Genomic DNA, 144,179 nt, shown 5'->3' with positions numbered 1-144,179 from the left:
TTTGGGGTCCTCAGAGACCTCAAACTTTTCCTCATTTAGTCTTCCTGTGATTCTGCTAACTGCATAACAGGTACAGAATAAGAGTGGGACAACAATATTTTGGCAACAGGAATTCTAATCATTACTGAGGTTTATCATAAGGAAATGCTCATTTTTTCTAATATAAAGATATGGGCTTAACTTGATCTTTACTCTTCTTTTATTTCTTCTTTATTCTCTTTACTAGCCATTCCTTTTAACACTGGCTTATGATTATTGTTTATATTGTGTCCCCTGAAAAAAGATATTTTGAAGTCTTAGCTTATATTACTATAGAATATGGCCATATTTGAAAATAGAGTCTTGCCAGATATAAGGTTAAAATAATCTCATTTTGTTGAGCTCTGTTCTTGTAGAAAGAGAAAATTTGCACATGGAAATACATACACAGAGGGAAGATGAAGTGAAGACACATGGAGAAGACAGCCATGTGATTGCAGTTTACATCTGCAAGGTAAAGAATGCCAAGGCTTGCTGGCATTACCAGAAATTAGAAAAGGCAATAAAAGGTTCCACCCTGGAGATGTTAGAGAGAATATGGCCTTGCCAACATCTAACCTCCAGAACTGGGAAACAATAAATTTCTGTTGCTTCAAGCCACCTGATTTTTAGCACTTTGTTACAGCATCTGTAACAGCAGCCTAGGAAATAAATTCACTCATCTAAGCAGTGAGCACAGACATATTTATATACTGCTTTCTAGTTTAGAAAGAATTCATATTATGATAGTGAATATAAGTAGATGAATGAGGGCGATGTATTCCTCTTGCTGTAGATTAGTTGAATGCCATTGAGATAAGAGACTTTGGATTCCTGAACACATGCATAGGAAACCATAATTCATCTTCATATATGGATAAGATAGCATTCATTATCTATTGATTAAAGTCTTTCTGTTGACACAGGAAAACCCCAGATCACTGCAGTTTTCATCCTTTAAGACGAAGGTGGATCAGGATTAAACTAGAGAGAATTTTCACTTTTGGATTTGGAGAAATTTAGAATTTAGTTTGCTATTTGATTAGGAATACAAGTTTCTGTCTCCTATCTGGAACAAAGGAAATAGTCTAGAGGTCAAGATTTTTATCACATTGACTGTTCCTGCACCCTTGTGCTGTAGAGATAATCACTGGGAGTGATTATTCCATGAGACTGCCCTTCAGTATGGCATAAGAAAGACCTAAGATCAGGAGAATTATCATCACCTATTTCCATAACCACATATCACTATGACCCCAAACAGGAACCTAATGTAATACATCACAAACTTCAATGCTCCATTCTTAAACATCTGTTAGTTTTAACAGAACACTGAAGTTTTAATATTTAAATAATACATTTGTTTGTATAGTGAGCTTCTTTAATGAAAGGGTATGAGCATTACACATTTTAAAAACTCATTTGAGATATTGCACGTCTTAAAACAAATTTTGTGCATGAATAAAACAATACCCAAATTTCCTCTGCACCAATGAGAATGTCCTGAGTATAAAAGATCAGAAAATATAATTCTAAATGAAATAAGATTCTGACAGGTTAGTGGAAAATGAGAATATGAAATTTTTAAAAAAGCTGGGTGCACACCTGTAATCCCAGCAACTCAGGAGGCTGAGAGAGGAGAATGGCAAGGTTGAGACCAGCCTTAGCAACGTAGTGAGACCTATTTCAAAATAGAAAATGAAAAAGCCTGGAGATGTAGCTCAGTAATAAAGTATCCTGGGTTCAATCCCAAAACAAAAATGAAATTTTAAAGTAAAATGCCAAAAATGAAGAAATTAAATGAGCTTTATAGTGATGAAATTCAAAATATTTTCTTCCATCTTTTTGAAATATACAATGCATTACAGTTATATATAGACACCTCACTATGCAAAAACATAGCAGAATTTCTTATTCCTACCTAAATTATACATGGTTGAGGAGATAGATAAGTTTATGCTGATTTTAGCAACATATATGTATATCAAAATATCTCATGGTACCCCATAATATGAACATTTTATGATTTTATTAGTTAAAAATAGATTTAGATTTGAATGAATGGATAAATGAATTATTTGTTTTTTAAGGGGATCGATTTTGATGAATAGCTCCCAAATGATCTCACATACAATGGAAATAGATTGGTTATTATTGTCCCTAGTAAAAACAATGTAATATTCATGGTACATGAATGGTTCATATTTATTTTATTATTTCTGCAGTGTCTAGGTTATACTTTAAAACAAAATTCAGATGTCATCTCTTTACTGAATCCTACTTTCTTGCTTGTTTAGCACCCATTTGTTAATAAGCTATCTCATCTTTAAAAAATATTTTTGATCATTTTCATCATTTGTTCCAATAACTACTTACGAAAAAGAATTGTTCAATCAATAATTGTTGCTTATTGCAAAAATTTGGAAAATAAAAAAGATATAAAGAAAATGAAATGCATCTATAATACTACCACCCACAGGCAAGAATTGCTAACGTGATTTGAAATTGTTTACACTGTTGGTCTACATAGTCTTAAACTAATTTTGGATAATAATTAATATTGACAAGCATGGGCAGCTGAGGCTCAGGATAATTGCAAATTCCAAATCAGCCTCAGCAACTTAGAGAGGCCCTAAGCAACTTAGCAAGACCTGTCTCAAAATAAAAAAATAAAAAGGGCTGGAGATGTGGCTCAATGGTTAAGCACACTTGGATTAAATTTCCAGTACCAAAAAATAATAGTGATATATATTTTGTGTATAAAACATTACTACATATCATTTTTTGCTAAACATATTCAATATGGCTCTGGAATGGTTAATGTAATGACTCTTTTATGACTTTTTAAAAACAAGTCCCCTAGAGTAAGTATTAGGATTGCTTTAAAGCTTGATTTAAAATAATGATGTATTGAAGGATTTTTGTACATGAATCTTCTGTAGAATTTCTACAAAGCTCTGGACTAAGTTATAAAGGACACTAATAAATATTGTCAAATTAATCCCAAGAAAAAATATTGATCAAATGCTTTTAAACAGCAGGAGGATATGGACATGATCTTTAAACACAAATACATATATATACAGCATAGAAATATGTCTCATTATTCCATCTACTTTATTTTTTTAATTTTTTAATTAGTTATACATGACAGTAGAATGCATTTGTGTACTTTGCTATATCATATAGATGGGATATAATTTCTCATTTTTCTGAATGTATATGTTTGCAGAATCATATTGGTCATGTAGTCACATATATACATACAGTAATAATGTCTGTATCATTCTACTATCTTTCCTATCCCCACATATCCTCCCCTCCCCTCCCATCACCTTCCTATACTTAATCTAAGGTAATATTATTTTTCCCTAGTGCCCCCAATCTTATTGTGAATTAGCATTCCCATATTAGAGAAAATATTCAGCCTTTGGTTTTATGGGATTGGCTTATTTTACTTAGCATGATATTCTCCAACTCCAAACATTTATTGGCAAATGCCATATTTTACTCTTCTTTAAAGCTGAATAATATTCCATTGAGTACATATACCACATTTTCTTTATTCATTCATCAATTGAGGGACTGCTAGGTTGGTTCCATAGTCTAGCTATTGTGAATTGAGCTGCTGTAAACATTGATGTGGCTGCATCATTATAGTATGCTGATTTTAAGTCCTTTGGGTATAAACCAAGGAGTAGGATATCTGGGTCAAAAGGTGGCTCCATTTCCAATTTTCTGAGGAATCTCCATACTGCTTTCCATAGTAGTTTCACCAATTTGCAGTCCCACCAGCAAAATATGATTGTACCTTTTCCACTGCATCCTTGCTAACATTTATTGTTGCCTGTATTCTCAATGATTTCCATTCTGACAGGAGTGAGATGAAATCTTAGAGTAGTTTTGATTTGCATTTATCTAATTCCTAGAGATGTTAAACACTTTTTCATGTATTTGTTGATCAATTGTATTTCTTCTTCTGTGTAATGTCTGTTTATTTCCTTAGACCATTTATTGATTGGGTTATTGTTTCATTGGTGTCAAGTCTTTTGAGTTCTTTATATATCCTAGAGATTAGTGCTTTATCAAAGGTGCATGTGGTAAAGATTTTCTCCCAATCTGTAGGCTCTCTCCTTACGTTATTAATTGTCTCCTTTGCTGAGAAGAAGCTTGTTAACTTGAATCCATCACATTTATTGATTCTTGATTTTACTTCTTGCGTTTTAGGAGTCTTGTTAAGGAAGTTAGACCCCAAGCCAATGTGGTTTTCTCTCTCTTTATCTTCATTAGCATGGCTAGGGGTTTATCTATTTTATTTATTTTTTCAAAGATCCAACATTTTGTTTTGTCAATTTTTTCAATTGTTTCTTTTGTTTCAATTTCATTAATTTCAGCTCTGATTTTTATTTTTTCCTGTCTTCTACTGCTTTGAGTGTTGATTTGTTCTTCTTTTTCTAGGGCTTTGAGATGTAGTGTTAGGTCTTTTATATGTTGACTTTTTATTCTTTTAATGAATGCACTCAATGCAATAAATCTTCCTCTTAGTCCTGGATTCAGACTGTCCCAGAGATTTTGATATCTGGTATCAGTGTTCTCATTTACCTCTAAGAATTTTTTTATTTCATCCTTGATTTCTTCTACTGTCCATTCATCATTCAATTGTATATTATTTAGCCTCCATTTGTTATACTAGCTTCTATTTTTTATCATTGTTTCTAATTCATTCCATTGTGGTCTGATAGAATGAAAAGTATTATCCCTGGTGTTTTGGGTGGTTTTTTTTTTTGTATTTACTAAGAGTTGCTTTGTGGCATAAGATATGATATATTTTAGAGAAGGAGCCATGTGGTGCTGAGAAGAAAGTATATATGCTCATTGATGGATAAAATATTCTATATATGTCTGTTAAGTCTAAATTATTGATTTTATTATACAGTTCTATAGTTTCCTTATTTTTTTTTTTTTTTTTGGTTTGGAAGATCTGTCCAGTCGTGAGAGAAGTGTTAAAGTCATCCAGTATTATCGTGTTGTGGTCTATTTGACTCTTAAAATTGAGAAGGGTGTGTTTGATGTATGTAGATACTCCATTGTTTGGGACATATATATTTATAATTGTTATGTCCTGTTTATATGTACTTCCTTTAATAAGTACGAAATGACCTTGTTTGTCTCTTCTGATTAACTTTGGTTTGAAATCTGCTTTGTCTGAAATGAGAATGGAAACCCCTGCTGGTTGGTGCAATCCACGTGAGTGACAAATTTTTTCCCATCCTTTCACCTTCACACTGTACATGTCTTTGACCATGAAGTGAGTCTCTTGAAGACAGCATATTGTTGGGTCTTGCTTTTTAATCCAATCTGCCAGTTTATGCATTTTGATTGATAAGTTTAGGCCATTAACATTCAAGGTTATTATTGAGATATGATTTGTATTCCCTGTCATTTTGATTTATTTCTGGTTTTTTATTTATCTTAGTTTCTCATTTGATTGAACATCCCTTTAGTGTAGATCCTCCCTTTGCTAGTTTTCACTTTTTTTTTCACTTTATCTTCATGGAATATTTTGTTGAGAATGCTGTGTAGTTTAGGCTTTCTAGTTGTTAATTATTTTAATTTTTGTTTATCATGGAATGTTTTAATTTCATCTTCAAATGTGAAACTTAATTTTGGTGGATATAAAATTCTTGCCTGGCATCCGTTTTCTTTCAGAGCTTGAAATATATTATTCTAGGACCTGTAGGGTCTGGGCTGAGAAATCAGTTGAGATCCAAATTGATTTCTCTATATATATAATTTTATATAATTTTTCCTCTCACAGCCTTTAAGATTTTATCTTTATTCTGTGTGTTAGTCATTCACATTAGAATGTGCCTTGGTGTGGGTCTGCTGTAAATTTGTACATTTGGGGTCCTGTAAGCCTCTTGTATTTGATTTTTCATTCTATTCTTTAGGTTTGGGAAATTTTCTGGTATTATATCTTTGAATAAATTGTGCATTCCTTTGGTTTGTATCTCTGCTTCTTCATTTATTTTGATAACTCTTGGTCTTTTCATTGTATCTCATAATTCTTGGATGTTCTGATCATGGTTTCTTACCAATCTTCTCCACATATTCAATTCTACTTTGAAGATTATATATTTTGTCTTCATTGTCTGGGGTTCTGCCTTCCAAGTGACCTAATCTGTTTGTGATGCTTTCTATTGAATTTATAATTTGGTTTACTGATTCCTTCATTTTGAGGATTTCTGCTTGTTTTTTTTTTTTTGTCACCATCTCTAACTCTTTATTGAAATGGTCTTTCACTTCCTCTATTTTTTCTTTGATTTCACTCCTTATACTATGCTTTATTTCACATGTCGATTTAACTATGTACAATTTGAAGTCCTTCTTGGATATTTCTTCTACTGTTTTATCAGTGGCTTCTGTTGTTGAAGCATCTTGGTTTGTTTGGGAGACTTTATTCCCTTATTTATTCATGTTGTTAGTATGTTTTCCCATCTAAATATATGGATCTAAGGTAGGATAAAATCCACCCTGTAGACCTATAGTGTCCCTGAAGGTTTCCAGCACTTAGCCTTAACTGGTAAGACCAATATCAATAGCACCCAGTGTACAGAATATATAGCCTCAAACCTAATAAATAACTCCCACTAAGGTGTCTACTGCTTTCTCCCATTAAACCAAAATGATGAGTTCAATAACTATCTATTCTACAAACAGAATATTTGTTAAAACAATTTACAATTTCAAATGGTGATTTAGAGAACAGAGGGAGTGTTATTTGCAATATTTGCTAGGGAGGAAGAGAGAAGCTAGAAGTAAAAATTCACAGGAAGAGGGGAAGAGGAGCCAACAGAGATTGGCTGTTGGTTAACATTGAAAAGAAAGTAGACGAGAGAAAGAAAGAATATGAACTAAGAGAAAAAAATTAAAGAGATAGGAATACAACAAAAATGTAAAACATCATTTATATATCATTGCCCTCCACACACTGATGGAAAAAAAATCTTGTTCCAAATGTGGTAGAGAGATTAATGAATAAAAAAATAAAATAAAATAAATCTTGCTGGAAAGTCAAATTGTCTCCGTCAGTGTTCAACAGTTTCTCAGCCCTGTCTCTGACATCTCTTGGGATCACCAAACCCAGATCAGCCCTTGCAAACTCAGTCTCTATCCCATGAATCTGGGCTTCGGATACCTCAGGATCAGCCACACTGCAGACCCAAGATCTCAATGTTCCTCCTACTTGTTTATTTATCCCACCGGGGATACAGTGATGCAAAGGAGCACCATTGAGATGTAGCAGCAAAACAAGGACCACCAGCACTCTTAGCGGGAAGACCCCAGGCTGCTCCAAACCCACAGTCACCCCACACTGGATCTGCAGGTCCTGGCTGGAGTCCCCAGACAAAAGGTTCTTGTGGTGGTAAACCTTCTGTCACCCAGGCCCCAGGCCCTGGCTGGTGTCCCAAAATGGGTGTCACCATATGCAAACAAACAGGGAGTCTCCCCAGAAGCAGTCCTCTAGGCTGTGGTAGCAGCCATAGTGTCAGTGGTTGTTGGCAGCAGGCAGCGGTCAATAGTAGCAGCGGCTGCAGTGGCAGCTGCTACTGCAGTTGTGGGGGCAGGGTCACCAGGCTATCTCTGGTGGTCAGCAGCAGTGATGGTTTCAATTGCATCTAGGGCAGCGGCTTCTTTTGTGGCAGTAGCACCCAGAAAGAAGACCTCCAGGTGATCTCAGGGTGGCAGCAGCAGAATCAGAGGCAGCAGCAATGGCAGTAGCAGTGCAGGCAATGGTTAATTGACAGGAGACGTGTCTATCTCCTTTCTTATAATATGAACCTCCATGAATATAAAATTTCTTCTTGCTTAAAAAGTCAATAAATTTTAGAGTTGAAGAAAAATCTTTTCTTCTACCCACGAGAACCCTGAGAACCAGAGACATCAGGCAGTCTGCTCCAATCCACACTGCTGGCAAGAGGCAGGATCATCCAGGTTGGTCCCCATTCCAACAAAGCTCTCCAGTCATTATAAGCAAGTTGTCTATGATTATCAACCTTTAAATTTCCTTAATGAGAGTCTCTAAGCCAAAATTAACCCTTTAAACTACACATGACACTTTTACTCCGATGACAAAAATAATTTACAAACTTACATCAAATAAAAATGTATTTTTTAATTTCCTTATAAAGCATACTTGATTTAAGCAATGATCTTGGTTTTAGGAAAGGCATACAATCACAAACATTCAAAGAAGGAGCAGTCAAGAGAAGGTACCACTCAGATCTCCTGCTACTGGGTTGGAACTTCCTAGTGGCCCCTCACTGCCTCATGCTGAATTTGTTGCTTGCCTATGTACCAGAGCCACACTTTGCAGGGGCAGCTTCCTAAGACTGAGTGTGTCAGGAAAGCAAAGGATAGGCTAAGGTTTCTACAAGATGGGGGACTCCTCCAGTGGGTGAGAACAGCTTAAGGAGTCCTTATTTTCCTGATTGATCTTTCCATGAAGATGTGCTGCATCTAAGATTTCTCTCTCCCTGCTAGCACCAATTACAGATATCAATTCTTCACCATGGCCTGAAGATTCTACCTGCATTCTCCTGCTGCTTTTATAAGTCTAAGCCAGCTTTTGTTGTTAATTAATAGACCTTTCTTCCCAAGACCACTTAGCAGTATTCAATTCAGTATATCTATCCTGAATCTTAAAATGGGCAAACAGTAGAATGAGTGTTATCTTGTCAATGCAATTACTTACTTAAAAATACTTTAAAATGCAAAGCATATGTGTGTGCTTAATTTAACTTTATACCCTAGGGACAGTTGATCATACACTAATCGAAATTCAGAGGTGGCGACAGGAAGTGTTTTATCTAAATCTGCACAAAGGGTTTGTTAATTAGCATAAGGAAAGTTAGGCACTTTTTTTTTCATTGTTGGCATTTAATGTTCTTTTCTTAAAGACATAGGGTGGACCAGATTTTGCAAACTTCATTCTCCTTGAAGAAACTTTCAGGGCATAGAACCAGTTCTGCAGCTTTACTTGGCTGCATGTTCATGCAAGCACCTGTGCGCGCGCGCACACACAACCACACACACACACACAACCACACACACACACACACACACATTCAGTGCAGGGATCTAAAGCCTAGCTGAAAAGAAGATTGACAGGTCAGACATTAACCTCCTATCAGCCTTCCTTTCAAGGTGCTTTTCTGAGGAAATGAACAAGTGGAGACTAAACCAAGACCACATCAAGTGTATGTTTTTCTGTGTGTGTGTGTGTGTGTGTGTGTGTGTGTGTGTGTACATAAACACCTGTGTGCACATGCATGCATGTCTGGTGATTAATATCTGAACATGTGGGAAAATTTAGACCAAAATCTTATAATGAGCTGGTAATAATAGATACCAAAGTCCCTACCTAACTCAAATTGAGATTTACTAGAAATGACAATTGTTGAATGATAAAATTTATTCATATCAGTATACAAAACTGAGGGGTATGCTTTAGGCCAGATATACTATACTAAAGTTTAGCATATCCATGAGTTTTGAAAACAGTGGCTGGGATTTTTTTTTCAATTTTTTTGATTTGTTTTATTTAGTTATATATGAAAGTAAAATGCACTTTGATACATCATATGTAATGGTGTATAATTTCTCATTCTACTGGTAGTACATGATGTAGAATCACATGGATCATATAGATTTATATGTACATAGGGTAATAATGTCTGATTCATTATACTCTCCTTCATACCCCCACCCCCCTCCCCTCCCTTCATTCCCCTCTATCTAATCTAAAATAACTCTATTTTTTCCTAGCACCCCCCAATTGTGAATTAGCATCCACATATCAGAGAAAACATTCAGCTTTTGGTTTGGGGTGATTGGCTTATTTTGCTTAGCATAATCTCCAGCTCCATCCATTTACCAGCAAATGTCATAACTGCATTCTTCTTTAAAGTTGGGGGATTCTTCAACTTCTTTTATCCACTACTTATCTCAAAGTCTACTTTTAGATCCCCCTTGGTATTTTTACTTAGGGAGTCTTATGGTTTTGTTGAGATCCAGCAGCTGCAATTGAGTCATTATATGAATGGAACAAGATTTGCTCTTACTATATATCCACAGCATATGAAGGAAAAAATGTTAATTTTTTATTGTTTTTTAACTCACTGAAAATCTAACTGAAATAATGAGCACACCACTTAATGATATGTTGAAGGCTATTTTTAGTTTTGACAGAATATTACACCCACCAATAGTAGTGTTAAACCAAACTTATTACTCTACTCTTCAGAGGAGTTGTTCATATAGAAGGAAAATATTGGTCAAATCCCTTTACATAGTGACTCAATGGAGAAAAATGAATAGAAGATTAAAACAGTGGTAAGTCCTCATTTTTATTCAACCTGTCATCTCATCAGAGAAAACTTGAACCATATTGTATAAAATATAACAAATTTTATGTGATAAAGATAAATATTTAAAGCTGCAAAAAATGAAAAAAATTAGATAATACAAGATTATATCTTGAGATTACTCTAATAAAGATCTTACAAAAGAAGTGACAATGGTTCTTCCTAATTTGTATTTTGCTAGGACTTGAGAGAGAAAAATTAAATAAGGAAATATGAACATAAACTCTGTGATATATTTGTATATGTGTGTGTGCTTAAGAAAAGAGAGATAAATTGTTATTTATATGTATACATATAAAACTGTTTATATCTTTGTATTGAGAAGTTAATGTATGTAACATATGACAACTGTAGCATAAAAGTCGGAGATAGAGACTATATTTAGGTGCTCATGTAGATTGATTATTTTATCAAAAAAATCAAAATGTCATATCTATGTAAACTAAGAAAGGTTGAAACTGTACATTTCCATCCCCAGGATATTTTAATAAAAAATAAAGCAAAGAAGTATAGTTTACTTAAAAGTCTAATAAATAAGCTTAAATAGAATTCTAAGGAATATTAATTTAATCCAGAAGAAGAAAACAAAAAACAGAATGGACACAAAACATAAAGAAAATAATTACATGGTAAGTCAAAATCCAATTATATTAAATATTAATAGATTAAAAACTTCAATTGAAAAACAGATGTAAGAATGGATAAAAAAGAAAAATTCATTTGAATTTTCTCTAACAGATACTTAATTCTAACATGAAATGAAGATGTAGACAAGTTGAAAATAAATAGAGGGACAAAAATATATATCAAAAAGACGAGTGTAGACCTAATATTAAAACTTGACAAATGTATTACCAACAGAAAGAAGAAAGGAAGGAATAAAGAAATAAAGAAAGACTGGCTATAGGTCATTAACCTTCATACATAATTATTTTCAAATATTAGCAATTATAATGCAATATTCCTAAAAAGAATGATCCATCCTGATAATAGGGTCTAATCTCAAAAATATATGGTTGCTTTAACATTTGAAAATCAATCAATGCATATAATTCACTATCATAAGTGAAAAAAAGATAAAAGATTTATATGTATAGATATATAAAATTCAAAAGAAGCAGACAAATGATTTAAAAATTCTACCGTCACTCATGACAAATTCACCAAAGCTTTCTCAGTCTAATGGGTATCTATAATAAGCCTACAACAAATATCATACTTAACTATGAAATGTTGTATACTTTCTCCTAAGATTGAGAATGGGAAAAGGAAGCTCAAATACATCATTTCTATTAAACTCTCTACTAAAGGTCTAGAAATAGAAATAAGGAAAGAAAAGTAGTGCTAAAAATTGTAAAGAAATTAGCAAAATAGGCTTTACATTGAACAAACAAATGAGCAAAATTTTTTCAAATTTGATGACAACTTTAGACTCACAAGTCCAAGAAGCTTGACAAGCTACCAAAGAAAGAAACATGAAGAAAATCACATAAAGGTACATGACAATGAAACTATGTGATAAAGCTAAATATTTAAAGCTGCAAAAAAAAGATACTGCAAATACTAAAACACTGATAAGAATGAGAGCAGACTTCTTGCCAAAACCATGCCAAGTACTGAAAGAAAAAAAATCTTGCCAACTAAAATTCCTTACATAATTGAAATTATTTTCAAAACTACAAGCAAAAAATACATCATCAAACAAAAACTGAAAGAATTCATTGTCAACGTACTTAAATTAAATAAATGTTAAAGAATTCATTTTCAACATACCTAAATTGAATAAATGTTGAGAGTTATTCCTGCAGAAGAAAAATAATACCAGGCAGAAATTTAGATAAACAAAGAAATAAAGAGTCAATAAATGATCCACATAGTAAATATATTTTTTATTTTTAATTGACATTTTATTTTAAAATGTGCTTCTATACGAAACACATCAAAATTTTAAAAAACACATGTAGTTTGAACACAAACACCAAATGAATGAATGGAGTAGCAATATTGACATTTTGTGAAGTAGACTTCAGAATAAGAAATATGATGTGGGATAAAAAGTGACATTACATAATTACAAAAGGGATATTCATCAAGAAGATATAACAACCTTAAACATTTATGTTCTCAGCATCAGAGCTTTAAAATAAATTTTAAAAAAAGACCTGATAAAATTGGAAGGAGAAATAGACAAATCTGCAAGTATAGTTGTATACATTAAAATCACTTTATCAGCAATTAGTAGAACAGGCAGACAGAAAATCAATAAAGATGTAAAAGGCCAAACAACAATATTAACCAGAACGACCTACTTGGCATAATATAGATTTTTGTAATTGCAGAGTTGAAGTTATACAAACTATGTTCATTAATAGTAGCAGAATTTACCTACATAGCAGGTAAATGTCTTATATATATGAAAACATCCTACATATACATTTATAAATTAGATGTATTTTCTAAGTAATCCATGGATCAGAAAAGAAATAAAAGGAATATTAAGAAATACTTATAATAAAATTAAAATTTAATATATACTTTTCTTATGATCTCATTTTGTAAGATGAGAATAAAGATCTTTAAACAGTAATGTGTTTCCACAGAAGAAAATAGAAAAATAAGGGCATAATAAATACAAAAGAAGCAGAAAGAAGGGAATAATAAAAGATAAAACCACAAATCTATGAAATTAAAGAACAAGTATTTGCTTATTTAATACAGAATCAATAAATTTTTTAAAATGGCTTTCTTTGAAAAGTTTAAAAAAAACTGGCAAACTCTTATCTAGAATGATAATTTAAAAAGAGAAAGGGAAAAGAAAAAATTACTTTAAAGGAATGAAATAGGAGTTATCTCCTCAAATTCTCAAAATATTAGAAAGAAAAATATATTTACTTTATGGCAATAAATTTGTTAACAAATGAAATGTACACATTCTTTGAAAGACACAAGCATTTCTTCTCATTCAAGAAGAAATATATAGTCTGAATAAGGGTATATGCAATACATAAATTGAAGTTTCAGTTAAAATACTTCCCATGGAGAAAATTTCATACATAGATGGGATAACTGGTATGTTCTACCAAATATCTAAGAAAGTATATAAATTCTATATGAACTTTTACACCAAATAGAAAAGTATCCTCTATGCTTTATAGGGTTAACATTACAAAACCCAAAACTCATCCCCCCAGAAGGGAAGTACATATTCTCCATAAACAGAGGTGCAAAGATATTTTACAAAACTTACCCAAAAAATCCAGCAGTAGGTCATGACCAAGGCAAGGTTATTCAAGGAATATAAGTATTTTGGTTAGCTTTTCTCTCCTAGTGACCTAACCACATGACCAGAACAAGTTTAGAGAAAGAAAAGTTTACTTGAGGCTTATAGTTTAAGAGGTCTTAGTCTGTAGACAGCCAACTCCATTGGTCTGATCCAGATGTAAGTCAGAGCTTCATGGTAGAATGGCATGGAGGAAGAAAGTAGCTCAGGGCATTTGCAATCAGGAAGCAGGGAGAGAGAGAGAGGAGAGAGAGAGAGAGAGAGAGAGAGAGAGAGAGAGAGAGAGAGAGAGAGAGAGAGAGAGATCTGCTCACATGGTTCAAAATATGAATCCCAAAGGCACACCACCCCCAGTGACCCACTTCCTCTAGCCACACCCTACCTGTCTATAGTTAGCACCCAGTGAATCCATATGGGTATATTAATTCAATGAATAGGTTATTTCTCTCATGATCAAATCATTGCACATCCAAAAATTCTTGCATTGCCATACACATAAACTTTTGGGGACTCCTCATATCTAAACCATGCCAGCAAGTTTAACCCAACAATAAAAAAACTAAACAATGTAATTCGATAATCAATAATTAAAGAACAATAAACATTTTCTCTATAAATACAAAAAAACTTGACAAAGTTGAACAACTGTTCCGGGCTACAGTTTTTAGTCAACAAGAAAACATATAAATAAGTAAGCAAATAAATGACGTCACATGCTAAATAAGATTGCCTACCCCTTCCCCCCCAAAGACTGTTAACATTATATTTAATGAAGAAAGATGAAATACATTTTCCTTAAGATAAGAACACGGCAAAAATGTTTGTTTCAGTATTTCTATTCAATATTGTACTGGAGATACAAGCATTCTAATAAGGAGCAAGGGGAAGTTAAAGCCTTACAGATTGGAACACAAAAAGCAAAGTTGTCGGCCCGGGTTCGATTCTCAGCACCACATACAAAGATGTTGTGTCCGCCGAGAACTAAAAAAAAATAAATATTAAAAAATTCTCTCTCTCTCTCTCTCTCTCTCTCTCTCTCTCTCTCCTTAAAAAAAAAAAAAAGAGCAAAGTTGTCTTTTTTGTTACCCCGCAGATGACACAACTGTGTTCAAAAATTTAAAGACTCTTCCAAATTTTATTAGGCCTATTTAGTGACTGAGCAAAGTTAAAGAATACATAGTCAATAGGAAAAAATCAATTGTTTGCATATTGGCAATTACACAGCAATTTTTAAAAACATAAGTTGCAACAGTTTAAAACTGAGCAATATTTAGGGATGTATGTAACAAGCATCATACATTAAAATTATAAAGCTCAAAGAGAAATATCAGTGTACATACAAATAAAATGGAATGAAAAGCTGCATTTATGAATTTAATTAATCAATAGTTATTAAGATTTCAATGCTCCCCAAATAGAGATTTAGTATAATCAACTAACAAAGTTCAGTCAGAATTTGTATAAAAATTTAACAATCTTACTTTAAAATGTATGTGAAAATGCATCTTATAAAATGTCAAAATTTTTTAAATAAAGAAGACTTATCATTGACTGCTAATATTAAAATATAAAATGAACACAGTATTTAAACAGATATTTCAAAAAAAAGGTATTTGAATCGGCTATCATCATACCAAAGATACTCAAATCCTTAGTCATCAGGGAGATACAGGGAGTACTGAGATACCATTACCTAAAATCAAAGTTTTGTAGAGGATGTGGTGTAACTAGAATGCTTAACCAATGCTGATGTAATGAAAAAATATGAAAAAGATTTTGAAAATAACTTGACAGTGTCTTATGAAAGTAAATATATACTTATATGTAACCCATCAAACTCCTAGCTGTTTACTTAAGATACATGCATGTCTGTATCAAGGATTGCAGACTTATTTCTGTACCACCAAAACTTAAGTGTATGTTCATAAGCTTTATTAATGTTTTAACTGCTTCATTTATATTATCTAAAAACTGGAAATAACTATATGCATCAAGAGATTAATAGATAGGCAAATTTAGGTATATAAGTATAGCATAATACCACTTAGATATTCAAAGAAGTGAGCTGCTGGCTAAATATGATAAAAATGAAAAACATTATGCAAAACAACACACACACATATCTCTGCTTTATTTCATTTGTATGAAATTTTATAAAAGAGAGGTGTAATCATAAGTTAGATTAGTAGTTTCCAGGAACCAAGGGTGGAGGGGTAACTTTCTTTATAAAGGCATGAGGGGAGACTGTTGAGTGATATTTCCACACTTTGTGGTAAAGATGGTTGAAAAAGTGTGTGCATTTACCCAGTTTCATTGAACTATGTATGCATTTGACTTGATGTCTATTATATTTAAAGTTTATTAAAAATGAATTCTAAAATCAAAGGGAAAATCTTTTAGTGACTAATGTAATATCAGAGAACTAGAAAAGCATGCCATATTAAATTTAAAATTCTATAATAAAATGTATTATAAATTTTAATTTACAATAAAATGTATTATACATTTTATAATGTTGTCTGAACTTCTTAGACTCTTGCTTTTCCATTTTAGTTTTTATTAACATCTTTATTTTCAAAAGAGTAGATACTTATGGGGATATGTGTGGGGATAATGTTCAAATTCTAACATATACTGTAATCAAGGACTAAATAAAGTTTTATTTTATAAATGCTTGGAGATAAAACCTATATTAAAATCAGCATGAATTTGATACCAGGCCTAAGAAATTTTATTGGCTTAATTATTCAAGAATTCAAATTTTCTATCACAAACATACGAGTCAGTCTTTCTGAAAACTCAGAGGTCAAAGTACCCAAATTTTGCTCAAGACTATCATCTTTTAGAGAGAGTTTGAAAGAATAGATGCTATTTACAGATTCAGGCTTTGAATCCAATGATTGTAGCCCTTCTCACTTTCCTGGTCCTAACCCATTTCAGTTCCATGACCTGAAAATCAAATCAGGTTCTGATGAGGTAGAGTATACAGATTTATAGAGTAGGATTAGATAGAGTTTTAGAAAAGATAGAAAAATGATTTTATAATCCTACCTTAGTAGTGTTCAGTAATAAACATGAGTATTTAGGAAGAGTCCAAGTCAGATACATTTAATTTCATTGTTTGACTAACATGCCTATATTTCTACCTAGGATGGATAAAGACACAAAGAAAAATATGAGCATGGTTTTATTACTAAAAATGTATATAAACTCCTGCAGATCTGTCTATATTGAGAAGAAATATACACCTGTTTTCCTAAAATAATAATTATGTACCCTTTCCACCCAACTCCCTGAATAAAAGAATTGAGAAACTCTACAACTTTTGCTTTATTTGTGAAAATAGTACATGAACTCAAGTTTACTGGACAAAACAGAGAAATAGTTCATAAAAATAAATTTAATATCAAATATAGTAAAAGAATACTAATGATAAATTAATAAATTTATACCTCTAATAATATTTCTATACCATAAATAGAATTTTATGGATTCTCTACACAGTGTGTACCCCATTGGGAGTAAAAAAAAGGGGGGGAAATCTTTGGTTTCTTTGATGAACAACCTACATGACAAACAAAACCCAGACAAACACAAAATTTAATTTGGGAAAACAAAAAAAAAGCAGAGTATGGTAACTCTTGCCTGTAATCCCAGGGGCTCTGGAAGCTGAGGCAAAAGGATGATAGCAAGTTCAAAGCAAGCCTCAGCATCTTAGTGAGGCCCTATGCAATTTAGTGAGAGCCTGGCTCAAAATGGAAAAAGGAGGGGAGGTGTGCTGGGGAGGTGGCTCAGTGGTTAAGCGCTGCTGGTACAAAAAAGAAAAAGAAATTTAAAAAAAATTATGGGGCACACAGATTCAACGGAAGGAAATACATGTTTGTAGAACAAAACTGGAATGTACAGAGCTTGAAGCAGGTTTATTAAAGATAAATGTTATAGATGATAGAAATAGTTATGAGATATTTGGCTTATGAGAAATATTATGCTATTAATCAGCAGTGATTTGATTTCAAAACAATTATACCAAATCCTGCTTGACTACTTCATGCTTGTGACTTTGGGTAGATTTTGACCCTCTGCTCTTTAGGAGCTCCCTAGATTTGTATGTGGCAGAAAATGAGAAAATATGTGTAAAGTACCTACCATAAAACAGTGTAATAGGCACTCAGCAAGTGTAAGCTATTTTTATTAGGAGCAGACTTATTTTATTAATAACTATTTTATTATAAATAATAATAAATAGTTTCTAAACTATTAATAGAAGTAACCAAAGAAAGTGAAAAGACATAAAACCATTCGTTGGGGAAAGGTAACGGAAAAGGACTTCAGGTTTTCTCCTGTAGCAAATAATTTAAACCATAAGGTCTATAAACTATATTGAAACATTTTGAATGGCATAGAGAAAAATTTTCTTTTGCTACTTTCAAAGAGCAGAATTGTTCTACAGGTCACCCCATTTCCAGTAGGCTAACAGGGACAGTATAAAAAAGTAGATACATAGGAGCAATCTTCTCTACCCTTGGCAGTGACTGAGCAGAAGTCAGGGGAGTTACACCAGATTACTGCCTATATGGTATATTTCATTTTAATCCTAGGGTCTTCGACAATTATTTGTATCTCTTGGGGGATAAAATCCTGTCAAACGGCTTCAAAGCTGCAATTATAATGCCTCTCCATGAGACAAAGGAGGCAGATTGGAGTGTGAAAATTGCTTAGGAGATCTCCTGTCAATCTCCTCTTGATAGTGCTCTGGCAAGAATCCTTCTCAACTGGCTGCTTGCTCATGTGCTAAAACACACTTCTCCCAGAGAGCCCGCGTGGCTGCAGAGGAGGAAGTGTTGCTGCAAACTTGATCTTTACTCTCCACAAGCTCCAGGAAAAGGCCTGTGAGAAGTGCCATCTGTGGTCCGTGGCTCTTCCTGGTCTGCTGCAGGCCTTTGACAGTATTAATAGAAGAGTGTTGCAGCAACCTCTCAGAGAGTACAAATGTCCAAAAATGATGGATGGCCCCTCTTTCTATATCTACCATGGCCATTTCTAGAAGTGAAAAACCAGCCTCTATCTCAGAGCAAAACCTGTCCAAGGAAGGGACATGGCCTTTGTCCTTGGAAAAACCCACAGAGCACTCCTAAGCACATTCCCACTCTGCTAAGTTGTTTATCTACAAATAACAGGAGAGATCTGCTGCGCCAGGTGTCCCTGACTCAGTCAGGCTAGGTGGGGATCCATAGTAACCCCCTAGCAGCCACCAATCAGCATGAGGCAGGGAAATACCTGGGATGCCAGATGACCCTCCCAGTAGTTTATGGTGGTTGATAACATGTTGGGAAACCATGTAGTTCAGCACGTACACCCCTCTTGGCTTAAACAATCAGTTCAAATGAATACCCCTTTTGTACTGACCAATCACCCCTACCCAACTTATTCCTGCCAGTGAATGTGCTAATCATGTTTTAGAGTTGTTATTTGATTTTCCCGCGGTGTGTGATGATTTGCTATGATGTATGTGAAGTCCCTGCCCTCTCCAAAGAATGTATAAAACTGCTGCAAATCCTGGGCTCAGGGCCTCTCAGCGTCACCAGTTGCTGTGTGCGCAGAGGACCAAGCTAGCTCGCAATAAACACCTCTTTGCTGCTTACATCGATCTTGGGTCTCTGGTGGTCTTTGGGGGTCCCAAATTCGAGCATAACAGAAGAATCCCCTGGTAAGGGCCCAGTATGGTCTTCCCTAGTTTATCTCATGTGTGAAAGGAGGGATGAAGGGCAGGCCAGCAGAAGAGAACACTGTGAGCCTGGTGCAACAGTCATCTCCTACCTGGTCTCTGGTGATGTTATTATGGAAGCCCTTCAGAGGCCTCCACCCCTATCCTTAGCTCTACCTTTTGGGGAGCAATAGGAGATAAGCAAAGAGGGGAGTGGAAGGTGAAGGGTTGGTGTTACTAGACCTTAGTTCCACAAAACTGTGTCTCATTTTTGGACAGGCAATTTTTGACTGCATGTCAGGAAAGCAACATTTTCCTAACAAGCCACTTTATCTAAATTAAATGTCACGACAGACCAATAATTAATTGGGCCTTCAAATTATATTCTGCCAGGACAATAGCTGTGGAATTTATCCTCCTACCTGTCTGCTAGCAATTAGGGATTAACAAGCAGTGAGCGAAGAAAATAGATTTAATGTGGATTCATTGGTCATTTTTCCTTGACTACAGTTTATTTGTTCCACCTGGCAGTACAGGGCCCTAATTGCTGAACTATTCATTTTGTAAGAGATCTCAGACACATTTCCAATGATATGGCAATAGAAGTTCTTGGGAATTCACATGGTGACATTTTGTTAGCAGGGCTTTTCAGAGAAATTTAAAAACAAACACGATATATGGAGGAGCATAATAATGAGGTGCTAATGAGAAGTCTGGGACAATAACACCCTCGAATGTGACATGTAGGATAATGAGGAAATATACTTGTTATCCCAGTTTTACTGCTAACAAAGTTCCAAGTCCTACTCAAGTGTGATACACCCATCCACTCTTTTCTATTCGAAGGATGTTAGGGGATTGGGGAAGGGATGGGTGAAGAAGGGAGGAAAGGTATAATGGTCAGAACAAAACAGTAGAGAAGGGACCCAAAGGAAATATTTTTACACTGATTATTTCAGGGGGACAGAATCCAAAAGGAACATACAGTGAGAAATGTCTTAGCTGGAGAGGTGGGAATTCTGAACAGCAGAAGTCTTTCTAAAAGAGAACAAATATGTACACCCATGTTCAGAGCAGAGTTATTCACAATAGTCAAAAGGTCAAAACAATAGAAAATGTCCATTGATGGATGAATAAAAACACAAAATGGAGTAAGTGCATATAATGGAATATTATTTACCCTTAAAGAGGAATGAACTTCTGATACATACCACACTATGGATGAAACTGGAAGACTCTATGCCTGGTGAAATAAGCGAATCACAGAATGACAAATATTGTATCACTTAGATCAGATACATAAAGTAGTCAGATTAATAGAGACAAAAAGTGAATAGAGGTTACCAGGGACTAGAGGATGGAAGGAACAAACAATTATTGTTTAATGGGTATGAAATTTCAATTTGGTTGGTTTGTTTTGTATTTGGTGCTGGGGATCGAACCCAGGGCCCTGTGCATGCAAGGCAAGCATTCTACCAACTGAGCTATATCCCCAGCCCCTAGAATTTCAATTTGGGATGATGAATGTTATGGTCTGGATATGAGGTATCTCCTAAAGTCCCTGGTACTGCAGAAATATTCAGAGTGAAGTTATTGGGTTGTGAGAACTATAAGCTGATCCGTTCATTCTAGATTGAATGGACTGGGTGGGTAGTAACTGTAGGTAGGAATGGTATGAATGGAGGGATTGAGTCACTGTGGGTGTGTCCAGAAAGGATCCATCTTCCCTGAAGCCTCCCCCTCTATCTCTTCCTCTGCTTACCAACCCTGCCAAGAGCTGAGTAGCTTTCTTTGGCTGGATCCACTCTCCATTATGTGCTGCCTTACCCCTGGCCCAGAGCAATGGAGTCAGCCATCGATGGACTGGGACATCTGAAACCGTGAGCCCCAAATAAGCTTTTCCTCATCTAAGTTGTTCTTTTGGGGTATTTCAGTCATGGCAAAGAAAAAGCTAACTAAAACAATGAAACTACAGAAGTGAGTAGTGGAGATAGTTGTACAACAACATGAATATATTTAGTGCCATAAAACTGTATACTTGAAAATAGCAAAAAATGTTAAATTTAGGTTTTGTCTATTTTGCCAACAAAGGGGTTCAAATAAACATTATAATGACTTTCTAAAATTGTTCCTAAAATTTAGTGAAGATAGAATCCTACAATTATTCTAGGTTGCACAGAGATGCTTTTAAGATACTTAATGAACAACATTTGGTTATATCTTTCACAAGACAAAATCTTTGAGTAAAACTGCTTGAAAAAAAAATGAACTGAATTTCTTGTGAATTTCTGGAGACAGCTATCCTTGTACTAGTTGAGGAAACCACCAGATCAGATTTACAAAACCCTTGATCCATTCTAGTATTATTTGGGGGAGGAAAATAAACTTTCAATAGACATAAAAAGTCTTTGTGTTATAATCTCTACTACTTCTTTTATTTTGCACTCTAATTATTTTCCCATTAATTCTATGTCCTTTAAAAAGAAGCTTCATCAATAATTCCTTAAACAGGTTTTCAAACATTTGTGTTCTACCTTCTTAAACACGAGTTAGATAAACCATGGTCAAGTCACTAAATATTAAACTTGAGCTCCCATATATAAAATGAAGCTGGAGTGAGGATTACAGTGTGAGAAGGTACAGCTATGCTATTAAAGACACATAGATCCTAAGCTATTTCCTGTCCCCTGTCTCTTTCCACTTCTCTAACAACAAATCCATGTATAAAACACTCCCCTTATCATGTTCTGTAATACAAAATTAAGTACCATCTTTCTGTTCTTACAAGAACTTTCTAAGCAATTCCTAACCAAAATTCCTCTGTCCCAATGACTTTTTCAGCTCTCACCTGAGAAAGGCTATTTTCTATACTTGTTAACTGTTCTCACTCTCCCTGTGCAATTATTTAGTATTTAACTTGGCAGATGTATTTAACTCCAAAGTTATTAAGGATACAGCATGGGCTTACCATGATAATTAAATGTAGATTGTCACATGTGATAAGAACTTAAGTTACAAGAAATGATATTATTCTTCTCTTCAGAGAGCTTCCCATATGCATACGTGTTTCATGGTAGGTTTAGGAACATTGCAATTACAAATGGGATTCTAAGGTAAAAACAAAAGACAATATTTGAAGCTATTTGAGGCAAAGAAGCAAAGAGACAACAAACAATTTTCACTGGTTTCTATTTTAGTAACATCAGGTTCAGAGAAAATGTTCTTTCAGAATGTCCAAGAAGGAGGTTAAGAATATGAAAGATGATCTCTGTGTTGCACTGGGAGAATGTTGGCAGAACTACTATATCCGAACAACAGAAAAAGAGTAATGTGATGCATTAATTCATTCCTTCTACTTTTGATAAATTGGTTTCAGAAAAAGAAAACCAAAATTCCAAAATTGTACTTATTTACTTTTAGGTATTATTATGCTAAACTTTCGAAGTTCATAGTGTCTACTTTTTCAAAACATGTACCATAAAGTAAGAATAAAAACCAGAGATGCTAAAGTTAAGCAAACATTGCTAAGATAAACAAAATTATCCATAATGAAGAGTCTATAAGAGTTGGATAAAGATCTCAATAGGTATGGACAAAGAGGGTTGCCCTACACTAAAAGTGCTAAAAAAAAAAAAAAAAAGTAAAAGATAGATGGGAATCACATGGAAGTTTAAAAGATAGATGGGAATCACATGGAAGTTGATCAATTATGTAATACTGAGAAATTTATATATAATGCTTTAGGTTAAGGCAGTGACTACCCGATCTTAAAAATATTTAGAAAATTCAGTCAATAATCCAAAAGAAACATCCAGCCATTGTCCAAATGTAACACAATACTGATGTTGAGGGAATTAGAGCTCTTCTCCCCATGGAGGCTGAGGCAGGAGGATCTCAGTTGGAGGCAGGCCTGGGCACCTTAGCAAGACCATGTCTCAAAATTAAAAATTAAGAAAGGGCTGGTAGCTCAATGTTAGAGTGCCCCTGGATTCTATCCCCAGTATCTCCAGGAAAAAAAAAAAAAAAAAGTACATAAAAGAATATAGATCCTAAAATGAATTCAAACATAAAATGAGTAGTATTTTTAATCTTCCTTGTCAAACAATAGTCCTATACTCCAGCTCTATAAATAAGTGCAATAAAGTTGTAACGTGAATTAACTGAAATCTATACTGAGCATCTTTTGAAGCAATATGACTGAGAAATGAAGTACAGAATATATAATAACCCCCACATGATGAAAGAATCACAAATGTTCCCTGGGTGAAACTTACAAGAAAAATGACTCAATCTGATCATCAAAAGTTAGCAAATCACCTCTAATTGAATAGCCTCGATTTAGTTCTGAATAAGCAATCTAGTATGATAAATATTAAATAATATTTGATAGTATAATACAACACAAGACCAAAATTACTAGATGAAAAAAACAATTGACCATTTCTGTTAAGAGCTAATCAATTAAAAATGTTTATACCTTGACTTCATGTACACCTATAAATTTTAATGTCAATCCCCCCTTTTTATTTATTGATTTAGTTAATTAGTGAGATAGCTAGTTATTGTTCTTTACCCTGACACCTGCTTCAATCTTTAAGCTTATATATTCCTGAATTCTATAAGGTACCTGGAACGTAGATTCTCAATATTGTTGGTCCATGAAACTTCTCACAATAAGCTATTTTCTTATTGTGGTAGTATTTAAAGATTTTTCTCTCTTTTGTAAAATAAAATGGATTTGAATTGACCTAAATAAGGTGACATCATTATCCCTTGACTTGGGATAATGTGCTTCCACCAAATATTCTCCTGATATTCCTTCCCAGGTGGAGGGAGTTCCATTCTGTTTTGCCATTTAGACCTCTCTATCATCTCACTTGGGGAGGACATACAATGTATTTGCCAGTGAGTTTGAGAGAGAAATTAGGCTTGCTCAGACCTTCCCCTCCCCTTTCTGGGGGGCATTACTGGTCTACTGGAAACAAGTTTTCTCCTCTAACCTTTTATTTTGTAAGGGAAGGTCCCCTCCAGGGGTTGTCCATGCTAACTGCCTGAGGCTGCATCTGATCATTGATGTCATGAGGCTTACTGTTAGCCCAACCTAAATCACCTTCTCCAACATCAGTTTTAGGAGCAATGATGACCCTCTATCCAAATGCTTTTGTCTAGTCTCTCAACAGACTCAGAAAACAGGCAGGAAAAAAAAGGGGGTGTTATAATCTCTTTGGCCTCCTAAAATTTTCAACATTTTTGAACCTTGATCCATTTATTATTTCAAGGTTGCTTCAGCTGGAAGGGAGAGGGATTCAAGGAGGTATTTTTAATCACCAACTAGACGAAGAAAGTTTGGGAATCAAAAGTGCTATGAGGGGCTGGGATTGTGGCTCAGCGGGAGAGCGCTTGCCTAGCACATGCGCGATGCCCTGGGTTCGATCCTCAGCACCACATCAAAATAAATAAATAAAATAAAGGTATTGTGTCCAACTATAACTAAAAAATAAATATTTTTTTTAAAAAAGTGTTATGAGTTGAAAAAGAATGGAAATTTACTTTTGGGACTAAATTCATTAGGATTCTAGAATTTGACTTTAGGACTCCAGTATCTTTCAAAAATGAGCTGATATACAAGTATTTATTAAACAACTACTATGTAGCATCCTGTTTTTGAATGAAATTAATTTTCCATTTAGGTGTAAGGGTTTCCAACGCATTTCATAGAGTCTATTTTTACTAGGAATTCATTTATGCTAACAATTAAATATTCACTGATTATCAGTTTTTAAAACCTATTAGCAAAAATATCATGTATTTTAACAAGAAAATGTATTTCAGTTACAAAAGCTAAAAGGTTAGTTCTTTCTCTAATGCAATGAACCCAGGAATTTGACTGGAAAGGCCTAAGAGAGTCACTGGGGGAGATGGCTGTCCACTCCCTGCATATTTATGGACTTGTTGTTCTTGTGGTAAGTACTCTCCTGACAGCCAGTGCTAAATCTAATCAATCATCCCTTAAATACATCATAGTGTAGATTCACCTCACTCCTTCATTAGCATTCATTAGCAATTAATCAACACAGCAGGAGTCTCTAGAAAGTTCAACAATCCATAAGGTACATTTACATTAAAGATGAGCAAACATGAGGAGAGATAAAAAGAAACAGGAGATGAACAGTGTCAAATCTGTGGGAGAAAAGGGAAAGTTTGATTTGATCTTCAAAAACCAAAAATCAACAGAATTTGGTTATTCAGCCTAAGACTTAAACTCTTGATTAACAAGCAGTAGCCTGCGTAACTCTATTACAGTTGTCACAGACAGATTTATGCTCCCATCAGCCTGCTGAGTACATTTGTTCCACTTCAAGTAAGCCTTGTGTATTGTCATTATATCTTCAAAAGGAACGAAAAGACGTTGCATCCAATTTTTTGCAATTGTGGCAATAGCTTAATTCAGTCCTTAACTGTGTTCTTGCCAGGAGTTGAGGGTTATAATGGAAGCCTATTTCCCTGCAGGATGAAAAGGAATCCTGCTGTGGAGTATAATACCCTGAACCCATGGTTGAGAGCTGTATTGTACCCACTGAAGTGTCTCTCTTCAAAATGAGAGCAATAGGGAGGGGTTGTCCTTGGCTGGTCAGAGCAAAGGATCAAGAATCATGGAGTCCTCTCCTGTCTAACCTTACTGAATTCCTCTGAGCTAACCTAGCCTTAGTTTTTCCACCAGTCAGAAAATTAATCCCAGGAGTTATTTCTTGAGGGTGAAAAAAAATATATTAATGCAAAAAAAGAACATTTTTGCATGCACATTATTTTATTGTTTTGGTTTAATTACTCCAACTTACTCTGATTCAGAAATAATTCAAAATCACTGTGCTCTCACATGAGAAAAGTGCAATATGTGGATGATATCTAAGCTTCAAAATAATGTTAGTTGACAGAGATACATTCTAATGGTGCCATAAAACTAGAAACTGTTGAAGTCTACCTGAGCTAATATAAATAATATAAGTGGAATATAAATGCTAAATGATAGCCAATGTGTATTATATGTGATATGCTAAATTTTGGACGTAAAGAAGTGTGTGGATTGTAACAGGGTTGCAAATAATATTCACTTGGTTCGCACATATTGAAGTCTTTGGGGCCATGTATTGAAATCATTTTTCCTCAAACAAATACCTCATACTTCAGTCTAATCCAAACAACCTGCATCAGTAAACTTATCTCAGCAAGCACAAGCACCAAATGACTACCAACAGGACTATTTTATTTTTGGAGTAGTAAATGGCCCTCAAAGATTTTGGTCTCATATTGCAGCGGAAAGAAAGACCTAGATTTTTTTCCCCTTTTCTCTTTAAAGAAAATTTTACAAATGTCACAGTTTGTTGGATTGGTCCAGTCTGGTTCTCTATGGTTATAATTCAAAATAAAAGTGAAGTAGCTGGCAGCTCAGCATGGCTCATCATTTGAGTTTCAGAATAGACTTCTGAACTCTTCTGAACCAGGGCCACCTCTGTTCTTGCTGAGTTGTTCTGGATGTTTTCTAAAAGTAGACTGTAGTCTGGATGTATTTTGAAGAGAGAGAGAGTCCTTTTGAAATTTGGTCTCAATAATTTCTCTTTAATTATTTTTTTTTTCCAAATATCTTGTGGGAAAAGGGTTCATTTCAGGGTGCAAGCTCATTTTTAGTGCTTCTTTCAGAAGCTGGTAGTTATGCTTAGACATTTTTTTTTCTTATTCTGCTCATCCACCACAATGAAGGAAAACAATACAGTGTAGATAAGAAACAGAATTAGCTGATAAAAGCATTAAATTAGAGACATGTTAAGATATCACTCAGGCCACGGAAGGCTTTCTAGTGCTCCACTTAAGGCCAGCAGCAACTCAGATCCTCCTCGACAGAGCCTGACAGTGACTGACAGGTTCACATCAAGAGGCATCAAACCTTCATACATTTTTAAATACCCCAAATGATCCTAATGGAGAATTTAAAACAATTTGGGAATTCAATATTAGGGAAATGCATTGAAATGCAAGATCAGACAAACATATTAGCCAATACTCGAAGTATTAATGGACCTTAGAACTAAATCTGTCCAGTTGAAGGTAATTCATAAGGCCTTTGGACACCAGGGATGGTACTGGGGGGCGGGGGTAGGCAGGACACATTCAGGAAATGGGAATAAAAGGTGAACAGGATGGGGAGAGAGGATGGAGGTCAGCACCACAGGAATAGACACAGATGGAGAAGTAAGTGATTGGGTTTTTTTACCTTCTGTTTTTCAGACACACTGAATCATGCATTACACCACTTTAGAGCCATTGGAGTTAGATAAGTTATCAGTCTCAGTATCTCAGTATTGTAAAATGATGAGATTAAAATTTTTAAAAAATTCACATAATGAGCAAATGCACGGTGATATGACAAGAAATTTCCAAATGACTCCAGACATAAATATTCCTAAAGCTCAGAGGAGAGATGTTGCCCATTCACCTTTTTAATGAAACTTGGAAAAGAGAAAGAAAATTAAGTCGCCTAGATCAGTGTGATTAGGGTACATTACTTACTGTCTCTGCTTTGGTTTTCTCACATAGAAAGCAAGTATGATAATAGTATCAAGATCTCAGAGTTTCTACAAGGGCTATGTCATTTAATTTTCATAAGGTCTTAAAAGAGAGCCTGGTGGCTAGTCGGTGTTGGGCATTATTGCTGCTGCAGTTGTGAAAGTCTCAAGACTTGGAATTTCTCAATTGCATTATAATAAAGATATTTTCTGAAAGAGATGAATAGAGCATATTGGAAAGTCTAAAGATACTTTAGGTGGAAGTTTATTTTTATTTCTTTAGATTGTTGATGCTCATTCCTTTATGAAGACATGGAGACAATCTCATCGCCCCAATCCCTGCTTTCCTGTGAGGTACAGAATGTGAAGTTATGAAGCATAAAAACAAGGAAGTTAATTCTGCTCTCATGGAAATCTTGTCCCTACAAAAATTGTTCACAGGTCTCTTCATGAGACATGCTTGACAGCAGGTGGTCTGGCCACATGGAGAGAACATGGACAGAAGCTTCTGGCTTCTGAGACTCTGGGGAAGCTGCTCAACTTCCTTCAGAATTAGTGTCTTTATTGTTGAAAAAGTAGTTTTTGTGAGAATAAAGTGTTCCTGTGCATGTTAATCTTCTGATTCAATGCCTGGGGCTTATTAAATGGCATATATTAATTCATTATCATAGCAGTTATTAAAAATAGATTACAAAAAGATCCCAGAGACAAGACTCAGGAATAAAACCGAGAAAACAACTTGATCAACTCTCATTCAGTTGCAAGGTACTGAAGTTGTTTCAGATTTTTATTTGATAAAACAAACAAAGAAGGCTCTCATATCTATGGTTTTCAATGTTTTAAAATACTTGAATGAAGCCAGGCACAATGCTTCACACTGTGATCCCAGCTACTTGAGAGCCTAAAGCAAGCCTAAGCCTTAGCAATTTAGGGAGGCACTGTCTCAAAATTTTAAAATTAAAAAAGGTCTGAAGATGTAGCTCAGTAGCTGAGTGCTCGCCTAGCGTGGGTGAGGCCTTGGGTACTGAAAATCCCCAGTACTGAAAATAAAGAAAAAAAAAAAGAATTCTTAGAAGAGTTTATCAAAGCCAAGAACTCCAGGAATTCCTCATCCTAACCTTCTGAGTAGGCTGTCTAGCACATTCTCTATAAAACTTTAGAAGAAAGCAACACGTCTAATGAAACTGTGATGAAGTACGTCACAAGTAAAATATGATTGAACTTGAATTAAAAATATAGACATCTGTGTATACTGAAATTAAATGTTTTTAACTGGTGACCTGGAGTTCTCTGGGCTACAGACTATGACTCAAAAATGAGAAATCCTGAACCAAATATTCACATAGGAATCATACCAGAAGAAATAGGGAAAAAAATATTCCCTTTTTATCATTCCATACAAAAGAACCATAAATGGTACTAAGGAATGATGAATAAGAGGCTATTTAAAAAAATAGAGTTATGGAAGTTTAGATGAGTTCAGATTTTAGGGAAGGATGGATCACAAAATGAGATTTTAAGAAGGGACATTGCTTTGAGAAAACGTCTTATACAATTGAATCTCAAATTGGGCTGGGGATGTGGCTCAAGCGGTAGCGCGCTCTCCTGGCATGCGTGTGGCCTGGGTTTGATCCTCAGCACCACATACAAAGATGTTGTGTCTGCCGAAAACTAAAAAATAAATATTAAAAAATTCTCTCTCTCTCTCCTCTCTCTCTCTCTCTCTTTAAAATAAAAAAAAAAATTGAACCTCAAATATATATCTAGTGGGAAATCCAATTGGGTGAAGAAGATAGAAGTCTAGATTATACACACACACACATACACACACACACATATGTGTGTGTGTGTGTGTGTATATATATATATATATATATATACACACAATTGCATATGTATATGTGTAGACACCTGAAGAGGATAGAAATCTAGATTTTATATATATATATATATGTTATTTTTGTATTTATATATTTTATATATTATTATACATATATACATAAATATGCTTATATGTATATACACATATACTTATGTATATATGTACATGTATATAAGTTATTTGTAAATATACATATATGTATTCTATTTTATAACATATCCTATATATATTATATATTATAATATCATTCTTCTGTCAGTGTAAAGATGTTAAATGTTAAATGATGTTCTGGTCATACATAATATCTATATTCCCTAAATTCTCTACCATTGTTTTCTTGAAAATGCTAGGTCTTTGCTGATCGATTTCTCTACTATCCGAATCAAGTTTATGAGTGGAACTCATGAAATATATTTTACCTATAATCAAAGATTGGTTTCAATGAATTCAAAATGTGTGAGGGAGTTAATTTTCACAGTGAGTAATGATCTCAGGTTAAGTAAAGATTTACATACTGCTCATAGCTATATGCACATAAATATGTAGGCTAACATTGGATCTCTGTAAAGTAAGAAAAATCAAAATTAAAATACTTGTGGTCATTAATAACTTGAAATGGGAAGATAAAGTATCATGAGAAATGACTACTACAGTGGCTGAGAATATTAAAGTTCTCTAACATTAATGTTAGTTTCATTAAGAAATTCTTAACCAGGAAGCTTGAGTTTAGTTCTATTTTATGAAAGAAAAATAAGAACTTGGTTAACTGTTAGTTGCAGGGTGTTGCACCTGTTAGAAGTGTTCTTCATTGGAGGTTTTTAATGAGGCTAGGTTAGCAGGAATGGATTTTAGTATCACATAACTGATTTGTATATAATTCAGCCTCAAATACATACAGGGGTTTTTGCTTGATTTAGTGTAGAGAATCCAAGACTAACAGTTGATATATATAGCATGTTGCAGTAATTGGAGAAGGTTATGTCTTGAACAGTAACCATAAGCACCATATGACTATTCTCAAACATGGAAACAAAATTAGCCCTGACTGGTCACTAAAAGGAGCTGGAAACCCAAATTAGAAACAATTGGGTGCACATGGCCATCTGATACCTATTTGCATGTGTACCTTTTCAGTGCACAGATCACAACATAACAAGGAAAGTGAAGGTAGTGGAAATCATTCATTAATATACTTCTTTGGATAAAGAATTTCCCTAAAACTTGTAAGTTGTGATTCAACTTATAAAATTCAATTTACTCGGAATTATTAATTAGCACATTTATTGCCTATAGACTTTTTATCAGTACACATGTGTATATCTCAGGTAGAAATGTACTCAATAAACTAGACTTGATAGAGATAACCTACCATCAGGGACTATGTGATTAAATTTTTTTTGGGGGGGAAAGGGGTACCAGGGATAGAACCCAAGGTTATTTAACCACTGAGCCACATTCCCAGATCTTTTTATATTTTATTTTGAGACAGGGTCTCTCTAAGTTACTGAGGGCCTCGTTAAGTTACTGAGGCTGACTTTGAACTTGTGATCCTTCAGCTTCAGCCTCCCAAGAATCTGGGATTGTGGGCATGTGCTACTGAGCATAGCACAATGAGATTAATTTTTCAAGTATCTATTGAGCTTTTAGGATAAATCCATAAGCAATAAATAGAACGTTTCACTTTTTAATCTCATGGAAGCATCCTTACTAATTGCATTGTTTTTTGTTCTATGAATATTTCTTTAAATAACAAGAACATGTGTACTGATTAAATCTCTATAGGCAATAAATGTGCTAATTAATAATTCTGAGTAAATTGAATTTTATAAGTTGACTCACAACTTAAAACGTTTTAGGGAAATTCTTTATCCAAAGAGGTCTCTTAATGAATGATTTCCACTACCTTCACATTTCTTGTAATGTTGTGATCTGTGCCCTGAAAAGGTACACATAAAAGGTACAAAAATTTACATATTTTCTATTTCTTGCTTTGCTCTTTACTGTAAGTTCCAAATGAAGCTTTTCTCTAGATCCTTCAATTTAGCAAATTGCTTCACTTTTGCATAAGAGTCTCAGTGCACTCTCACACACCTCTGGATACTCATTAGTTCCAGGACCAAACACCAAAAAGACAATTTACTCTCAAGATGTTTATGTTCAAATAGGCCCAGCATTCTTGTCTACTTTATAGTTTTCTCAATGTGATATTTTCCATTTCCTCCTGTGTTGAAAAGTAGAATTTAAATGAGAGTCTGACAATTAAGTCACCATACTAGACTACTTTTTGCTATAGGTTAGTTTGTTGGGAAAACCCCCAGTAGTAGTTTATGTATTTCATACTGGGCACAGAAAAAATGAAAACCTTAACTCTGAGAGAATGAGTCTGGTATATATGCTTATACTCTGTTATGAAGCATATGTTTTCAACTATGTCAATTCCAGATTTTCTGGTTTGCTAGAAGTTCTCTGAACATTTAAATTGCATGGTCCCCTGAAACCACTCTACAAATAAATGCCAACTATGCACATTGGTCAGAAATAGGAGGAAAAGGCACAATAATCTAGCTTTTCCATTCCCATCGCTGGTTGCATAAGTATCATTAGGTTTGGCCCGCTTCCTTGAAAGTCCAATTAGGATAAATCCTACCCCCTTGAAAGACCTGGAGCCAATTACAATTATTTGAAGCATGCATGCTAATGACTCTCAGATGAAATGAGAAGAAGTCCCAAGGCCTTTGACTTTCAAGGTGTGGTGCCAAGTACAGGCCTAGAAATGGACAATGGGTGTGAGAGGGAATAGTCCTCTCTGGAGCACTTGGGCCTGCTCTTTGGTATACACTCTCTCGGTTAATGATGTGATTCCATCCAACAAAACTTGTTGCTGCGTACTTGGGGGTTTAGACTTGGCAAATTAAAGAGCCACGTGAGTTTCTGACTTTGCATTTGAAATCTTCTTGGTTGATTTTATTATCACTCTATTCCAGGCATCTAAAATCATTCAACGTAAAAAATAAAATGAAATCAAATGATTATGGAATGAATGAATGAAACAAGACATATGAAGCTATTAGGAAACAAGAAGAGCTAGTTTAAAATATATTTCTGGGCTTAATATTGTCTTGAGTTAGGGGCTGGGATGTGGCTCAAAGCGTTAGCGCGCTCGTCTGGCATGCATGTGGCCTGGGTTCCATCCTCAGCACCACATACAACAAACAAAGATGTTGTGTCTGCCGATAACTAAAAAACAAATATTAAAAAATTCTCTCTCTCTCTCTCCCTCTCTCACTCTCTCTTTAAAAAAATATTGTCTGAGTTATACATACACAACACACTTATGCAAAAGTGAAATAAAACATAATAAAAAATAAATATAGACTGGAGTAAGAAAAAATATTGATCAAAAATGTTGATTTGCCTTAAAGGATTGATAAGGTAGAAAAAGTGGGGAAAGGGGCTCTATAGAGCATGCTGAAAGTACAGTGACTGAAATTAGCTTCATAAAAATTCAAGGAAACTCAACTATTGTAATGTCAGAAATTCAATAAGAAACCTTATTTAGAGAATGTTCACTTGGTGTTCATTGAAATACTAGTTACTATTTTTATCATCCCATTTTGTTTATAAATTCATTCAACCAGACATTCATTAAACACCTGCAACAGAGGAGACTCTGTGCTAAAAGCCAAATATTCAAATAAAACCCTGTGCCACACTTTAAATGTCTTGCAATCTGATGTGGATGACTCACGAGTGAGCAGAAAGGTATATAGAGTTTAAAGAACCTGAGAACACTCGAGACCACAGCCCCTCATCCCTTACAAAGACCAAAGGGGTCTCATTTCCTTTATGAGATCAATTTCTATTTGAGCTGATGTGTACCTTATTCCATTCAAGAGAGAATTTTCAGGTAGTAAATAAAAATTTATTTTTTCTCCTTTTCTGGGTTTGCAGCTAATATTATTACACTATGCATTTAATAGATTTGCATATTTAAGACACAAGAAGAAACATTTTCACTGAAGGCCATTCCTCCATAGACTGGTTTACTTTTAACAGACTCTTCATGATATTCTACTGTTAAGCACTCCAGAGGCTGAGGAATCTAGTAGCATACAAGTCTCTGATTGGGCAATGTTGTAGAATTATGGTTATCATGAGAGAGCCTAACTTTTTAAGAGCACTTAACCATTAAACTGCTAATTTTGCTTCCTCTTAAAGTCTCTTTTCCTATCCTTCCTCTCATGTTAAATACATTATGGATTAGACTTAATGAATGCAAAACATCTGGCCCATAGACACCTTCAATTTAAGTTAGACATTATTAAGTAATGATAGTCTTGCTTATGACTTGAGCCCCATTTACTTTGGTGCATGTAGTTAAAAATGTCTTTCTCTAGAGTTTACATCTATGAGGGCAAGAAAACCAGCTTAAATTCTAAGCTGTGAGAAGTTTGTACTATCTAGTGCATGACCTCTGTGTTTTTCAGATCATCAGTTCAGACAAATGACCCACTCATACTTGCACAGAGATTTGTGATGTAAGGCATGGCAATGTCTCACAGAAATTGGAGCATGGAGTGCAGAAGCTGCTGGTGATATATGCTTTCTATAGAGCTTGGGGCAGAGGTCATGTAGGAGGTAAAAGACAGGCATGCCATAGGCCCTGAGGCCAATTTTACTTCTTTCCATCCTAAATCCATTCTCTCTTACCTTATTAATTAAACCTTGACTTTGTTCAGAGTATTAAAAATCAATGGACTCATTTGCAGCTAGGGAGGTATAAACAGGACTATACTGAAGGGAGCTTCAGAAAAAGCCTTTATTTTCCTGATAAAAGATGAAAGCTTCAGCTACCCTTCTTTTCCTCTTTCACCATTTCATTTTTCTTCCTATCTGGAATGCAGATATGATATCCATAGAAAGAGCAACTGTCTTGTGACTGGTGAGTACCAAACATTCTCAGTAAACATGATAGAACAAAGAAAAAAAATTACAAAGAACTTGGATCCTTATGCAATTCCTTGAGCAGATGCACCAAGCTGAAATTATCCATTTCTAAAAGTAGAAAAGTCAACCTTCACTTTGATAAGCAGTTCTAATGATGATACATATGCGTTTCCAAATTATATGAACCTTGATCCTGTTCTTGATATATTTTTATTATTAATCATCAGCTGGTGAGAATCAATTAAAAACCACCTGTTATAGTAAATTGTAGCTATTATTTTCACTTGTGGGAGCACACAAAACTGTGAATCCTACACTTTCCCTTAAACACTGCATTGGCAAAACTTTGGCAAATAAGCTGAATTATTTCATTTAATCCCACCCCCACCCCCTTCTCATTTAGAATGAGCTAGTTACTCTTGTAGGTGGTCTACCTCAAGGCCTTGTGTGAGAATGAGGTAAAAATATGTAGAATTATACTTGTAGAATGGAACTATTTGCATATAAAATATAATCATTAGTAATGCATTAATAGTTTGTTCTGATTACTGCCTGCTTTTTAAAATTTGTTCAATGTTCCTTCAATATGAAAAGTGTTATGAAAAATTTTAATGAATTACAAATAAATCTCTCTCAGAACATCACACTTCTTTTTTATGAATATGAATGCAAGAATGCAATCATTGGGTTTCTTTAGGCATGAAAATTAAGCAAAATTAGATTCCAAAAAATTAATTCTAGAATAGGATAAGTAGAAGAAGAAGAATGGGAAAAGAATAGAGGCCTAGGGAAAAATAGGATTATTAATAGGAAGTATTTTCACATAGGGGAATCATTGATCTTTGTTTTGGTTTGGATCTGAAATGTCTTCCAAAAACTCATGTGTTTAAGGCTTGGTCCCCAAGGCAGCAATGCCTAGAGGTGGGGCTTATGGGAAGTGTTTGGATCATAAGGTTTCTTAACTCATCAGTGGATTTGCTGGACTAATAATTTCAATGTACTACTGAAAAATGGTGAAAACTATAGGCAAGTTGGACATGATTGAAAGAATAGGTCACTGAGGACATGCCCTTGGAGACTATATCTTGTCCACAGCCCCTTCTTCTTTTTCCATTTCTGTTTCCAGGCTGCCCTGTGCTGAGCTTTCCACCAAAACTCCATTACACCAAATTGTTCTGCTTCACTTCAGACTCAAAGCAATGGAATCCACCGTCCATGGACTGACACTTCTGTAACTGTGAGCCCAAATAAACATTTCCTTCTCCGAGTTGTTTGTGTCAGGTAGTTTGATCACAACAATGAAAATCTTATTAACATGCTCTTTAAGAATAAATCTCATGAAAGTGATAATAATCACCTTGTGACTAATGTTATACATATGATGCTAATGATTAAATAATCATACTAATAAAATACTTTAAAGCTCTTAAGTGGTTTTTTTTTTTTGCAAAGAGAAGTTTAAACAAGAAAATGAGCATGAAAATAATAAATGTATAACTTGCCAATAAATAGAACTAGAATTTCATCAAATCCCTAATCTCATTCATCTAAATTTGGGCAGCCCCATATTTTGCACATTGATGCTCACTAAATATTACTTTTCTTTATTCAATTGAAAAATGAAACACTTGATCTAAATCCATAAGTAACTACAAAACAACTTTTACCGATGAGAAGAAAAGTTAGAAAAAATAAAATGCTCCATAAATTATTTCTTATTATGGATTTTTTGAAGATTGCCATAAATTATAATTTCCACTTAAGAGGCAAGAATGTGTCAAAAAAACTTAAAAACTTTTAAGATATGAGGTGAAACTTTGAAATTTTGCTTTCAAATGACTGGTGGATTGTGGTGGGGGGACATGATCACATGAATGGTGATTTAGCAGAATGGTCATAAATAATAGGTGTTGATAAATGGCAATGTTCAGGGTGTGCATCGGTCTCTTGTGGAGGGCCACAGGGGTTGGCATGAAGCTCTTGTCTTCTCTAACATCTGGATTATTGATGGTTAGCATTAATGATCTGAAAGACAGAGCACACAGCATGCTAATAAAATTTGCAGATGTTACAAATTTGGAAGCTGTTGCACACACCAGGAGACTAAGAATTAATACAAATGGATCTAATGAGATTACAAATACAGAGAGAAAAGAGGAAAATTAGATTCCATTTAGAAAAGTGCAACTAATCAATCTGGGGGGAGGTAATCAGAAACATGTTCACTCAGCAGGTCTGAGGACAAACCTGGGAAGTAATCAATTTAGACAAAAATGCAAAGCACAATAATAAGGCTGCTGGGATCAGAAAAGGAGTATTGCTGCAAGATCACTCAGCAGTTCCATCAGCAAATCTTTCATGGTCAGAGCCGCCCATAGAGGGGAGAGGCCTAAACACAGGGGACTATTAGGATGGAGGGTAAAAGTAGGAGCCCCTGATGCACTGACAGCACCAACAACTGCTTTTAAGTCCTGGGTCAAGCAGCCATGAGCACCCTGACTGACTCCAGTGTTAAGAGAATGGACACTAAAACCATATTGATTTAACTCACCTGGACAAATTCCACTGACATTTGTGGTCCAGTGAAGCTGCTTCTTATGCCAAAGGAATTAAAAAGAATTCAGGAAACCCCCAAAATGCAAAAATACTTTCAATGTTATTCAAAGGTATAAATATAGCCTAAGGGGAAGCAGCCATCAGGAAGGCAAAGGACCATTGGTGTCAGCTTCATTGTTTTGAGCTCTGTAACTTGGGGAAGATGATTTCTCTTCTTCTGAGTCATTCAGCTGCTGCGTGGAGCCTCAGTTTTCTCATTTGCAAAATGAGTATAATAATATCTGTTTGTCAGAGTTGGAAAAAATAAGGAAAAATGTCCATAAAGTGATTAGTACTCTCAGTGCTAATGATTAGCATCATTATGAATTCTTTTATGTAGGTTTATACTCCTAAAGGAGTTAGGTTGTTTGTTATTCCATGAATATGTGAAGTTGATTGGAGTCAAAATGCCAGTCGGAGGGTTTTGATTGGTTATTTAAAAAATATTACATGCTAAACCTTAAAGTATTAGAGCCCACTTAAAGAGAGAGATAGCCAGGTTCAGTGCTGCCTACCTGGAATCTCTATGGCTCAGGAGGCTGAAGCAGGGGGATCACAAGTTCAAAGCTAGCCTCAGCAACTTAGTAAGGCCCTATGGAACTTAGCAAGACACTGTCTTAAGGTAAAACTGGCAGGCAGGGGATGTGGCTTAGTAGTTAAGCACCCCCATGTTCAATCTACGATACAAAAAAAAAGAGAGAGAGCATTGACTGGGAAATGTCATCATCAAACTTGAAATGAAATGATCACCAGGCAGCTTAATGTACAATGCCAATTAGAAAGCTAAATTACATAGGCCAGCATGTCCTTGAAGAAGAAGAATAAAATTAAGGAGACAGTGGAATACTGAGCACTGTTTAAAAAAAAAAAATCGAGGCCAGTCAGATGGTGGGGATTCAACCGCAAACAGCACAGAGGGTCAGCAGGAATGGACATTGGCAGCCTTCAGAAGTTCAAGTGTGATGTTCAAAAGCAAACTGGAAAGCAAAGATAAGATTTGCAAGAGTGAGACCCAGAAGATTATCTTCTGTCACCACTGCAGAAGTATCAAAGGTCTCTGTATCAAAAGTCTCAGCTGGGTTGGGTCAGCAAAAAGGACAAATAACAGCAGGAATCCCAGGAATTTGGCATCAAGAAAGATGAAATGTGGCCATACATAGCAGAGTGAGCACAGGCCAACTTTAAAAGCTACAAGCTAGCTTAACAGGAGCACAAAGCAAGAAACAGCTTCTAAGGCAGTTAGAGAGAGTGATGCAGGTAATGAGCTGGAAAAGTAAGCAGAAGCAGGCTTACATGGATCAAAGCTTTGTCCATGAAAGCAACAACTGAAGACCAAAAATAAGAAATTACCTGCTCTAAGACATGAGATCCATAAATATTATCAGTATGTTCCTCTTGCTCATTTCCCCATTTTGAATTCTTCTTTTTAGCCTGATGTACCTGTGACAGAACTCTACATGTTTCATTTGCCCCCTTCCCATTGACACTGCTACTAACCTCTTCTACCAGCAAATGCCATTCACTCCCAAATGATCCCTTGATACCTCTTGGTTTAATTCTGCTGACTCAGCCTTCCCAATTCATTCTCCAAACTATACCAAGAGTGACCTTTTGAAACAACAAATATTATTATGTACACATGCTCCATTAGGGCCTCTGCTTAACACCCTCTGGTGACTCTCTGCTTAGTGTAGGATAAAGATTAAGTAGTCATCAGGCCTGCCATCAGGCCCCAGGTAGTCTGGCCCTGCCTTTCTCTGCAGCTGCATCATGCACAGTGCCCTTCTCAGTCTGTATCCCATGTTCTGTTCAACCCCCCCGCCTGTCTTGACCTTGGCTATTATCATGCTCTATCACCTTGCTTTCTTTTTGTCTACCTTAACTCCCTTGTCACATGCAAGTTCAAAAACACTTCCTCAGAAGAGCCTTTTCTTGAGTAACTTTTTGCTCTTCTGGACACCATATACCTGTAAACATTTGATACAATTGAAATTTTGTGTCTTTGGTAGGATTCTATGATTTGAGACCATTCCCACCCACTCTCTCTAGGCTCAGCACAGGCAGATCCATGTATTTTTATATTCCTCCAAGTAATTTCACAGGTCATTATTTGAAAGACTCAATAATTGCTTAGTACAGTCACCCAGAATCTCTGGTTCTTTTACCACTTTTCCTGGTGGAAATTTCTTCTTCTTTCAATCAGATTCATATTGAAAGACTGATGTGGTGAGTAGAATAACTGCCCCATAAAGATGCCCATGACTTATTTCCTAGAACCTGTGGAATATGTTAAGAAAATGGCAAAGGAGAAAGATTGCCAGTTTGTAGACTTTAAACAGGGAGATTATCCTGCATTTGATGGATGTCCCAATGTAATCACAAGGGTTCTTATGAAACCCTTGTCAAAGATGAAGACCAAAGAGTCAGTGTCAGAGGGAGATGTGGCTACAGAAGAGTATCAGAGTGCTGTGATGTGAGAACTTGACCCACTATTGTTGGTTTTGAAGATAGAGGAAAGAGGTCAAGAGCATTCAAGCTCTATGAGCTGGAAAAGGCAAGGGCACAGATTTTCCCTAAAGCTTCCTGTAAGCACACAACTCTGCCAATGCTTTCATTTCATCCAGTGAGACTCAAGTTGCACCTCTAACCTACAGAACCATTCATTGATTTAAACCACAGCAACTGCACACAGGCCTCTCCTCACTCCTTTCTTTTGCTTTATTTGGCTTTTTTTTTCTAAAGTGGACAAGGGTGGACAAGGTATTCAGGAGTTGAAGGTTAAAGCTATAAGTTATTGGAAGTTCCTAAAAGAGCTGCTTGGAGAATCTATCACTAAAGTACCAGAAAACCATGCCATCACCCCCAAATCTCTCTATATATGCCTATCACAGGCCACTGGGATCACAAATGTAAATCTGACCCAAGAATGTGCAAATAAAATATGCTGTAGATATGGTAATTATACACTGATTAAGACTGGGTTACTCCTTCAACTCAAACTGACATTACATATAGGACTTACCAACTCAGGCACAAAGTCAAATGCAAGAGTTATAAGTTTGAAATATTATAAAAGAGAGGGAGTAAAGTATCTAGAGAAGAGGACACTAATCATGAGCACACCAAGATGAGGCACATCTGGCTTCAAACATTACAAGTTCAAACCTCTGCTACTTACCAGAGTTATGTAACTTTGTCAAACTACTTAAATTCTGAGAGCCTCAGTTTTTTTTTTCTCTGTAAAACAGAGACAATAGTAACCATTTCATGATTTTAAGAATTGAATAAGACCAGTATAATATGTTTATCAACTTTTGGGCATTCATGAAAAAAGTGTTTGATGCTTCTAGAATAAAGATTTGTCAATGAATTCTTTTTAAACTCTAAAACTATTCATGAGAAAATGTTTCACTAATGTGGATTATTGGTCATACCTCGAATAAGAGGTGTATGAAGTTTATCATCAGAGTCCTTCACTTTGGCCTGTTCCCTTATAGTCCCTTGGGGCCATTTGTCCCTTTCTTTTTCTTCCATGCCTGACCAGACACAATTAAAAAGTGACAAGTCCCCTCAGACCAACTCATGACCCATCCTGAGGCTCTGCCTGGCCTTTCCTCTGGTGATGAATTTATGTGGTCATGATGTTAATGTGATTACATCTGTCTGAAGAAGTGATTCAGGGAACAACTTAGACTACAATCCCCTTCTCTTATCTTATATGACCACCCTATGCACAGATATGCACATATTTTTAAAAATTCAAGGTTACTCTGGACACTAAAAGCTTAATATAGCACTTCCTATAACGTCCTAGGAACAATGCTCTTAATTAAATTTTAATTATAATCTTATTCAATCTATTCATCCACCACAATAATTAAAAAGAGCATTCAATGGGTATTTTCTATATGGTAGCCACTGTGGCATGGACTGTCTCATCCAATCCTCACCACAATCATATGAGCTAAAGGTCATCATTATTTCCATTTTACCAATGAGACCAGTGAGGTATAGGATACATTAGCAGCTTGACTGAATTAGTTCCTTGAACAGGCAAGCCACCTGTTTATTGTTTACCCAAACTTTCCAGAATCACATGGATTTCTTTAGCTTATAATGCCTTTGATGCAAGTGAGTTAAAACCAATTTCTTCTAATGGCAGCTTAAAACAGAACCACTCATTTCATTTTAATCAGGGGGCCTTAAACTCAGAATTTGAGTAGTTAAGAGCAAAATGAAAACTATAAGAAACTAAAGACTGCGACAACTATTATCACAATTGTAAAGCTTTACGCGGGTTTATATTTTCATATTTATTCCTCACTTTTAACTACTATATTTACTTTTTATTTAAACACTGAAATGTGTCAATATAAATCCTTGGTATGTGTAATGAACTGGCAGAAGTAATTTAACTTTAAAACATTATAAAAATTGTAAGGAAAAAAAAACTATTTTTATATTTTGAGAAACTTTGATGGACTATTTTGCTGAGTGACAGTCAATGAGAGCAGACGAACAGTGCAACGTGATTAGACAACCACCAACATAAGGAGCTGTTGGATTTCTCAACCCCACGGGCAACAGAAATGGCAGAGCAGATTTTTGGGAAATTTTACACATTAGTACATAAACAGTCTGTCAAGAAATCACACTTTTCAGATGTCTACCTCCTACAGTCTTCAAGACATTACAAACTATCACAAATGTGATTTGCAAGGGAAAAGTTTCCCAGCCTCCATACAAGATGATTGTCATCCCTGACAAAGTCCAGGAATATCAAGTGAAAAAGAACAAATCCTTTAAAAAAAAAAAAAAAGAAAAGAAAAGAAAAAGAAAGAAAAGAATTAATCCAGCAGAGGATTGTGCATCCTCATGCTTAAAAATAAATAAATAAATAACTCTTTTAAAAAGAACTTTGAAGATTTAATATATTGCCAGCAAGAGCAGATTTGAACTGTGTTGAGTTGGAAACTGGATTTGAAAAAGGACACACTAAAAGAAAAAAAAAAGAAAAAGAAGAAGAAGAAGAACATTGTAAAGCAATCCTGGGAACATATAAAAAAGCAAAAAAAAAAAAATTCTTGGCAACAGTTTGCAAAATGGGAAGCATCAAAAGCCAATTAAGAGATCAAAATATATGGAGCCAATATCATAAAAGTGGGGGTGACAGTAAAGGCAGCTTGGAAGCTAATTAGAATGGAGAGGTGATAATCGTATGCACTGGGGGAAGGCAAACTGTAGAGAGTTGAATGGAAATGAGGCAGAGATTGAGAAGGAAACACTTCTGCAGTGTGGTAGTAAATAGTCAAAAACAAAAATGTGAGAAATGATCCCCTTGGTGAGGTGAAGAAAACCTCTTTAGTAACCTCGAGATTCATGGCAAGATAGACTCTAGAAAAAAACTCTGCTTCTTGAAAAAAGCCATGTGGGTTTACTCTTGCCCCCCACTGGAAAGAGGATGCTCTCTGGGCATCTGTATCCCCTCTTTTTCTTTTGGAGTGGGCTTAAGTGAATCTAAAGACTGGGGATTAGAGATCAAGCTCCACTTCAGTTTCTAAACTGTTAGCCTGGGCTGTGGGCCAAGACTTTTTTTTTTTTTTTTTTGGCTTATCCAGTCTCCATAGTTCTTCCCCCCAACCCACCCCCATATGAAGTTTGATCCCAGCCTAACTTATTACTGTTCAGATTTTCTGTATATTAATAGCCTTTCCCAGAATTTCTGTGAACTCTTCTCTTTTCTCTCTCCCTCTCCCTGATATGGCCTGTTTGGTGAGGATGCCTACAGAGCTTTACACCAGATGGTAAATGAAGCAGAAACAACAACTTTCTTTTAATAAGGTTGCTGAAGTGACAATCCCCAGACTGTGGCTAAAAAGCACCTTGAAGTTGGGTGAGACCCGCAAATGACTGTTTTCTCTAATTCTAACTCTCTGAGTCTCTGAACACAGAAGTTTGGGGCTTTCATCAAAGCAGCAGTCTGCTTACATAAACACTCAGGCGAGTCGACCTCTTGCCAGGGGCTGCCACAAGTCCTGCGGTGGAAAAGATGTCACTTTGAGGCAAAAAAAAGAGCCTGCTTTTTGTTTGTTTGCTTGTTTGATTTTTGCTCAGTGAAATAGTATTACATGTGAGCATATGAAAGTATTCAAAGAAAAACCATAAAAGCCATATATTGTCATACTTTTAATGAAGTGTCAACATTAAAAAAATACATGGATTAAAAAATCACAGGGTAGAACATACATAATCTGACTAAAATTATGGTGATTCTAGCAAATAAAATTCAATTTACTATATTTTAAAAAAAGTAAAATTTGAAATAGATTTAGAAATTAATTTAGTGATATACTCCAATGGGATAAAATATAACTGAGTGATTTGTTTTCTCCAAATTAATTTCTTTGGAGTACAGACAACTCTCCACCACCCTAGAAAACTTCACAGTTCTCTATTTTTCTTAAATATAGGAATCCTTATTCGTCAAGAAACATTTTATTAAAAATGACTGCCTGCTATGGTTTGTATTTTGAGCATCTCCTAAAGGCCCATATGCTAAAACTTAGTCCTCAACTTGGTGCTATTGGGAGATGTTGAAATTATAACAGATGGCACCCAATGGGAGATCTTTAGGTCATTGGACGAATACCCTCGAAGAGGCCAGTAAGCCTGGCGCAGTGGTGCATACCTGTAATCCCAGCAGCTCAGGAAGCTGAGACAGGAAGATCATGAGTTCAAAATCAGCCTCAGCAACAGTGAGGCAAAAAGCAACTCAGTGAGACCCTGCCTCTAAATTAAAAACAAACAAACAAAAAGGGTTGCGGGGGTCAGTGGGTCCATATCCTTCTTCCTTTTCCTTTTCCAGTTCTAGGCATGAGATGAGCTGCTTGACTCCACTATCTACTCTCTGCCACTATCACCCAGTACCACCACCAGAGGCTTAAAAGCAATGAGTCCACCTGATCAAGGACTGCAAATTCTAAAACTGGGAGCCAAAATAAACTCTTTCTCCTTATTAGTTAATTATCTCAAATATTTTTTTATAGCAATGGAAAGCTAACACACTGCCTTAGTATACTCATTATTAAAAATGAATAAGCAAGAAAAGCACCATATTTCTCACTTCCACTTCTAGTACAAATGGACTAATAGGGAATAGATTTACCTCCCACGTGAAGTAATTTGTTGAAAAGGACAAAAATATGAAACCATCTTAAAGCTATTGAACCTCATGCAAAGAAGAAGAATAATCCATAAGAGGCAGGAGAGCAAAGAGTCAAATTCTATAATTGTCCCAGATGATGACAGAAGACACACATACCTTGAAAGAATTTCCAAGACATGCACAGAAAATGGCAACCAGTAGAGAGCTTGGCAGACTTCTTGAGCTGAAACAGGGCTGAGAATTCAGAGAAACCAAGGAGACCAATGTTCACAGAGCATAGCACTAAAGAAAAGAAATCTCTACACAGAATCCTAGAGATCTGTAAAGGTTCCCTTTTGGGTATTTCACAAAAGACTGATCAGCACATGCATGTTAGTAAAGAGCCCATGGAGGAGGAAGGATCTCCTGAAAGAATGAGAAGAAACAGTACCCACAGCTCACACACACAGGGCTGGAAATAATGGTGTACCCAATAATTACAGTGAACAACTTATAGGACAGTGAATAGAGTATTCAGTTTTGGCCCTGTGTCAGGGATGGAGGACTAATTAACCATAGAAAAATACAGCTATGATGCCACATAATAAATCTTAAAAGAAAGACCTATGAGAATAAATAGGAATCTAAGTAACTTAACTGCATCCTAAAACAAAGCTCAAGAATATTTTTGAGAATACATAATACTCAGTACACACAACAAAATAAAATTCACCATATCTGGCATTCAATCAAAGATCATCAAATATGTAAAGAAACTAGAGACTATGGCCCATGATAAAGAGAAAACTGAATTAATCAAAACTAATCTAGAACTGGTATAGATAAAAGCATTAGCAGATTAGGACCTTAAAAGTCTTATCAAAACTATATTGCATATCTTCAAAAAGCTACAGCCAAGATTGAATACACTAAGAAGAGATATGGGAGATATTTTAAGTTTCAACTTGAATTTCTAAAACTGAGAACTATAATATATGAGATAAAATAAAGTCCATTAGACTAGATAGAAAGCATATTAGACATTTCAGAAGAAATCATAGTGACCTTGGAAACAACATAGCAGCATTAAATAGAGAAAGGAATTTTAAGGCAAAAGCAGGACATCAGTCAGCTGTGGGATAGCATCAAATGAATTAGTACTTATATAATAGCAGTCCCTGATTTTGGAGAAGGAAAACAGAAATAATTATTGAGGAAATAATGCTGCCACCTGACAAGCATGACAGAGAAAAATGACTTGGTACTAGATTCTTCCTCTCCTCCCATGGAGAACCTTGTGTGGAAATCCATAAAGCCATAAGCCAAAGACAACTCTTCCCAACCTCCTTTGCATTTCCGTGCAGCTATGTAAACCCCACAAATAGGATGTGAGCAGAGAGCTGTATGTCACTTCTGGGCTTACCCCTATGTTTCATGATCCCCTTCCTCTCTTTCTTCTGTGGTAACATTGGAAGTTACATATTGATGGCAGAAGGTACACTATAGAAGGAACCTGTGTAATAATAAATTCCACTTAGTTTTGTCTGCAGTTTCTGGGAAGTAGCTTCTAAACACTTGGTATTTCCTGGGTGATCAGAATGTCTTTGTTATTGGTAGTGGGACTCCAGACAGTTTATGCTAGTGAGATGAATCGGGATGGGGAGATCAGGCTAGAAATAGCAGTCATGTAATTAGAGAGTTGGGCTTTGAGGCAGGTGCTACCAACTTCATTTGAGAGAAGGGAAGGGTAGGAGGGACGAAGATTGAGGAACATGGCCAATGGTTCAATCAGTCGTGTCTATGGAATGACACCCCAAGAAAATCTACAGACACTGCAGATTGGCCCTGGTTGGCATACTCTGTACTGTCACACATTGTTATGCTGGAACCCTCTCAGGCTTTGCCATCTATATCTTTCCCTTTGACCAGTTCGTACTTTTATCCTTTGCTTCAATAAAACTTTAATAGTAAACATAGTGTTTTGCTGAAGTCTGTGAGTTGTTCTTGTGAATTATCAAACCTGGGGGGATACTTAGAACCCCTGAATGTTTAGGTAGCCAGTCAGAAACTCAAACCTGTGGCTTGAGTTTGAAGTGAGGGCAGTCCTTTGGAGGAGCCAACCCTTAACCTTAGAAGTATAGTCTAACTCCTGGTACTTGGGACAAAACTGCTGGCAGAACCTATGTCCTAAATCACTATTTAGAAAGCTTTGAGTCTCCTTTCATTGAAATGTAATGTGAACAATAAACACAAATTTTTAAAAAATTAAGCCAATGAATTTGGGGGATGTACATGGTATAGCAATGACATTTACCCAAACTGCATTACAATTATCTCCTTGTTTCCTTCTAGATTTTTCTCAAAAATTCACCTCCTAGTGAGGCTTTCTCCATTTACTCTTTCGCAAACTTAAGTCCTCCCACCCAACATCTCATTTTCTCTTGCACTCTTTATTGTTCCCCTTAGTACTTATTATCATAGTCTTCCATATGTATTATGTATTTATCATCTTCATTTTTCTGCCTCCTCTAGTAGAATGTAAGCTCCAAGAAGGCAGAGATTTATGTCTCAGTTGTTCACAGCTGAATCTGCTGTGTTTATAACAGCACTAACATGCAGTAAATTTTACCAAATAAATGTATGAATCGATATGCAGAATGGATTAGATGCAAAACAGAATGTGATAAGAACAACTGAGAGAATTTATTAAATTGCAATGATGTCAAGGAGAGAAAATAAAGACTGCAAGTCAACTAGTGACAGTAGAATTGAAAGCAAATGGTAAATGCTGAAGTCATTTGGAGATGGAAACCACAGGGCTTGGAATCTATTAGGGAACAGGGTGAGGAGGAGGATGTTAATGAAATCTTCATCTTCAGCATGAAGAATAACTAGGAAAATTAGCAAGCAGTTAGCAGAATTAGGGACACGAGGAATAAATCTAATTTAGAAGAGACAATAAACTCAACTTTGAACATGTTATTTAAATACCTTCCAAAATGTTTAATTCAGAAATTATCACTCCTTCACCTCTAACCCTTGTATTTTTTAAAATTCCTTTTTTTAATATTTATTTTTTAGTTATAGGTGGACATAATATCTTTATTTTTGTGTGGTGCTAAGGATCGAACCCAGTGCATCATCATGGTAGGCAAGCACTCTACCTCTGAGCCACAACCCCAGCTCCTTATCCAACCATATAATTAAGAATTCTTTAATCTTAAGGATATAACACAAAGGTGAAAGGTAGAGGAGTGTTAATTTCTGAATTAAACTGGGAGGGATATCACAGGTTTAATCTAATCCAATACATTATTTAACTCTGTAGAAAAAAAATGGTTATACCAAACAGTTTTAATTCAAATTTAATTTCTTTCTTTATTTAGTTTATGTCTTTTAGAAACCCACAGTTAACACTTAGGATTAGAACATTACTGATATTATCATATTATAAAATCTTAGGCGTAGAAATTCATTTATTATAAACCAGCAGGGATATTTTCTACCTTCAGCATCTTCAAAACTCTTGAGAGTAAAATGAGTCTTATCTTTATGGTTGAAAATAAACCTAGAGTACTTCATTATTGTTTCCTAATAACAAAGCCCTTTTGCAAACAAGCAGGCCATGAGCAGAACTTAAGATGAGTAATCACATCCGAACAGTTTAGAAGATCAATCATCTTATGTATGCATAAAATATTAAACATAATGAACATGTTAGGGGGCTATTGATCTATCCAGTCCAAGTCACAACAAAACACGAATGGTTTCTTAGTGATTGAGAGCATTTATTAGACCCTGGGGCTTAGACACGTGAATAAGTAGAAGGCCTTCGATGTCCGACTTCCAGTAGACGTTGGGCAGCGGAACTCCTAACTCACCAAGAGCACAGCATGCCCTTGCTATTGAATTAATATGAGAAAGCTGCCCTATAGTAAACCATGTATTTACAGCTGTCCCTATTTGCAGTATCAATTTTGTAGCCTCAAGTTTTATTTCAACCACAAGTATTAATAATCACGGACAGACTGTCTGCCTAGTTTCCATTCCTGAAATCAAACCATACCATGAAGCCTCTTTCCTCAACTTCCTGGAATCTTCTTTTCACCCTTATCTTACCTTATTCATCTTGCTTCCCTCCTTCCATGTCATTGGGGCCATGTTACTCCTATCTTTGTCACTGTATTTGTTTACACTCTATCCTAGCCCTTCTGTAAGGGATGCTTATCTTTTTCTTCTCAGCTAGACAACTTCTGCCCATCTTTTAAGAGAGTGTGTACAGAATAATTTGAAGCACTTGAATTAAAATGATTCAGGAAATGGGACGATTTTACCCAACAGTTTTAATTTTTAACAATTTCCTTTATAAGATCTTTTTCTTGGCTTGTGTTGATAGGTTGCATCTTGGCATTGTATTTCAACAGAGACACAATTGCTCATGTGCACAAAATTGGTCCTTGGACCTATGGCACAGTGGAATGCCAGATGTGTGCTATGTTAAGGTTGTTTGATAACCACAGATTCTGCAACGTTAGAATGAAGTTCCTCAGAGTGTGGGGAGGAGGATACAGTGCCCCAGAACTGTGTAGGACTCTGCAGACTTAGTGAGCTCCTTGTTCCACACAAGTTTGTGACTTTTGCCATAGACTCTATGTGCCTTTATAAGCTGTTTAAAGGAATCACCTGGGAAGCCACACACAGTGGCACATACCCATAATCCCATCGGCTTGGGAGGCTGAGGCAGGAGAATTGTGAGTAAAAAGTCAGCCACAGCAATTTAGTGAGACACTTAGCAACTCAGTGAGACCTGTCTCTAAATAAAATACAAAAAAAGAGCTGGGGATGTGGCTTAGATGCCCCTGAGTTCAATCCCTAGTATCAAAAAAAAAAAAAAAAAAAAAAAAAGCACCAGGTAGCTGCCCTACTCTGTTGTGTCCTTAATTTGGAGTTTGTCTTTTCACTTTATATAACACCAGTTTCACAAACAAAATGCTAACATCTTTACCTAGGATCTCGTTATTATTTGTCAATATTGAAATGAGGTCATTCAGGCATATCACCTGTCCAGGTGATTCTTACACTTACAGAATATTTAAGAACATCCTAAAGGCCCTGTAGATTGCTACTATCATGGTCCTCAATATATTTGTACCTTCCTGTATGCATATTTCTTTGCCATGTGATTTCGTCATTTCTTCCATCAATAATGAAATCTCTCTCTATAGTCCTTGAATCTGGTTTCAGCTAGATATGTTGCTTTAACCAATAGGTCAGGAAGTGTGACACAAACAGAAGATTATGATTAGGGATTGTACATTGGCACTTGTCCTCTCTTGCAGCTGGAACTTCTTTCATGAATAAGTTCAAGCTATCCTGTTGGATGAAGAAAGACCCCTTGCAAGAGGATGTAACCATTCTAGCTTTCTCAACTGCCCTGGACATCTCAACTATGGCTGCAGACATAAGGGAGAGCTTATCCTCTTCTGTCTGGTCATCTTTACCCAGACTGAAAGAACCACATAGCCAATGCACAGAAGTACAATATGTACTCATTTTAAGCCACTATATTGTGACTTGTCGCAGACAAACACAAAGGCTTAGTTTGAAAGATTTTATTTCATTACCTCCCTCCACTGTAGAACATACCTACCCTATCACTTCGGTTCTTCTACAATATTCACAAAAGAAATCAGCGTTCTGTGTGTTAAGTTCTAGAGACTACACTAATACACATTAAACCTAGAGGGAAATATTGCTGTCCTCACTTTATAGACATGGTACTGAGACTTAAAGAGGTTATATACTGCTCAAGGTCATAGAGGCAGTAATAATCATGGGTGTGCTATTTCAATCCAGGACATAAGTTAGTCACTAGGATTAATGTTGGGTCAAAGCTCAATGAGTGTTTAGGTACCAGGCCACACAGAATGAGACTACAATAAAGCAAGTTGAGTGTAAGTTTGCCTCCACCCTAGATTCTGGGTTCCTTAAAATTCAAGATAATTTTTCATTTGTCTTTTTAACCAGATACCTGACACATGCCTGGTATCAAAAAGATATTTAATAAATACTTTTTGCTCTAAATTAATCTCTAACATTATACTTACCTTCCCCAACCCTATTTTTGGTTTATCTTTGTTCAAATTTGTGTCTATCACCCCACCAAAACAAAACAAAAACAGTAGAATGGAAATGACATTTTTTTTTTATAGTCTCAGGTGTTCTGAACTGTAGCATTGTTTAAAATGACATTACAAGTCTATGCCACTTTCAGGGTTTAACCTTAGTTTTATCCTATTGTTATAATAACCACATTGTAATGCTTTGAGCCGTTGATAGACATGACTGATCTTTTTGAGTACTAAATGCTTTTACATACCAAGATCTTGCTTGGTCTCTATTAAAAAGGAATATGTCAAAGATAGGTTGTAGGTCGGAAATATAGAAATCAGTCTCTCACTTTTCGTAGAAAAAGGATTTACTCACATTTTAATCCTGGTCCAGTTTTCCTAGGTCCGTATTCAATAAGTCAATCACTTTGAAACAATTCATGTTCCCTTGTCTTTCCGTTTGGCTAAGGATTGTGGCATTGTGCCTATAGAATATTTACTACTGAATTTTTCTGTATTTGTGCATTGTTGACAATGATTCTCTGGTGAATCCTCACTGTGTCTTTGTGTGTGTGTGCACATATGTGTGTGTGTGTGTGTGTGTGTTTGGAGAAGGAACAAATGAGAGAAACTCAAACTCATGTGAGCAACAAGGGCTGAGAAACATTTCTAACTTTTCCTGATGGAGCATGAGCAGTAACAGAGGACAAAGTCACAACCCTGTTGAACTAAGTCTTATTTTCCTCCCTTGACAGTCTGGCCTTGATTTAAGATTGTCAAACTCTTCCAACGTTTTTCCCAAGGATTTAGAGTTTTCAAAAAAAAGTGGATCTTGCTCACAGGCAGTTTTCCCTTCATTTCAGGAAAAATTTAAATAAATCCAGCATTTCTTATTCAAGTAAGCTTAAATCATTAAAAAAAATTAAAACATACTCGATTCCCAAAAGTGTTTAAGAATTTTAATCTGTCTTTTGTCCCATGCCTTAGAATTACTTTTCAAATGGTTTGAATTTAACCAAACCTAAAATAGATTTTTGCCAACAGTCTTTCCCCTCCACCCTTAATTTTTAAACTCATGTGTATTTTAAGGGAAATTTAATACATATGCTTCTAATTCATGTGCACTTAACTCATCAGAACGCTGTTTTGTAAGACCTGTTTGAAGTTTAAAGAAGTCCTTTTGGAGCCTTCCTTTAATAAGTCTTTTCAAGCCTTTATTCTTAGAAGCAGGAAGTTACATTTTGCCAGGAGTAAATGAATTTCAACCCCCAAGGTTCATATGTAGTCCAAAACTGATGGCCAAGGTACTTTGTGAGCAACTAGCACAAATACATTCTTTTGCTCCCAGGATAAAGTTGTTTTGTTTAAGCCTCAAACTCAGAAAACTTAGATGTGCCTTTATCCATCTTATTTGAACATCTGAAAGTTGTCAGTGATATTGAACTTGAACACACATATAACTCACTCTAAATACATCTTATAATTCCTCAAGATTTGTTAATATATTTTGCTTATAAGCTGCTAAGACTGTTCCCCCCCCCCAAAAAAAAATTAAAAACCTAAGAGAAGTAGATACTGAGCCAGAAATAAGTGATAACGGGAGGGCTGGAGTGAGATATGAAGAGAGATCATTTACACAGGAACAGATGACAACAGTTTGCTGCATATAAATCCAGCACAACAAGGACTTTGATGAGTTTCTATCACAGGTCCATGTGTCACAGAATCTGACATTTATGAAATATGAGGATTAAAGAACAAAGGGGCTCAAGACAAGATGCTGAACACAATGCCATTAATGAATTATGAAGACAAAAAAGGACAACAGAGAAGTCTCAGTGTTTGAAAGAATGACTACTTGGGCTAGGGTTATACCCCATCAGATTTCTTACTTCCTGCTGCCAGTCACAGCTGCTCTTTCTGGCTTCCTAACAGTGACCTCCTAGATTTAGAAGTGACGCCCAGTAAGACGAGTCTTATGTCTGCCTGGCCTAAAGAAAAAGACTGGTGAAAATCACCAACTGAAAAGAAAATTACTTTTACCTTCATTTCTTTATAATAAAGAATCCAACCTTGTCGAATAAAGCAGGAAGCTCATTATTGTAAACAGAGCAATAAACACTGCACTTTTTATTTCATCTTCTATTCCATAGAACATGTGTGCAACCCAATAACTGTCATTATGAAGCTTGCGCCTTCTGACCTGGAAGCCATGATCAGAGGTTAAGAAATCTTTGCTCATAAAAAGTTTGGATTGTATTAAAAAGATTTTTGTCTGAGTTAATGTTCTTGGTCCATCTCTTGCAAAGACAGCGGAGAGAATGGCAGACCCTAGAGAGACCAGGGCAGGCCCTCGAGAGACCCAGGCCCTCCAGCATAACCTACTGTGACATTTTGGATCCACCCATGACTCTTCTTGCTCTACTCCCTGCTCAAGAAACAAGACCCATTTTGGAAACTAAAATGTCACTTAATAAACTGTGTGTGCTCCTCCTTTTCTTCTCATTTTCTCTTTTTTGTTTTCCAGATTTTCCCTCTGATTTTTATCTAATTTCCATTGCTTTTCTTTCTCTTCTTCCCCTCCTGTCTCCTTACTATTCTGACTTTTTGCATTTACTTCATTCCGTTTGTGTTTCTCGCAAATCTGTTTCTCTGTGCCCTCATCACAGTCCATCTGTTCTCTGTCCCCAGGTTCACCTCTCCCCTGCTTCTAACTGCTCTGTTCTGCTTTTTCTCTGTGCTGAGAAGCACAAAGGCAGCAGCTCCTCTTTCTCTTTCTCTCTCTCTCTCTCTCTCCCCACCAACCACACACTCTTTTCCTAACATTCTCTCAAGCCCAAACCTCAGCTCTGTGCAATAAATTGGCAATGGCAGTAGAGAAAATTCACGTTAACTCTTACTTGACAACAGAGAGAGACTTACTTTTCAAGAATTGCCTTGATGTATAGGCACAGATGTATTTGACAAGCTAGCAGGTAGAATATGTCATCCACTGCTAGGTTTTCAGCTGTTAATGATATGCTGCTGCCCTGTCCCTGTCAAGACATCTTACCTTTACATCAAGAGCCAGGCTGGATGCAGTCAGGCATGGTGGCATCCACGTGTAATCCCAGCTATGTGGGCGGCTGAGGCAGGAGGATTGCAATTTCAAGGTCAGCCTCCGGCAACTTAGCAAGATAATGTCTCAAAATAAAAATAAAATACAAAAAGTCTGGAGATGGAACCCAGTGGTAAAGCACCCCTGATTTCAATCCCAGTACCAGAATAAATAAATAAATAAAAGTCTAGGCTTGATATAGTAAGCTAGCTCCCCATCCAACATAGGAATTAGATCTGTAGCATCAGATCTACCACTTTTGACTGAATACTTCCTAAGATGACCTTACTGTTTGAGGAAGCCCCTGTCCTGTGGTTACAACATATTTAATTTTTAGAGAGCTTCCTGCTACTGAGCTAACAACAGCCCCACTGTGGGTTATAAACTGTATGTTTATGTCTCCCCGAAATTCACATGTTGAAACCTCATTCCAAATGTGATGCTAATGACAGAACTTTTGTAAGGAGATCAGGTCATGAGAGTAGCGCCTTCAAGGATTGAGATGAGTATCTTGATAAGGAGCCAAAAAAAAAAAAAAATCAGAATTCTTCTCTTCCTGTATGTGAGGTTATAGCAAGATGTTCAGCTATGAACCAGACCATTGGCCTCACCAGAGTCATCAGAGAGTCTGCTAACACCTTGATCTGGACTTTCTGGCCTCCAGAATTGTGAGAAGTACATTTCTATTGTGTATAAGCCCCTTTAGTTTACAGTATTCTTGTGATAGCAGCCTGAATGGTCTGAGAGCCTGATCCCCAGACATCCTCTTGAAAAGGAAAAGAACAGAGAAACTTTTTCAAGAAGTGATAAACAGCTCTACTAGTGAGTTTGAAGTTTCAGTCAGCCAAATACTAATGCAATGAGAATCAGTTAACCCGAAAGACACTCTTGAGGTTATTCTCCCTCCCATTCCCCTAGCATAGAAGAATGGGGTGTCCAGAGCAAGATGAGCTTCTTTCTTTTTTCTTTTGGCACATTTGGACCTTAATTTAAAAACCCCAATCCTTCCATGAGATCACTCAACCAGTCATGATGTCTTATCTTACCTAACCAATATCTCTGTAATCTATAAAATATTATTAAATTCCTTTCAAATATAAATATACTAGAGTGAAAGAAACATCTATTTTTTGCATGCATAGCTATAGTACACATTAAAATATAGAGAAGTCTTTCATTCTAATAATCTCTCTCCTTTTCTCTTTTATTTTCTCTCTCATGGAAATCTTATAAATTACATAATATTGACACCCAGATATCCATCCCCTGCAACATATAGATTTTTATTTGTATGAGGAAGTATCTACTAAACTTCATTTGGCTGCTCCTGGATATTTTAGATCATATCAATAATTATTTAAGAGATTTAAAACCTTGTCTTTGCTCTTAGTTTATCAGGCAACTTTTTCTAACATTAAAATTCAGATAAGTATCATTATTTTAGGTAACATAAAAATACCAGAGGTATTTGTTCCATATTTTTGACTGGGTAGGGGGAAGAGATTATGGAAAATTGGTATTTCTTTTCATTTTTACTTTGAACAAACAGAAGAGTCATGATTATTGGTCTCTCTTTTCCCCTCTCTTTCTAAGCATCCTCCACCTGTATCTCCACTCTCTTCGGGAGAAGTGGTCATGACCAGAGACCAGAATCCTCAGGATTTCACCATGGGGCACTAATGTGAAGAGTAGAGCTTTCAATGGGATGATTAAAAGATTGTAAGTAAAACTAGAAAGAAAAATCTCTTTTCATGATCTCTCCCTTTGTTCTTTTCCCTCTTCCTTTCCATTTAACTGGTTTGGTAAAATCATCCCTGGAGGAATCAGTTGAAAGAGCATATTGCACTTCTTGGAAAACCAAGCAGAGCATCTCCCTGCAGGTCTTAAGCGAGAAGTCACCTTCTCTTCACGATTCTTCTCCTGGAGTATCTTTCTTTTCTTTTCCATCTCTGGGATCATTTATGGGAAAGCACAGGTCCTGGAGGTGCCTCCTTTTTGCACTGAAACACTCAAAGATTAAATGGACCTACATTTTGGTCCAGAGAAGAAAATATGTGGGAGAGGGATTTGGGAGACAGCTTCTTTTTAGTTATCCTCCATGATGGTGAATGGGCAGAAAATTCTTCCAATTTGTAGAAGAGAAAAATCACATTCAGCTTGATTTAGTCATTTGTGGAATAAATGGCACAGATTAACTCAGGCAGCTTACTAGGGAAAAGCATCAGATAAAGATTCAGAGCTAAAGACCTACTTAAGAATATAAAGTGCCATTTGCCTACAGTATCATCTGCTGTAAATCCTAGAGCACCTAGTAAACAAATGTTTGCAAAGGATGGCAGTGAAAGGTGGGAGAGTTGAACCAGGTCACATGTCTTCTTAGGGTCATAACAGTGTAATGAAACCAGGGTGCTTCTTTGCCAACAGGGGAAATGAAAATGTTTCTTCCTGTCAAATCTTTTTGTGGAAACTCAGTTACTCTGCAAGTCCTGCCACTTACTCTGAAAACTACAAAACCTTGGTACCCAAATCTTTCAAGGATCACTGGGGTCAAACATCTGCTTCCCAATATTGCAAGTCTTGCTTTATAGCAAGACAGATACTTGATGCAAGTTGATAAAATTAGTGCATCTTAGAAGCTCCTCTGGACTTTTTGGGGTGTTATTTTTCATCAGTCTCATATAATTTCTATACAGTGATTGCTTATATAGTTTGCTACATCCTCAAAGAACCCGAAATTCTTTAGCCAATAACTAAGTGATGTTGAACCAAAATGATGGGACTCTTATTTAAAATTTTCATTTATATGTTCTACGGTGCTACTTACTATTCTTTCTTAAAAATAATCAGCCTATTCTTTTCCTTGCTACAAAAAAGAAAGTACCTCACTTGATTATCATATCTCCAAGAATCATTATATATCTGCAGGTATCATGGCTATGGAAGACAGAGATAAAGTGGATTTTTACTTTCAGGAATGGTATCCTAACACTCTCTCCCATCTCCTTCCCTGGCCACCTGACATCTTTCCTTCAGATTGTAAGTCTGTCACCATCATAGTATGGAAACAATCCAGTCCTTACCCTATCCAAGAGTCTCCTTAATAGCATAACCTGGCCACTTTCTTCTTGTATGAAGGAACAACAACCTCAAGATAGTAACTAATTTTTGGTGTTTTGTGTTTATGTGTGTGTGTGTGTGTGTGTGTGTGTGTGTGTGTGTGTGTGTGTGTGGTGCCGAGATAGAAGCGAGAGTCTCATGTACCTAGTCTGGTCCCATTTTCCCCACTCTGGCCCCTAACTTGGGTTTAATACTTCATTGTTTACAAATCACTGGTATATATTTTATTCATTCTTAGAGCCTCAAAACAAATTCATGATGTAGGAGGGTGGATAATTTGTTGTCTCCACTTAACAGGAGGTCATCTGAACCTGGATTCAAGGAGGAGACCACCCATACTCAAATATTCAACAGCATCTGTGCTCAGATTAGAACACAGAACTTCTGATGACAAATACCATCACGATTGCTTCCCATTATCTCCAACTACTGGAGATGAAAGATATTGTGTGTGAACATTCTTCTCCAGTATATATTTTTATCATATTTTTTAAAAGTTGTTTTATTTAATCTCTAGTGTGGTTTCTGAAATGAGATTTTTCATATTGTTAGGTTAACTGTCACAGTATTTGATATTTATATTATAGTATTTGAGTATTTGTCACAAAACAAATAAATACTCAGCCAGTTTCAATTTTCATAACAGCCGGAGGCAGTCATAGTGATTTAGTAGATATTGGAGATTAGAAAAAGAGGTTCGGGGGACAGAGAAAGAATCTAAAACAATTGCAAAACATAGTAAATGGAGGTGGGAGGTTGAGACCAAAAAAAAAATTGTGTTTTTTTCTCTCCAGATCTTTCTCTTGTTCAGAGAGAAAGATTGTCTTATTCTTTGATATTCCAGTGATGTATTCCACCCAGGTCACCACCAGCTTTGGAGAGCCAATTGTGGAATATGCAAAGATTTTGTGAATTGGTAGCTTAAAAATTGGCAATGATGAGAATATTTATACTGCAGATATCAGCAAAAACCACAAGTTAGAGTGTTTTCCCTCTCAGGAAAGGTTTACCAGCCATGATTAGCTATTGCCTGCATTGAATACTAGAGGTGATATTTTTAAAGCAATAATAACCTGATAAAGTATTTGGGTAAAAACAAAGTTAAGAATAATAAACTTTCCTTACATTTTTTATATCTTATAGGCTCTCATATACTATTTCATTTATTTTTCACATACACAAAAACAAGCCTTGTAAAGGAAGAGTAGGTGTTGTTCATTATCCCAGTCTGCAGGTAAGGAAACTGAGGCTCAGAATAAAGAGCTGGTATTGGTGGTGATGTGTCCCTCTTCAATGTCATCTCTAGTCACAGTCCTAAGACCTGTTCATGAGAAGAACTTGATTAAGGTAACAAGTTTTGCTTTGAAGGAACAGGGTGGAAACACAAGTTCTACGCTGATTTTGCCATACTTGGAAATGGGTGGGAATTCTGTTTTTGTTTTTCCACTGAATATCTGTGGAATCTGGAATGCTTTTCTTGAGAAAAGAATCCACATGACCATGTGCTAATGCGGGTTTTTTTAGCCCTGGTTTGCCACAGCCCTCTGTTTGTTTTCTCTTAAATGTTAATTTCTAATTTGAAAAACATGCTCAGAGAATAAACACTGAACTCTTCAAGACTATTTTTAAATATCTTCTTGGTTGCTTGGTTAATTTGAGTGTGTATATATGCTGGATTGACAGTTCTTGAGATTGAAGCTATTTATTTATCCCTCATTTAGAAATAGTGCTGAAAACATTTTTTTTTTTTTTGGATGTGCCCAGCAAATCCCAACTAGGTGCCTCACACATGGTGTCCTGGCAGTTAGGATGGCAAGGGGGCAAAGACAGTGCATTTGTCTAGGGATCCCTCCAGGTTTGGGGTTGAGTTTCAAACACATGGAAACAACTTTGATAGCGTTCTCTGATTATGAGTTTTTGAGTTGAATGGTGAACAAAGAAAACACACATATTATAATGAAGAAATAACCTTAGCTTTATGACAAGATGGGCAAACTCGCCCAGATCCAAGCATAGCACACTTCCCTCTCAGTCATACTTCACCCTCAGGAGCATGAAGTCATATATTGACTCACCATGAATTTATTATAGTCACAGGCTCTTGATAATTCAACCTCACCTGATATTCAAAACCATGTTAAAAGGTTTATATAGAATTATCAATCCACTTTTGCTATTACAATGTCAAAAAAGTATGCCACTGAAGAGCGTCGTCGTCATTGAGCATTTTATTGAGAGATTATGTGGCATTAGAGACCACATCAAATGATATGGATTCTAGCACCTAGAATAATATTCCTTGGATGAATCAATGAATAATAAAGATTTAATTTAGGACCTCATGACTCAACAAGTGAATAACATTAGACCAACCTTGTCAAAACTTTATACATGAAGGATGTTTTAGTCAGTCATTTTGCTGCTGTGATCAAAGGACCCAACCAGCACAACTGTAGGAGAAAAGGTTTATTTAAGGGCTCACGGATTCAGAGGTCTTAGTCCATAGAAGGCCGGCTCCATTCCTCAGGGCTTGAGGTAAGGCTGAACATCATGGCGGGAGAGGGTAGCATAGGGAAGCAGCTCACATCACAGTGAACAGGAAGCAAAGACGGAGTCTTCACCCCCCAGATACAAAATGCATACCCCATAGCCACTCCCACAATTACCTTCTTCCTCCAGCCAAACCCCACCTGCCTCCAGTTACCACTCACTTAATCTCATTAGGGAGTAATTCACTGATTAGGTTAAAACTCTCACAACCCAATCATCTCTCCTCTGAACCTGCTTGTATTGTTTCACATGTGAGCTTTTGGGGGACACCTCACATGCAAACCATGACAGACTATGATGATCCTTACCTTATAGGGTTGTAGTATATAGTAAAGGAAATAAAATTCAGTCATGCATTGCTTTAAAAATGTGGATACATTCTGAGAAATGCATTGTTAGGCAATATCCTTGCTGTATGAACTTCACAAAATGTACTTACACAAACTAAGATGCCTATGTAGTCACTAGGCAATATAAACTTATGGAACCACTGTAACATATATAGATTGTCATTGATCAAAATGTCCTTAAGCAGTACATGCCTGAACACTTTATATTGATACATAATAGATCAATATGGTATATTTTGAGAATATTTTTGTCCCCTAAATTACTGGATGACATTCCAATCATTATGGAATGAATTTACAATTTATTCTTCCTCAAACAGCAGTTTATACAGTCTTATTTATTTTATATTGATTATATCAAAAAGAATCATTGCATTCACAGGCAATGTTAGCTGTTTGTATATTAAGATGACTTTAAATGTAAAGCTATGTCACTAGATAGCTAATACATTACATTGCAGTATTCGAATTCTTTTCTTTTTTTTTTTTTCAATTCTCCCAAGTGGCAACAATTAATTTATAGTCTGTATGTGTTTTTAGCATCTGTGAAGTTCTCCTGTGGGTTGCTCCATTGAGAGTAAAGCTTTACAAGCTGAAATGTGAATGAAGTAAAGCAGTTGTTCAGAAGAGATGGAAAACATTATGTTCTTAATTATGTTCCCACACCTGCATTTATGAATTCCATTTTTGGGGAGAGAGGGAGTTGTGGAGGCAATTAAAGAAGTTGCTGTATGGACGCTATTGGCGATGAGTCATTACAGAGTTCACAGGGGCATTAGAATATTGAAGAAAATCCAGTACCTAGAGAGATAGAGAAAAGCACCAAGTACTTAATTACTGGTTGTGGAGGTTAGAGTTAAAATGAAATCATGGCATTAAGTTAATAAAATCCACATTAGTATCGCTGCTGATGGACACACTCCTATATTTGAAAAGCCTTTTATATAAAGAAATGAATATAATTTTGTTATTTTTAAAATAGTAATTTTGGATTCTTCTCAGTGCATTATGAATACTGGGGTATAGACTATTAGGAGATTATATTTCAAAATGGAACTTGTTTAATTCGCTTCGAATTTCACCACCATTTTTCATTGGCAGCCAATTTGATGCAGCATATATTTGCTGAGAACCTACTGTGTGCTATGACTAGTGTGGTGCTGGTTGTTTAACGTTTTGTCCTAAGGGGATGCTTTCTTCTTTTGGTACTTGTCCTACTGTTGAAATAACTAAAAAGCCAATCTGTTTTCTGACTCCTGGCTCCTCTTACGAGCTCCTAGAGCAGATGCCAGCTTGCTGTGTAACACTGCTTGTACAAAGGCTGTTTAGCACCAGGCCTGCTAAGTCCCTAGGGCTCTGGTCCATAAGGCAATGAATGAATTTCAGGCAGAATAGAAAAAATGCTGCGATTCTTTTGTGAGAGAAAGAAGTGTTTTCTCAGTATTCTCAATAAGAACCTTTTTGTAGTGTTTAACAAAACAAGACGGGGATGGGAATGGAGGAAAAGACCATCAGCAGGATCCCCCATCCACCTTAAGACAGGAGACGTGTAAACAAGGAGTTGTGAACAAGGAGCTATCCTATTAAGAGTGCACCAAATGTAAAGGTTCTGATTTTAGCAGCTTAAATATTACCACATAGGGCGTTTAAATTATTCTTCGTTCACTCCAAAAATGAGTGATAGGAAACACTACAAGACAGATGGCTAGGTCCCATTTTGATGTCATTAAAAGAAAATTGCACATAGTTTGCTCAGTGCAGTTATATGAGAGATCATTTAGTGAAAAACACATTTACTAAATAAACTTTTTTTTTTCTGTGGTACATGTTTGGGCATAAATATTTTCATCGTAATTGAAGTTCTCTGCTATTTAAACTACTTATAGTTAAAAAAAAAAAAAAAACTCAGCTACTCACCTTGATGTCCAGGTTACTTTTTTTTGTAATTGTTGAGGTGCTTATGAAACCAATGGTACTGATTCTAATCCAGGGTCATAAACTTCTCAGTGTACTTAACTCTTTGCAGGATCTTAAGAAAATATTGTTCATATTTCTTTTAGTAATTTGTTACAAAATTTGCGTCAACTAGCATATGTGTGAACTTATGGCTTAACTTTGTTAACTAAAATGCCAATATCATAGAAGTAAAGAGTAGAATACTGCTTAGCAGGAGTTGGGGCAGTATTGAGGGAAAGAGGGTATGGGAGGACATTGTTCAAATGATACAAAATTTCAGTTAGGAGAAATAGGTTCAAAAAATCTATAGTACAGCATGGTGACTATGATTAATAACAATATATTACATTTCTTGAAAATGCTAAGAAAGTAGTTTTTTTTCCTTTTTTCCAATGCTGGAAATTAAACCAGGGCCTTACACTTGCAGCAAGCAGTCTAGCACTGAGCTACATCCCCAGACCAACAGTTGATGGTAGGTGGTCTTAACACACACAAAAAAAAAGAAAGAAAAAGAAAAAAAAAGAAAAAACAAGTAAGACAGGTAATATATATGCTAATTAGCTTGATTTAATCATTTAATAATCTTTATTTTCAAACATTTATATATATTTCAAAACATCATGCTGTGTACAACAAATATATATTGTTTTATTTGTCAATATTGAAATGCATGGCTTTATTGGTTTGATGTTCAATAAAAGTTTAAGAGTTTTCCATCATTTGGAACATTTTAGATCATTGTAAAAACTGGACAACTAGCTTATTAGTGGAGAGCTTCTCTTTAATTTTCTATTATTACTGGGATCTGACCATGTTGGCATATTTGACAACTATGTCTTTCCTTGTGTGGGGAATAGTACGTACATTGTTCTTTGTTTCATGGATGTTGCCTTTTTTTTTTCTTAATTAGAACTTATAGCAGAGGAGTATGATAAGGATTCAATAAAATAAACAATATCCAATAAGTAGCAGATTGTAAATCTTATCGTGTGTTCACACACTCTCTCTCTCACACACACACACACACACACATACACATGCATACCTGGAAATATGGTAATACTGTTTAGCTTCAGATAGACAAGACCCTCCTAAAGAGATTACAGGAGGCTATGAATTGTTTACTGGGCACAGCACACTGACATTAGTTCTTTGCTTTTTAGCTCTCTGTGACTCATCAGTCAAATATTTGTTGACTTCCTACACTGTGTACAGAACTCTTCTGACTGCTTAGAAAGATGCCAACTGGTATAAAATAGTTCTTTTCTTTCAAGAGATTGAAACCTAGCCACAGAGGCACCACTTCCATATAAGAAAAGTAAATCTCTTCAGACCAATTGTAATTGCTCTCTTCCTCTTTAGTCAGTTACAATAATGGGCCTATGTTCTCAATTATCACCAAAGTATTTAATCAAATCTCCCAAATTCTGAAAAATTCCATCCGTTCATTCTGATTCCCAATATCTTAAGGTACTTTTCTCCTACAAATACCACTCAAGATCTAGAGCTCCTCAGAGGTCATATGAGGAAATATTGAACTGGAACTTAGGAGACCTTGAACCCATTTTTGCCAGAATCACTGTCAGACTCTGTGACCATAAGTATGTAATTTCACTTTCCTGAACCTCAGCATAGGAAACCAAAAAGTCAAAAAAGAAAAGATTGGGAAGCTCTGGTAGCTCTAGCAGATGATGGCAATTTTGCTGTCCAGACAATAAAGCAGCTGTTTGAGAAATTTCATCCTTTCAAATTTGGTACCCACCATCTTGATTTTTCAGTAACACATATTTAAAAATTATCCTTCTAAGTTATCATAAACTATAAATTTCCAAATGGATGTTCTTAGGTAAATTGTCAAAATTATGAGCTATTTTAAAAATCAAAGCCCAAAGTAGGTAGAGGGTGGGGAATATTTTGATAGAATCACGTTTCTTATTGTACTACAGAAATTTTCTACCAATTGGGGAAAATTGAAATAAATAAATGAAAATTTTTTCTATATATATGACTAAATAAATCATGCTTAAAAGTTTTCTATATATCCAGTGTAGAGAAATAACCTCGTAAATATTAGCAGCTAATATATAAACATAAACATAAAACTGGCAACCCTTTTATTAGCTTTCAATGAAGAGTGAATAAATTTTTTTCTCCATGAGTGATTTGCATCAACAAATAAAGTTTTACCTTTCAAATGTTAGTTTAATTCAATACAAGGACAAATTTCCATTGTTTTCTTGAGAAGAATCAATATTACCTTTATCCATGCATATATATATCTAGAACAAAATTAGTCCCATTTTAGATCAATATTCATCACTTTGGCTGCCTGTGGATCTAAGATAAATTTAAAGAAATGAGAACATACTTGCTAAACAGAAACTATACCTGTTAATCCCTCAATTGTTTTTTTCAGCATCTCAGACTCAGGTAAGAATCCAGAAACCCTACTAGGAGACAGAGGAACTAGGGCATCATGGTGGAGAGTCAACAATTAGGTTTCATGCTGAGAAGCTCTTCCCATAGATTGTTGTTTTTGTTTTTGTTTTTGAAATAGCAGACAACGATTACAAAAAAAAATGCTTGCTGAACTTTTTCCAGTTACCAGTGGGTCATGGACATAGACACTACCCCCAATAGTCAGCACATGGAAAAAGGTGGCCACAAAAAATGTAGTTGGCTCTCCATATCTATAGATTTAACTAACTATAGAATGAGAATATTTTCTAAAAATTGTGTCTGCAGGCATATATACAAATGTTTTTCTTGTCATTATTCTCTAAAAAATACAATATAACAACTATTTACGTATCATTTATATTATATTAGGTATTACAAGTAAGCCAGAGATGATTTAAAATATATGGGAGGATGTGGGTAGGTTATAAGCACATACTATACCATTTTATATAAGAGACTTTACCATGCATGGATCTTGGTGTGCAAGAAGGGTCCTGGACTCAATCTTTTGGGATACCAATTGAGAACAGTACAGCTACTCATCATGTGAAGGACTCCTGTGAGAATTGCAAGACTGTATTTCTCCCACCACCCCCGAAGATTCCATCTATGGATCTGTCATGGCTAAATAAGATATGAGGGATATGGTGATTGAAGAAACATGCACCCTGATCCTCCACGCCTGATTCTAGACCTTGATTTTGCCTCATTTCACTTTCTAGCAAATTTTAGAACCTCACAATGGTCTAGAAAACCAAATTGTTTTAGTCTTATTTCCAGCTCCAAAACAATGGTGTCTGAAGTGTGATTCACTAAATCTCCAAATTATGTTCCATTCCTATGAACCAAATTGGGTACACACTGGATAGGACTGTCACATATGCAAGTTCCTCCCTACCCTACTCTCAAGGCTTAGCTGTGTCATCAGTAGATGATGACATCAGTAGTTCCAGTGTCTTGTGTATTTGTGCTTACCCTCTGACTCTATAAATACTCCTTATTGAACCTTTGGTTCCCTGAATAGTCGATTCAGACCTATGGCTTTCCTACTTCTTGGCTGCAAGTACCACAGAGCAGTTCACACACTACTTTAATTTCTGTGTTTCATACTGCTGTGTGCTGACTGAGAGGGTCATAGATGAGCAAAGGTAGAAAGGTGAAACTGAAATTACTAACGGCAGAACAACACGGCAATTAGCACTTAGCTAATAATGACACTAGAATTTTTAAATTAATAAGAAAAAAATAACTACCTCTTAGACACTCTACTGAGAATACCACTTATGTTAAAGCATTTATCTTCAGAACATTCCTAGAGATCTACGCTCTCCCAAATTTGCAGATGATTACGTTTGGGATAGTGGTAGGGTAGGAAGGATGAGACAAGTAGAGATTTTTCTAAATTTTTCAGGTGAAATCTGAAAGAAAAACATAGCGGTTGAGTTATTTCTGGCAACTGGCTAATGTCCAAGAGCAATCAGCAAATGAGTAAATCTTTCCCATGTCAACCAACCTAATGTGCGTCCACAGGGGATGGTTTATGCATTTCCTTGATGATGTCTTTATCAGAGCCAACTGCTCCACTGAAACCGTCCTACTGATCCCACAGAATTGAGGAACAACTGCCAATTCTGCACGACTGTAGCTCCTGGAGGACTGTGACTGTGAATTGCTTACATTTATGTCTCTCATGATGCTTTGAATTGAGGCGTATTCAGTGTCAGCTCAATCACGTTGTTGGCCCATCCTATGGCTGCAGGTTAGCACACATCATAAAAAAATCTCAAGCAATTCATTAGCAACAGTGGTGACAAAATGAGGACCATTCAACTCCCAAATCTGAAAAGCTGGAGTATCTATTTCAAAAGACTTGAAGAAATTACTTCTTCATGATTTGGTGAATTGAATTTCTTTCCACAATATGAAGAGTTGAATTTCCACCAAAAAAAAAAAAAGTCTATATTGTAGACAAGTGTTATAATAGAGAGTGAAATGTGAATTTTTAGGAAGCTGACAACCTGTTAGAAATGATAGAGCTCATCTTTCACCTTTATCCCCTGCAATGGCTGTCTTCCCTTTGTGCTTCCAGATCTGCACCCCACTTTCTCCCCTGCTAGCAGCCAGGAAGATTGATCTGGACAGACCACATCATATCAGGGCCAGTTGCTCCTAACTTATGGTTGAAGGCATCCAAAATGAAATGCATTACAAGACTCAAGAAGGGAAGGACAGGCAGGATGACGGGACATATTTATTCCTTTTACTCTCATCCTGCAAGGTTGTCTAACACTGGCCATTTACGAGGGCCATGTCCCTTTCTTCCAGGTTCAAGCAATGAACATTTCTCCCTTACTCCTTGAAGCCTAGAAATTTTGAAATTTTAACAGCTGTCTGCAAGATACTATATTTTTCCTTGTGAAAACTTGACATTCATACCCTTGGGGTGGGGGGGACACTGTACTGTAAAGCAATTCTCAATGAAATATCCTTTGTGAGTGGTTCACTGTTTTCTGTTGAGACCATTTCTCGCCACTCCCCAGACAAAAATCAGTGCTAGATTTATTGTGTCTGCCTTCTTTCTCCATGTATTTTTTTCTGAATACACACAGAGACACACACATACACATAATATTCATACATATATACTTACATATATAGAGATAATATATATAAAAATATAAACAATAAGTATACAAACTATATGCCTACACACACACACATACACACATACACGTGTGTGTGTGTGTGTGTGTGTGTGTGTGTGTGTGTGTGTGTCTACCCCCGGATAAACCCCTTGACCTTTACTTTTCTGCCTTCAACTTTCTTTCATCTGCTGAAAGGCCATGATCACGTCTCCTTTTATCCACTGGTTAATGTGAGTTTTGAGAGTTTTGAGTCACATTATTCCTCCTCCTGCTATTCTCATGGTTTAGTTTTCTAAACAGAAAAAGCTGCTGCAGCCAAATGGATTGCAAAGATTCAAAATTCCCTGTGAACATAAGCTGCAAATGGCATAAATGACTTTTGCTAGCTGCAAGTGGCCTTGATAACACAAGTAGTGCTATATGCAAATGAGTGCTAATGTGAAAGCAGCTTTCTCACTTGAGACTAATGTGTTTTAGGTAAAAAAAAAAAAGTTTAGGGTAACAGGGATTTGTGATCATTCTTATCTTTGTCAACTGCTTTGAATCTTTTACTTGACCCTGGGATAATCATAGCAATAGCCTTTTTGTACCTACAGACTATAAAAATACAACTTTAAAGAGAAACGTTCATTAATGATTGATTCACTTGCCAAGCATAGTTGTTCTTACTGTATGTTAGGCACGATGTTGGTTTCATAGATTTGAAAAATGAATGGGACACATTTCCACATTTAAGAACTTCACAGCTCATAGTGGAGTCAGAAACATAAGTAGAAAAGGAAATATGGTGTGATAAGAGCACTAACAGAGAAGCTATTAAAGTATTATGGTACATAATGAAGGAGTAACCAAGCTATCTTGGGTGATAATAGGAAGTTTCCCAGAGGAGACAAGTCTTGAACTAAATCAACAGGAATGGAGGTCTGCAACTGCTCCTGAGCATATCTTCTTCAATGTCCTGTAGAAACTTCAAACTCAACAAGGTCCTAAGTCCATGCATCCTCAATTACTTTAAACATGCCTCTTCTGTATTTATTCTTGCGTTTAAGGTTCCATTCAGTCACCTAACTACAAACCAGGGCATCAGCTCTATCCAATCAATCAGTTGCAAAATATTGCCAATTTAACTGCTTTAAAGAAATGGGAAAAGAAAGATGACCAAACACAGGAATTATGATTGATAAGAAGGTATGGGGCTAGGTGGCTCAGGAGGCTGAGGCAGGAGGATCTTGAGTTCAAAGCCAGCCTCAGCAAAAGTGAGGCACTAACCAATTCAGAGAGACCCTGTGTCTGAAAAAAATTCAAAACAGGTCTGGGGATGTGGTTCAGTGGTCAAGCGCCCCTGAGTTCAATCCTTAGTACACCTCCCCTGCAAAAAGAAGAAGAATGTGGAGAACTCAACTGAGGTTGGAGATAAGAATAGATTGCTCTTTGTATTTATAGGTGTTCTTTTAATAACTCATAAACCTTTATCACAAAGGATGTAGCAAAGCTAATTATTGAGTGATTTAATTTTTCAGAGACAATTTCACAGACTTTACATAGGACTGTCTGGGATTTAATTTTCACACCCTCCTTGGGGATTTAGCTATTCCCACCTTAAGGTGATGTTGGAGGAAGTAAGAACCTCAAATACATCCATGGAGAAGTACTATTTTTCTTGAGAAAAGTTTCTTATGGAGGTATGTTTACATATAAATATTTAAATATATATTTCCTATTTTTAATTGACATAACAATATTACATATCTATGGGATAGTATCATATTTCAATGCATGCATATAATGCATACATCATATCCGGGGACTGGCATCCGTGTCACTTCAAAATTTTTCATTTCTATGTAATGGTAACATTCAAAATCCTCTTTACTAGCTATTTAGAAGTATGCAATTAACACATTGTTGTCAACCATAGTTATTACACTGTGTCATAAAACATTGAAACTTATTCCCCCTGCCAGATTGCATCCCTGTACCCATTAACTGTCTCAATCCACACACACACACTTTCCAATCTCTGGTAATCATTTGTCTACACGTCTGCAAGATCAATTTTTCTAGCTTCCACCCCAGAATGAGAACATGTTCTGTGCATCTTTCTGTGCCTGATTTATTTCACTTAACAAAACATCTTCCATCATCACTATATTGTGGCAAATAACAATACTTTGTTTTCATAGATAAATAATATTCCATTATATATAATATATATAATTATAAAAGAATAATATATATAATTATATATATATATATATAATTATAAAAGAAAACAACCTAGGTATCCATTTGTTAGTCATCAGTTAATGGATACCTAGGTTGTTTTCTTTTCTTGGCTATTATGGACAGTACTGCAATAAACATGAGAGTGTAGATATTTTTTCAACTTACTGATTTCCTTTCCTTTCAATATATGCCTATTATTGGAATTGCTGAATCATATACATACAATTATTTTTGAAGCCAAGGAAACATTGAGATTTACTAAACAATACTAAGGGAATAAAAAGAACTCAAATGTCTATGGGCACCTTTCAGTAGTCATCATTCTTTTTTCTTTTTTTCCAATAGTCGTCTTTCTAATTTGCCTCTCAAAGAGAAAGGTTATTTCTCTTTAATTTCTAGTTTTGTGATAAAGACTTCTTTAATGTCTGCATAAACACCGAACATAATGCAATTTCATTTAAAATAGATTGTTATCAAAACCAAAGATTCATTGAAATGCTTGCAAAACACTAAGGGGGCTATCTGGAAGTGATAGGAATTTTTAAAAAATCAATCCATCAAGAGTATGCTATCAGTGATGGGAAGGTAATGCAATTTGAATATCACATTAGGGAGAAATAAATGAAATTCACAAATTACTTAGAATACAGCACAAAATTTTAATGTTTAATGCAAACTGAATAAGATTGTCGCTCTTCAATTTTTATTCATTTTGCAAAGTAACTAAATCCAAAAGTGAATATTCTAAAACTGCTTATGCTAAATAAAATAGATTCTGCCTTCCTTTCACATCAGCGCAAGTGCTTAGTAATTATTGCTGTCACTGGATGCTACACTGCATCGATCCAGGCATTGAACTCTGATGATGTTGATCTGTGCCTGAAGCTTGAATGGAGTTTAGTGAACAATCCCTTATTCCCAAGAGTGGATGCCCCTTGCTCTAGATGCTTCCACGATTGCCAAATACCACACAACTTGGAGACTATGAGCAGATTGTGACCTCAGATGTTTTAATTTACTATATGCTAACTCCTTATTTATATCACAATTTTTCTTAAGGGCCAATACACACCCACTAATATTTATCAAACATGACCATGTCCTAGGGCAGAAAAAGGATAAATCTGATCTTAACTCTTCCAATGAAAGACAAGCATAAAATGAAAAATTGTCCAAGATATGTCTCTCTACCTTCACTCTTTCCTCCCTCCCCCTCCCTCTCTATCACACAAAAACGTACACACAGACACATACACACACACACACACTTGAACGCCTATAAAAAATCAATACATGCTTCCTGTCCCTCTCTTAGACTTCAAAGATACCTACTATTTTTAATTGTTTGGCTGTTTGCATTTTGTGTTACATTTTCTTATATAATTAAGACACTTCTTTTCTCTCAAATATAGCAAAATAAGGTAGATCTGTGGGGGTAAGGACACTTCATACCACTGCAAATTAAACTCTCAGGCATACCACCATCAACAAGACATGATTATAGGGAGATTATAAATTATTGTCCAAGAAAATAGGAGCATACAACTCATACATTGCTTGTAGAATTGGTACAACCACTATGGAAAGCACTTTGGAGATTCTCAGAAAACTTGAAATGGAACCACCATTTGACCCAGTTATCCCACTCCTAGGTTTATGCCTAAATAAATTAAAAACAGCAAACTACAGTGATGTAGCTCCATCAATGTTTATAGCAGCTCAATTCACAATAGCTAAATCATGGAACTAACCCAGGTGCCCAGGTGCCCTTCAACAGACAAGTGGATAACAAAACTGTGATACATACACACACACACACACACACACACACACACACACACACACACACACTGGACTATTACTCAGCATTAAAGAATGAAATTATGGCATTTGCCAGTAAATGGATGGAACTGGAGAATATTATGCTAAGAGAAATAAGCCTGTCTCCAAGAACCAAAGGCCAAATGTTTTCTATGATATGCAGATGCTAATTCACAGTAAGGTGGGGATAGATTATTTTGGAGTCCACAGAGAGGAGTGAAGGAAGGGGAGGATGCATCAGTTAGAAATGATAATAGAATGAATCGGACATTATGACCCTATGTGCGTATATGATTACCTCACCTGTGTAACTCTACATCATGTACAACCTGATGAATGAGAAGATGTATGATGTGTCATAATGCATTCTATTTCATATATAATTAATTAGAACAAATTTTTAAAATAAAAATGGGAATGTACAAATGTCATACCCACTGAATGTAGCTATTCCTAAAAATAGTAGCTTTTTTCCCCCAAGATGGAAGAAAAAAATGAAGAATTAGAGCATATAATCATAATTTCTAACTCAGAGCATCTGGCTTCCTACAATAGTCATGATGGTGGTTTAATGCAATAGAGTCTCCATAGGGCCTATAGATCCTGATGGACTTAGGCACTGCACAAAATGCTTTGACCTTTGTATTCTTCCTTGGGATCAACAACATTCAATATTTGGTGCTCTGTAAGTTTATCAGGAGCTATGTACTTATGATGCTACCAAAGATGCCAAAATGATCATGATCCCATTTCCCATTGAATTTTGGAACCTATGTTCTAACTTCCATTGTTTCTTGAATTTTCTATTGCTTTGCAGGGGTCCTATAAAGATTCCTTTCAGGAATCTCTAGAGATGATTCTATATCGAAGGTGTTTTTGTAATTAAATCATAAGATAAAACAACAGATATGTACACCACCCTACACCATTTTAGTATATCAATTCCAATAAAATGAATACAGCAGAAGTCAGAAGTCTTACTACCAGCTCTTGGCCTACTACTTCAATTGCTCCTGACTGGTGTCCCAACTATAGTAAAATCAATACACTCTGCTTTACCTCAATGAGAAAGCAAGAAAACTTTATTTTTAGCAGCTTGAATTTTATAAGTTTTTCCCAGTAAAAAAGCCAGTGTTGAGTTACATTACTAGAAAAAAAGATAGTACTCTCCATTATTCCTCTCAGAGTCCAAAGTAAAGAACCTATTTCTTCTCCTCAGTCCCCAGCTTAAGTAGCTTTATTCTGTGTTTCTACAACATCTAACCTATTTCAGAAGTGACCTCTGATGGGGAATATATTTTGTGGTAATAAAAAGTCACAATTGATGTTTATAAAGAAGAAAAACAATGAACTGGCAGGAGAGAATCCTGGCAGAACTAGAAACAAGCACATGCTCTTGGGAAGAAACCACATAATCTCTGTGTCATTCCCACCCCCAACACATGATCTGAACCTACCTGAATCTAATCTGAAGCATCAGACAAATTAAAATGGAGGGACATTCTGCAAAATAGATTGCATATACCATTCAAAAGATCAACATCAAGCCAGGCACAGTGCTCACACCTGAAATCCCAGTGACTCAAGAGGCTGAGGCCAGAGGATCCTGAGTTCAAAGCCAGCTTCAGCAAAAGCAAGGCCCTAAGCAACTCAGTGAGACCCTGTCTCTAAATAAAATACAAAATAGGGCTGAGGATGCGGCTCAGTGGTTGAAGAGTCTGAGTTCGTTCCCCAGTACAAAAAAAGAAATCATAAAAGACAAAGGTGTGATGTATACCATGGAACTGGATTCTAATATATATATATATATATATATATATATATATATATATATATATATATATATATATGGCAAAAAGCTTTAGTAAGGTCTTTAGATTCAATTATTATATTCAATCTTAAGTTTCTTGATTTTGACCAGCATGCTATAATTATATAAGTGAATATCCTCATTCTTAGAAAATACACACTGAAAACTTTGAGAATAAAAGAGCATGATATTCACAATTTATTCTCCAGTGGCTTAGAAACTAAATACACATACACACATACATATACATGAACCAACACATACATGTGCATGCACATATGGCAGTGTTCAAGTGTATCAGACCTACAGTAATTCACAGGTACCCAGATAATGAGACAAGAGGAATCACAAATAATGCAAACCAAAAAATTAACAGACGTAGTCCAGTTTATGGCTCACACCAAAGAGCGGTGACACATAATGAAGGACTCCTTATGAATTATCTGAGAAAGGTTGTTCAGGTAGATGGAGGTAGAATTATCAAGAATGGGAAAATGTTTACAATTTGAACCTGTGAAAGGGTATACAGAAGAACTTGATGTTATTCTTTTAACTTTTCGGCAAGTTGTAAATTACTTCAAAGAGTTTTTTAAAAACTATATCAATTAATCTGTACAATTAGAAAAATGAGAAATTATACCCCAATGATTCAAATGTATGAATTACAAGATCATTGTAATGTCATGTGTAGCTAATTGAAAAAAAATTTTAAAAAAACTATATCAGTTAAGTGTAAAGCAGTCTTATGAATGATTAGAAAATGTGGTGGGATTCCTTGCATTTTTGATGATGCACACTGCATTAATTTAGGGAAGTTTCAAACCAAGACCCTTTTTGCTCCAATCAGTGATTACTTTGCTGAAGATCTGATCATTTCTTGTCCATTTATTGCTGGTAGCCAACACAATTTCCCTGACTCTCCTGGTCACAGAGCACAAAGAAATTGTGTTCTTAGTTATTTTCATATTTTTTTTTAAAAAAACGTTTATTCTAATTATACCCAGAGTAAATGGTTGGCAGCTATTAGCACTTAGAAACATCTTTTGATGTAGGCTGAAACAAAATCATTAACAACCTGACATTCACTCCCACATCCACTGTAGTCTGTGTCTCAGAGACACAAAACAAATATGGCACAAACAGCACTGAAGCCAAGCAAATCACCTGTGCTTTCCCAGCCATGGCAGTGAGGGACAGAGCCATGAGATGCTCCAAGGCCATGAGATGCTCCAAGCTTCCTAATGCTGGCTCAATACTCATCTTAGCCATAGACACACAGATCATTCAAGAGATAGAACTGTAATTTGAATGCCAGTATCTTTTGCTAAATCTGCTGTTTATTCTTTTGATTCTCTTTTGTTATAATAACCAAGGGTTTTCTCAGGTCTTAAGTAGATGTGAGCCTGTCTAAAATTTTTTTAAAAAAATATTTCTATAATGTTCAAAAGTACCAGACCTACAATAATGGTACCCAGACATGAGACAAGAGGGATCATGGATAAGGCAAAAAAAAAAAAAAAAAAAAGTCTGGTTTATGGCTCACACCAAAGAGCAGTGATTAATAATGAAAGACTCACTATGGATTATCTGGGAAAGGCTGTTTAGGTCCCCCCCATATTCCCCTTCCTGACTTATTCCTTGCACCAGAGTGACTGCAAGTGAGTGAAATCTTCAGACACAGGCAAAATATCACCTAAAACATGTCACTGGAAATTTGTGCTTTTGTGTATTGAAGAGAGGGCTTTGGTGTGAAACACTCTTAAGATTTTTTAAATTTACTGCAAATAACTGTCAGAGGATAATACAGACTTTTATAAGGGCAACATTAGATTTATTCTCAAAGAAAAACCCTTGACCGTGAAAATGGAGCTGTTTCCTAAGTTATGCCATGCCATGTTGGATGACCTATTATTTCTTCTCACCCAATGGAGAACCAACAGCTAGATCATACCCTCATTTATGTGTGCAAAACGTCCTGATGAGTCAGGAGCTTAGGAGGAGAACAACTCGAGTTCAAATCTGGCTGTTCCAACACAGGGTGTGTACACTTTGCATAAGTACACTTCATATCACTCAGTCTCAGTTTTCTCTTCTTTAAAATGAGTATAAATGATGTACATGCCATAGGAGTACTGAAAGACTTGACCGAGTCAACAGTGATAAGGTATTTAGTACAATGTGTGGTGTTTAATTAGAATTAAATAAATGTTGGTTATTAATCTACACACACACATACACACACACATACACACACACATACACACACACATACACACACACACACGAACAGGTTGAGATGATCCCATAGTGGATAATATTTAAAAATCTCAGGATGTGGGTTATCAAATTGGAACATGAGAAAAAAAAGACTTAACTGTGTTGACCTTACTTTTCCTAAGACCTGAGTTTTCTTGTCTATTCATGTACTTAGGCCTCCAAAATAATCAAAATGACTTTAAAACAAGTCAGGTGGTTTATATTCTGTTGTGGATTGGAAATGAGGTGTCTTCCAAAAGCTCCTGTTAATACAGAAATATTTAGAGGTGAAATGATTGGGTCTTGAGAGCAGGACCTCCATGGGTCCCTGCTAGTTTGAAGGGCTAGGTAGTAACTGTAGGCAGATGAGGCGTGACTGAAGGAGTGGGTCACTAAAGGAATTCCCTGGGAAGGTCCATTCTCCCTGAGGTCCCTTCCTGTCTCTCTTCCTTTGCTTTCTGACCCTACCATGAGCTGAACAGCTTCCCCCCACCGGGCTCTTCCCACACGATGTGCTGCCTCACGGTAGGCCCAGAGCCATTGATTTGGCTGTGTGTGAACTAAGACCTCTGAAATCACCTTTTCCTCCCATCAGTTGTTCTTGCTGGGTAGTTTGGTCACAGCACTGCAAAAGCTGACTAAAACACACCCCATATTCCTTTCCCATCCTGTTCTGGATCCTGCCCAGAGCCCCCTAGTTTCAAGGCAAAACAAAAGAAATTAAAATGAGGTGGTGCTTCCCCAGCCTGCCTTCCCTCTCCAGGGTAGCAAGACAAATAAAGGTTTTGTTTGTCTCAAGACAGCCTCCACACAGCCCGAGGCAGCCCTGTCAGCAGCAGCCCTGAGATGCCAGGGAATTGCTGGGAGTGCCACTGTGCCAGCGCCAATTTGCTGCCAGGTCTCCTTCAAAAACCACATCAAAGTTTCTGCCAAGTTTCTAAACTTCTTCCCCAGGCTCACGAGAGGGACTGTGTGGACCTCTGGGTACAGGAGACGTTGGTTCTCCACGCTCCCCTCTTCACCTCCCCTGACGGCAACATTGAGAGAACCCCTTTATTCTCCATGCCCCAAGGCCTCTGCAATTGTTCTTAAATGACATTCTAATAATATTTTAAAAGTATAATACTTTGTGGTAAAAAGCCAAAGATTACTTAATTGTTTATCTAATCATTACAGAAAGTTTGACTCCTATAAATATTTCAAACTTTTATAATAATTCTCTGAATATTCAGATGCATATGGTTTCCTTAAAGGTGCAGGAAAGACTATTATTAGAGAGGAATGTTGATAAGTGGAAGAAAAGAAAATCAATAAAAACCATAAAGGATTCCGTGGGAAAATGCTGTGAAGTAGAATAAAAACGCAGGTTTGAAGCAATGGCTAATTTTAATTGTCAACTTGGCTTCACTACAGAGCTCAGTTGTTTATAAAACACTGGTCTAGCTGGGGCTGGGGCTCACTGGCCTGGCATGTGTGAGGCACTGGGTTCGATTCTCAGCACCACATATAAATACATAAATAAAATAAAGGTCTATCAACAACTAAAAAATATTTTTAAAAACACACAGTGGTCTAAGTGTCTCTGGGAAGGTTTTTCTTAGGTGTGATTAATATTTACAGTCTATAGATTTTTAAGTAGATTACCCTCCATAATGTGGGTGGGCCTCATCAAATCAGTTAAACGTCTTAGAAACAAAGCCTGAGCTTCCACCCAAAAAGGAATACTGCCTCAAGACCACAACATAGAAATCCTGTCTGAGTTCCCAGGACTGCCCTTCTGAATTCATACCTGACTGCAGCATCAACGGAACTGCCAAATGCTGTTGTACCTTATAAATTTTATACTTGCCAGTCTCTATAATCATAGGAGCCAATTTCTAAAGTCTCTCTCTCTCTCTCTCTCTCTCTCTCTCTCTCTCTCTCTCTCTCTCTCTTCTCTCTCTCTTTCACACACACACACACACACACACACACACACACACACACACACACACACACACACACACACACTTCTGTTACTCTGAAGAACTGTAATCTGTACCCTAAAGTCACCTTCCACTCACTGGTGGAGAGCTAAGCCCAGGCGTGGCAGACACTGAGCATTCTCAGCCTGTTGCACACAAGCAGAAGCAGAACATCCTATTCATCCCTGGAGAAAGTCCAGAAAGCTTTCAGGTGCAGAAGTGAAGGAGCTGGCAGCATGGGTGAGGCCTGAGTCATAACCTGATGGGCTGGCTGGGTCCCCTCCCTCCCAGGCCCTGTTCCTGCTGGCCTACATCCACATCATCTTTTCCCACTCGCCCATCACTGTCTGGAGCACATGTGGGACAAGTGGCCCCGGGAGGGTATCCTGCATGTGGAGGTGGGACACAGCTCCAGAGGGCGCCCATCTTCCTGCAGTTCTGTGAGGGCAGTGGTGGGAGCTTCCCGGGCTGCAAACTTTCAAAACAGTGATTGGAAATAAGTAGGAGCACACCAAAATGATCCCAAAGGGACAGGAATGTAGTCCATCTCCTGACTGGCTTGTTCACATGTAAACTTATCACAGTTTCAAAGAAAAAAAAAATGAAACAAGCAAAACAAAATCCAGAAGGAGTAGTGTGTTAAGCTGCAACCCATGCTGTCACAGCTGATCCCGTTCTATGACTCCTGTATTCCTTCTCTGCCTGCACTTTCTCTGGCCTTGGTTGCCAGCCTGATGGGGTAGCCCCGACTCCCATGCAGGCGCAGTCTGAGCCCCCCTCTGCCAAGTCCTTGTCAGGTTATGGCTGCTGCAAATGGTTACCATTTGTGTTTTTAACCAAATATGGAAGCAGCAAGAGATGCCTCAGGGATCTCCTGAGTTCCAGACATTCTTCAGTCCACTGCCAGTTTTAGAGGTAACTCTCTCTCTTCCTGATAATCAGGGTCCCTTTTCTACTTGTTAGTCTACTGTCATGAGGGTCCAAAAATGATCACAGAGCAGCTATAATTGAATATTTCTAAGATTTTTGCTTTGACTCTTGTGAAGAAATCCTTTCTGGGACCAGAACCTCTACTCCAGCAGACAATAATGTTGAGCAGACATGAAACACAAAGTCATTATGAAGACCACTGGATAGGAAGATGACCCTTTCTTTCCCCTTTATGGGTCTCAGGATCGTGTATTCCAACTGTCAGAGATATACTACCATATAATAGCCATATAATAACCAATATATATAACCACATCTTGAAGCGATGGCACCCAAAACCACAGGGTTGTCATGGTCAAGCTGGTGCCCTAGCTGAGCCTCAGGAAGCCATTCCAATGTTTTGGCAGCCCAATAGCTTGAAAGTTGAAGGTCTCTCTTGCTATAGAATATCAAATGCTTGACCTTGGAGCTGCAAGTGGCTGAGATCAGAACTGCTTATCACATTCTGAGAATTAGCCAGAGAAGCAATATGTAATAGCTCTTATTTCAAAGTATATACTCCATTTTTAAAAGACTTTCTTCAAATCTGCAGGATATCTTCTCTAAACTAGTGCCTGAGTTGAGCCTTTCCATGGCCATTTCATTAGGCTACAGTATTTTCAGTTAGTAGGTCAGGTGTTTGAGGGTCTGCCATTCGTTTTTTTTTTCCTGTTATTGTAGCTCTTATCTACTAGTGGAGGAACCAATGTCATAAACACCCACTGCTAAGGATTTCCATACCAACTATGCTTATAAGGAAACAGGGGAAATAATCATGGGACAAATTTTAACGTACGATTGCATACTTGGGTCAAGGATTTTTTGATTATGCTGCATTTTCACATTGGCCATAATAGATTGAATCCATCACTATACATGCAATGTGTGTGTGTGGGGGGGAGGGTATTTTTTATCTTTGTTTTTATTTATTTTGGCACTTTTGTATTTGATTTGTTCCATTTTAGCACTTACTTATTTTATTTACTTATCATCTACTCTGTTTAGTTTTACATAGACTACAAGAAGTCATAGTGAACCTAATGAGAAGGCTGTGTGGCCCCTTGACTTCAAACTTGCTGCAGTGGTTGGATGAGATTTGGGATTGTCCTCCCTAGCTATTCTTTCTCAGGGAGGAAGAGTGGAACAAATAGGCTAAAGGAGAAAATTCAGGAATCTACTGCTAATACTAGATGGTCATCCGTTCCATTTGGTCTTCCTAGGTCCACAGGAAGATTACAACTTTCAGAGACTCCTTGGGTTAGACTGGGCTCCTCAGATTAGTTTCTCATGAATGAAATGCACACCACTTCCGGGCATAGGCATTAAAGGGTGCAAGATCCACTCTTCTTTTTTTTTTTATTTGTTAGGCAGTCCTACCACATGAAGGAGCTGACGTCCCTGTCGCAAAGTGAAAGACTAAGAACAATAATGATTTTTTTTCTAAGCCATTGATTTTTGGAGGAGGTTATTAAATGTAGGAGTGAACATGTGAATGCAAGACCTATTTTAGAAGATATCTCTTCATTACTTGACTAGCGGGAGTCTCTGGACTACTCATGTATTCAAGGAAGTTTAACTGAAACTATGTTACTTGTTTTTTGGGAATATTTTGAAGTGTTTATCTGTGGCTTTTATGTTTAAATAATAGTTTTTTAGTATAGTTTGTATAAATTTTGTGTGTATAAACAAACAAAAATATAGCTTTGTTTGTTTATCCTTTCTTTCCCTGAGAACTCTGCAAGCAATACTAAACTGTTCTCTAGCATTTATGTCACTATGGAGAAGCCAGAGCCAGTGTGAATGTTTATGTGTTTTGGACAAGTTGATCTTTCTTTCATATTTGGACAGAGAAAGTTCAATTTTTTTTGAAAGTCCAGCAATATTTTTAGGCTATATCTCAATTTCTATCATTTAGGACAGTGTGACTCTTCACACCATAAATTTAATTCTTCCTTTAGGTTGGTGGGAGTTTCCATAGTGATATTTTTGTGGTGGGCAGGATTCTAAACAAAATACCAAAGTTCTACACTTTAACCTCTAGAACTGGTGATTATGATAGATTCTTCTGTGATGATGTGACATTGAACATGGCATGTACAATCAGTTCATTTGGGTAGGTCAAATCCCATCACATGAAAAGCAGTCTTCTCAGGTTGATAGCAAATGTCAGAGTGATTAGAAGCACAAGAGGAATTTGAGAGGATGTTGCTGGCCCTAAGAAAGAGGTCATATGATAAGGGATTTGGGCAGCTGCTAAAAGGTGACAGTGGACCCACAGCTTACAGCCAGAAACAAGAACCTCAGGCCTACAGTGCCCAGCAATCTGAACATAAGCTTAAAACATAAGAAGATTTTTGTCCAGAATCTCTCAGATAAAGAACAGTGGACGACTCCTTCATTTCAGCCTTTTTAAACCCTAATTGGACATTTTAGTGTTTGAGGTCAGGAGATGTAGTGGAGGCTCAAAGAAAACAGTATTTTTAAGATACAAAAAAAGGAGGCATGGGGGCTGGGTTTGTGGCTCAGTGGTAGAACGTTTACCTAGCATGTGTGAGGCCCTGGGTTCAATCCTCAGCCGCACATATAAATAAATAAATAAAATTAAAAATCCATTGACAATTACAAACAATTAAAAAAATAGAAATGGATAAGTTATGTCTTATGGAATTGTATGTCATATATTTATGGCAGCAAGAGATAAGGAAACATGATTAAACTGTCATTAACTGGAACAAGGTTTTCTAGATGACAGCCCGGTCACAGGAGTTCTAAGTGTATTATTCACTATGATATCTAAAAACATAAGCATCAACTTTTTTTACATCATGGAAAGTAGCCATCAGTGGACATTTGAACACTAATATAATTGAGATAAGCAGAATATAAAGTAGAACAGGAAAAGCAGTTCAAATGTATACAAAAAGCCATCAGAAGAAGAATTCAAAGTTATATTACAGAATTTGCTGGAAAAAAAATGCTTAAACTATGCTCCTCACCACTAGAATAATTATCCTTAAATGTTAAGCTTCAGAAATACCTGTATAAAAGAGGTGATAGAATTGCTTTTCTACTTATTGAAAATCACCAATAGATCCCAAAATATCATGTTGGGCAATAATTTGCAGTTCATCCAAACATTCATTATGAAACAACAGCAACTTTAAAAACCCTAAATAAAAGACTGAGGTTGTGGCCCATTGGTAGAGTGCTTGCTTATCTTGTGTGAGGCACTGGGTTCGATTCTCAATACCATAGATAAATAAATAAATTAATTAATTAATTAATTAAAGGTACATTGACAACTAAAAAGTATTTGGAAAAAAAAAACTAAATAATGGGTCTACCCCTTCCCTACATAAAGGGAAATAAATTAATGGAAAGAGAAAGTACAGAAAAATGAGAAACTTTTTACTACCAAAATCTGACTTTCAAATGTGCTGTGTCAGTTGTCCAGAAGAACGTGAGCCAAAGTGACCAAAAGCAGAGTTTCTTTTAAACACCTAAATGTTCCGTTTATCCTCACTATTCATTAAGTAAGATCTCTCTGGAATGTTAGAAACCACAGCCTTTCACACCTGCAATAACTATATTATTTACCCAGAAACCAACTCTGCCGTTTCATCCAATGGCCACATTGATCCTCTTGCCAACAGCATGAAGGCTATTTAAAAAGTCATTTTATCTTTCTATCCCTTTTCACTTAACAATTGTATAAAGAGTTTAACCCTTCCTTATCAGCTACCCAGATGTTCTTTAGACTCTCCATAAGCTCATTTCAGAATTATGTCTTAAAATCCTTTCTTTTTTGCTTTCCTTTTTCTCTCTAAACAAATGATCCCCTCTATTTTTCTCTCATTTTTTTTTGTCTTGAATGAATACATCAGTAATAATCTCATTCTTAGCTTCATGAGCAGCAGAATTTAATAAATAATTCTTTGGGAGACTTCCAATGTCTTCAGACAGCCTTAGAAATAGTTTTCTCCCCACCACATCTGCTACAGTATATGTTAATCACTTTTTTTAAAAATACCCTGAGTGCAATGTAATGTCCCTCATTAAGTCAGGAGAGAGGAAGATCTAGAATAATATGATGATTTAGTTGAGCAGGGTGAAGAGAGCTGAGAAGGGCATGAAGGGAAGAGAGCAAGTGCACATCGAAAATGCAAATTCAGGTTAACCCATTCCCGGTCCTTTAGGAACGAGTCCCTTTAGAATGTTCAAGAACCAGAATCAAAGCCACCTGGAAAACACAAACTTGGATGTAAGTAAAAAGACACAGAAAGTTCTCAAATAAACCCACCCTTTTTTGCAGGAAAATGAATATCTGTGTTCGCTGACACCACTCCTTCTTCCCAGAAACCCTTTTAGAAGTACCAATAAGAGAGGGTTCATAATAGACCATAAATGCTCCCTCCAATAGAGTGCTCTCCTAGATAAATGCTTCTTTCCGGGCTTGAGGCTGAATCCGGCCCCAGGAGAAGTAGGCTCAGCAGTGGACTAAGGCTGCAGAGAACCGACTGGAGCACTGAGCACATGGCAAACTCGGCCCTCCCCCATGGACCAGGCAGAGCAGAGGCCAGCTCTATGCTGGTGGTGCCAGATGCTGCAAAGCACATTCACTGTGGAAAACTCCTTGGGAACTTCATCTCTCTTGGGACAATAGAAGCCATGGATTTTATTTTTCTCTTAATAAATTCATTAGAAACTTTTGGTTCAGACCACACCATTGACACCTGACTTACACAGCCTTTCACATTTTTCAAGTTCTTTCATGCTTCTTTGTTTCTTTAGCTAGCTTAGAAAACTCCTCTAAAACAAGGCCCATGATTCATTTCTTTCACAATGGCTGTGCAGGTCACAGATATTCATTTGCTCCATAGAGAGCTGTCGAGAGTCATCTGTGGGCTGTGTGTGGACTACATGGGCATCGCAGCCTAGTGAATAGAAGAATCTGGTGTCTGGGAACTTCCAGTGGAAATTTCCTTTGGCTAAGACCGCCCAGATACATTGTGAGCCATATTTAAGCTCTGCCTGGTCCCACACAGCATTGGAGAAGAGGTGACCTGCTGCAGTCACACAGCCTCTCTGAGATGGATGTGACCTGCCAAGATGTCAATCAACTTGCTGACTGCAAGACACAATAAAGCAAGACTCTAACCCTGCAACCTTATCCCTGCCTTTGATGTACCCCCTTAAATAAACCACGGGAGCCATTTCCTAATTGTCCAGCTCCAACTCCTGTGTGGACCGGACCTATGAGGTGCTCCATCCTTTGAAACTATTTTTCTGACTTTTTCTTTTGTTCTTCACTAATTATTCTAGACTTTAATTTCTTAGGTGGCTTACATTCTCCTGAGCAGGAACAAAAATCCCTTAATGAGGTATTGGACACTTCCCCATAGAGAATTAAGTCTATTTGGGAATTTCAGTATTCTATCTTTATTTCTAGATGCAGATTTTTTTCACAGAATATTATGAAGAAGATACCAATACAAGTTCCTCTGAATAAACTTCCTGTGAAAGTAAGCCATTGTGCATTCCTCACCTTTAAACTCTATTTACTTTCCTTAGTCTCTTAAAAATGAGTTAAGAAATGTGGATGACATCTGTATTAATAGTTAAAGCCTTCTGTGCTCTCAGACCTCATTGGATCTTGTATGAAAATAGAAAATATTGATCTGGATCATTAATCATTGATATAATAAATCAATCCAATTTTTCATAGGACACAATAACTGCTACAGTCGTGAAAGAAATAAAAATTAACTATTGGTTATACTAGTTGAAAGAAGTAAGATAAAATTACCTCATTCGTGTGTTAAATTTAAAAAGCCTTCCATGGATTATTGCCTTTTTCCATTTGACAACTCATTTGGTAGTAGTTATATCTAAGCCTGTAGTCTTTAAATCAATCGTCATTTATTGAGTACCTTCTATTTGTCAAACACTGTGCTAAACATGAAAGGAAAAAACAATTACGTGGAGTTTCTTCCAAAGTAGACAAATAGAATAAAAATGCACATAATGCAAATATTATAACAAAGAATGAACAATTATATGATGTGGTTAATCCAATATTGCTAGTGTCCTTATAAGAGAAGTGATTCAGAGTCACACATAGGTTGGAGGCAAGAACTGAGGAACAGAGTGTGTGTGTGTTCAGAAAGAAGTTGAGCACCCACTCTATTCACTGGGATCTGTCTTTCAGTGTTTTTGCTCAGTTTGTTGAGTGAGTGAGTGATTAACAAATTTTGAGATAGGGTCTTCCCAGGTTGACCAACTGGCCTTGAATTTGCAATCCTCCTGTCCAGTCCTCTCAAATAGCTAGGATTAGCAGCATGTGCCACTGTACCTTGGCTCTACAGATTTTTTTTTAAGTGTCATTTCATTTTACCTCTCATCAGTCTCTATCAGTTTGGTATTATCCCTAATTTACAGATGAGAAAGGTCAAGCATATTTAGAGGTTAAGTAAATTGCCCAATTTCATGCAACTACTAAATCCTACAGAGAATTCTTGATCACGAGGCATCTGACCCCTGAGCACCTACTTTTATGTACTTGGAGATTCTTTATAGATTCTTACTGAATAAATGAATACAGGGTATTCTTTTTGCAAATGAAATATGGGAGGAGAGCATCAGAGATGGAAGACAAAGGAGTTGGGGTGGCACTCAGGTTGACACGCCACATCTGTCAGAGAAGAGTGCCATATAGGAAGACATGGAAGAAAGAAGGTACACTATGTTGGGGGAAGAAGCAACAAGTACGGTGTTGTTGGAGGAAATGGAAAGACATGGTTACTAAAGAGATTAACAGAGACCATGACACAGAGGACTTCATGTGCCTTGTGATTACTCTAGGAAACCAGGACCATTGTTAGATCTAAGAACCATGTATATTCTTTTTTAAATTATTTTTACTTATTCCTTTTAGCTATACATGATAGTAGAATCTATTTGATATATTTATACAAGCATGGAATATATCTTATTCTAATTAGGATTCCAGTATTATGGATGTACATGATATTGGGATTCACTGTGGTGTAGTCACATATGTACATAGGAAAGTTATGTCAGATTCATTCAACTATCTTTCCTATTCCTATCCCCCCATCCCTTCTCTTCATTCCCCTGAACTTCTGTTCTTCCCCTCCCTATCCCCTTGTTGTAGATTAGCATCCATCCACATAGCAGAGTGAACATTTGGCCCTTGGTTTTTGGGGGACTGTCTTATTTTATTTAGCATGTTATTATCCAGTTCCAGGAATTTACTGGTAAATGCCACAATTTCATTCTTCTTTATGGTTAAGTAATATTCCACCATGAATATATACCACAATTTCTCTATCCATTCATCTCTTGATGGACATCTAACTTGGTTCCATGGCTTAGCTATAGTAAATCATGAAGCTATAAATACTGTTGTGGCTGCGTGACTGTATTATGCTGATTTTAAGTCCTTTGGACATACACCAAGGAGTTTGATGACTTTCAAATGATGGTTCCACTTCTAGTTTTTTGAGGAATCTTCATACTGCTTTCCAGAGTGGTTGCACCAATTCACAGTCAGTGTATGAGTGTGCCATTTCCCCACATCCTTGACAACATTTATTGTTACTTGTATTTTTGATAATTGCCATTCTGATTGGAGTGAGGTGAAATCTCAGTATAGTTTTAATTTGCATTTCTCTAATTGCTAGAAATCTTGAACATGTTTTTCATATATTTGTTGACCATTCATATTTCTTCTTTTGAGAAGTGTTTGTTTAGTTCCTTTGCCCATTTATTGATTGGGTTATTTGTTTTGTTTAGGTTTGGGTTTTTTTTTTTTTTTGTATATGTGTGTGTTAAGCTTTTTGAGTTCTTTTCATATCCTGGAAATTAACACTTTATCTGAGGTGCAGGTAGCAAAGATTTTCTCCCATTCTATAGGCTTTCTTTTCATGCTCTTGATTATTTTCTTTGCTGTGAAGAAACATTTTTAGTTTGACACCATCCCATTTATTGATACTTAATTTTACTTCCTGCACTTTAAGAGTCATGTTGAGGAAGTCAATTCATAAGCTGACATGATAGAGAGTTGGGCCTACATTTTCTTCTAATAAGTACAGAGTTTCTGGTCTAATACCTAGGTCTCTGATCCACTTTGAGTTTTGTGCAGGCTGAGAGTTAGGGGTTAAATTGATGGCTGCTACACATGTATTTCCAGTTTTCCCAGCATCATTTCTTGAAGAGGCTATCTTTTCTCCCATATGTTTTGGGCACTTTTGTCTAGTTTGAGATAACTGTATTTATATGGGTTTGTCTCTGTGTCTTCTATTCTATTCCATTGGTTTCCTTGCCTATTTCGGTGCCAATACCATGCTGGTTTTGTTACTATCGTTCTGTACTATGATATTGTGATGCCCTGTACTTCATTTTTTCTCACTGAAGATTCCTTTGGTTATCCTGGCCTGGGCCTCTTATTTTTCCAAATGAATTTAGTGACTGCTTTTTCTGTATCTATGAAGAATGCCATTGGAATTTTAAGAGGCATTAAATCTGAATAGTGCTTTTTGGCAGTATGTCCATTTTTATAGTATTAATTCTGTCTTGTCTATTCAAGAACATGGGAGATCTTTCCGTTTTCTAAAATCTTCTTTATTTTTTCTTTCTAGTGTTCTGTAGTTTTCATTGTAGAGGTCTTTCACCTCTTTTGTTAGACATCCATGAATATTCTGATGGGACAATGACAGAACTAATGGAGAACAGAGCTTTCTGAAAAAAATCTTGGCAATGCCCAAATAGTAGCCCAGGAAATTCTTTTTTTAATGTTTTCAGTAGTAAATTATCCTTCTACATAATAAGTGAGGTTCATTTTGACATAATCATGCAGATATGGAGTATAATTAGCTTCTCTCTGTCCCCAGTGCTGCTTCTCTCCCTTTCCCCCTCCTCTCCCTTCCCCCCTTCCTCCACCCCACTGATCTTCCTTTATTATTTTTAATTTTTGCTTCATAGATCAAACATAGAAGTGAAATTCCCTGTTTAAAATCCTTCCTTTGACAGTTTCTTTGCCGTGCCATTCCTATTGTCAAAAACACCTTTTCTTCCTATGTTTCTTTACTCCTGGGTTTTTCAAATGCAACTCAAATGTCATTTCCTCTAAGAAATTTCCTTTCCCTCATTTTCCTCAGGATCTGCCCTACATAGCACCCTGTCATAACACTTATGACACTTTGTGGTAATCATCTGTCCACTTACTTCTCAGTTTTGTTTTTTTTTTCTTCCTGGTTGTGGACTCTTTGCAAGTCCACACCATCCATCATCCTTTGGTCTTCCAGTTTTTGGAAAAAGATAAGGACTAAGTAAATGCGATTTCATCAATTGTTAAATGCTACAATGCTATGGTTTCTTCCATATGGTATTCAAATGTAGACTTGGTATAATACATTAAAAATAACCTCTCTGAGCTGGGCACAGCGGTGCACGCTTGTAATCCCAGCAGCTTGGGAGGCTGAGACAGGAGGATCATGAGTTCAAAGCCAGTCTCAGCAAAGGTGAGGCACTTATCAACTCAGTGAGACCCTGTCTCTAATAAACTACAAAATTGGGCTGGGATGTGGCTCAGTGTTTGAACGCCTTAGAGTTCAATCCCTGGTACTTCCCCCACCACAAAAAAAAAAATAATGTCTCTGCATTATGACTACGTTAAGTCTACCACTTATGAGTTCAAAATGTCCAATTGGAACAAAATAAAGTGCAAATGTTGGCAACTTTCTGGCAAATGTAGGCAATATCCAAATTCAGTTTAAACACTTTAGCATAAAATAATTGTCAGTCTAACTACCTAAACTTTACTGCCTAATTATTTCTTTCTCCTTTTCCAATAAAACCTTATTTCATAACAACACACTGCAATTTTAAAATGACCCTATGCTTCCTTCTTAATTAGGCTCCCATTCATAAGAAGGGTCTTAGAGGGTGTGACGGTTGCAGACATCCTACATAGCTTCCTATGATCCTTCTCAGCCACATCTCCAAGACACAGCTTGTTTATTGCCCATCTACTTTTTCCAACATTTTACAGATGCATACTGCTGTGTGTGCCTGGTATTGTGCTGAGAACTAGGGACTTGAAGTGTACACAGCCACATCCCTACCTTCATAAAATGCATACCCTCCAGGAATCCTACATCTTAGGACTGGAAAATATGGGTACTCTAAGAGCAGGGACAAGGGTTTCTAGTTCTATTTTCAGTTTCCAGAGAAAGTTCTAGCATTTCAATGATAAATTCTGGCAAACTAGGAAACCAGAGGTGGTTCCAAATTATTAGGTCCCAGGTTCCAGGGATGGTGGTTGGAGCAACCAGAGTGGAGGCTCAAGAGGTGACAGGACTAGCACATGCTGAGCTCCAGAAGCTGTGACAAGGGGTAGTAAAAGGTTAAACTGGGGAGTGGCAGTTTGACATTTGTCTTACAAAGATCACTCCTGCCCCCTCTCAGAGAAGGGTTTGGAGGGGACAAAGTTGAGGCAAAGGTATGAGTAAAGAAGCCCGGTAGGGATCAAAGTCCAGTATCATGGTTCATGACAGCTGTGCTCTCCAGAACAGATCACATGGGGCAGATGTGGAATGGATGGAGACCTAAGCCACAGAGCATACTGTACTTGATGAATGGGAGCAAAGAGAAAGAATGAGGCTGGGAGTCATGCCCTGAACCTCATGCTGGGCACCTTGTCCAGCATGAGCCCTTCACTTCTGGGCTTCTAGAAAACCTCATGTGCTCTTATTTGGCCTGTGGCCTGCCTCCTATTCTCTAACCATAGATATCTGTTTATGTGTACTCTATATGGCTAACTCTATGCTAATGAAACGTGATGAAGACCAGGGCTGGTTTATGGGTGGTGTTATATCCTCTGTAGTTCGGTAAAACTGTGAAATCAGGCTAGGCTCCCCTTGCAGATGTAGGGTCTCCTTCCTCAAGGATCTCATTGTAATGTTTCATTGTGTGCGTCTCCACTGGATGATGAGGTTTTAAGGGAGGATATCTTCTTCTTTTATCTTTACATCTCCAGTAACTTCCAGGGCAGAAAATGTAGTACGAATATACGATGATGACTTCATATATACGTTAATTGTTTCACTGGTTATCACTGCTGTCGTTTAGAAAAATTGCTTTTCCTGACACAGTGAAGAATTCTTCTAGGGCAAATAGATGCTCTCTGTTTCTCAAGTCCATTAAGCATTTGTATTAATTTAAAATGAGAAAAAACGATCACGGGAAATAATCCTAAGATGTTTCCCCAGCTATTTATTTTGCATGTTGATGGAACAAATAATAGGAAAGGCAATGAGTATGAGCAGATGATGGTTTCCTAATGCATCACACACCAGTGCAAGCCCTTTGTGATGTCCTTCACGTCACACTCAGACATTGGCCATCAGAAACTGAAGCTGAAATGCAATGATTCATTCAAAGGAGACCTGACATCCGTCCAAATGTTCCCAAGGTTTTCATCTACATAATCATATGTGTTCCTCATTTTCTCTCTTGCTCAGTCACTCCTCCTCTCTACCACCAAGGCCACCAAAGCCTGAAAAATCAGAGCTGGGATTCGAGAGAACACCTCAAATGAAAACACCCTGGTGGCCGCACTCACATCTTCATGTCCTTTCCTGCCAGCCTGGCCTTCCATTTATGCTGGGTGCTGGTTCTATCAAACTTCTGTCTTGTATCAATTTTTAGCAGCATGGATAATTTATTGCATCTAGGATGATAGAAAACCAGCTTTATACATCATTCAGCTTGCAAAAGATGTGTAGCTTCAGTTCCTTAATGGTGTCATTTTGGCTGAATGCTATTAACAGATTACCCCTGCCTAGGGCAGTGGAGCATGTGCGGCAGAAAGATAACCTTGTGTTCGTAATTTAATATTAACTGTTTTCTCCATAGTACCTCTTTCCAGTACATTAACAACAAACCAATATGGCCTTGTCCCCTGCGGTCGTATTCTTCAGCAAAAAAAATGGATTACATGATAGCAAGTTCCTGAAGATTTCCAATGAAGTATTACAAATCACTCAACACCCGCTCTGCAGAAATGAAAAATAAACAGGCTTAGATTCAATCAAATTTAATTCCTCCAATTTAGCTTTACCGCACTTCAAAGGGTGCTCTTATTAATGTCTTGGTGAACAAATTTAACAGTCATTTTTTCCTCCTTCTTATACGAAAGCCTCCAGTTGTGTTCAACATATAGTGAGATCAAGAAACTATTTTATTTTATTTTATTTTTTTTAGTGACTACTCTGTCACAGTTTGATATAAAAGTGTAAGCCATTTACAGAAAACTCTTTATGGAATTTTTATCCTATTCCATTCCCGGGAGCTAAATTTATATCCTGCATTAGCTATCATAGCACTAGAGTATTAGTCTTCTCTCTTTGCAAGCAGTTCAGGGCAGTCGGAGGCCCTATCACTCTCCACCACTCACACACACGGGCATTATGAGTTTATCTCATCTGCTGCAGCAAGTACCAGGCCCGATTCATTCCTTTAGGCTACTTTACTAATAACCTATTCCTTATCAGGGCCTCTCCACCTCAGCTTGTGATCAAAGACCCAATTAATGGAATGGAGAAAGGTGAAGCATTCAAATAATGGAGACAGCTGTTTTTCTCTGTTAGAGAAAATCCATTTGTATTGTTATCGCACTCGCAAGTTCTGCGGCTCCTGTTTAATTCAGTCTTCCTCTATTTCTGCTGATGATAAAAAAAAAAAAAAAAGTCACAATGAACTCCGAAGAGAATGGCAGAAACATCACCACGTTTCAACCCAGTCTGGGAGTTATCAACTCGAAAGCGAAAATACAAGCAGATAAGGGGAGGAAATGTCCAACAAAGACCATATCAAAAAATTTTTTTAAATTTTTTCAAGCAGCATTCTCTATTCATCATCCTGATTTTTTTTTTTTTTTTTTTTTTGTTCGGTGTCTGCCCTGCACTGTATGGCTCAACTGTCTACCTCAGCAGAGCAGACGCTGATAATATCTTGAGTTCCACATCAGTTGAAAAGTAATTAAAGGCAGAGAGTAATCATAATTGGTCGGTGCGGACGTTTTTATGAACTTCATGCGCTTATGGGCCCAGGAAACCTTATTAGAGCTCTCTGACTTTAAGGAGAACATTTCCACGAGTCATACCATTGTCTCCTAAACTGGTTTTTAAACTGTTTATTTTTTCTCCCTTTTAAACATTTTAAGCATTTCCTGCCCTCGATGACAAGCATGCTTTTCTTAACAGAGCCCCAACATGAAAAGATTTTATCAGTGATTCTCAGGCACCAAGTATGACCAGGGCCCCATCATTCCTCTGTTAGAAAATTTTACTCGTCTGGAAATGCTCTCTCCTTCCTGCCTGGCAATGGAGCGGGAAAAAGCAGACTTCTTGGATTTAGAGTTAATACTATGTTGTCTATATTTTCTCTTAATAAAAGCAGGTCAGATTCAAAGCTGGAAGAGAAACAAAGCTAGTCCTTTGCTCTTACTGTGTGGAACACATTTCCTTGTAAGGGTCTAAATCCAGGATTGTTTTTGGTTTTGTCAAATAAGAAGAGAAACATGTACATTGTTTTTCTCCCCTCAGGAGAATTCCCTTGGAAAGCCAGAATGAGAATCACATATTTGAATTCCTGCCTGAACACATATAACTAGCAAAATAAACACGTACAAAGCTACAGTATATGCAATGAATAGAGACAGCAGAATCTTAAAGGACTGTTCTCCCAGGCTGATAGCTCACAGGGGATTCTGAGATGTGTGTGAGACTGAGTGGAGGAAAAAAAAAAAAAAACAGCATTATGCATTTGCATGCAAAATGAACATTTAAAAGAAGACTTTATGGAAATAAAGAATAATACGTATCAAACATGGACCAGTAAAGGAGTTGGGTTTTTCTGTCATTTTTCCTTGACTTCAATCTTTAGAAACACAAAAAAATTGAAATTGGCCTTTTATATTCTGTATTGGAATAGAGCAAATCTTCCTTTATTTGCATGTCATATATCTTTATATCCTTTTCTTAATGTTGAACTGAGAGCAAATAAATACAAAATAAAAACAAATCACCTTTCTCAGAAAGACATAAAATAGTAAAAGCAGAACTATCAATAATTTCCCTTAGGCACACTAAAATATAGACACACTGTTGGTGTCAATGGAGTAGAAAAAACACAACAAATTATGAAATGCAGCTTTAATCCTTCAGCTGAAAAAAGGAAAAATCTATAAACCTTTTAGTGTATTTTAACTTTATCTATATAGAGGCAATAACATAGATATATAGTAACTTTGCTCTAGCAATCTTAGAATTATAGGGAAAAAATATCTACTCTTTTTTTTTAATAGAAGGATTTTATCAGTCAGGATAGGCTGGTTTTATTGGGGTAACAATCAACCACAAAAACCTCAGTGGCTGAAAGCATTTATTTCTCATTCAAGCTGTGTCCAATGGGAATCAACAGGGTGTGCCATCGTCGATATATGTTCATGGACACAGAATGACAAAGGCTCCATTGTGCAATGATGTCACCTTTTCAATATGGTGCTTCAGAAGCTACCAAGCAGGAATGACTGTGTGTTGAGCATGTCCCCTGACATTATGCACTTTGCTCTCGAGGGGATCTTCATGGGTGCTGCTTACATGCATTGGTCAAAGCAAGCCACATGGCTTCATCTCATTCCATGGGAGCACATGCGAAGAAGGAGGCCCAGGAATCTTGGGACAAATGTTCACCACAGGAACTTTTTGTTTTGGTTCCAATGTTTACACAGGAGAATGGACTTAAGATAATGTTCTGTGTTCAATTTCCCATTGTTAAGAGATGAAATAAGGACACATGTCAAGGTTTTCTTGACATTATCTAGGTTTTTTTTTCTTTTTAAGATGGATGTTATATATAAGTATGTGTGTTGTATACATATATGTATCACAGAATCCTATTCAGAGCACAACTTAATCTGTTAAGAGATTAAGAAAAAAGGCTTTATATTGGAGCTTTACCTTGTTTTATAATATATATCCTTGAGGACACATACACAGAATTTTCCTGATTCAGATCTAGGAGATTATTATGGTTTAGATATATTAGGTGTCCCCCAAAAGCTCATGTGTGAGACAATGAATGAACACTCAGGGGTAAAATGATTGAATTATGTCAGCCTTATTTCAATCACTGAATTAATCCCCTGAGGGGGATTAACTAAGTGGTAACTGAAGGCCGGTAGGGTGTGGCTAGAGGAGGTAGGCATTGGGTATGTACTTTGGGGTATATATTTTATATCTAGCAAATGGAATCTTTCTGCTTACTATTCATCATGTGAGCTGCTTCCCTCCACCACACTATTCCACCATGACGTTCTGCCTCACCTCCAGCCATGAGAAATGGAGCTGGCTGTCTGAACTGAGACCCCTGAAACTGTGATCCGGCAAATCAACTTTTCCTCCTTTAAAATTGTCTTTTAATCACATCAGTGAAAAAGCTGATTAAAACAGGGTTTTGCTAAATAAAAGCATTTTTATGTTCCCAATGGTTTGTAGTTGGATTATATCATCTGGCTGAAAAGTCTTTAAAATGGAATGTTCTGGCCTAGAATACTTAAATCTATGTTCCTTTCTTCTCTGTCTTCCTCCATCATACACATACCATTCTTTCATGCATTTATTGCTATTTATTTCATAATGGAGATTGAAGGCCTACTGTAGCCAGACACTCATTCATTTTTCATATCAAGGATCAGAAAGAAAGCAGGTTCCTAGCCTCAAGAAACCTAGTTTAGGGAAGGAGCCAGAATATAAGTTTAACTCTACTATATGAGGAAAAAGAGGAGAGCAATTATAATTTTTACAACTACTATTACTACCAGTAATAATAACTAGGAAATGTAAGCACTTAACATCAGACACTACTTTGTCCTACTAACATGATATTTTTTATGCTAATAGCCAGCAACTTGATTACCTTAAAATATATGTACATTTGTGCAGCCACCCCTTTCAGCTCTTCCTGCTCTTCCGAGTTGCTCTACCTCCTGCTACCCACCTATCAGAGGTCTCTATCACACCACCAATACCATTTCTGGCAAGGTTTGTCTTAGGTGCTTATCTTCCATTCATCCTAACTCCCTTCTCCAGTTCGACTTCTTCATTACTCTGTTCTATGATCCCTTCTCCTTGGTCCCATTAGAAGCCCTGAGTCCTACAGACCCTCAAATAAAATTTTCTTATTTGGCTATGATTCAGATGGCTCCCAACATATGATGGTTCAACTTATGATTTTTTTTGACTTTACAACAGTGTGAAAGCCATATGCATTTAGTAGAAGCAGTACTTTGAATTTGGATCTCTTCCCGGGCTAACGATAAGTGGTCCAATTCTCTCTAGTGATACTGGGCTGTGGCAGCAAGCCACAACTCCCAGTCAGGCTCACGATTATGAGGGAAAACAACCAGGACTCTACTATGCACTGTGATGCTAACCTATGGTGCTCTGTAGATATGGTGTCTCAACGCATTTTTACTTACGATATTTTTTGACTTAACAGTAAAATTTTGGGGATATAACCTCATTATAAGTTAAGGATCATCTGTACACATTAAATAAATCTATGTCTACTGACCAGACTTTATACAATCTATTGGAGTCTGGGAAGCCAAAGATCCTTTACCTGTTACTCTCACAATGGCATAATGGTCAGTCATGATTCCAGATCAAAGTTCTATATCTATACTTAAGTTGCCTAATTCTGCACTAATATAGATTAAATTTAGGTGCTAAATTGGTCTAAAGTATCTTTCTCTGAAGCCAGGGTCCTCCCTGAAAATTCTGGTTTTTGCTAACACAACATCCAGACCTAAAACTTTTGATTCACTTCTTCACATCCCAGTTAATCACAGAATATTGAGAGATCCTTTCTATAAAATATACCCCTGACTTTTCTTTCTCTGCCATTACTGTTAGCCACGATTACTTCATGTCTCTATTACTAAGCACATAGACAGATTTTTGTTTTTCTTTTCTCTAGCTTCCTAACCCATAACCACAAGTCACATTTTCCTAATGGAAAGTTAATTCTTTAGTGTGTCACTTCCTTATTCAACATCTGTTATGGTTAATTGAATGTGTCAACTTGTCTAGGCCATGGGATGTCCAGATATCTTGTTAAACATTATTTCCAGGGGCTGGGTCTGTAGCTCAGCAGTAGAGCGCTTGCCTCACACATTCGAGGCACTGGGTTCAATCCTCAGCACCACATACAAATAAATAAAGAGATTGTGTCCATCTACAACTAAAAAATAAATTAAGAAAATTATTTCCAGGTGTGTCTATGGGGTACTTCTAGAAGGATTAACATTTGAATTGGTGAGTTGAAGACAGCAGTTTGACCTTTCCAAGTGTGGATAGACATCAACCAATCTGTAGAATAGAATAACAGGCAGAGAAGAAGTTTACATCCTCTTTCTGACTGCTTGAGCTGAGACATTGATCTTCTGTCCTTGGACTAGCACTCATATCCTTGGTGCTCCTGATCCTCAGGCCTTTAGAGTCAAACTTTAATTTATGCCACTAGTTTACCTAGGGCTCCAGCTTGCAATGGCAGATCATGAGACTTCTCAGCTTCTATAGTCAACTTGATCTGATTCTTTAAGATAAATATTATATATTTATTAAATATTACAAAATATTACATATTTTGATTCTATTTTTCTAGAGAACCATGACAATAATTTCCTGATGTCTGGAGAGTTAAAATAAATGACCCTGCTGAGATTGTCAGGCATCCCATTATCTGGTACCTCCAATGTTTCCTTTCCCTCCCTCCCAGTATCCAAACTTACTATTCAAAATGAATCATTTGCTCCATTTGAGTTGGTTGTTAGAAAAATGGAGTTCATGCTTATCTTCAGTCCACAAGTCACTGCTCATGCTGTTTAATGAATTGAAAAATTCCTCCTACCCTAAAATATAGCTCAAATCCTGCTTCCTCTGAAAAACTGCTCTACACTTTTCATTCACAACTATTTTTTGTGTAATACTATTAGACTCTACTCCTCACTACTGTCCCAGGCAATATGTTGGCCCTTGCTATTTAACTACTCTCTCCCCCCCCCCATTATTTTCATTTCTAGTAACTATAAGTTTCACCTGTGCTTCGTTTCGTTTCATACTTCTCATTTTCTTCTCTTTCACAAAAGCTCACCAAAAAAGCTTGGTATGAGATGTTTAATATATACTTGTTGAATAGATAAGTAAAAATATCTAAGATCTTTTTCAGCTTTTAACTCAAATTCTCTCAAGTCGAAGTAACTTCTTTTATTTTTAGTTTTAGTTCATGATTATGTTTTGAATCATTCTCCTGATTATCATTTAAGCCTATAATGTTTTATAATGTAACATGAGAACATTAAGTGAAAAGAACAAATTAAGGTTATAAATACAGTGTGGTTTTAAAAGGTGGTACAAACATCATTTATAACATTATTAGATGGAAAAATGCATCCCAAAGCATATAGTACTAACAAGGGAATGAGTGTGTTCTAGAAAAAGTGAAAAGCTGAGAAAGATTATTTTCCTATGGAATTGGCTCAAACTATCTGGAGTTTCCGAGCTCCAGGAACAGGTTTCTTTCCCTCTGGTGACAATAAGGGCCTCTTCCTCACCCTAGTGAAGCATCAATCAATCATTTGTACATACAAGAGATTGACAAGTCAGAAAAACTAGGGACTTTGCTCAGCAAAGGCCTTTTAATTTTTGCTTCAAAACTAGAAATTTATGAACTATAATAATTACAGTCATCTTTATTTCAACTTTTTTCTGGTCATTATATAGTTGTTATTGCAATTACTTACATTTCTAAGAAGTCTTCCATTGCTTTTGGAAAGCTTGAATTTGTTCTAGAGAATTCTATACCTGGAGTATATTTCCACATACTTACCAACAGTCACATATGTATGTATTTAAAATTTCTTAGAATTATCAAAAAATATCATGATATTGCCGTATGCATATGTAACCAACCTGTCTCATCTGGCAATAGACACTAGGAGATTTTCTTCCATACCACTCTCTCTGGTGTCAGAAATCCTACCCTCTGTTTAGAGAGACATGTATATACTCTGGGGAGATAAGGTGATAAATTTCAATAGTGTCAAAGTCTAGGCAGACCTCATTTCTGCCAGATAATCTTTAGCTGTTAATTGATAGGCAACTGTCAATAAATGGCCCTCACCAGACTACAATGAGAAAAGTGATCTTATGGCTCATCAGTATTGATCACATCCAGAGCTCACTTGGCAATGGGTAGTCCATGACCTGCCTAGCTCCACTCAGCTCCTGACATAGTAGATAGGCTGAGTTGAACCATGCTTTGATACCATCCTTTGTAATCATCACTTGACCATTTTGAAAGTTTGAGCAAATTAAAATAATACATTCTTCTTCAAAGTAGTTTCTTTTGTTTCCAATTTCATCTGTCAGAAAAATTATTCATTGGAAAAAATACTTATTGGAATAAGATGTTTTCCTGATATCTCCCAAAAAATGTTATATCAGATTCATTAATCTGTGCTAGTCAAATGACATTTTCTTACATATGTACCCCTATGCAGTACACAACTGCATACCCATATGTGGAATGCTCCGTTGACCCTTATCATTTAACCTATCATCTTATGTCCCTGCCACATTCTCCAAAAGTTTGTGCCACCCAACTCCAATCTCTGATGAGCAACTTTGTCTTATTCATAATAAGGATGGAAATTATGGTATCCCTCATCAATCCTGTAGTTTGTTTAGGTTTGAATTACCTATAGTTTTCATAATGAATTTGAAATATCCATCTAGATTTACTTGTTAGCAGGTTTTCTTTTTAAAAATAAGAAATTAGATGGTAATAAAACTACCATATGATCCAGCTATACCACTCCTTGGTATTTACCCAAAAAAGCATTTAAACTAAACATACTATAGTGATACATGCAAATCTAGGTTTATAACAGTACAATTCACAATAGCCAAATTAGGAAAGAAGCCTAGGTATTCATCAAGACATGAATAGTTAAAGAAAATTTGGTACCTATACACAATGAAGATTTATTTAGCCACAGAGAAACACAAAATTATGTCATTTTCAGGAAAATGGATGGATCTTGAGAGCATTACATTAAGCAAAATAAATCAGACTCAGAAAATCAATGATCATAAGTTTGCTCTCATATATGGAAGCTAGAAAGAAAAAAGGAAGAAAGAAAGGAAAATTACAAGGGAAATAAGTATAGAAGAAGAAGCGATGAGAGGGAGGGAGATGGGAAGGGAAATGGGAGGGAGATGGAAAGGGAATGAAATATAATTTCATTCATACTAGAGAATGAAATTAACCAAATTATGTACATGTACAAATATGTCATAATGAATCCTACTATTATATATAATTTCAATGCATGAAGAACAAATAATTTTAAAAAGGTTTTTATAATCAGAAATCTATATAACTTTCTGAAGATGATTTGAAAGTATCAGCCAATATTCTTCATATATATTTTTAACCCAGAAATTTAACATGTTGGTATTTAACATAAAGATAAACAGGTAAACAAAAATGCACATACAAAGATATTCAACATAAGAAGAGGAAACACTCAAAATTGCCTAAGTACTCTTCAATAGGAAAGTTATTAAATTAATTGTGTTATATCCTCACAAAAAGTTTTAAAAGAATAAATTACATATTTTAGTCAGCTTTTGCATGCCTGTCACCCAAGAAAAACAATTTAGAGGAGGAAAAGCTCACAATTTCAGAGATCTCAGTCTATAGATGACTAACTCTATTTCTTTGGACCCAAAGTAAGGCAGCACATCATGGAGGAAAGGCCCAGGAGAGGAAATCTGCTCAGCTCCTGGTGGGGTCAGCAAGCAAAGAGAGAGTGGGGAAGGGGCTATAGAGAGGATGCATCCTTCCAGGACATGCCCCAAATGACCCACCCCTCCAGTCACACCCCACCTGCCTACAGTTATCACCCAGTCCATTCAGACTAGGATGGACTGATCAGGATACAGCATTCATAATCCAATCATTTGACCTCCTAACATTCCTCCCTTGATACAGGATATTGGGTGGGGAGGAAACACCTCATACCGATACAGTATAAAATATAAGTCTGAAAAAAATATTTAGGACCCATTCACTCATTCATTTGGTCATCAATTTAGTGTTTTAAAAAAAATATTCAGTGCCTACTGCATGACAGATGCTATTTTAGGTAAGACAATTCTGCAGTGAATTACACAAACATGATCCCGGCTCCATGGAGCTTACATAGCAGGAGAAAACAGAAAAATGAATTAATGTATAATATTATATAGTGATGATTACTAGAAGGAAAAAAATGCAGAGTAAGGGAATAGACAGAGATGGTGGTAGGTAGCATTGTTTCAGGTAGAGCCATCTGGGAAGTTCCCTCCAAAAAGATAACATTTAAGAAGACTTGGGGTAAATAAGGAAGTGGACCATGTAAATGTCAGCGGGGAGAAGAGACAGAAGAAAAAATGGTAAGTGTCAGATATAGAGGGAGAGGATTTAACTATGTTCAAAAAATAGCAAGATATAGTGTAGTTGAAGTTCATGAGAGTAATAATCAGAAAGACTTAAATTTATTTTATAGAGTTTAACATCATTTTAATTTTTAAAATCCAGAAAAGACATAGCAAAACAGTTATAAATAGGCATAAAAATTTCTAAGTTTTTGGTGAAAGTTATCAAGTTATTTTCTGTTCAGTTTATGCTAACTTAAAGAGCTGCCAGAATTTTGTGATAGGCCCTTGTTCAGTGTATCTTCTTCAACAGTAAGGATTATAATTTTTGAAATAGCTCATAATTTTACATATGCTACCTTTTGTTGATTTAATGTCCATTTTTAAATTTTAAAAGAGTGACATTTTTGTGATAGTGAGTGTTTTCTTTTGCATTTCCAGATTCCAAGCCATAATGTGACTGTTTTGTGTTTATTCCTTCTCTAGCACTGCAGGACCTTTTGCATGAGCATGAAGTGGGATGATGAGCTGATTTAGAGATGTGCTTAAGCCAACTCATACTGGCTCTCAAAGCCCAATTATGAAATTGTCAGGGTTCTGCAAGCCAGTTGTTAAACCACTGGTATCATAACTTAACCACAGTAGTAATAGTCATTCACACCATGTAAATTAGCAAACACTGTTAAGTCAGGTTTATTTTTTTCTTGTTGTTTTTTTTTTAAATTAGAGCTAGTTTACCACTAAACCACTGATTGTAGAAATCTCTTGTTTTGAATTACAAAATAATTAAAATAAAATTTTTTAAACATTCAGACCTCTACAGACAGCTCATTTTTCCTATCTATTCACTATGATAGTGATTCAGTGCACAATTTGGCATAGTGGAAGAGGTTGGTACTTTCAGAAGGAGATGCAAAACATTTAAAGATCTTAGTTCAGCGTAGAGCTTCATTTTGAGGAATCTATTTCCTCTCTGTTTATCTCTGCCATTGTATAGAGGATACATTGCCTCTTAAAAATTTGTCTCAGTTTCTTTTATAATTAAAGTAGTATTCCATGCAAAAGTAAAAGAGGAGGTGTGGGGAAAATGGGCTGTTATTGAACTTGCTTGGCCTCTAATATGGGAGCCTGAAAGTCATCAGAGAAGGAGAGCAAAGAGGGATTACAAAACAATTAGAAACCAGATTATCCTTCTGCTATATTTTCAGAGCTATCACTGGCTAAAGCTTCAGGGTTTGGGGAACTTGGCTGTAATGTATAACACCGTGTCCTCCAAAATATGTTGAAGTTCTAATCCCTGGTACCTGAGAATGGCCTTACTTGGAGACAGGAAATTTGCAGATGATGCTATTAAGTTTAAATGAGGTCATACTCAGTTAGGAGGGACTAAACCCAGTGACTCTTTTCCCCACAAGCAAGAAGACAGGGTATTTGGACAGAAAGACAATGAGATACAGAGAAGGCATGGAAAGATGGTCAAGTGATAAGAGAGGAGTCCAATAGCTACAAGCCTAGGAATGCCAAGGATGATTGGCAACTCCCAGGAGCCATGGAGAGGACAGGGAGGGCTTACCCTATGGGCTTCAGATCCTGCAATACCTTGATTCTGCACCAAGGACCTCCAAAACTATGGAAAAATAAATTTCTGTTATTTTAAACCACCAACTTTGTGATTTTCTGTTATAGTAGCTGAGGAAATTAATATTTTGACCAATTCTCTGTCATTTCTTCGTGAAGAAATGAATACATTCCCAAATCTACACTCATGGTTCATTGTATAGGACAGAGTATCATCTGCCAAGAAACCGCTTCTTGGATATTGAATCTTTATGAATAAAATCATTTAGAAAACCTCATATATTCTAAATAACCAATAGTGTGGCTGCATATTCATTGTCAGGAAAACCACATAATCATTTCATGTTAGACATTATTTGGAAATTAGAAATGGCTGAATGGAACAAGAGATAAGAAAATGCAAACTTATTGATTTCCTTTTTTAAAGGTATGGTATAAGTTTAGTAATCAAAATAATGAAAGCATACTGAAAAATGTTTCTGTAAAATCCAGAGGAACCCAGAATGAGCAATAAACAGCAGGAGTTTATAACAGCCAACCCATGCCAGAGGAACATGATTGATTTTCTTGCAGTTTCATTACATAATTAGAGCACTAAGGGAATCCTGTAGTAGAGACTGTATATTTGAGCATTAGAAAAATACTTAATTGGATCTCGTGAAATCCTGCTTTAAAATTGAAGTAAAATTGGCTGGCACACAAGCACATTCACACAAATGGAAAACGGGTGAGAGGAATATAAACAAGAAATAATGATAAACAGCAACAGGCTGAGTGTGTGAAAGAAGTATCCAGTGGTGAGTCAAAAGAATCAGGCTTGGACCGAGTTGCATTTAACTTTGACGGTAATAAGCTGGAAGAATGGATCACATTCCATGTGGTCATTAAAATCGTACAAGATGCTGATTAGTACAGTCCTTGATCCCTATGGAAAATAGTAATCTCATGGGGGTCACAAAAGTCCAAAAATATAGGGAAGATAGAAGATGGATTTTGCCTTGAATAGAATGAAGAATGAAGTGCTGTGGGCAGGGATGGTGGTAGGAGGGGTGCCAGCATCCAGGGAATAACTGTACCAGGATGAGGAAAACAAAGCACAGTGGTGTTAAAACCTAAACAAAGATGTTATATTGATTTAGCAACTGAAGTGTGTTGTGTTGTTAGAAAGGTTCCCTGGGGTCCAAGACTGTGTCTATAAAGTGGACTTAAAAAAATAAAGAAGTAGTATTCCCCATTCATTTGCTTCATGAAATTAAAAATCAGTGAGAACCTTTATCATCTATGTCCCTGGTAGAGATTCTTCAGTGGATTACAAAGGTAACTCTTACTGGCACATGTCTTATAGAAATAAATCACCATCCCAGTAGATAACAATACTGTTTTCAATAAGAGAGATCGTGTGGATTGATTGAGCCACAAGAATTCATTCATTCATTCATTCTTATTAAGCATATAGATACCAAGCAGATATGGGATAGACACTTATTTAGGTGCAAACTATTTATTAGAGAACAAAAGTAAAGTCCTGCTGTCAAAATACTAACATTCTCCTGGAAATACATAAAATAGAAATGCAGAGCAATAAAAGAGAGGAAAATGAGTCGTGATGGGACAGGAAACTTGTGCTATTTTAATAGAGTGATCAAAGGATGGCAACTCTGATATGGAAATTTTGAATAGAAAATTAATTTGAGGGTGCAAACCATACAGATTTCTATGGTAAGAATTTTCCAGACATGTGAAATAATCATTGCAAGGCTGTGAGGCCAGAACATGTTTGTGGTGTTCAGGAAGCCGTTAGGAGGCCAACAGGAAAGTAGGAAAATAATTGGTGATGTGGCACAGAGGTAACCAGAGACTAGATTCTTCAGGTCATATTATAGCTACAGTAGTCACAGATGCCACTGAGATCTGCTGCCTGGAGCATGGTTGACAGATCCAGCTGCTGCCCACTAGATTCACCCCCATACTTGCACCAAGGCCATGTTTTTCATAGGCCGCTCCGAGGTGATGGCTGAGCACAGCAGGGACACGAGTGCACCTGTTCCTGGCCAATGCAGGACTCCTCAGAAAGGTGACTTTGGCTTGGAGAATTGTGCACCTGTCACCACACTATCCACAGCTGTTCTCATCCATGGCCATCACCCCTACTGCCTTCATCCTGGCCCTCAGGGAAAGGACACCACTCACCACCTGTCCACTTATCCCAAGTGTGGGGTGGGTCCTTTCCCTGAAATACTCAAAGTGCCTCATAAAATAAACAGAACAGTTGAATCATATATGCATTTAACTTGCATGAACCACGATTCGGCTATAACTACTCAGCAAAAAATAAACAAATTCATTTAAAAATTGAAAATAAACAAGCAGGGAGAGAACTGAAATAAGAAATATGTGGGGTATTTGGTTCCCAATTTCTTTCATTCTATCTATTCACCAGAAGTTAGTCTTAGGCCCTCACGCCACTTCTAGTGAGAATTTTTTCAACTCAAAATAGGATTTAAAGAAATTCTGGTGCACATTCTTTAAGTGATTCAAGGGTACAGAGCCGCAGGTACAATCATAATATTGAATTTATTGGGAAAAATACTCAGAAGGGAGAAGCAAAAGAGAACACAATTGCATTGCCATTATTCTATAGCATAGGCCAGACACTGGTGGCCATCCTGCACCATGGTGCGATCCTGGAGAGAGTTGGTGCCGCCTAGGCCAGCTGGATGCATCGTAACCAACACCCCAAGAGAGAACGAGACCAGCCTTTGCATCAGGGTCATTAGTTATAATATAGTCCCTACAGTTATAACACCTGCTTCTCTGAGTTCCAAAATAGATTTCAAGGGTTCTCTAAGCCCCAGGAACCACTCTAGTAGTTATATATACTTCATCCCAAGTTCTGCAATGCAGGGGCCCTAGGAGGAGCTTTGCCCTCCAGGAAGGTTGAAACAAGCTAAAAATCTTGCTACCTCTTAGCATGCTACCAAAAAGAGGAAGAAAATTAGTTTCCAGAGCCACTCAGATTCGTGTCTCATCAGTGCATGTGATCCCTAAACATAAGTCAACTACTATATCTGACAAACAATTAAATAGCAATTTATTAGGCTTTCATTTCTATCTCATCCATTTGTTTAATCTTTACCCGAATCAAAAACATACCATTTGCTGGGTATGGTGGTGCCCATCTGTAATCCCAGCAGCTCAAGAGGCTGAGGCAGGAGGACTGGAGTTCAAAGCCAGCCTCAGCAAAAGCGAGATGCTAAGAAACTCAGTGAGACCCTGTCTCTAAATAAAAGATACAAAATAGGGCTGGGGGTGTGGCTCAGTGGTCAAGTGCCCCTGAGTTCAATCCCTGGTACCAAAACAAAACAAAATAACAACAAAAAGCACCATTTTACTTTCTCTAATACCCTATATATAAATGCTACAACTATTATAATGTCTGGATATACAGTTGGAAAGTGAAATTCAAAAATAAATCAGCTTTTCCTAAATTACTCAGCTAATAAGAAGTAATATTTATAACAGTCAATATTTTAGTCTATGTTGAATTCTGTCATTTCAAAAATTCATTTAATTATGAGTTATTTTTCTCATTTCATCAATAAGGGAATTGAGGATAAACATATTAAATGATTTGTTCAAGATTCATGAGGCAGAGCCATGATTGGAATCTGGAATTTTTAAAGTCAAATCCCAAAGTATTTCCACGAATCCCAAGAACTAGATTTCAGCCCATTTCATCCTAAAGCCCTGATCCCTGCTACTCACAATAACCTTGATGTTCCACTTCAGGGGGGAAATGTTTTGCAACTCAGAGGAATTCTCTTTTTTTCCTCAGCCTTTTTTAAAAAATTGTTTTTATTTTTTTTTAAATACATGACAGCAGAATACATCATGATTCTTATTACACATATAGAACACAATTTTTCATATCTCTGTTTATATATAAAGTATGTTCACACCAATTCATGTTTTCATACATGTACTTTGGATAATGATGTCCATCACATTCCACCATCATTGTTAACTCCCTGCCCCACTCCCTCCCTTCCCCTCCCACCCTTCTGCCCTATCTAGAGTTCATCTATTCCTCCCATAGGGGACATTCTTAAGTAAAGTCATTTGTTATCATCTCCCCCAAAGAAGAATCTCTGTAGTTATTTTGCGATTACATCCTTTGAAAATGTATCTACTACTTATGTAGTGTACAGCATGTGCCAATGCTTTACAGAAATAAATTCATTTAATCCAATGGCCATAATAAACCTGTGAGGTAGATGTCTTTATCAATATTTCACAGACTTTTGCCTGAGGTTGCATTGTCCTAAGTGGAGATAGAAGGCTGGCCCAGGCAATCTGGGATGTTCATTGTCCTGTGTATGTTCATTGCCACCAGACTGTTCACCCTCTTCAGGAAGCCCAACGGAGATCTTCTAGAGTTTGCTTCTTGGGAAAACAATAGGTGAATACTGATGCAGGGGAAAAGAAAAGGGACTCACTTACAAGTCATTTTCCCAAGAAAGAGTTTTTCCATTCTCTATTTTCTTCTAGGTCAAGTTCCAAACTCCATGTCCCTTCCCTCCCTAAGCAGTGTAACAGAGATGTTAAAACGTGGTCCTAGAGCCACAAAGCGCTGCCTCCTCTCTTCCACCTACCAACTGCATAAACTCATGAACATATATAGACTGTTAGGGCCCTCAGTTTTCTTACCTGTAAAATAGGGCAACCATAGTAATTGTAATAAAGGAATAGAAATAGTGAACTACAAAAACATCCTAGAATCTTGTGAAGTTTAAACAAGATTGTAAAGCATTTAACATGATAATAAATGCACGATAAATATTAACTTTTACTGCTGCTATCACCCTACTTTGTAATTATACCTCTTTATTTTCTGTCTTGTCCCAATACACAATAAACTTTCTTGTAGTCCCAGTGTTTGACACACTGAGAAAACATTCATGAGCTGAATGATGTCCTCATTCTTTTTTGAGAAATTCCTACATCTTCTTCTTTTAGAAGTCCATCTCTCCCTCCAGGCTCACAATGTGACTCTTAATGTTCCCAGTGGAAGCAAGGACACAAAGACATCCCCAGTATGCATTGTGCCATTGCTGATCACATCGTATGCTCCGTATCTGCACATGTGTGAACTCCAGGCTTTTTTCTGCACAATTTCTAACTGCTGATGTTTCCTGTACAATGTGCCTGTTGAGTACAGTCTGAAAATGGAGAGTGAATGGAGATAATTTGGTATATTATTTTGTGGAATATAAAAGATAATTCCTGCATTCCATTCCAGATGTCTACACAAAGTGAAGTTCTTTTTTTTTCCCCCATGATATGCTTGTCAATAAATGTAATTTTAGGGAGAAAAATGCTATTTTTCCCCTGTATATATATATTTAAATGTTTTCAAAGTTGTTTTTCAAAGAGAAATGATATTGCCCCAGGGAAAATTATGTGAGATACTAGGTCTACAGCTTTTTTGTAACAAGTTGAGAACAGCTAAAGTCACCATCTTAATATGACTATTAAATCAAGTCTTTCTAAAATGGGACAAGAATATCTGAAAGAGTTCCCTCCCACCCACTCGCCATTTCCAGTTTTTCTCAGTTGACTTGTGATTTCCCACAAGTCAGTAGCCAGCTACTGACCTGTCCTTACCTTCTAAAAACCTCTATGGAATAAAACGAACAATCCTCCTAAATTCTGCTAGTGAGCCATTCATTGACTTGTTCTCATCTGGGGTCTCAGACAAACCTTGGAAACAAAGAATTTACAGGAGTGCAGCTCATTAACTTACCATCAGTTTCACCCAGGTAGCCAAGATAGCTTCCAGGCTCCATTATAATTTGCTCACCATCCTTAGTGTTTCTTTCTGTAACACCCTTAATTTTAGGATTAAAAAACCTCTTTAAAGAAACCTTTCTACTAATCATCAAAGTATTACTTTTGAGCAATCTTAATAGATGTTATTTGCAAGTTCTTCTCCAAAAATTTATCATTTCTGTTGTCCTCTATAAAGTTATTATAAACTTTTGGCTTGATATCAACTAATCTGATCATTATAAACACTGGACCTCTTGTATGGCAAGTGAACATTTAAGTGCTTGGTTGTTTGATGTGTCTTTGCTAGATACTTGACTAGAAGACTCGTGTCTCTCCTGGGATTAGGACCAGAGGAAATTTTAATGTTTATAAGATAGTAAAATTCAAAGACAGAAATAAATTTTGTCAATAATGAGCCAGGATATATGTACTTTAGAAAATTAGTTTGCAGAAAGACTTTTTAAGAGATGTTAAGCTAGCAGACAAATTTAAAGAACATTAAAAAAGCACACAAAGAATTCTGGTTAAACAAATTTGCACATGTTCTTCAGGAGAAATCCTTGAGTTTCCCTCTTAGTTATGAAAATAGTTATTCCCATTATAATATGCCACTAAAAATTGGTGACAAAGCTTGGAGCATAGACAGACCTGAACCATGAGATTTTTGTATCCCACTGGGTTTAACAATCAGTGAGTAATTCTGTTAACTCAGACATCATGGCACTCAGAGATACTCCTGAAAACCAAGTCAAAAAGGTCAGCTTCTGGAAAGAGTGAAAACTGAGCTCAAGTCACAGCAATCTGTGGAAGCAATCAGATACCTGATAACAACTGATTAGTTAAAAAGAGTCTCTGACATCACTGACTTGAAATCACCTGAGAACATCTAGTCATGTTGTCTTCTCTCTTTAGATGACACAATGATTCCCACAGGGGTCTTTATTGTATCTCAAATTCAGATGTCATAACTTCCTCCCCAAATTCATCTGAATCTTTCTGTCCTCTCTCTCAAATGTCATCCATAGTAGCCTCCTTTCAGCCCCTTGAAACCATTTTGCTTCGGTATGACTTGTGTGGATGCTGTTCCCTCTGCACAGAACACTCCTCCACCCATTCTCCATCACATACATGAACACCCTAAGCATGCCATACCTCACCAAAGAGCTACTTATCACTGTGCTTTAGTTTTCAGCTTGAATGCCAGCTCTTTAGGCTTCCAAAGCTGCCCTATGCAAACAGGCAGGCTGAATTCTTTATCGTAATACACAGCTCATTTCTTTTAAAAGAATTTGAAATATATACACTTTGTTTGCTTACATATTTATTCTCTGCCTCTCTCCCCATACATAAAGACTATCATGCTCTTGTTTGGATATAACAGTTTTTTTCAAATCAAAACTCATGTTGAAATTTGGTCCTTAGTATAACAGTGTTGAGAGCTATTGGCATCTTCAAAAGGTGATTACAGGGCTGGGGCTGTAGCTCAGTGACAGAGCACTTGCCTAGAATGTGTAAGGCACTGGGTTTGATTCTCGGCACCCACATAAAAATAAACAAATAAAATAAAGGCATTCTGTTCATCTACAATTACAAAATTTTTTAAAAAGGTGATTATATCATTAAGACAGTTCAACGATTTTCCTGAGAGAGCAAATTCTTGCTTCCACAGGCCAGTTTTGGCGTGAGAGTGGGTGGTTATAAAATGAACCTGGCACCTCCTGTCTTCCTCTTTCACCATGTGACCTCTTCAATGGGCACCTGCTTGCCCTTCCACTTTTCCTGTCATATTAAAAGGATGCTACATGAGTTCCTCACCAGATTTGGCTACCTAATATTGAACTTTCCAGCCTTCATAAACTTAAGCTAAAAAGTTTGTAATTTTTTTGTGTGAGTAAATTACCCAGCCTCAGGTAATCTGTTAGTGCAACATAAAATGTTCTAAGCTTATGTCTGTTTCCCATTTTATCTCCAGAGCTGATTATAGTATATGGCATATAATAAGAAAGGACTCAGCAAATAAATGGTGAGAATATGAGTAAATGAAAAATATGTGGGAAAAAAGACAGTGACATAAAGCATGTGAATCATCATCTCCAAAACATTCGAAGATCTTATATTCAGTGTCATTGCCCATGTAAGAGTTTCTCAATTCTCCATTCAATGGGAATCTCAGGATAAGTTTTTGAGGTACAGGTTCATAGGTTGTTTCAGACCAGTTGAATCTAAATCTTGGAAGAGGTGCATCTTACCCATGTTCTAATAGTCCTAGATGTTCCCAGGTAATTCAAATGTGTGACAAATACTGGATTACTCCAGTGGTTCTCAGAAATGAGATGCACTGGAGTCTCTCAGAGAACTTGTTAAAACACAGATTTCTGGTTTCACTCAGAGTTTCTAATAGGTGTATGTTTCTAATGAGTTCCCAGGTGATGCTGATCCTGCCAGACAGTGAACTACACTTTTGAGAGTTGCAAATTTACACCTTCCTACAGATTGTGTTGTGTGGAACTCTCCACTTTGAGAGCACGGGGAAGGCTAGGAGGGCAGGGCTGTTTTATGGAGAGAAACAAAAGGACTTAAAAAGAAAATAACAGGATGCTTTAGGCATAGTTTCCAAGTTAATCACTTCCAAGTTGCTCACAATTGATAAGAGATGCCAGAAATCACAGAATGCCATTCAGCTGAGAGATGGAGGCAACAGGGGAGTCAATACATTGGCAACACACTCTGCACTAATTGTATATAGAGGCATGAGAAGAAAAAGCCCAAGGCATGCTAATGAAGAAAGACGATGCCATGCGTCTCCAAATAGCCTATAACTTCTCCACCAATGCAATCATAAGCTCAATTCTGGTATGATGTCAATAATACTAAGTTTGAATAGACTGATTTCTATATGTGATTTAAAGAACTGTCTTCACATCTGTATGCAATATGCAGCCTGTTGGTTTTTAGTAAGTTAACATGCACTTGTAGTAGCAATTAACTGTGCTATCGCTTTAAACTTTCCCTTAATGCTTAATATCTATGCTTCATCCTGAGTGTTTCAGTACTTCTTTAAGAGGGTCAGTATTCCTGGGCAAAGGCAGGAGATGCAATGCACCTTTAAATGCAGCTAAGCTGATCTGCTCACTTAAGAGCTTCAGTACATCATTTTGCAATCACATCTCTCAGAATAATTTATACAATCAATTAAAGAGCATTATCAAGGGATGATTTGACAACTGTTGCCATGCCAACCAGTGAAGTAGACAGCGCCTCCGTGTTTAAAGGCTGCACCTGGTGATGGATGTAGCAGATTTTGAGGACTCAGACAGAATCACAGATGTCCAAAGGTGTGGAGGGAACATGATTTAGAGCTTTGATGTTGTGCCATTTTTACTGGCAAAAGGGTGTTGATGGCATGTTGTTCACTTTCTCATTAAAATTCTGTCATTTTTCACAGTGTTCTGCATTCAGAGCTGAAAACTGAAGTGAGAATGCACTTTACAGACTGATAAAATATGAGAGCAAAATGGATGATGTTCATTTGCAGGCTGAATTAATTTTTTTTTAAAAAAAGTTTGTGTCAGTGCATTTATGAAAAGCCCGTTAATCAGACACAACTTTATCAGCCCTAATGGATATATTTTAAACACTTTTACATTAATAATTAAAATTCTGGATGGCAAATGGCTTCCAGTGCATTGAGCTAAAAAGTATTTGGAACAGATCACTAGAGAACACAACAGAAGCAGAAAGTATACTTTCTAGTGTCGATAGGTTGTCTGATATGATGCCAATCAATAAGTCTTAAAGACTGCAGGACTGAGTGGTCTTTTCTCTGAGTTATCTCAGAAACCAAGGGAGGTCCATGGAGTTTCCCCAAGAATAGAGCCTAGATTAGTAACCAGCAGAAATGAGGTTACAGCTTATCCCTGCGGGATTGGTAAACCAGTTCTTTTTCCAGTCTACCATAATTCCTTGCCCTATTATACCCATACTTTTAAATTGCATTAACATATATTTAATTAACTCAATTAATTATTAACATATGATAATTAATGTGTGAGAGATGCACTATTTTTAATAGCATGTTATAAATTTAGACTCCATTTAGCTACTGTATTTGAATCACAACTCTACCACTTGCTAGCTATGGGACACTGAGCAAATTATTTGGTTTCAATTTCCTCACCTATAAAATGGAGATAATTGTGGTAAGGATTAGAGATTATGGTGAGGATTAAATAAATTACAATGTATAAAGTCTTAGGCCAGTCTCTGAAATGTTGATCTCCATGGTCTTTATTATACTTATTATCATTTTACTTTTTAAAAATATTTTTAGTTGTAAATGGATTATTTATTTATTTATTTATTTATTTATTTATTTGCAGTGCTGAGTATCTAACCCAATGCCTCATACATGCCAGGCAAGTGTTCTACCACTGAGCCACAACTCCATCCCTTCAGTTTACTTTTTAATCTTAGCCTTTTTAGAAACAATGGCTGAGGCAATCAGTAATTTTTGTTTTCCATTCAAGAACATCATTTGTAATTACCTGAGGAGTAAATTGCAAAGTCAAACCAATGATTTGCTGAAAGAATTGAATAGTCATAGGAAAAGTTACCTAAAGATTTAAAAAAAAAATATATTCATTGACATAAAGTGAAATAAAAGTTGATGTAGGTACAGGAAGCATGTTCTATAGAGATACTTGATTTCTTTCTATCACCACCTCTTCCCTGGAGTATAACTCTTATTGAGCCAGGATAATAGAAGGAAGTGTTTTGTGGAGCATTCTGCTCAGAGTCCATTTTAGCAGTAAATAGATGATCTTTCAGGGTCTTAATTTGAGACTGGATCCTGAGTCTGCTGTCCTTTATCCCCTCCTCTTAGGAGCAGGAGGACACTTCTCCACACTTGAGGGAAATCAGATGAAACAAAGGATTGGTGCTATGATTTGAGGATTAGCAGGAAAATAAATGAAACTTTATAAGTCTGGGCAAAAAGAATGTAGAAATTTGAAGGAACATCATACAGTAGATCTTCTTCAGGCCCGTTCGAGGGAGACTTATATGAATTTACCAGGTGACTTGAGTGAAAAGCACAGTGGTTTTAATCTATTTTCTGGATTCTTAATATGTATTTGATCTCCTAGTAATAGTATTTCTTTTCTATGATAATCTGTCTTTCCATCCTTCCAACACTGAATATACAGAAAGGATGTCCAATTTGTATAGCAAAGAAATATTGCGAGCCATCTTGGCAGATGTGAGACGTGATAATGGTGATTTAAGAATAAATGTTGGTCATGGGACAAAGTTTGATTTTAGTACTGCTACTTTTACAGCTTTTAGAGTCAAAAGCTGGTGTTTAAAAACAATAATTAATGTACTATTGCCAGTCGGAAAGATCCTGTTCATGAGTGCCTTAGAAAGGTGATTTGGGAATTGTCCTTCAAATTATGTTAATGCTGTGCTTGATTTTGAATGTCGATAAATATTTCTCTAAAGTTGGACACAACCAAACATTTGTAGACAGATGCACCTGTCTATAAGTGCATGGCTTCCATGTGTGTGTGGCCAGTTATGAACAACTGGGTTAGACATGTTTACTATATACATATATGCACTATAAACATATGTAAACATGCAAGTAAATACTACCGATTTTTATATGTGATTAACCTCTTGAGGATTTCACTTATAGCATTAGTTCTTGGTTCTTGCTCTTGCTGTTTACCTGTCATTGTGATTATAAAAAATATGAGAATATCTGTATTCACTCACAGGCATAGTGACATCCACACACTGAATTTTAAAATGTTATGTTATAAAACCTACAGTAGCTCTGCTTTAAGGAGCTCACAGTCAAGTTGGAAAAGAGAATAATAAATATGTGAAAATATAAGAAATACAAAGTATCACAAGGTGGTTTATACTTATTTTCTAAATGAATGGCACAAAAGAAATACATATTTAATATTTCTGTATAAGTGAAGTTTCTCTCTTGGGTTCTCATTTAATTTCTCTTTTTACCTTGGTTTTGGGCCATTTCTTATTTCTTTTTTTTTTAATTTAAGGTATACAAGATTTATTTTTCTCCTGGATGTGAATAAAAGGTAAATATCTGATTCTTTATACTTGTGCTTTATTATCTTGGAATAGTACAAGGATTCCACGTATAGAATGCTTGAAAGGTGAGTTTTCTTTCTAAACACTGTTTTCAGTTCCTTCATGTGAAGAAAGTTCATTGATTCATTGAGCAAGTAAGCATTTACTGAAAGCCTACTAAGTGACAAACACCAATGTTAGAAGAAAATATAAGCCAAGTTTTCTGCCCTTGAGGAATAATTGTTTTAAAATGGAAATAAATAATGTTAGCAAACCTGTTTTTAATCTTCAGAGGCTACTGAACATTGGAAATATTTTGAAGGTGTAAAAGTTCCTCCACGTCTCCCAACTTGCTTGGTATTTGTGTAGATCGAATGTTCTTTCTTTGCTTGCTTCACAGGAGCAAATTTTTCTAGCTGTTGTTTATCTGTATCTCCCCAGATACCTGGTGACATCCCAAGGAACTGGAGGCCTGGCCCTATGTGAATATTTCTGGACTCCTTTCTTTTCACCTTCTTCCTGCCTTTCATGACCTTTCTTCCATCCTAACCTGGAATCATTAAACTTGCCTCCCATCTTCTAGAAAGAGAGAGGGGAAACACTAAAGACACATGCATAGCTTCTAAGGCCTACCACAAAAAGGAGAGGTACATTGTTGCAAAGAACTGACTATTTGACATGAATCTTCCAATTTGCACTAATTACCAGTCTCTGTTTAAGACACTGAGGAGTTATCCCTGCCTAAAAGACAGGTTAGAGGGGATGTGTGGGAAGCTCTCCCCAAACAAATGTGAAAGCTTTAGGCAAAAGGGATTTCAAAACCAGTGGTTAAAGGAAATGAAATACACATGGAAAGACAGACAGAGATAAAATGTGAATTTACTTCAAAGTTACTTTACGACATACAGATGACTCGACTTAAAAAGAGCTGAAACACAGAGTAATTATGAATTTGCTCATAGGACAAAAATATGCTGAAGCATTGCAAAGATTGGCCTTATGAACAGGACTTATCTCCCCATCTCTTGGACTTGTCTCCTTCAAACTTCAGTATGAACATTTTGAAAAGAAAGATTATTTATGCTGATTTCACAATCAACCTATTCAACTTTTTATTTAATACCCATCCCTTAGGACTTTTAAGGCCACAAGGGCAAGAAACATTAACTCACTTCTAATCCCACTATTTTAAGTGCACTCAGGGTGATGAATAAGTGATATTTATTTTTTAAATGTCTCTTAACATTATAAGTAGAAAACATGATTTATTAAACTCAAATCTTATTTTTTGAATGCATCTTATATGCTTCACTCTGATATTGTAAAGCTCCAGTTCCTCACTCATTCGTCTTAGACCTGGTGTGTTTTTTATGAGTAATAGTGAATGACATTAATTCAAACCCAGAATTGTTTTACAATATTTCTCTAAATTGCTTTATTTGGTCTCTCCAACAAGCCCTCTGAGCTTTACAAGTGAATTAGATGGACAAGAAGAAAGAAACAATATATTCTGAGTATTTGTTTCAGCATGTCCATCACTGTGCTTCGTGCTTTCCATGTGTGGACATAGTATTACTTCCTTATGTAAAGGAACTTGAGTAACTTTACATTACTTCCTTATGTAAACTCACTTGCTCTTTTAACTAACTTATCTGAAAAAAATTGTATAATAATAGTATTTAACTCATTTGGTTTTCAAGAGGATCAAACCAGTTAGTATGCATATAATTTTAAAAAGTGACTGGAGTAGTTTCAGCATGTAATGAATGTTTACAATTATCATTGCCATTTTATGATATCTTCCTTTTGTAGATGAAAAAATAGAGAACAGCAGAACAAAGCAAATGCATAAAATAGGAGCAGTCAGGGAATACAAATGTCTTGCAGGAATCCAGGCCATGAAAGGTAAGTACTGATGGCACAGCCCACCTCTTGCATGCACAATGGCTTCCTGGCATAGGAGTCCATAGGAAGCAATGTGGAAATGATGGAGAGCTGGAGAACTGTGGGCATCTGGTAGTGGAGAGCCTGTGCCAAGAACTTGATGGGGGGTCACCTAAAATGCCAGTAAGGATGCTGATAGCTAGGGGTGTAAAAGTAGGGCCTGTGTCTCAGTGGCAAGTTTCTCAAAGTTCCGTCAAAAAAAAAAGAGAAAGAAAGAAAAATACCTGTGATTGGGATGCCTACTTACTCATACTACTTTTTCACAGCAATATATCAGGCAGCCTGAGAGATCTGGTCAGACCTCCCTGCAATTTGTGTTCATGCATGGCCCATGTGTGTCTCCAGATCATCCTCTTTTAAACAGTTCATTATCTCCATCCAAATCCCATGATTTCTTTTCCTCAAGCCAATCCTGGAACACTCAGTCTCCCCTTATTCATTCCTTCAAATACATAAAGGATTCTGTCAATCCTCTTTTTTTCACATTATTCTTCTGTTTCTTTGTCTCCATCTTCCTGGATGTTGTCACCATTCATCTACTAATCATATCTCATCCAGAGTTTTACACAAGCATCCTAGAGTGATACTGTCCTCTAATCTCACTCCCCACCTCACTTCCCAATTACTCTGTCATAGAGCCACAAAAGAGCTTTCCCAAAAGGCAAAAAAGGATCATGTTATCATTGCTATTGTCTTTGAAATAAACTCTTGAGTCCTTCCTACAGTCTAAATGTCCCCAATTGGTCCTGTCTTCATCCATTTCTCACGTACAGCTCCATCCATGCCAAATGTCTGGCCATGCTCCAAGTGGACCATGGAAATTTACCCCCATGCCTCTTTTCAAATAGTTCCCTTGGCCTGGACTGACTTACCCCTTGTCTGCATGATAAAGATATAGCCATTTTATTTTTTTAAGATCTACTCCAACTCTTTCTCTACTCCTGGCAGTCTTTCCTTGTTGTCCCTAGAGAGTTGAAACCATCCTTCTTTAAGTCCCCAATGTGTTTCTGTTGTGCTTAATTATACATTTTTTAGTAATTTATTTTCTCAAATGATATGCTTTCAGCTCCTTGAGGTCAAAATATTTTTTGTCTTTTTCAAATTCGCATCCTTGACATCTTAGAAAGTTCCTGGACTATAATTGGTTTTAATAAAATTTTGTTACAAGACTGAATAAATGATAATATTAGATATGAACTGTTTTTGTACATATACACACACATGCATACATACATATGTCACATGTACATAAGTATTTTTCCTTGTGGCATAAAAAAACTTCTCAGAAGTATTGAGGAGAAGAACAAGAGGAAGGTATTAGAACATGGTGGGGGTACGGAAAATGACTCTGGTAAAGTTCATGTGGAGGTGACTGACCACAGACATAAGCCCAATTTGGAGAACTATCTGAAAAATGGCATATTATTCTGTTCAACATTAGTCACAAACAGGAATATCCAGACACTAAATGAATAGCAGAAGTAGAATATTGCCTGAGAAACCCAGGACACATAAGACCCTCTTAAAGATAATGAAAGACAATTTAAGACTCAATGACTTCCTACAGAACAGAACCATGTCTGGTGACTAGAATAATATTTATGTACTATCAGCAAGTCTGGGAAGGTTTCCATAATCTTCTGTCATGACAGAGCAGAAGAGGTCTTCTTCCAACTGGAACCATATCACACATAATGCAAGAATTGCGTTCTGGGACAGACTTTCCAGAAAAGTACTTGACTTCTGAGAATGAGCCTTCACTTGAAGGAAATGGAGCAGAATTGATCCTGTCCCTCAGGGAAAGCCTGAAGTACTTATTTGCCCTTTGCTAGCTCTAGTTTCTCTGACTTCCTATTTCTAAGAAATAACATTTTTTCAAAGTCTTATATATTAAAAAAAAAAGACTCATGAGGATTTTTAGTCATTGAATAGCTCTTACAAAATAATATGATGAGTTAAGTGAAAATTAGAGCCACATGTCTGAAATTTCCCTAAAAAATACACATATCCTTTAAAATGAATGAGAAAATGTGCCAGGAAAAAAGTATGCTTTTAATTTGCTTCAGTTGAAAACATTTGAAACATATTTTTATACGTTTGCCAAGGATTTTCCAAAAACCATTGGATTACTCACAACCCCTAATAGATGTCTTTCTTTTGAGGAATAGCAGGGAGCAACTGGTTCATTTACTCAAAATCTTTGTCATGTATTGCTCTTAACCATTGCTATCTGCTCTTGATACTTCTAAGTTTTTCATTTTGAGTCAAAATATCTATGATCATTAATTTGGGAGAAGAAGGAAAAATATTTCATCTTTCCATCTTTTCATTTCTAAGAAAGAAGGAATGATCCTAGATCATTTGACTTGACTGTTGGAACTATGCACAGAGAAAGTGGCCAACCACCTTTACAACTTAGATAATCAAGAGTCAGTGGTGGAATCAGTCACTACTTGTTGCCAGAGATCTTCACAAGGGTCGGAGTTAAATTTTCCATACCTGCCTATTTGATTTTAAATTTAATGAAAACCATTAATGTGCTGAGAAATAAGTCAAAATGGATTTTCTTTAGAGAAATTTCTCATATGACAACTATTAGTAGGCCCACCTCTTCTCTAGTTGTTATCAGAGTAGATTAGCTGATCAAACCTACCACTTGATCTGTTGGCCTTGAGAGGAAAGTTATATCTTCAATCTGCAAATCCACATGGTTCTACTATGCCAGAGAAGGGAGGACTCTAGATATAGAACATTTTATGGGGTATGTATATGTGAGAGAAGAAAAGGAGGAGGAGGAAGATGAGATAGAGTGTATTTGCGTGTTTAAATGTATGTGTAACCAAGAAATAGCTTTCATCTTTGACCTCAAAAGTGTCTGTGAAAACAGTTCTGTGTTTTACCAGGGAAGAGGGAAGTCAAATCTCATTTCTATCTTGAATTATGGGACTGTAGAAATGTGCTGAAAGTGTCTGCCATATTTCCTCTCCCACCCACATTGTCCTTAAGGGGAAGTTGCCTACAAACAAAGATCCTGGTGTTCAAATGGGAATATTTGGACTTTGTGACTTGCTTTCCATGAATGCAGCTGCTTGGGCCAGAAGTAAACACTTGATAGAAGGGCAACGAATCCCTAGGAAATCCAATGATCCTGGATGGAAGAAATCCTGTGATTTCTGGCTTAAGTCTATGAGCCTGACTTGATTAAGATAAGCCGAACCTCGTTCTCTTCCTCAGTCCCCACACCCAAATTCTGCCAGTCTCTGCTAAGATCCATTGCTATGGATCATAACATGAAGCTGGAGCTGGAAAGGGTGTGATAACCTCAAATTTCATAAAAGCAGTTAGAAGCAGAAGAGGCAAACAAAGGGTGACTGGGTAACTGTGTCATGTTGGTGACAAAGCATTAGGGGTGATCCATGCTTCTGAGGTTCCAGGACAGATAGAATGATGCCTTGGCTCTGTATCCATGACCTCAGGAACTTCTGAATCTTACATTCCTGGCTCTTCTCGAGACTTTTTCCTTCAACATTATATATATCTCAACAATAATGCTCTTTAGTTGAGTTTTCTCAAAGCAAAGAGAGTACGATTCTAACCCAGAGAACTAGACTGTTTTTCTTGATATCCCTGTTTGAAAATCAGCTTTTAGACCATTTTTTTAAAAAAGATAGAAAATTAGCTTGTGGTACAGATGATGATTAGTCTTATGACCCTTTGTGATAGTCAAGGCCTGAAAGTGTGATCAGAGAAGTTATTGAATTGTTCTCACCTGTCTCTTCAAAGCTTGTTGTCACCAGCTGCTAGTGACAGAGGTCATCATGAACATTCAGTTCATTTGCTTAATCAGGATCCTCAGCCTAACTCCCAGAGTTTAAATGCAGGAATGATTTTTCCTTTTCTCTGTGCCACTGGCATTCAAATAAAACTAGGCCTATGATTTTTCTGTTTTTGCAACCACCCCTTGAGCTGATCTCTTGGTGTCTAGTAATGAGAGTACCTGTTTACTCAGAGACTGACTTAACCAATGTCTACAAAGCTCATATACATACAAATAGGGTGTCCAAGTGTTTTCCAATTTTGAGTATTTAGAAACTGAGACTATTTTTTTAAAAAATGGGATAATGAATGAAAAATCTACATAGGTATAGCTCTTTGTAGTTGATAGCAGTGGCCCCCATTTTTACTATACATTGGACTCACCTGGAAATCTTTAAAGATATTGATGTCTGGTTCTATCCTCCCAATTGTCATTTAATTGTGATCTGAACATTAAGATTCTTAAACAGCTTCCTGAGTGATAAGGTAGCATTTGGGAAGTAGTGGTTTTTAGTTCCTCCATTCCAATGGCTAGGATATGTAAATGCAAGCAATAACTATTCCATGTTATACTAGAATTAACCAAACAAAATTCATCAGCTCTGCAGTTGCTATATTTATTAGTGTTGGTAAAGTCCCTTATTTGTAAATAATAATAACAATTATAATAACAATAATAGTATCTATCTGTTGAGGCTATTTGTAATTTTAAAAAAATATGGCTTAAAAGGCACTATGAACAATAAATATTTTATAATGTGTCAATGATTATTATTATTTAAGTCAACTGTATCACAAATCACATTGTGTTATAATAATTTATTTACTCTCCATTTTCTGCATTAGCTTTTATGAGCTCCAGGCAGATAAGACCATGCCTTTCACTTTTGACTTCCTAGTGTCTAGTATAGAATTTGGTACACTGAAGACTACTCATTGGAAAACTTTGTGTGGATAAGTGTTTACATGAACCTAAGCAAGTATCATAGTGGGTAAGAAAAGACAGTAGAAATGAAAATCCAAGGTTAGGATTTCATCTGTGCCTTCACATTTTTAGCGTGGTGGGTATGGTAAGGTCCCTCACTATGTAAAGACTTGAGCACTAATTCTGTAGCCATCAGTCAATGAACTGATCACTCAGTGTGTGTCCTGCTCTATGGGAGGTATCAGGATTCAAAGACCAGAAAGACAAAAGCCCCTCTCTCAAGCTGTTCCCAGCATTATAAAAAGAAAATGTTATTTCCCTCACCTTCTCTTTTTTCTTGTCTGAGAAGACTTGTCTCAATAGTGGTTAGATAGTAAAAATTGTAGGAAGTTGATAACATCTTATTTCAAGAGCTAACATTGTCATAACTTTACTATCCATCGATTTTCCCTAAAAGAATATTACAAAGTGATGCAAGTGGCACAATCAGAATTTAGCAATATGCAAATAGCTGTTAAACTAAACCTGTGAAATAATAGTTTCTGTGAGCATCTATCACATTCATTTCATGGGAAAGAAAACATTCCATTTTTTTAGATATGCATGACAGTGGAGTGTGTTTTGACATATTATACACACATGGAGTATAATTTCACATTCTTTCTTTTTTCATGGTGCTGGGGATTGAACCCAGGGCCTTTTGCATGTGAGGAACTTCACATTCTTGTGGTTTTACATGATGTGGAGTTTCATTGGCCATGTATTCATATATGAACATAGAAAACTTATGTCCAATTCATTGTACTGTCTTTCCTATGCCCATACCCCTCCTTCTCTTCATCCCTCATTGTCTAATCCAATGAATTTCTCTTCCCCCTTCTCCCACCTATAGTGTTTTAGTATCTACATATCAGAAAATAAACATTTGGACTTTGGTCTTTTGGAACTAGCTTTAATAACATTTTGCAAAGACTAAGAAAATAAAACCTGCACAATAGTTTCATGTGAAGAATTTCTTTGCATTAATAGGGTATATATTCAAAATAAAAATTTTGAAATGTCCAAAACTTCAACCCCAAAGCACTTTCCTTCTGAAATCAGTAAGCATTTGGAATGACTTACCCAGATAATTGTTTAAATTACTGAAGTCACAAAAATTAAGAGAAAAACAAAATGTCTCTAATGTCTCAGCTATCTTAAACTCTCTACATAGTAATACCCTGAAAGTATTTATAATTTTTTTCCTACCATGCTATTTGTTTTCTGTCAATGGGATTTAGGCTGTTTTAGGAAAAAAAAAAAAAACAGACAAGTCCAGGTTCTACTCTAGTGTATTTACTGGCTATTTACTAAGCGAATATCATTCTCCATTTTCTCACCTCTTCTAGGGAAATATAAGTTCTTACCTTATTGGGGTGGTGGTGCCATTTAATTAGTTAATAAACTATGTAAGATATAACTTAGTTAATAATTTAATAAATAAATTGTAAATTATATATCATGTGAAAACATTTGAAGCAATAGCACTGCTCCATGAATATAATGTTCCCGTCAAGAACAAGTCTATGTCAACTGCTCATTTAAAAACAAATTCCATTGTTTACCCATTGTCTACATAATAATTTCATACCCATTAACAGGTAGACCTCACATCTGGTCTTAAACATAGGCCTTTCTAGCCATAATCCCACAGACTTCTCCTAATACATGTGTTCTTTGCTCCTAGCATATAGGATACCTGCTTATATATTCCCCAAATATAGTCCCACTGTCCCCACTCTGTTCTGGGGCTCACTCTTTCTCACCTCAGCTCCTGCAACATTTTTTAAACTTTCTTTAATATCGTCTACCTGATAACAACAACAACAAAAACAAAAAATAATATGAATATCTATCTTCTTAGCACTATTATAAGTTTCTCAAAGGCATAAATGATGTCTTGGGTATCTTTACATTCTTTCCAACTCTGTTATTATTTGGAGGTGAGATGTCCCCCAAAAGCTCACGTGTGAGACAATGCAAGAAGGTTCAGAAGAGAAGTGATTGGGTTGTAAGAGCCTTAACCCACTCATTGAATTAATTCCCTGATAGGGATTAACTAAATGGTAACTGAAGTGGCTGGGTGTGGCTGGAGGTGAGAATTATATCTGGAGAGTGGAGTCTATCTCTCTGCTTCTTGATCACCGTAATGTGAGCTGCTTCCCTCAGCTGCACATTCTGCTATAATATTCAGCCTCACCTCAAGCCCCGAGAAATGGAACCAGCCTTCTATGGACTAAGACCTCTGATACCATGAGCCCTCAAATACATTATTCTTCCTCTACAATTGTTCTGGTCAATCCTTTAGTCACAGCAACAAAAAAGCTGACTAAAATAAACTCTTAGCATTCAACCCCAGTCATAACGAATACATACTAGAAGTTTGTTTAATTAAACTTATTTATTTGATATTAAATAGACATAGCAATAAGTCAAACATGTTTTCTTCATTTTTGATGAATCATGTTAATATCGCCACCAATATGATAATACTCAAAATTAACAGGACTCAACAAGTTTAAACACTGGCAAAGCAATGGAGGAAATTAGCTAGGTATCAGAAGAAAGACAAAGAGCTCTGAAAAAAGTTGCATAAAATAAATTAAATGAGCTGCCCTTTTTTCCAAGGAAGCATGGATTTACTAGGGATGACATGCAGCATAGGCTAATGGTTGGTTTGCAAGAATTCTGGAACCCTACTGCCCAGATTTGATTTCTGACTCTACCAATTGCTGCCTGGGGTACATGGACAAGTAACTGGACCTCTCTACATTATTTCCAGATTAAGAATGGGCTTTGAGCAAGAAGTAAATGAGTTGATGTGTGTGAAGTACATAGGACAGGACAGTGCCAGGGACATTATAAGTGCTATGTAAGTGTTTATAAACGAATAAGGGATATGCATCTTTAGAAACGCCCCAGAAAAAGGAAAAGTTGAAACACAAAGAGGTGATAATTGATGAAGGAAACATCCAGAAGAGTTTTTTTTTTTTCTATAGTGTGATTCCTAAACAACCTATATCTAAGTCTTCGGGCTTAGGAAATACAAATTTTGGGGCTCTATATTAGAACTACTAATTAGACTTTAGAAGAGAAGAGGGGGAATCCAGAAAGTTGCATTTTAATTGCATTTCCACGTGGTCCTGATGCAGTTTAAGAACTACTTGTCCAGAGCTTGGCTGCTCAAAATGTGGCACAAAGACCATAGCCCCAGAATCTTCTGGAAGCTTGTTAGAAATGCAGACTCTCAGGTTCCATTTCAGACCTAGTTAATCAGGATCTGCATTTTCACAACTCCTGGGTTATTCTGAGGCCTATTAAAGTTTTAGAAGCCTTGGTTGTGGAAAATAGATACTTTGTAGAATAGCATGTACCTATTAGAAGCGAATGTTTCATTTTCATCCCATTATTCTGTCAGACTGGAGAGAAATAAGTGGTAGAAGTTGTCCATATATATTTACTACTTGATAAAACAAATATCAGGTGTCTTACACAGGCCAGATGCTGTTTTGGGTATTGAAGAATGAGACGGACATATTCTTTGCCCTGTGGAATTCATCACAATGATGTAACAAACCCTGAAATTACATGAACTTAATCCCATAGAGCTTTACTTCTGAATGTGAGATCAACGTGGATATTCCTGGTTGGCAGGTGAAGTAAGGTAATTCAGACACCCAGGGCTCTGCTGTGACTTTTCACTCCCCAGGTACTAGAGTCCTCCTTGTATCCTCTGCAGAAAGCAGGTTGGTAGAAGAACTAAGAGTTCAGAGGGTCTCACAGAGTTGTCTTCAGGTCCTCCCCAGAAAGGGTGTGCATCCCTTCTGCCTACTTGCCACTGACCACAGCTCCGGCACAGCCACCCAAGCTGTGAGCTGGGAAATGCAGTTGGACTGCATTGCCTGCAAGGGTTTTGACGAACACATAGCAGCCCCTGTCGTGTTGAACTTATTGCTAACATCTACAGACACAGCACAGAAAAGGGACAAATGGAATAAAGTTAGCATTGGGAACCAAGTAAGAAACCTGTGTTAAAAGCAAGATTCAGTGCATAAGGGATGATCAATCAGACTCCTTTTAAAGAAAGCATATGCTTTTACTCTGTTAAAACTAAGTGATTCATGTGCTAGTTTATTTGTAATAACTCTATAAGGTAAGTGTCATTACTTCCTCCATTTCACAAATGGGAAAGTTGGGATGCAACGAGATTAAATAACTTGCCCAAGTTAGCAAGTAGCAGAGGCAGGATTCAAACTTAGGAGCTCCTGTGTTTAATGGACTATATAATACTGCCTCATTCTTACTGGCCTCACCTTGGCTGGGTTGTAAGAGCCTAAGGGGTCATATGATCATAACATGTCAAAGATCATAACATGATCTTTACACAGACAAAACTTAAACTGAAGTATGGATTTAAACCAATAACCAGGGGGTAAAACGTTATCCTCATGGGAAACTATTTGATGGGTTAGTACACATGACCTATTTGTAAAACATCTTTTGGTTAAAAGCAACAACAACAGCAAAACTCTGATTTACTTAAACAGATAAAAGATCATGTGTAATGAGAGCAGAGAACTCATGGGATAATAAGAGGGCTGGAGACAGCACAGCCTTACTATTGCAGCTCTGGTGAATCTTAAATCAGACAAGGTGTCCATAAGCAGAGCCCGAGGTGAAAGCTTATGAACAGGTGGGATATTTGGAAAGTGATTCTGAGGAAATAGAAACAGTGTAAGCAAACACTAGAATATGATACCAAGTTAGCCACCTCTATGGATGATGTCTGAAGAATCTACAAAATGCTCTCAAAGATGTCTCCCCAAGAGATGCAGTTATCCTCCATCTTCTTTGGTCAAGAATAGACTCATGGCCGTTGACTTCCTTTTTACTTTGTAGTTATGGGAATATCCCAGTCAGAGAAGCCCCAAGTCAGGGAACAAGCAGTATAACCTGAAGGCCTGGGAGAAGATTCTGGTAAGAAAGGTGGAATCTGTACATCTTGCTGGGATCATGGCCAGAGGAAGAAGGCAGGTTATAAAGTGACTCAGTAGAAGTGGCTAACACCGCATACAGCCTGATTTAGCACGCCATTGCTTGACACACAGGAAGTACTGAGTAAATAACTCAAGCAACAGGAATGGTTCTGAGAAAGCACAAGGAGAAAAGATGATTCTCCATGTGATAGTACCATGGTCAGGAAAGGCAGGGCAGACACTTTCATCAGCCCTGGATTGCCAGCTAAGAGGTCCTGTCCTTGAAGACCAACTGATTGAACAATTATTAAATGTCCTCCCTTGCTAAGAAAACCTCAGTTTATATCAATGTTAAGTCTTAACATTTAGCCCTAGAATGGTATAAACAGTTCTCAGCCCTGAGTGGATAAAATAAATTCCCCATTTGTCAACATCACTCTGTTGAAATCTACAGTTTCTCTTGTTTGGAAGACTCATACGAACAAGTGTAAGTCAACAAGAATCTGATCATCTATGTAATACACATAGTTACTTTGTGTGAACTATACTTGATTAAAGGAGGATAAAAAGAAAGATTTTAAAAAAAAAGAGGAGCAGGATAATCCATTCTAAAAGTCTGATGGTCAGAGATAATCACCCTACAACTTTGCATTTCAAAGTAGCAAGACCTTATGGACTGAATTCACAATGAAACATATATTTTTCTTGTTAAACCATTGTTGAGCACATCTGGAAATCAAAAGTTGGCAGGAAAGAAGACCAAGCATTTTTCTCTTAACAGAGACCTCTAAAATCTTTCTACAAATAGGCTGGAGGAAGAAAGGGGAAGTGGGAGATTTTGATCAATTTTAGTGGTCTTTCCTCTGGACAGTTTGAAATTGGTCACATCACAGAACTTTCCTGTTCTGACATCTCCCAGCTAGGTATATTTCACTATAACAAAAAGAATTTCTGACTCTGGGAGTTCACAATTCTAGAGAATTTTTTTTAATCAGAAGGAAAACTGCAAAATAACTATTCCCATGTTTGACATGGATATATTTTGCCATGAACAGTGTGGGTAAGGGAGAACAGTTATGAAATGTAAATAGTTTCAACAAATTTAGATTAGTATGCCTGATTCTGGCAAATTACAGAATTACCTGGTTTCTGTAAAAAGTGGATTGGGCAGGAAACAGATGTTTGTTTCAACTCTCTTTGGACTGCCAAAGAGAGGATTTGCTTCAATTGAAGCTCACTCTATTAACTATAGAAACATAAAGGTTACAGCAATTTTAAACTACTTTTTTCAAGGATTAAAACAGGTTCATTAGGTAATTAAATTATATACTTGACTGGCAAAGACAACCTCCTCGTAAACAGGTATGTGGACCATGTGTATTGGGAAGGGATCAGGAGGTACTGAGATGGGTAAAGCAGTCTGCAGCTCTGTTAGTCCTCTTTATTTGAACTGTTTATACATTTGGTTTATTTAATTTTAGCATTTCACCCTAGCAGTTGGTCCTACATGAAATATGAATATGTTAATTGATCTAGAAAATGACTACATCAATATAAATACTATGTAGAGTTAGAGAATGACCATTGCCACATTTTCCTTTGGTATCCTAAAGAAAAATAGAAATGATAAACCTCAGCCTCAGAAAGATTAGATGTACCAGAAGTCGGCTGGGAATAGCTAGACCTTTTTTTCCTGAACCGGTGTGGGTGGCAGCTCCTGGCAGCCCGCCACACACAGCTGCTTAGACTTTCACAGCAAGAGGAGCTAGATCAAGGAAAGAAGAACCTCAAAGACCCAAGCTTTGTAAATCTGGTAGGGATTTTGAGATTTTTTCTTGTCCAATTATGGTAGAAAACCACTAGCATTTCACATGTATGAGGGATGTGACATGATTCACCTTTAAAGATGTAGTTCTGTTTGTTGTATAGAAAATGGATTTTAGAGCACAAAGACTGGAAGCAAGGAGACATGCTAGAAGATATTGTAGCAGCTAGAGTGAACATAATGACAGACTATTTTGGAATCTTTTGACAAAGGGATTTCATTTTCCTGGAATTAGTGAATCAGGATATGAATCACTGCTGCTGTGCCATCTGTGTAGATGGTGGTTGCCAATATTAGAAACACACCTCAGACATTCAGCCCAATCAAGCCTTCGGATAATTCCAATTCCAGCCACCACCTAATCACAAATGCATGTGAGATTCCAAAGAAGTAGTGACCAACAGAATCCAGACTTTCAAACCACAGGACAGAGAACATTAAAAACATTTTTCTTCCAGAGCCAATAAGGTTTGGGTGATTTGTTATACAGGAATAGGCACCCAGACCAATGACTATCTCACATAATAACTTAGAATACTTTTATTTAGGGTCAAACAAGCTAGACAGTGATATTGGCTAGCTCAGAGTTTCCTTACCTGTAAATGTAGATCCATTACTTTTTTCAACAAATTTGTTGCGTTGCTCCAGTATATGGAAACCAGGCTGAGGTCATCAAAGATGAGAAGAAACTAACTCTGGGGCAATGCAATGTTGAGGGTTCTAGGTGACAAAAACATATCTGCGCCTTACAAGACCACTACAACTAAGAAGAAAAATAGATGAGTAGTAAAGTAATATATAAACATCATCCTCACCTCTGTAGTCATTCTCTTAGTGAGCTAATTTAGTTTTATGTCCCTCTTTACCAGCTGTCTGCTGACAATACCCCCATTTGTACCTTGCTGTGGTCTGAATGTTTGCACACCCAAATTTCATGTGTTGAAGCTTAATTAGGAACATGATGGTATCTAGAAATGGGCCTTTGTGGGGTGATTAAGTCATGAGGGTAAAGGCTGCGTGATGGGATTAGAGCCCTTATGGTAGAAGACCAGGAAAGATGCCTTATCTCTCCTGCCATGAGGACCCAATGCAAAGGTGTCTAGGAGCCAGAGAATTGGCCCCCACCAGACACACAATCTCTTCATGCCTTCATGTTGGACTTCCCAATCTCCAGAATTCTGAGGGAAAAAAAATTTTCTTTTTCTTTTTCTTTCTTTCTTTTTTTTTTTATAAACCACTCAATCTAAGGAATTTTGGCATAGAAGTTCAAGCAGACTAAAACGTGCCTCTAACCCAAACCACCATCCTGAACTCTGGATCCATGTATTTAATCGCCCCTTTAGCATTTCCATTTGGATCTCTAATTGATGAAGCAAACTTAATATCCCCCAAACTGTGTTCTTGATCTTTGGTCCAAACCTCCACCAAAGTCTCCATCTCAGGTAAGTCAATTCCATTATTCTAGGCTTGAGTTCTCGTGGATGCCTCCTTAGTTTCACCTCCCAGTAATATCCAGAATCTAAACCTTTCTCACCACTGCAGCTACTACCACTCTGCTCCAAGGGTAGTGCTATTGCAATACCTCCTTAGTGACTTCAATACTTTCTTCCTCTACTAATATCTGTTCTCAAACAAGCCCCAGAGCAAGCTCTGTACTCTTAACCTACTGTATTAAGTCTCCCAAGGCTGCTCTAACAAGCTACCATAAACTGAGTGTCTCTTCAAACAAAAATGTAGTGTTCTGTGTTTCTGGAGGCTGGAAGTTCGAAACAGAGGTGTCCACAGGACCACTCACTCTGAAGGCTCTAAGGAAGATGTTTCCTTCTTCTTCTGGCTTCTGGTGGCTGCCAGCAATCCTTGGCATGTGTTGGCTCACAGCTGCATTCCCTCAGTCTTTGCCCTTATTTTCACATGTTCTCTCTATGTTTATGTCCAAATTTCCCTTTTCTAAGGACATCAGTCTTTGCACTAGGGCCCATCCTAGACTAGCATAACCTTACTAGTATGACTCTATGACATCTGCAAAGACCTCATTTCCAAATAAGATCACATTCATAGGAACGGGATATTAGGACTCCACTTATCTTTGGTTGAGATACATGAGACAATTCTATTCTTGAATACCTCCAATGTCTTTCACACTCAAAGCCACTAAAGCGACCTCGTAGACTCCATGCTCTATCTGAATTGACCTCAAAATTATCACTGTTTCTCTGTCATATTGTCAGGGCCTTTGCATCTGCTCTGTTCTTCTGTCCAGTACCCTTTATCTTCGGTTCCCTCCATCCTCCTTCTGCTCTGTAGTCACCTGCTCAGCAAAGCCTTCCCTGACCACCATAATTAAAATTCCTCCACCACCCCTCTCTCTGACACTCTATATCCCTTTTCTTAGAATTACTTTTCTGCTATTTATAAAGTAGTACTATTATCATCCTCATTTTATAAGAAACCAAAGTATCTTGCTCAAGATACCAGAGCTAGCTGGGCACGGTGGCACACACCTATGATCCCAACAAATCAGGAGGCTGAGGCAGGAGGATTCAAAGCCAGCTTCAGCCAAAACGAGGCACTAAGCAACTCATTGATACCCTGTCTCTAACCGAAATACAAAACAGGGCTGGGGATATGGCTCAGTGGTTGAGTACCCTTGAGTTCAATCCCTGATACCAAAAAAAATTAAAATTAAAATTAAAATTAAAAAAAGATACCAGAGCTAGGAAATGGAGAAGCCAACTCCTTGATGATTTCCTCCAGAGCTTATATTCTTGCTTAATGTTCTATGGAGTGTCTTAATGAGGTTTTTCTGTAGTTAATTCATTATCCACCTGGCTAGAATGTAAAAGGACCAGGCTAAGTGACAATCAAAAGATGTCCAATAAAGAATAAACTATACCTTGCCTCATATTTGAAACCTTCTTTGGTTAACATTCATTAAAACATGTTTTTAGTGAAAGATTTAGGGTGGAAATTATCAGCATGAGGGTATAAGCATATATATATATATATATATGACACTGACATTGACCTTATACCCTCATGCTGATAATTTATATAAATGTATGTGTGTGTGTGTGTGTGTGTGTGTGTGTGTGTGTGTGTATCTCCAGAAACCCAGAAGGCTGACTGAGGAAAAAGTAAAGAAGAGATTACATTTTTTGAGTCCCCATAATGTCTATGACTCTTGGAGTTCCTGGGGCCTACAGAACAGCACAGACCCATAGTTAAATGATCTATTTCACCAAGCAATGCTATTTATACAAGCCAAGCAGAAACAATTGTCAATGGCATTATTTCTAAATAAAGTCTTATTTATTGGTGAAATGTTACATAAATTCTATTGTTTATTTGCATGGTGTATCTCTCTCTCTCTCTCTCTCTCTCTCTCTCTCTCTCTCTCTCTCTCTCACACACACACACACACACACACACACACACACACACACACACTCACACACACATTTATTGGCCTGACATCAAACCCCAAAGAGGGTCTCTTGTGGATAAGGATTTTTAGAAATTACCCAAAGCTATAATGATGTCATAATAGTTACCATTCATTGAGTACTGTCCATGTGACAGTCACCGTGGAAAGTGTTTTGGATGTATTACTAATTTAATTTTCAAAACATCACTAAGGCAAGAATTTTATCTCTCCTCTCCAGATGAAGAAAATAAGCATTCAGGAGATTTGATAACCTGGTCCATAGTTAGAAGGGCCAAAAAGTCAAGATATAAACATATTTTTGTAAATTCATATGATAGTACTCTACAAAGATCACCCAGTACATTTAATGATTTAAAATAAAAAATGTGCAGGAAGCAGCCACAAATATTCATGTTGGCTAGGTGCACAGTCTCCCCTGGAAGAATGTCTACACAGGCAACCCGACATCAGGTTGAATATCCTTCATTCAGCTTCTAGATATTTTTCAGATTTTTGAATATTTACATATACATAATGAGCTATCTTGGGGATGAGACTCAAGACTAAACATGAAACTCATGAATGTTTCATATATACTATACACACGTAGCCTAAAGTAATTTTATATGATATTTTCATGCACTTGCATTTTGACATTGACCTGGTATACAAAGTCAGATGTAGAATTTTCTACTTATAATGTCATATTTGCCTTCAGAAAGTTTTGGATTCAGAAGAATTTTAGATTTTCAATTAGAGATGCTCCACTTGTGCTATCAGACACAGAGTTTGTGAGCATTAGCTGCAGTCCTCAAAAGTCACAAAAATCTTTTGTTTCCTCTTTCTGTATTTCATGCAAATTGTGATCTTTCTATTTGCAATTTATCTCAGACGCATTCCACGGCAGCTGAAAGACGATGGCTTTCTCTCAGAACCCTGTAATGTTTTGCAGAAAGACACCAACCAACTTGATTGAATGTGGGAACACCTGGCCTCTTGATAAGCCACAGGTGAAATGCTCTTCCTTCCTGTCAGCAGGTTTACAAGCCTCTGTGGCCACAACTGACTGGTGCACAGAGCTAATCTCATCAGATCTGTATTGATTCTGATTTGCTTCAATGCAGAGCACTTAGTTTATCATACCTGTGCTCCAAATATCTGACAGTGTACTCTTTTAGACCCTGTAGTGTTCATGTACTGACAAAATGTCTCAACCAAGAATCAGAACTTTGATATGTGAAGAAGCTTATTAAAATATGCTAACCGGTCTGTGTTCTGCATGCTCCTTCATAACATTGATTTACATTCTGTTTCCTTTTTCTGAAGGAAGAGAAAATAAACTTCTTTAAAGACGTATTATTTTTAAAACCCATAGTTCAGCTGCCAGGGCTTCTGCAATAAATGTGAACTCGCCCTAAATTAGTCCCTATCTTATTCTTCATTATAGTTTCCATATCTATCAATGAGACTGGCAGTTAATAAGTTCTCAATGAACATTTGGAGACTAAAAGTAATTATGGTGTCATATTTGCATTTTGAATTGCCTGTACCAGCCATATAGAATTGCCCCAAGATCTTTGTAACCATCAAGAGAACAAGTGCAGGCACATAGGTGACACATAGAAATCTCGTTTTTTAACTTCTAGAAAGATAAACGAAGAAAAGCATGAAACAAGACTAGATAGAATTACTATCTTAAAATCAAATGCCTAAGATCATAAAGTCCTCCTGTCTTAATATTCATGTCACATCAATAACTATGTTCTATTTTATAGAAAATGAATGAATAGTGGATTTAACCTAAGTCACACAGCTTGTTGGTGACATAGCTTGAGCCAGAAACCAAGTCCCTGGATATCATTTCTTGGTTTATTCTTGCATCACAAGCAAGAGAAGGCTGCACAGCATTTGTGGAAAGAAAGTATGGATCTGGTTATAACCAGTGAGGGCTGTGCACATTTTTGGCATTAAGCACTTCCCATTAGTAGTTTGTGGCTGACTTGTGCTCTTAATTGATACAAGAGGCTTAACCACCAACTGAACCATCCAACATAACTTCAGCTTGGTTGTTTTTTTAATTTTTTTTCCATGCCCTCACGGAACATTTTTCTGAGGTTTTCCAGAAAATGTCACCTTGGAATTTTTGTTTTCTTTTTGCGCTCGCCTGGCATGCGTGCGGCCCGGGTTCGATCCTCAGCACCACATACAAACATAGATTTTAGATAAATCTTCAAGAGTCTCTTATCTCCATTAGAGGACTGAGATGTTAAGAAAAAGTACAAGATACCATCCAACCTGGATGAAGAACTTGGTAGGTACCAGGCACAGTCTAGGCATATTACATATGCGACCTCATTTAACTTTCACAAGAACAAAGAGTTGTGCATTATCCTTGGTCTCATTTAACAGATGAGGAAAAGAAAACCAAAGAGAGCTATGATTGGAACCCTATAGATCTGGCTCCCAAGTCTATTAGTTCTGAAACATGACAGTAACATGTCTTTACATCCCTAGCAGTTAGGGTACTACTCTTAACTAAATCTTGTTCCATTCTTAGTTTTAATCTTTGCCTTTTTCCAAGAGAAAGACCTGTATGCATCCTTGGTGAACATTTATTGGTCATGCATTCACTCTTTAAATAAGTTCTTCATTTATTTGTTTCATAAATATTTTTGAGTATACAGCATAGTCTTGGGTAGGTTTTGGAAACATAAAGGTTGGACATTACCATTTCCCTCAATAAAGCAAATAACTTGAAGATAAGACAGACAAAGTTTGACATAATTGATACTGTGCTGTTGTCCTAAGGTAGTGCTCAGGAGAAATAGGAACCCCAGAGTAAGGAAAGAAGAATCAGTCAGAACTCTGGTTAGAGTGACACAGAGGACATACAGATTTATGGATGAAGAAGATTGATAAAGGCACTTCAAGCAAAGGAAGAAAATGCATTATATTCAGAGAAACAATAGTTTAATAGAAGGTAGATCTAGAAATGTAAGCAAGTGGTGCTAAAGACCTTGAGAGTCACATTGAGGAACATATTCCTTTTCTGTTTATAGTAGAAAATCAATGGAAATATTAAAGAGAAGGATACCATAATAGATTGTAATTTTAGATAAAGGGTCTCTGTCAGTAAGAAGTACAGATTGGAAGAAGGTGGAATTAAAGAACAGTTGTCCAGAGGGGATATGTTTGCACAATCCAAACATGAAATAATGATGGATTGTCCTAAGCTGTGGGCAGTAGGAATCCTAAAAGAGAGTAAAATCTATAAATTAAAATATTGCTATTAAAATGTTAAATCAACAAGACTCATGGAATGTGTACATGTGTTGTACAAGGTTTGGTAAACTAGTTGGACAGTGTACTGTTTATTGACAAGACATGGGAGTCCAGGAGAACACTCAGGTAGCAAGGGGAAGACAAGATGTTCAGGGTATTTTCATGTTTTTAGGTTGGAGGTTCCAAAAGATGAGTCCTTTGACTGATTGGATTTTTCCAGCATAACCAGCAACACTGGAATAAATAAATAAATAAATAAATAAAGATGAATATCTTGACCCATAATTAAAGGTTTATAAAAGGAAGTGAAGGGAAGACAGAGAGGGCCTCATGTTCTGACCATGAAAGGAGAATCATAGAATGACTAAACCATCAAGGCCACTAGAGAATGAAGAGGGCAGTCAACTGAGAAAATACGTGTAGTTGGCCGTGAGGCACTGAGAAGTCTTGGAAAAGACTTTGTTTAAATATTGGTTCTTTGTGGTTTAAGATTTTCTGAGTTGTAGAAGTAATGGCAGCTTTTCTAGTGGAGAAAGTTTATAACATCACCAAACATACTTCTTTTGACTCACTCTCTGGTCATTGACAAAATGCTGAGTGCTTTTTAGAGAAGGCTGCATGAAATCCATGTGGTTATCTTTGTACTCTACCAGGATATTCTGAGAGTGGCATCTGTGATCAATTGACATGTGTAGCTTTGGTGATTTCCAACTATTTGATATAGAACCACTTAGTAATAATCTCTAGAAGTATTGAGCATATAAAATCTGTGAAATACATGAATAATATAATTCTTTCTTTCACTCACCATATGGAAAATATGGTAGTCTATCTTCTCCCAGATGTATTAGAGATTTTTATCTGTTTCATTTTTCTTTTCTTGAAGGGTCTTCTGACACATACTTTACAGGCATCACCCTCAATTGGGGTTTGGCTTGCTGAAAGTCAGACTCTTACATCCCTAAAGATAAATCATGTGCGAGACACATTCATCTCCCGAGACTGTGGAGACTGGGAATGTGAGAGCTTTGCCAAACAGTTGCTAAAAAGCAAAGGGTTGACAAATCCCAGCATTTTTAATACAAAGCAATCTTTTCTGAAACATCACATTTGGATGAATGTCAATTCATTGAAAACTCATAATAATTACAACTCCCTTGGAGAGCAAGTTCAAGGAAAATGCTGCTTATGAAAATGGACATAAATTATGAAATCAGAGATCAAGCAGTACCACAGGAAATATGAAACTTGTTCTTGTCTGCATTGCACTTGGATATTTTTTGTAAAATTATCATAGTAAACAGAGTAGGGAAATATTTCAACCAAAAGAAAACCCATGCCATTCATTAATGCAAGGGAGATAGCATATGCAATTTAAATTAAATATTTATTCTTCAAATATATATAGTTGAATCTACTTTCTTTACATTATTTACTTGAAGATTTTAACAAACTATATGCTATAGAAGCCATAAAAGCTTGAACATTAAGTTTTAATGAAAATATTATTAAACAATTTTAACATGAATTAACTCTACATATTGATGAGATTCGGTGTGATATTTCTGTACATGCATTGATCATTCCCAAATATCCTTTTTCCAACCTTTTACTCTCCTCTCTCCTATCACTATCCTCAATCCCTAGTAATCACTACTCTACGTTCATTTTCACTCATTTTAGTTTCCACATTGAGAACATGCAGAACCCATCTTTTGTGTATGACTTATTTTGCTTAAAGTGATGTCTTCTAGTTCCATCCATTTTGCTACAAATGCCAGGATTTAATTTTTCTTTATGGTGTTCTGTACATATACTGTAATTTCTTTATCCATTCCTCTGTTGAGGGATACCTAGGCTGATTCCACATCTTAGCTATTATGAATAATGCCACAATGAACATGAGCATGCAGGTACCTCTTTTATATGCTGACTTCATTTCCCTCAGCTGTATACCAAGGAGGGAGATAGCTAGATCATATGGTAGTTCTGTTTTTAGCTTTTGAGCAACCTACATACTCTTCTTCATAGTGGCTGTGTTAATTGGTATTCTCACCAATAGTGGATAAGCATTTCTGCTTATCTACACCAGCATTTGTGACTTTTGTTGTTGTTGCTTTTAATAATAGCCTTTCTAACTGAGGTGAGATAGTATTTAATTCTAGTTTTGATTTGCATTTCCTTGAGAGCTCATGATACTGAGCATTTTTATACATTTATTGGCCATTTGTATTTCTTTCTTTCAAGAAGCGTTTATTCAGGTCACTTGCCCATTTTTAATTGGATTACTTAAGCTTTTTGAGTTCATTATGTACTTTGGATATTAACCCTCTGCCAAATGAATAGCTGGCATTTTCCCTTCCTCTGCAGTTTGTCTATTCAATTGTTGATTGTTTCTTTTGCTGTGCAGAAGCTTTTTAGTTTGATGCAATCTTGTTTGTCAATGTTTGTTTTTGTTTCCTGGGCCTTTGGGGTCCCATTCAGCAAATTGATGTCAGTACCAATACCTTAAATGTTTTTTGCCTACATTTTCCTCTGTGGATTTCAGATCTTATATTGAGGTTCTTGAACCATTTTGAGTTTCTTTTTATGCCAATAATTTTATCCCTGCTGTGTTGGTTACTAGGGCTGTGTAGAATTTCTTGAATTCTACAGGTATTGGGACACCTTCAGTTTTGCTCATTTTGCTTAAGATTAATTTGTCTATTCGGTCTTTTGTGCTTGTCTATGAAATTTTGGATTGTTTTGTCCTTTCCTGAAAAGAATTCCTTTGGGATTTTGATGGAGGATTTCATTGAATCTGTAGATCCTTTTGGATAGTGTAGGCATTTTAACAATTCTTTCAATGTACAAACATGGGAGGTCTTTCCATCTTTTAGTGCCTTCTCAATTTTCTTTCATTAGCATTTTCAATTTTCATTGAAAGTCTTTCACTTTCTTAGCTTGTTCCTAGGTGTGTGTGTGTGTGTGTGTGTGTGTGTGTGTGTGTTGTGAATGGGATTGCTTTTATTAACTCATAAAAAATTCATTATTGCTATATAGAAAGCTACTTATTTTTGTAGGTTGTATCCTACTACTTTCCTGAATGAGTTCATCAGTTCTACAACACCTTTGGTGGAGTCTTTAGGTTTATCTATCAATGAAATCATATCATCTACAAACAGATAATTTGAATTCCTTCCTTCCTATTTGTATGCCTCTTAGTTCTTTCCTTTGCATAACTGCTCTGGTTAAAACTTCTAGTACTGTATTATATAATAACAGTAAGAGGATACCCTTCTCTTGTTCCTGACTATGTTAATCAGCTTTGCATCACTATGACCAAAATACCCACATGAACAATTTAAAAGAGGAAAAGTATATTTTGGTTCATGTTTTCAGAGGTTCAGTCCATGGTCGGCCGATTCCATTGCTCTGGGCCCAAGATGACGCTGAGTGTCATGGTGGAAGGTCTGTGGATGACTGCTGATCTGTTCATGGCAGCCAGGGAAGATGAACCCTTCCAGAGCAGGCACTGGGTGACCCATTGCCTCTAGCCATGCCCCACCTGCTCACAGTTACCACCACCCAATTAGTCCATCAAAATTAGGATGGACTGGTTAGTTACAGTTCTCACAAATAATCTTTTTTCCTCTGACTATTCCTGCATTAACACTGGAGCTTTGGGAGACATCTCATATCTAAACCATTACACAAATCTTAAAGGAAATGCTTTCAGTTTTCCCCCACATAGTATGAGGTTAGCTGTTTATTTGTCATACACAGCCTTTATTATGTTGAGACATGTTCCTTCTATGCCTAATTCATTCAGGATTTTTTCATGAAGAGGTGCTCTATTTTACCAAAGCTTTTCTGCATCTATTGAGATAATCATATGACTTTTATCCTTCATTCTGTTTGTGTTACATGATGTTTATTGATTTGCATATGTTGAACAATCCCTGGAACAACACCCACTTGATCATGGTGTATGATCTTTTTGATGTGTAGTTCAATGCTATTTATTAGTTCTTTGTTGAGGATTTTTACATCCATGTTTATTAGAAATATTGATCTATAGTTCTCTCCTTTTATTGTGTTTTGATAAAAAAATATTAGCTATATAGAATGAGTTTGGAAGAGTTTCCTCTCTTTCAATTCTATGGAACAGTTTGAGAAGCATTGGTATTAGTCCTACTAAACTTTGGTAAAATTTTTCAGTGAAACCATCTGGTCTTGAACTTTTATTTGTTGGAAAAGTTTTTATTACTGATTCAATCTGATGTCATATCTTTAGTCTATTCAGGCTTTTCATATCCTCTTGCATCAATTTTGGGAGATCATATTGTCCAGAAATTTGCCCATTTCTTCTAGATTTTCCAATGTTTAGCAATATTTTTTCAAAATAATTCTTGATGATCCAACTAATTTCTATGATATCAGTTGTAATGTCTACTTTTAATCTCTAACTTTATTTTGGATCATGTCTCTCTTTTTCTTGGTTAATCTTTTTTTTCTTTTTCTTAGTTATTTTAGCTAAATATTTGTCAATTTTGTTAACTTTTTGATGAACCAACTCTTCATTTTATTAACTTTTTTATTTTTAGGTTCTATTTCATTTCTTTCTACTTTGATCTTTATTATTTTCTTTCTAATGGTTTGGTATTTGGTTTGCTCTTGATTTTCTGAGCCTTGTTAGGTTGTTTATTTGAAATTTTCATTTTTTAAAATGTCAGTCTCATTGCTATAAATTTCCTTCCTAGTACAACCTTTGCTGTATCCCACAAGTTTTTGATATACTGTGTTTCCCTTTTCCTTCTGACTGCCTTAGTAACTATTTGTTCAAAATAATGATGATCAGTCTCCATGTATTTGTATAATTTCTAAAGTTTCTTTTGTCATTGACTCTTAGTTTCATTTCATTATAATCCAGAAATATACAAAATATTATTTCAATTATTTTGAACTTGTTAAGATTTGGTGTCACCATGGTCTACCCTAGAGAAAGTTCCATGCACTTAGAATTTGAATTTTGCAGCTGTTAGATAGAATGTTCTATAAATATCTGTTCAGACCATTTGATTTATGGTATGGTTTAACTCTGATGTTTGTGAAATTTTTGGTCTGGATGATTGGTTCATTATTGAGATTAGGGTTGTGAAATCCCCCATTATTATTGTATTGGAGTCTATCTTTCCATTTAGGCCTAATGGTGTTTGTTTTATAAAATTGGGTGCTATGACCTTAGGTTCATATGGATTTAGAGTTGCTATATTTTTGTGAGTTGATTCCTTGATCATTATATAGTGACCTTGTTAATATCTTCTTATTTTTATTTTATTTTGTCAGATATAATTATGGCTACTATTGCTTGCTTTAGGATTATATTTGCTTAAAATGTCATTTTGAAAACTTTTACTTTTAGTCGGTGTATATCTTTGCTAGGGAAATGAGTTTTTTGTTGGCCTAATATTTTAAAAAAATCCATTTTTATTCAAAGCTATTATTTAAACATATGGACTTTGTGCCTGTTTTTTAATTTTTCTAGTTGTTTTAGATATTCTTTCTTCCTCTCATTCATCTTTGTGCTTTGGTGGCTTACTGAATTGATGATATTTGGTTCTTTTCCATTTTCTGTTTGTGCATCTACTCTTCTGGTGGGATTTATACTTTTACATGCTATCACTACAGTGGTTATCTTTCTTTTGTGGATGTAGGATTCCATTAAGCTTCTTTCTTGAGGCTGTTCTGATGGACACGAATTCCCCAGCTTTTGCTTATCTTGAAATGCCTTTATTTTTTCTTCATTTCTGAAGGATAGCTTTGCTGGTTATAGTAATTTTGGTTGGCAGTTATTTTCTTTCAGGACTTGGAATACATCATTCCATTCCTTCTGGCCTATGGGCTTTCTGCTGAAAAATCTGCTGTTAGTCTACGGGTTTCCCTTAAATATGACATGGTGCTTTTTCCCTTTCAGAGATTAAAACTCTCTTTGTTCTCTATATTTGACAGTTTGATTATGATTTAACATGGTGAAGATCTTTTCTGGTTATCTCTAATCAGTGCTCTATAAGCTTCCTATATCTTTCCCAAGATTATGAAAGTTTTCTACAATTATTTCATTGAATAGGATTTCTGTCTCCTTATCCTTCATTTCCTTGCTTTGAATTTCCCAGTGATGAAGATGTTCAATCATTTAACTGTGTCCCAAATATCCTTCTTATTCTTTTTCTTTATTGGGTTTTGAAATGGATATTTCAAAGGACTAGTTTTTAAGCTCTGATGTTCTTTTGTCGTCTTCATCTAATCTGTTGAGGTTTTAGACTGAATTTTTATTTGATCTATAGATTTCTTTATTTCCAAGATTTTCACTTGCTTTTTTTTTCAAAACATTTATCTCTTTGCAGAATTTCTTATTCATGTCCTTCATTTTTTTATTTCTAATTTTATTTAATTGTATTTTCTTAGATCTCATTGAACTTTTTAAAAATCATTCTTTTGGATTTTCTATCCAGCATTTCATCCGTTTAGTTACTTCATAATCTATTTAGAATTATCCTTTGGAGGTAACATATTTTCATGTTTTTTTTTCATATTTCTTGTGTTTCTACATTGAGATTGCACAACTGTTTATCAGCTGTCTCTCCTCTTTTATGGAAGAGACTTCTTAGGAAGTGACTTTCTCCTAAAGATGTTTCTTACAGTGTCAGTTTTATGCAATATTGGCTTTATTTCCATCTGTATTCCATAGTACTAGCTCCTTGTAGCTTCTTTGGCTATGATTAGTGAGTTTGGGCACAGTGAATACTATAACAGTGTCAGGGAGACCTGTAGTCTCTGATGATTGTGCAAGAGTGGGGACACTCTAGCAGTTCAGGTGGGTGTGAGGTGCAAACTGTGTGGCTGCTCCTACAAGGGAAGTGGTGACTCCTATCCAGTGATGGTCATTTCCTCAGGCATTGTTGATATTGACTCTGTTACTTATTGATATTACTGTAACAGTAGTGGTGAGGGCTACAGGACTTATCTTCCACCCAGATAGTAGAATAGGTCCAGGAGCTTCATGGGAATAGGAGGTACAAGGAACAACAGCACATACTCTGTTCCTATCTCACCCAGTCGTGTCAGCAGTGCTTGTTCAAAATCCAGGAGCAGTCAGCAATGAGAATAGCATAGGTGTAGTAACAGCAGGAAGTGTGGTGTTCCTCTTTGCTTTGGGTATGTCTACCCAGGAGCAAAAGTCATACCCCTCTAGCTGGGTGTACCTGGGTATGGCTGGACTTTTCTCCCCTTGATTCTCAACTGTAGTGCCCACTAGGGAGAGGGCAATGGTGGGTGATGACTGGAGCAGGAAAAATTCCTCTCAAGGCCTCCATTGGCTTTGTGTGCCAAGGGGTGGGGTGACATTTGGGATTTCTCTCAACCCAACTCTTTCTCTAAAGTGCCCACAGGAATGAGCAAGAAGATACATTTTTTTCCTCTCAAATAAAGGGTGTCAGACATATGTTCTGTGTACTAAATTTGGTTCACATTCTTCTTAGTCTTCTAACCCTAGTTTCCTCATCTATAAAATGTGCATATACAAGTATTCACCATAAGAATTAAATGTGATGATATATATATAAAATATTCTATACAAAGGTCCTAAGTGGTAAAATACAGAACAAATTTGATAATTTTCATGTCAAGTCATCATGGAAGACTTAATACATAATTATTATTTTCCTTGCTTACCCGAACATTTAGGATGATTATTCGAGACTATATTAAACACAGTAGTGATTCCTTCATTAATTCCTGAGAGGATATTCCATACATTTTTGTTCCTAGACTTCACTGGTAAATTTTTGAAAAAAAAATGGAATGAAGTGAAAAAAATTTAAGCTCTATTAATGACCTTCTAAGACTGGAAACTTTTTGAAATTTATCATTTATACTTTAAAGCCCCACCATGTAATAATGTGTGTCAATACTTTATTGTCAAACTAAAACTGGCACATATACTGTGAGCTTTGTTAATTGTGGGTCTCATTCTCCTGGTCTTTTATTTGAGAAAATCACCAAGAATTTAAAATAACACTTCTTTTAGTAGAAATTATATAGGAGATGGATTTTGGAAATAGCCCCTAGGTGCTTATATCTTACATTACACTGTAAGTTCTTTATAGCACATATAAAATTTAAATGCAATGATCCTAACAGTAAGTCATAAATTGGGAAATTAGAAATGGATTGAGGTCAGATACTAAGATATGGTTTAAATTTGGTATAAATTTGGTGAACAGTGAATAAAGTCATTGAAATGCCAATCCCAATTGGCATCTAGAAGAGTCATTCTTCCTAGAAAGATAAGACAGAGTTGTATAGAATTCCCGTATTTCTGCTAGTAGAGCTTTATTAAGTTGATTATTTTGGGTGGATCTCAATCATTGACCCTTCATTTCCCTTGCTAACTTTACAGGTATAACTCCTTATACCTTGGAGGTACCCAAAGTGGAGGCATTTTTTCTAAAAGAAGAAAATCCTATAGTTTCATCATGAATCTATTAGTTTGTTAAATACATTTTCCAAATTTCAAGTCAGTTTCTTTTTTGACAAATTGTAAGTTTTGACCAATATTCCACACAAGAAGCAGATGGGCTCTTCTACACTTAATGATTGTTACACATTCTATCATTCTTTGGAAATTTGGAGCTGCAGCAGAAGACTAAGGACTATTATTGAAAGCTAGACAAGCTTTGACTTTATGGATAGAAACAGGTTGTATATGAATTCACCTAGTTTCACTGTTATTAATGCATTAACTATCTATCAAATTTGAAGTACATAAAATGGGGTTGGGATTTTGGCCATTTTTATTTGCTTGTAACTTAATAATTTGAGGACAGTTCTTAAAAATCAGGAATTATAGCCCTCTGATTCAAAATACAGATAGCTGAAAAAAACTTACCTATTCTATACTTTTTAGATAAAACTTATCCAACTGGACAAGTGTACCCTTCATTGCTCCTACATGTCAGATCACACAGCTTAGATGGTGACTCTTCCACATAACTTAGGGTAAATATTTTTTTTACATAAAATATCTGAGTTACCATGTGATTTTCATTTAAAAGGAATGAGTAAAAATCAATTATTCTAAAGTCAAAATAATCCTTTTTGACAAGTAGCATTTGACAATTCTCCACATGAAATCAAATTGTTCTATTACCATCTAGATTTGTATTTCTCACACTAATTTATATCTGATTTTTATAAATGAGCTAAATTGACTTGAATTAGTTAACCCGTGTATACTTTACTGAAACTATTTTATAGCGACCACAGGCAATTGGCAATGCTTCATTTGAAAATCCTCCAAAATATAGTTGCGTGTTTGTAATCCATAGAATTATATTTGGGACCTGCACATGAGCATAAAAGTTCAAGTGGACCTAGAACTTTTCTAAATAAAATCTTGTGTAGATAATACTGTTCATAATAATTCAGACCACCTCAATATTTATATCAATGAGATGACATTCATTGTTATTTTAATTAGCTAATTTACTCTCTTTCAATACATTTATGTATTGTATCTTGTTGTGGATTATGTGTCCCTTTAAGCCATGACCTCAAATACTTTTGTTCCATGTACAGATATAAATATACAGTAAGAATAATAGCTAATAATAGCAACACATATAGAGTTTATGTCTTTTGAACTGGAAAAGGCCCATAGAAATTCCCCAGTCTTTTGATTTAAGAGTTAAAATCCAACAACTTACATTTGTCACAGGGTTAAATTTCACAGTTTTTTTATCCTCCATTTAATAGTCTCCCCACTATTCCAGGATACCTGATGGGTGAGGTGTCTCTAGTTTTTCAGGGCAGTCTTTCCTGTTCTTTGACCAGAAGAAACATCTGGATTTCTTCTACTGTCTGCCAGAGAATCACTAGAAACCATAAAAATATGAATTTCTTTCCTCTCACCCTGACCCTTTCACAAACCTGAGAATTTTCTAAACAAAAATTCGTGTTTGATATAATCCAGAAAAATATAAAACCTCCACTTAGACTTTCAAGTCTGAATAATGGTAAAATATTTTAGAATAATGAAATGAAATGCTCACACCCACACCCAGGGATTATAGTTGAATTTACATAGACATTAAGAACCTGAAAATCGATATACATACTAGTAGCTGGCAAGAGAAAACAGAACCAAAAATTAAAGGGATTAACTCCATTCTAGAGGATATTTTCAAAAGGAAACTCCTCTCATTCCCTGATAAAGACTTCCAACATGGACAGCAGCCAAGAACCCCCTACACACACCACCACCACCACCACCACCATCCTCTATCAAAGATTATGTACCTAATTTAAAAAGCCTAATGGTGCTGGCCTCTTTATGGATCCATCTGTGCTATATCTGGACTCTCTCTGGCAAAGAGACTCCGAGTCTGGTTTTATTCAATTGTACTTTGCTCTGTGCTTTCTTTTAATGTACCCTTTAAATGGTTATTTTGACTATAGTTCTCATTGAACAAAAGATATACCTTTTATCATTTGGAGATATTGAAGGAATGTTTCTTCTCTCACTGTCTCTCAAAGCATTTACAGCCATTATATAATGAGAACAGAAATTCCACAGGGACCACAATAAAACATGTGCAGGTTAAAGATATGTGTACATATTTTATATTTGATATATTCAGTTCAATATCTGAAAAGGCCTGAGTAAATTTATGATCTATTGTAAGATATGTGATTTTTATAGACTCTAGGGAAAATATATTCTAACTTTTGCTTCTTCAGATCAAATGTATATTGAACAAAAGACAGCTTGCCTTTTAAATGCACCTAGTCATACTGAAATTCTAAGTATGTAACAATATTTTCAACTGTCCTCTGGTGCTTGAAAATGGATACACTTGCATAGGTCCATTTCTGACACAATGTCAAACATCAGTAGAAATACTGTCCACAGTATTTATTGTGTTTTCTTGTTGTGACATAATGA

The sequence above is a fragment of the Ictidomys tridecemlineatus genome, chromosome 7, assembly GCF_052094955.1.
Source record: "Ictidomys tridecemlineatus isolate mIctTri1 chromosome 7, mIctTri1.hap1, whole genome shotgun sequence".
Classification (NCBI taxonomy): Eukaryota; Metazoa; Chordata; class Mammalia; order Rodentia; family Sciuridae; genus Ictidomys; species Ictidomys tridecemlineatus.
This window is presented reverse-complemented; position numbering follows the sequence as displayed.